Source organism: Tyto alba, unplaced genomic scaffold (genome assembly GCF_018691265.1).
Source record: "Tyto alba isolate M040663 unplaced genomic scaffold, T.alba_DEE_v4.0 Super-Scaffold_18, whole genome shotgun sequence".
NCBI lineage: Eukaryota > Metazoa > Chordata > Aves > Strigiformes > Tytonidae > Tyto > Tyto alba.
The window spans coordinates 22,768,000-22,883,545 of record NW_024881280.1 but is presented as its reverse complement, the minus strand read 5'-3'; the positions used below and the strand labels follow the sequence as shown (position 1 = coordinate 22,883,545).

General features: G+C 38.5%; 5 protein-coding genes across 10 annotated transcripts; 2 read left to right on the top strand and 3 right to left on the bottom strand.

Annotated features, from left to right (window-relative positions):
* Positions 1–1,927: 1,927 nt before the first annotated feature.
* On the bottom strand, positions 1,928–43,752 carry MIA2 (MIA SH3 domain ER export factor 2). 3 transcript variants are annotated; one of them, XM_042791137.1, is made up of 29 exons: positions 43,627–43,752; positions 37,636–37,769; positions 36,261–36,347; positions 34,773–35,919; positions 31,670–31,888; positions 31,449–31,549; positions 28,216–28,347; positions 26,231–26,252; positions 26,027–26,115; positions 25,555–25,626; positions 24,665–24,775; positions 24,272–24,343; positions 23,729–23,833; positions 20,096–20,218; positions 19,365–19,488; positions 18,519–18,565; positions 18,232–18,322; positions 16,843–16,981; positions 14,817–14,918; positions 13,458–13,518; positions 13,168–13,203; positions 12,137–12,204; positions 11,349–11,431; positions 10,855–10,986; positions 8,813–8,965; positions 7,298–7,429; positions 4,627–4,703; positions 4,005–4,233; positions 1,928–2,495 (listed from the first exon to the last, which is right to left on the bottom strand). In XM_042791137.1, exons 2-29 carry the CDS (start codon positions 37,762–37,764, stop codon positions 2,344–2,346), a joined length of 4,035 nt encoding a protein of 1,344 aa, XP_042647071.1. In that variant the 5' UTR covers positions 37,765–37,769; positions 43,627–43,752; the 3' UTR covers positions 1,928–2,343. The 3 variants fall into 3 exon arrangements, with proteins under 3 accessions (XP_042647071.1, XP_042647072.1, XP_042647073.1); XM_042791138.1 differs by lacking the exons at positions 31,449–31,549; positions 31,670–31,888; positions 34,773–35,919; ... (1 more) ...; positions 37,636–37,769; positions 43,627–43,752 and adding an exon at positions 29,899–30,201; XM_042791139.1 differs by lacking the exons at positions 31,449–31,549; positions 31,670–31,888; positions 34,773–35,919; ... (1 more) ...; positions 37,636–37,769; positions 43,627–43,752 and adding an exon at positions 29,240–29,480.
* A 1,892-nt stretch (positions 43,753–45,644) lies between these two features.
* Positions 45,645–56,149, bottom strand: PNN (pinin, desmosome associated protein). Its single transcript, XM_042790683.1, has 9 exons — positions 55,914–56,149; positions 55,459–55,530; positions 54,563–54,631; positions 53,333–53,405; positions 53,155–53,249; positions 51,088–51,163; positions 49,330–49,485; positions 49,109–49,247; positions 45,645–48,020 (listed from the first exon to the last, which is right to left on the bottom strand). The coding sequence occupies exons 1-9, from the start codon at positions 56,024–56,026 to the stop codon at positions 46,738–46,740; spliced, it is 2,076 nt and encodes a 691-aa protein (XP_042646617.1). The 5' UTR covers positions 56,027–56,149; the 3' UTR covers positions 45,645–46,737.
* A 153-nt stretch (positions 56,150–56,302) lies between these two features.
* Positions 56,303–61,987, top strand: TRAPPC6B (trafficking protein particle complex subunit 6B). 2 transcript variants are annotated; one of them, XM_033008636.2, is made up of 6 exons: positions 56,480–57,281; positions 57,361–57,428; positions 58,578–58,695; positions 60,151–60,234; positions 61,243–61,336; positions 61,832–61,987. In XM_033008636.2, exons 1-6 carry the CDS (start codon positions 57,201–57,203, stop codon positions 61,861–61,863), a joined length of 477 nt encoding a protein of 158 aa, XP_032864527.1. In that variant the 5' UTR covers positions 56,480–57,200; the 3' UTR covers positions 61,864–61,987. The 2 variants fall into 2 exon arrangements, with proteins under 2 accessions (XP_042646618.1, XP_032864527.1); XM_042790684.1 differs by lacking the exons at positions 57,361–57,428; positions 60,151–60,234; positions 61,243–61,336; positions 61,832–61,987 and having other exon boundaries at positions 56,303–57,281; positions 58,578–58,680.
* Positions 61,988–64,252: 2,265 nt separating this feature from the next.
* Positions 64,253–71,561, bottom strand: GEMIN2 (gem nuclear organelle associated protein 2). Its single transcript, XM_033008635.2, has 10 exons — positions 71,356–71,561; positions 70,786–70,870; positions 69,531–69,620; positions 68,339–68,398; positions 68,048–68,158; positions 67,437–67,481; positions 66,675–66,743; positions 65,286–65,396; positions 65,018–65,076; positions 64,253–64,714 (listed from the first exon to the last, which is right to left on the bottom strand). The coding sequence occupies exons 1-10, from the start codon at positions 71,475–71,477 to the stop codon at positions 64,675–64,677; spliced, it is 792 nt and encodes a 263-aa protein (XP_032864526.1). The 5' UTR covers positions 71,478–71,561; the 3' UTR covers positions 64,253–64,674.
* Positions 71,562–74,103: 2,542 nt separating this feature from the next.
* SEC23A (SEC23 homolog A, COPII coat complex component) lies at positions 74,104–102,223 on the top strand. Of its 3 annotated transcripts, none has more exons than XM_042791023.1 (20): positions 74,104–74,426; positions 78,585–78,826; positions 79,345–79,402; positions 79,669–79,755; positions 80,762–80,998; positions 81,104–81,183; positions 82,121–82,265; positions 82,596–82,754; positions 83,591–83,706; positions 85,850–85,973; positions 87,089–87,169; positions 88,924–89,013; positions 90,261–90,367; positions 91,138–91,291; positions 92,014–92,091; positions 93,172–93,333; positions 94,811–94,897; positions 96,370–96,525; positions 97,145–97,210; positions 100,756–102,223. In XM_042791023.1, exons 2-20 carry the CDS (start codon positions 78,606–78,608, stop codon positions 100,843–100,845), a joined length of 2,298 nt encoding a protein of 765 aa, XP_042646957.1. In that variant the 5' UTR covers positions 74,104–74,426; positions 78,585–78,605; the 3' UTR covers positions 100,846–102,223. The 3 variants fall into 3 exon arrangements, with proteins under 3 accessions (XP_042646957.1, XP_042646958.1, XP_042646959.1); XM_042791024.1 differs by lacking the exon at positions 74,104–74,426 and adding an exon at positions 74,556–74,679; XM_042791025.1 differs by lacking the exon at positions 74,104–74,426 and adding an exon at positions 74,642–74,686.
* Positions 102,224–115,546: the final 13,323 nt, after the last annotated feature.

The window sequence follows — 115,546 nt, the reverse complement described above, 5'->3', positions numbered from 1 at the left end:
GGCATGAGTGCGTGTGGTGACACCCATACCTTGAGTAGTCTTGAAGAAATATACCTCTGATTGATCTATTGTGTTAGGAATAAATAAAAGCTGGTTTTGTTGTTTGTGTTTTTAGCAATATTCTGAATTAGCTATACCAGGATGAAGGGATTCAAGCTGAAGCAATCTGAAATCAAATGTTAGGAAGCTAAGATGGTCCTGATGTGGAAAGTGCACTTGCATTTGGAGTGGGACCTTATGAACTGTGTGAAATTGCTTTGAGCTTGCATAATCCCAAATGAGATTTTCTTTTTCCTAAAGAGAAAGCAGTCAGGTTAGTCTGCCTGCATTATAGATTTAGCAGCAGGAACTTGGAACACAAGCCCTCAGTTGTTAAAACTGGACTGATTTTTCTTTTGAGGGGAACAAGGACTTTGAGCCTTTAGAAAACAACTAATTGGCTAAAAATGATGCAACAGCTGAATTAAGCTAAACAGTTAAAACAATTTAATGTGGATGATGCTTTCAGATGTCTGTTGTTGGAATTTGTCCTTGAATAGCTCAAGTACAAAGGTTTATCTAAACGCCTTTGAGGACTAAACTAAAAGTAGAAAGGAGAATAAAGAATTTGCAGGAACGAGCGATGGAAGAGTTTTGCAGCTGAAAAAAGCCGATGTGGAAATAATGGTAGGAGCAGGAGTACTGAGCTGTGAAAGAAAAAACTCCCTTGGCTGACTTGACCTAAGCAATTACAAAAAAAAAAAGTAGGCTGGAGATTTTTTTTGGTAACTTCTAATTATGGGGTGTGGTGGCTGCATTTATATTAAAGGCTGAAACTGGTGTGTGTGTGTGTGTGTGCAGAGAAGGGGGGTCAGCAGTTGAGCTGCTGCTGCTGCAAGTGCGGGCTGGGCTGGAGTTTCCTTTTTTAGCTTCCAGGGTCCCTTACCAGGTACCTGCACTGTGAGTAATTACACTGTTTTCAAGTCCATCCTAAGCTGTGGGGACAGCCAAGAGCTGCTAGCAGGAGGCTGGAGGTTGGACAGTGATCAGTAAAAACGGAGTGAGGCTCTGTCCAGATGCCTGGGGGCGGGGGCACTGTGCCTGTTGTGATGGCCCTTACCTCAAGGGAAGAAGCAAAGAGTAACCTCATGGGAAGAGATGAACGACCCAACCCACCAAATGCTCTCAGAGGCAGAAAATTTTTCTTGTATTAATTCTGCTTTTTTGTGAAGCTGAGCAATCACTACGAAATGGGCAGGGCCACAATTCCTGTCTAAAATTGTATGTTTGCTTGGGGTTTTTTAAATGTTTGCCATAGCACCACGTTCTTGACCACTTTTGTTGCCTTTTTTGCTACGTAGCTTCTGTGCTTGTTCTAGACAAAGCAATTCTACCTTGCCTGGCAGTTTTAATTATCTGTACTAGGTGTTAGGAGAGGCATGCTTACAGAAATCCCCTGCCCCAGCATCTGTGGCTGTTTTGTTGATTAACTTCACAGAGCACTTGGTGTTTGAGTTGAAGGAAAGGGGAAATGTGTGGGTGGGCGTTTTTTTTTGTCCCACCCAGTGTTAAAATCTGAAGACTAATTCATGTTGAGACAGTAAAAAACTCCTAATACCAGTTTGCTGCAGCCATGTATCCTCAACAGCAAGGGTCCGGTGGTGCTGAAGCATCCTAGCTGTGGCTCCTTCCTCCCATCTCATGACCACCCTACGCACATCTTCGATAAATACCCCACACTATCAGTTTTCAAGAGTGATGGGAGAGCTGCTCTACCTTTCCCCCTTCCCCATCACTCCCCCTGTATTACTGCTCGGACAACTGCCACTGTGTAAAGCTTTGACAGCTGCAAGATTACCTACAGCGTCATTACCAGGGGAGGTAGGTGGAAGGGAACGATACTACACTTCAACAACTACTTCTGTAATTAACAGGGACATGGCTTTCCTTTTCAGTAGACTTTTATTAACCGTTTCTAGGTTTTTTCACATTCTAGTCATAAAGCAGCAAACATCACTTTTGGCATGCAGAGATTCCCTGTACAGGGAAACAAGGACAAAGCAGCTGAACTTTTAAAATACAGTTCACATGATTTAATTTTATACACCTCTGAAGAGATTACTCAAGTTAGAAATACTTAATTTAAAATAACTATTGTACAATAATGAAAAATCACTTATTCACAATATTCATAGTTATTTCATTCTTTATTTACAAAATACTATCCTGAGAATTTTCTATTAAGCTTCAATTTGAGCAAAGTAGCTTATATATACCTAAGTAACAATGGTTACTTAACATCAGGAAGAATGCCAGTGGGAGAGTACAGAAACGGTTGGGCACATTGCTCAAACGACTCCTCTGTCAAGTCTCCTGCTGTGGTTCTGGTGGTTCTACAGCCGACAGATTCGACTGAGGTGGCTCAACTCTATTTTCCGGAGGTGGTGGTGGAGGCAAAAATCCAGGTCGCTGAGGTGGGTAGTGCGGATAAGATCTCATTGGAAATGGGTTTCTTACTGTGAGAGAATCAGAGTAGTCCAGTTCACATCACTCACAACAGTAAACACGTACCTGCTGCCCCTACCCCACGGCTCTTCCTGCCCAGCAAGGCCTACCGAAGCAGAAGTCGCGCAGTGGGCCTAGGCTAGGGGTCATCTCCAGAGAGACAACGCTGCTAGAAAGGAGGAGGACAAAACGATCCCTTCTCTCAGGAGTTACCTGCACTGTCTGTTTAAGGGGCTGCTGCTGCCACCCACCCCCCTCGGAGCAGCAGCTGGAGCAGCCCTTGGTGCTCACACCTTACAGGAACTTGGGAATATAAACGGCTTAGTTCTCCACAGGTTAATCAGAGAACAGCAGGAGAGAGAAAGCAGCCCTTCAGTCCGGTATTTACATCTTGCTCCACTAATGCGAACTCCAAGGAAAAACAATTAACAGGTATGTCCCAAATGCATGCCTCTGCACGGACACTGGCACACACCTCAAAGCTGAAGATGAGACTTTAAGACACAGGTATGATGCAACCTCGTAGGAGGAAAAGGATTAAGGGAAGCACCTACTTGCCTTCTTACCCCAAACAAGAACCCTATAAATGCTGGGCAGTATGTGTATGTGTTTTCCAGCCAAAGCTAGTCATTCCAAGAACATTACCAATATGAGCAACTGTGAAAAAGGAAGTTACAACACAATTAACTTTAATCAGAAAAGATGCTCCCTGTTAGTGGAACTGAGCAGCATGTGCAAATGAAGATGTCACCCCCTTGGAGCACTAAGGCCTGAACAACAGGCCCTGAACCAAACTTGCCCTCCAGATGAACCTCACAACCAAATCGTATATAATATCAGTAGCCGATCATCAGTGAAATACGTAGCTTGGATAGAGTATCTCATTAGCGAGACAGGTAGCTGAGATAAAACAGTGTGAGAATATACCGACCTTCCCTCGTTTAGAAACATGCTATCAAGGCCAAGTACATGAACTCCCTTGGTTCCTCCCTGAGCCCTGGCCAGGCTTTGAGGAGGAGTCCCGAAGGATGACAAGGCAAGCCAAGCCACCAGCTGTCTCCTGTCCATTTTGTCATATAGATTTATGGATTTGTTTGTTGAACGGTATAAAAGCAGGACCCTCACAGCAAAGATGGAGACGTTGCCTACAAGTGAACACACTGCGTAGGACTTCCCAGTTGCTGGGAAAGGCTCTCCCAGGGGGGTCCCCACCTGAAGCACGGATCTGGATGATGGTACAGTCTGAGGGCAACTGGTGATGTACCCTTCTTAATCACTACAGCTGGCTTTCTGCAGTAATGAGCGGATGCAGTGCCTCGTTTCTTTTGCCTTTTTTTTTTTTTTTTTTTTTTTTTTGTATTACCTAGAGACAGCCAGTAAAATAAGCCCCTCTCTATCTTGGTGTCTGTGTCCTTTGTGTTAACCCCATCAACTGGCAGAACACCACTGTGGAAACTCACTACCTGCACAAAGCACTTAGGTTCATCAACTTGAAGTAAACGCTGGCAAAAGCTACGTACTTGGCAGCGGAGGGCGCGGAAGCCCGAAGTCTCGCACTGGAAAACATTCGCGTGGTCCGTACATGCCAGCGGGAGGAGGGGGAGGAAAAGGAGGCCCTCGTCTCATGAAAGGTGCTCTGGCATCCCCGGGCATCAGCGGAGGTGGTCGCATGGGAGGGAAGGGTGGAGGAACAAACCCTGAACTGACGGCTTCGCTCTCAGATGCCAGTGGCTGATCAGGTAGCGAGTTCTGCAACACCCCAAAACCAGGGACGTTAGCTTAGGGCAAGGGGGAGGGAACACCTCTGACCCCCCTCAGGCCCACCTGGACACGGACTGTCACACTGCCAGCGCTGCCTTCGCTACGGCACAGCCCTGAGCGAGGCTACCTACGGTCAAGCTGATGGTCAGTGCACATAGTTTCATCTTCTGGGTTACAATTAAGTTCCAGCAGGGATTATATCAGTCATACATCAAAAGTAATTCACAAGACAGTAAGTGCCGTGATAAGAGTATCCATGTAATTTTATAATTTGGACTGCCCAGTGCAATACAACATGACCAACGTACTAGAGAAAATTTTCCAAAATACTTTGCAGAAAATGAAAGCCTCTTTGAATCAAGTTTCTGTTTAACTACTTACACTAAGGTTAGAATGATCTTTCATCCCATTTCCACTTGGTTCTGTTCGTGGGCTATTTTCTGAAGATGTTTGTCCATCTGTATGTAAAAGTTAAACAAGTTATTCAGTGCTGACCTCCTCCTACCCACCACTAATTTCAGTATTTTTTCTGAGATCAGGATATACAGTCCAGAAAAAAAAAAGGTATTGCAGCTTTTACCAAGGTTTCTTGAACCCAAATAAGACTTTTTCTCCCATTTTAGTTTTTTTTTAGAAGTTACAAGTGCATTTTCCTAGCAATACATCTTAACATTACTGTAGCAGTTCCATTTTTTCCCCTCCCTCCTGCTAATACTGTATTTCTTCGATAAGTCTCACTCTGGGCATGACTACATTATGGTATGCTCTTGGCATAGAGCCCAACACCAATCCTATTCAAGTCTGACAAAAACTGATTCCTTAGTTGCTACACATCAAGGAGACTTTCAGAACTACATCAGTTCTAGATGAGCATTCAGAAATAAGAACAAGCATCCTCATATTTGCTGTACTCTCCTCTTTATAAACTAAGAGGTAAATAGGAACTTCAGTGGTTTTATCTTTGTACTTCCCCGAGAACAACTATATTCAGTAACAACTGGAGAAAATTATTAAAGGGAATTGTCAGAGGAGATTCTGACTGGATATAAATATATTAAATATATAAATTAAACATACTCCTTTCTTCAAAAAAAAACAAAACAAAAACAAAACCAAAAACCCCAAATTCCCAAACCCCACCAAAAAACCCAATCTGAGATTTGAAAAATACTGCTTTCTTACACTTCCACCTGAATCGAGACAACACTAAAAAGCACAAGACCAAAACAATACTAACCAGTGACAGATGTTTTCATGTACATGTTGTAATTTCTTCCCTTTGAAGCAAACAAAGCTCTTTTCTCAGTCTTTTCCAAAAAATCTGACTTACTTATCAGTTCACACAGGCCCTGCCTTTGTTAAAGACACTGTTACTTAACAATATGAAGCATTTCAACTGCTTATGTCACACAGAGAATATTCATGCCTTGATACTTATGTTGTGTAACACTTTCCATTTTAAATCCTTGTAAAGTTGTTCACGAACTCTGTCAATCTTTAACCCTTCTTTCTGACCAGAAGTTTCCTGCTCCAGGTATCTGCCTCAAATTGAAAGTTTTTGTAGAGTTAGCTTAGGAGAACGCACGTTATTTTTTCACTTTAACATTTTGATCACCTTACTGAGGAATTGTAGCTCATCCACTCTTTAGAGTTGGAGCCTGGATTTCTGTACTGAGACACATTGCTGTTCTGAAGTCAGAGGGTATGTGCTGGATGGAGTGGGTTTTTAATTTGTCGGAGGATTTTTTTTTTGCTATTTTTACAAATACTTGCCCAAGTCTACTGAAATTATATGCCGATAAAAAAAGCCACATTCACATATGCTTAATGACCTGCTAAGTGCTGTCAGCAGGGTTATCCAAAACCCTGTTTCCATTAAGTAGGTTTTGAACTGCCCAAGAACTGAATACAGCTTTTTGAAATTTATTTAATTGTTGCTTGCCAGCAGCTGAAGGGTAAAAATGGATGCAACAAGCAACGACAGTGCACCTCTCCTGTCCTTCAGTCAGCATCCAGGTGTTAGAAGAAAGACCTCAGCGGAACAGAAAGCATTAGAAAGTGAAACACAGAAAGGCTTGGGAAAAAGGATAGGAAGGTGAGTGGCTATACAGGAACAGAATTGTCTTCCAGTAGAGAACAATTCCCTGTAAAGCCTGAACCTTCAACATAAAACAGAATTCGGCATTCCCAGTTCTCACATTATGACATCAAGTAGAAGTTCTCTATCCTACTGCCAGAAACCGGGCGACAAAGAGGGCGACTTACTACTAATCATACAAGTGACTGAATACTGGGTGGCAAAGTTTCTGTTCTGAGTTTAATGGCTTCAGCCTAGATGATGAATCAGATGCATGTGACTTACTAGGCATTAAATAAGGATGAAAACAGCTTAATAAGTATTAAGGCTTTAAGCTCTTAAACTGTTTCAGCGATAAGGTTTAAGTCACCAAAACTTTGCCTCTGAGCTTCTGGCTGTTGCTAAGTACCACAAACTAGAATTTACACAATTGGCCAATTTAAAACAAATGGTACTTGGGTCAGTGAAGTGTGTGATTAACTGGGGGCAACTGCATTGTGAACTACAAAAAGCTGCAAGTATGCCAAACAGGTTGAAGGAGGAGATCTCAGGACCTTCTACTTCAGTATGCAAAGCCAGTGGATATTTGAAAATTTTGCTGTTATTCTTTCAGTCTTATTGTCTCTAGCTCTTTCTAATTTACCAGATGTGGCACGGAAATGCAACTAAGGGTTTGTGATCTTTTAATGCTGTGGTGACCCTCAGAGGACGGGCCCAAGCAGATGCAAGGCCAATCGTGAACAGTTAACATACAGAACAGTGAAGGTGGGCAAAGTACCACCTCATGACTACTGATCACTGAATCCCATCCGCCTGACAAGAGGGTAAGATTGCATCAAGGCTAGCAGGTGTTTTTACACAATGGAACATCAGGTCTTTGGTAGCTATACAGTTGTCCTCTTACCATGGCTTACTGCACAAAGTCAATGTACACTGCCATTCTCCATCTGATAATACCACGGAAGCAATTCCCACCTGTTTTATCAAAAGACTGCACATTGTAAGTTCGTAGTTCTGCTGGTCCAGAAAGTCTTCCAGTATTTGGAGGATTAGGGAAAAATCTTTCCTGTCTTCGAGGAGGAAGAACTGGATCAGCATAAGGTTCACCTAACATTGAAGAAATCACAAAACAGATCACTGAAGATTTATTCTCTCCATTCCATACAATTTGAGACCAGCAAATTTCTCTGGATATCTTATGCTCCTGTAAATATCCAAAGTGACTATTAATCAGAGTGAGCAAACAAATCTTACAAATAAAAACCAAATACAGGAATCCCACCAAGTGTGTACTATAGCTTACATTTCTAAAAGCTACAAGAGAGAAAGTTCATTGGGTTTTGGTTTAACATACGGTAGAATTTTGGAAGTTATGATCACCTAAGTTATAAACAGTGGGGCCTTGAAACCAACGCTCAGCACAGCAATGAAGGTCAACAGCAAAATAAGGTACTACACGTTTTAAGCCTTTCTTAGACACGAGTAGTGTTTTCCATTACGTTTCATAGTGCTGTGTTTCCACCACCTTCCTTGCATCAGATCTAACAATCAATCATGCAGCCAGCAAGACAAACTGTACCAGTGAGCCCCAAGTGCAAAGATGGGGTAGGAACACAGCTCAGGTCAAGGAAACAAGACTACCTCTGCAGTATCCTGTCAATAGATCAGATCTGGCAAATGAGAAACTGCATCCTCAGTGGACTAAGTTTTATAATCAAACTTTCACACAGATGTGTAGCAACTATGATATTGCTTGCCACATGTAATAATTGAGGTGCGTTAATATGTGTACTTTACCTAATTTAATTTTTTTTTTTAACTTGTCGCATTTTTGTTGCTTTAACACAGGTATACAGGAAGGTTGTCCTTCCCCCTGCATTGTTTACTTGAGAAGTATCAGTAGTATCCTCTTCAAGTCATCTCTGTCTTCCCTGAGTGATAAAGTGTAATACAGATGCTTAGCTGAAGTAAGAGTGAAGACTGATTTTGTTGTTATTATCAAAGAGGCAGTATCAACATGAAAACATGTACTGAACAGGATGACTGTATCATGGTACTCCTGTACTATTAATATAAATGTTTTTTTTTTGAAAAACAGCACTTTTCAACATTAGCTAGGTTTTATTTCTTTAAAGCTAGTGTGCCATTAAAACTTTTTACTTTCTCAGATCTCTTATTAATTACCCAGCCCAGACAGGTCTTTTGATGCACTAAACAAACGCCCAGTAAATTAATGAAACAGATCAGTTAATTGTACACTCCCCCTAGTACCAATACATATTTACAAAATAGCATAGAAGTGCAAGCGAACCACACTGTTCAAGAAAGGGGAAAAAAACCCTACTGTTAAAAAAACCTTTCCAGTATAGTTGCACATGCAGTTCCAAGAAAACATTTCATATTTTTAAGCAAAAAAATACTTAAACATATGCACTGCAAGTCAGTAATTCCATTTTTCCATAGATACAGTAGCTAAGCAGATTTTTATACCTGGCGGAGGCAGAATTATCCTGCGTTCTCTGTCCCAAGGAGGAGACAGGGATCCAGTATCTGACGGTGGTCTGTGGGGATCAGTTAATCTATCGGAGCTCAGCTCTCCTCTTTCGTTACCAGCTTCATACATGGCAGTTGGTCCTCTGGATCCTAATGGAAGGATTAGATAGCTATTTACCCAGGTATTTTAAATCCTCTATTACGGCTTTCTTCATTAAGTCTGGAAGTAGTAAAATAAATCATGGAATGCCAACACTGTCAAGATACGAGAGGCGCATGGCTCCACAGGACTCTCCAGCTGTTTGCTGTTACATTTACTGGAAGTGTTTAAAAAGGTTTGCTTGAAATGAAAAAGTCCTAGTTCAACAAAAGTGCGATCTAAGAGTACCTGCAATTAAAAAAAAAATAAAATAAAATAAAAAAAAAATTAAGGGCTTCTGTTCATTTCAGTCACAGAAACTAGTGCCCTCATGATACATCTTCTTCTCAGTGCTAATAAACCTGCTGCTAATCACACTAAAAATTAGTACACTGGAAGTTAATACCCTCATCGTAAGGAAATATCCACATTACGTTCAACACTCTTCTAGTTCTAATTTTCTACTCAAGAAAAAAAAATAAGAGATGACCAGGTCAATACTTAACCCAGTGCAAGAGAAACCGTAACAGTGGTTGACTTCAGGTTGCAAGCTCCCTTAAAACAGATTTGGTCTGAAAAATGACAGAAATACTGAATTCTGGTATCATTCTCTAATTCTCTATCCTAAAATCCAACCTAAAATTTGAAGCCATTTTGTGTCTTGCTCAAAGATGAGCACTATAACTGCTCTACAGCCAGCATTATTTCAACACATTGTTCAATCTGCCCAAGTTACACTAGTGCTCCATTGTGAAATGGGCAGTGGTTCTACTTTAGCATAGTCTCTTTCCTTGCTAATACTGCATCTTGAAATCCAGTTTCCACTCTTCCTCACCAGCAAAAGCTGAGATACAATTTAAAGATACACTGGCCAGCTCAGTTTACTGTCTTTATACAAATAAATTGTCAAGTATGATTTTGCTTGTGTGTGGTATAGCTACAGTTGAATATTCAATCTCAAGCTTTTCTGACTTAGAAAATGTATCAACTTTCATATGCACCTGGACATGCTTTTTACAAAGAATTAAAGTAAATAAATAGTCCATGATGGTTTTTTAAAAATCAGTGTTGATTAGTGAAATCCTTATAGAAGAGACATTTAGACACATTTCCCATGAATTAAGTACAGGTTGCAATCGGTGTAACAGTAGTAGTAAATTAAGTAGTAGCTTATTACCCGTAACAGATGCTGAACTCCACTCTAGCATTTATCTACACTATTTCCACCATCAAAAATATGGAGGAAAAGTGGTATTCTTCCCTTACAACCCATGACACCATGGCTTGCTTTCACCTACTCCTCAATCTCTGAACTGTACTCCTTACACACAACTTTCCTGGTCCCTTTTATCACTAACGAATAAACTGTCTCCATGGATAATGACTGCCTCAAATTTAGAACAAAAGGGAGGAAAGCAATTTACTGAATCAGTAACTTTCCAGTATCATGACCCCCAATAAAACTGCATTTTTGACAATGTAGGTACCCTCTCCTTCTCTCACTGGCTGTAGACCAATGAGATGGAAGTGGCAATATTATTTCTTCAGAAAACTGACTCATTTACTTTAAAATCAGAAGTTTATCTCGTAAGGACCCAGTTTGTCCAATAAATAAAGCAAGACTGATTAAGTTTGGCTTTTCACTTTTCTCAGTCTATGCTTCTAAAGTGAATCCACTGACCAACCTACTATTAACAACTAAATTTTCCATTGTACTGTTACACATTAGACAGCTTTAAAAGCAAGATGAAAACCAGGAAGAGTTTGTCCAATTAACTGTTTATATTGAATTGGTTGTTTTAATACTTTTTGTCACCAGCAAGAGAAAGAGGTGTGACAGGTTTATAGTAGAGGAGAGAGAAATCCAGAATAGATACATTTTCAAGTTTAAGAATTGTACCTCTTCCTCCTCCTCCACCTGGAAGCATAGGTGAAAGCCTTAAAGGACCCTCCAATAAAGTTGGAGGGGAAAGAAAAGCTCTTGTTTCAGATGAAGGCCGGCCCATTGGTGAGGGTCCATATGGGGAATGCTCTGGAACAGTTAAAACAAAATACTCAAGTTCACAATATTTAGTTTAGCAAACTGTATAAAGTAATTAGCTTCTCAGATGAAGTTTAAAACTAAATTGTATAAGTGAAATCACAGTGGTGCTCTAATTACCATGTGTATCATATTCCCAGTCTACTCTCATTGATACTACAAACGCTCTTAGTTTCAACAAAATACTCGACATGACCTAGAGTAACTTATGGCACAATTATTTTTTTAAAATGTCTGTTATTTGTACATACACATGGCCAAGATAGTTTTCAAACAATTACGTATGTGTGGTCTTGGGAAACAAAACCATAAACCAAAACAATTAGGCTCTATTTTACAATTCAATACTGTACCTCTGCCAAATGGTCTAACTGGAACATCAAGAGCATAAGGATCTTTTTCTAGAAGGTCAAGTTTAAATTCTGCTTCAGTTAATCTGCAAATAAACAGCAAAAAAAAGTAGTAAATAACCAAGAAGTGCAAAAGTTTTACTGGACCACACTGTTTACTGCTAGTCTCTACTTAAAGGCTTAATGAAGCAAAGTATTTTATTCCTTAAATAAAAAAAGACAAAGGATGTTACAGAACTCTGAACTTAAGAATTCCTGAAAGTATCTCTCTATGCTGCTGTAATTCAGAAGTTGAAGTGGCATGTGAGATGTCACAATTCCTAGCATGACATGACTCTCAGGAGTGCTCTAAATTGCATTACAAGTACTAAGTTAACCTCACAGCTAAAGGTTCCTCTCAATCACCAACACCTGATCTGTTAGCTCAGTATTAACTTCTGAGATAAGCTGTAAAATCATTAGGTAACCCTGACATCTGGTTGATACATACTTCAAACAAACAAACAAAAAACAAACCACCCAAAACCTTTGAGTTCTAGTACTACGTTCTGCTTCTCCCCGGAAATATTTAAACTACTTCACACAGTTCTTACTTTCTTGCATGTTATCATTATAGCAATGCTCAAATGACTCCATTTCTTTCAGAACTCCAAAGGAGCACTGTGCTCTCTCTGCCCTGTTTGGGCCACAACTGATTAACACAGGTCTAGAAAATACCAAATTGCATGAATCTAATACATACTCACATGCCAAATTGCATTTGTTTAGAATTAGATCAGGATTGCACTTACTTTTGTCTGTTATGTGCATTTTCTTTTTTTATATCATCGAGGTGCCTTTCAGCTGCTCGGGCTGTCAGCTTTAGGGAGGGACAAAAATCAGATGCTTAGATATTGCTATTTATTAATTAAATGGATCATAAAAGTGACAGGTCCTAAATCCAAGACATTTTTTTATCTGAAGTGTGTGGACTGTATTTTCACAAGATATGACTCATGCATAAAGCATATGAAACAGAGCCTCACATACGTCACCAAGTGATATTAGCAGATCTACTACACAAATTTCTGAGGAATGATAAGGCTTTCCTGAGGGTTTTTAAAACTGCATAAATTATCTTCTTTGGCTACAGCTGCTCTGAAGCATCTATAGCATATGTACAAGATTTAAAGTGTCAAAATTTATATTATAGTTTTATTTTAAAATCATATAGTTAAAAAACTGTAAAATGATGATCACAAAGCACCATAGCTTTTAACAGGGTTCTATCTTATACAGACCATTCTGTGAATCTGAACAATGTATTAGTCAGGAGATATTTTAAAGTTTCCTGTTTGGTGAAAAAAGGCAAAAATGGATTTTGTAGCAACATGCTTAGGAAGCTGTCAATGGAACATACTGTTCTCACAGGACATAACATCTTCTATTAGTAGATAAAAGGAGTGAAGTACATCCAGGGAAAATACTAAAATGGCATTGAAACAAGGCCAAATGCTTTTATTATTAGCAAAATGTCACACACTTGTTAAATGGTAAATGTTATTCCAGCAGATTTATTGCTATAGCAGATAATATTGTAATAGCATTCTACTGTGCTCATAGGTATCCATCTTAATTATTCCAACTATTTCATACCATAGAAGTATTTTTAACATGCTTTTGTGTATTTCTGCAAGAAATCTGTATGTTTAAAGGTGACAGGTTAGAGTTCATTTTGATTATTTTTTTTTAATAAGAAACAAAAAAAAATGCTAAAGCAAGCTATTCAAATCACAGAAAAAGAAAACACACAAGTTCAGAGAATTCAGCATTTGGAACTTACCCAATTATCATGAGCTTTTTTCTCATGTGAAGTAATCTGTGAAAGAGAGATTCACTAGATCATTTTTCAGCTAAAAAAGAAAATTTAAGATTAAATATATACTCTTATTCATAAATTTAATGTATGTAGGTAACTTATAGTGAGACGTCTCATCCAAACCAGGAAAAAGGTAAAAAACCACGCAGCAAACCAAGCCAGATACAGTAGGACAACCTAGCTGAAAGTGACATATCAGTTGCAGTAACATCCCTCCTACTTGGCATAGATCATAAATAACACAAAACACACACCTGATTCTGGTAAGAACGAATAGTTCTTTCAAGCTCTTCTTCAAGATCTTTTGCTCGCTGTCTGTAACAAAATTAGGATTTATGACATTGTAATAAAATGTAAAGGAAACTAATTTTAAATACAACAAACACAATGTTAAACACAAGGTATAAATCCAAAAGACAGTATTGTCACTTAGGCCCATAGGATACATAAAAATTATAGTAGTAGTGGAAATTCCACGCCCCAGATTAGGGCAAGCAGAAAGGTAAACGAAAGAACAGAACCAAACCCCCCGACATCTCCCCAGCTTTTCAGTGGTCTGCAATATGTTTCCAGCATAGAAGGTCTCTCTCCACATATGCCCTAACAGCCAGCCTCACCCAGCTCAGTAAATGTACCAATGTGGCTGGAGCATCACGCTGTCACAGGCTACCCCGCTCAGTCCCGAGGGATCGTCACTTGCACTAAAGTTATTTGAAGACCACAGAAAGTACAATGCCACCTTTGCTGCCAGCTGCCCTGTGCACAGCCTCTCTAGGTTCTACACTATCTCAGCAGGTATATACTCCATTTGCAATATTAATATTCTCTTTTAAATTAAGACGTCTACAATGTTCACGTTCTGAGGAAATTAAGAAGGGTGAATTCTGTCTTCCTATATGAATACTGAAGAATGTCTACAAGAACTTTACATTCTAGACAAAGAATTAATCTAACTCTTCAGGAGCCATTGTTGATCAGTATTGTTCAGTTAGAGTCAATACTCCCATAAACACTGAAGGAGGATGGGAAATATATATTACAGACTGAAGAATTATGCCATAGTTTGAGAAACCACAGAAACAAACCAGAGATACAACGTTGGTGTAACACAAAACAGAGCAAAGCAGTTAAAAAAACAACTACAGAAAATATTCCCACATCAGGTTATTTTAGTCAAGAATTCCTAAACAACAGTACTATTTGACAAGCTTAAGAGATACAGAAATGGAATACTAACTATATAGCATAAATATGTTACCATCTATAGGAAACTGAAACCTGCATTTATTTCACAGCATTCTCTTAACTTTATAACTTCATAACTCTGTGCAGTAAAGGGAATTAGATTAGACCCACTTCTACCATTCCATTAAAGCTAACACGTCAATAACAACTAGCCTTCTAGTGACAAAAAAGTTGTTAGTGATCTTCCATACTCAAGTTTTTTAACAAAGCAAGATCTCCCTTAGTATGTATTATTACACACAAACTACCACGTAACACACAAAAAGAAACTGGAAGAAAATACATTCACTTATGCTGGTGTTTTTATTCTCTTTTGCCTTTTGCTAACTTTGGAACAAGTGATTACAGCAACTAAAATCTGTAGTTACCTGTAGCTGTTTAGTTCTTCAGCAGCATGATTAATTTTTTCATCTACTTTAGAAAGCTTTTCTTCCTTCTGTAGGCGTTCTCTCTCTTCTACTGTCAGCTTCCTTTAAGAAAATTCAAAAACTGTGGTTAATTCTGTTTCAAGTCAACAATTTTGTAGTTGGTCTGTCAAGAAAATCTCCAATTATTTAGTCGTGATGAATACCTGATATTTATCCAGATAAAGACTTTTATAGGCAACAGATGAAGTGGCATAAATAGCACTAGTTTGTATTCATATTAAGTTTATTCAGTTTGTTAACTATTCTATATGAAACAATTAGATTACCAAGATTCCTAAAAGGAATCTGGAAGACAATCCATATTCCCAAAGAATAGTTCTATTTGGGGCATGGAAGGGGAGGGGGAAACTCCAACAAATCAAATCAAATAAACTAGAAACCAAACTACACTAACTTTCAGTGATTTGTTCTGATGCTTTTTTACATTTAAAAATAATTTTCCAGAGAAGAAAAAGCTTATTAGCTATTAAAAAAAAAAACTCTTTCCAGGTCCCTATTTTTTTATGCCTCACCAGGCACTACAGAAGACAAAACCTATATGCCAGGTCATAGACTATGCACAAGGTAATTCTGCAGAACACACATGGATACTACTGCTGCATACAGCCCTGAATGGATAAACTGGTCACTGTCCTGTAAATAGCAGTCCTAAGCAATCAAACCATCTAAATCATTGATCTTCTGAACATAATTTAAACTTCTACTCAATCTTCATTTCCCACTTTTCTATTTCCCTTGTTTGAACACACCTCGCTTTTAAAAAGATGCCTTGTTATACTAATAGTTTGTTTTATTCTGCTATCTCATTATGTCAGCTTATCCCCACTCCCTTTTGGCTTTGCTAAAACCTTTAATAAGCAGCATACATTTGCTGAGCTTCAGTGTGGGATTTCTAAATATCATCCACATAGTCTGCAAATATTTTTCCTTTCTGACTGCCCATTATGGCTTCTTTTTAATAGGTTCCTTCCCACTCCCTGCCCCCTCCCCCTTTTTTTAAATCAAATGTTAATGTAGTGGATTTCTAGGTTCTGTTGCATCAACAAAGACATCAGGTATCTACACAAATATATACACACCACAGAGCAGACTACTGAAAGTAATACTTTAAATAGGTCCTGCATACTGCTTAGTACAGGAACAAGACTTGTGCTGCTTCTCCTGATGCCTTGAAGATTGTGTTTGCTCCCTGAGGAAATAATTTCTGGGCAGTAACACTGTAATTTTACCATCATGCCTTAAAATCATGCCTCCTGCTCCCTGCCTGTTCCATAAACACACACACACACACACACACACAGAGGCTTCTCAATGTTACTTACATGCCCCACCCCAATCAACTTTACTTCTAGGTTCTGATTTCAATCAGTAAATCATAATCCCTACTATCATCCTGACTGTAAGATAGATAGTACAGCCCTCGTATTCTATCTTTCTTGGTGAGGAAAGCCTGATTCACAGGGGTTCTGTGTTTCTTACTGATAACAGTTAGCTTGCCTATGTGTTAACTCTAAGCTTAGTTTTATACATAGCATCACTCCTCTGCTGACTTTACTAGCTCTCTTTATAAAATATACCTCACAGTTAAAGAAGATACTGATTATCTATCTTTCAGCAACTTTGATAGCTGTATGCTATAATATTAAAAAAAAATAATAAAAATTGGGCTTTCCAACTTTACCTCCCTTATTTCATAGATGAAGTGTTTGTTACTTTTTATTTTATCTTTGTTTCTGTACTTGTTTGTGGAAGAGTCCTAAAATAATATACCACTGCTTTCATGGAGACAATTTATAAAATTACTGTGATCACGAATGTACGTGAAGGTATAACATAACGGGGTCTTCCCAATTCAGAAAACTCTGGAAAGTAGTATTCAAATTTTCAGTAATTTTCAGCCTCCCAATTCAAAGAGTTACATTCAAATCAAACAGTAAGCATAGAATATAAAAAGAGGAACTAGCACCTGTGTAGTTTCATTTCATTTTCTTGATAAAGCTCAGTCATTACTTTAAGTTTCTGCTGAAGCTTTTGAACTTCACTTTCAAAACGTTCATTTTCAGACTGCAAGGAAGCTTGTTGACTTTGAAGGTTTTCTATGCGTTCTGTCAAATTTAGAGATTAATATATTGGGATAAAACAGAATTTACAAAATTAAAATATTTGCAATATTGTAGTATATTAAATCTTTAAAAACCTTTGATCCTATGCTGATTTAATAATACAAACAATATGTGTTCATATATTTCAATAAATTATACAAATTGAGAAACAGTATTGCTCCTTTTGACGGGAAACCAGCAACTATACTCTCTACCTATCACAAAGTGCAGCTCTGAGCATGTATCTAGACTTTGCTCCAAATTACAGCTTCTTTTAAGACAACACAGTTTTGTAATTCACAACATAAATTTTCATTCAGTACTGATTCTACTCCTCGAGTAGAACAATTACCACCATACACTCCTGCAGATTTACCCACGAGGTCTTGCTGAGTAGCCTGAAGGGGTAACTCAGATTTGTCAAACTGCCTTATCTTTCCAAACCAAAATCAGTTACGTTTCTCCTCCTATTTACTATTCCTGTGCCTCTCCAAGAATCATAGAAACCTTCAAGAAAGTTTGAGCATCTTTATGGGACAGAGTTACAACCAATTTGGAAAACACACTAGCAGAAAGGGTCAGTTTAAAGGACTATCAAAAACTGAAAAATACAATTTTACAGAGCATTTCATCACTCAAGTAACAAAGCACAGTACATTCAAATGTGAGGGCTGCTCTGCTGGCTGTTTTATAGGCTTTAATTTGAATCCAAGTGGCAGTGGTTTAATTTCATAAGGTTTAATTCAGTATGTCCCACACAAGAAAGGCAAAAAACAGAGCAAGATGCTTTTAGGTTAAATTCTCTAAATGCAGTATTTTGGATTTTAAGAAGTATTGAGCCTTGCACCCATTACAAACTAATTATAATTAAGCTACCATTTTTAATAGATGGTTTTAAAATTTAGATTAAAACTCCATTGTTTCATGTCCAGAAATTATGTAAAGAAGGTATTATACATTTAGTAACATCACTTTGCCCATGTATTTTAAGATTCTGTAACTTAAGTTATAGAATATTCCAGCAGAATACAAAAAAAAATGCAAATGGTGCTTTAGCAGTTTCGATTCCTTTACCTCTACAATTAAATATTTAAAACAGCTAAGCAACTTCAACTCAAAAAGGTATTTTAAAAATCAAGTAGAGCTATTAATGTAAATGTAATTCAGTTGTAACTGTAAGTAATACTTACAGTCTGTAACACCATTTTATAAAACCAGCATCTTTGTAATCTTAAAGTTAAAGCAACAATTACCTGTAAGCTCTCCTTTAGCTTTATTTTCATCAGACAGTTTTGAATACATTTGATCTCTTTCTGTTTCCAGGGTCTTTAAACAAGCATTTAACTACAATCAAAATTTTTAAAAATTAGCATTTTAAGGTTACCAGAACTGTTTTCATGCAAAAATATCTAATTAACATTAAAAGATGATGAACTCTGTGATACTGGTATCTACATGCAATTTAACTCACCATAAAAATTGTATATACTCCCTCTAGTTTTCCCCCCCTTCCATCCACAAGTTTCTTAAAATCACATACCTTTGCAGCATAGATCAATTTCTTTACAGTTCGTTTTTGCTGATCATCTGGTTGACAGAATAAAATAATATGTCACATAAAAAGCACAAAAAGGTTTGTAAGAGAGCTTACTACTATTATTTCATTTTTATAAAAAAGCAATCCCCAGCACACGATGATAGACATAGCATATTTGGAGGAAAAAGAAAAAACAAAACAAAAAATGGTGGGGGCCCTATATTCTAGTGTTTTGTTTGCCAATCAGACTCAGAATGCTCATGTCAAAAGTGAGATGCTGAATACACACTGTAGGGATGTGCCTGATGGTATAATCAGCACCAGCATAAAAAGAACCTGCAGCAAGAAAAAAAGAGGGAGCAAGCCTCTTCTGTGCTGCTGTTTTGAGGGGACCCCCACCTACATCCACCTGATTCCAGTGCTACCATACTGTCTGCAACTAGTAACACCTGCATAAAGACAAGCAGAAACTGGGCTCTAAGGACCCACAGTACTTCTACTGGGAGGAGCTTCAAGAAGAAATGAAAGCAATGTTTCCACCTAAAAACGTTTGAGAATCTCTGCTTAATACTAACATTGGCTAAAATCATTCTGTAACTGAGTCTTTACATTGCACTATGATAATATGTATGCCTGAGCTATATCCACACACTGCTAAACAGTAGCATAGGTTGTTATTCCAGAGGTGTCCAAGCATCAGTTAACTGTCAGACATGAGTAACACTGAGTTTTGAAAAAATCCAACTTCTCTAATGCTAATCTTTCAACCTTCCTGGAAGTTTGTTGGTTCTGTACTTCTAAAACATCTATTAAATTAGTATTTAAGAATTGAAGCTACACAAATCATACCTAAGTGCTCTCCATTCTCTGTTTCACCCTTTATATCTGTGTCCCAGTGATTATCTTCAGCTTCATCATCATCTCTTACTGCTGAACTCCAGTCTTTCATCTTCAGTAAGTACTGAGTCAGCGACTAAGAAAAAGCCCACAGAAAAAACAAACATTAAAATAAATACAAGCATTGAAAATGTAGTTACTATTACACTTACTTTTTCAGGATTTCTGTCCTTTATTTATTCCCCTTAGTAGATTAAGTGAGCCCCATACACAGGATTCTACATGTCTGATACTACTTTTTCTATTAGAATGTATACCGGCAGGACAACAGGTATGCCCTTGTGAAAACTTTTCATATAGCCAAGTATGCATGCTCTTAGCAAGGCTTGTGTATATACGATATACACGTCAGAATAAGAACACACTCCCAACTCCCACACATCAAATTAACAAAAAAACAAAACAAAACAAAACAAAACAAAACAAAAAAAAACACAAAAAACCCACAACCAACAAAACAAAAACCAAATACTCTGTCAGAACTAAGAGTTTTTCCTTATCTAACCTACTGGCTTCCAAGGCTATCAGACTGCTCCACTGTGCTTCTAAGCAACCTTTTTTGCTTATCAGGAAACAACAGCTTAACGTGTATTAACACAAGGAGAGGTTGCTAGACATTCTTGGAGCACAATGATTAGCATCAGTCTGAATAATTTGATTCAGCGCTAGCTGTCATAATTTACCTTGACTTGACTCTCTTTATTTTTCAGTACTTCTTCTATATCTGCTTTAGATGACTCAAACATCTTGGTTTGTTCATTTAGTTCACTAAATCGTTCACCCCATCCTTCAGCTTCCTGTAAAAGCTAAAAAGGGAAACACCAGATTAACATGATTGTCTCTTACAAGCAAGAATCAAGGATGAATAGCACTTGAGTCCGTTATGTGTATTATTGATACATTAGTGGAATTTTAACTGCTCACCCATCAGTAAGAATTAACAGAGAGAGACTACAAGACAGTTAAATCTTGAGAGTTGAAAAATAAGATTTCTATGTTATCGTCCAGTTGCTTAGCTGTAACAGCTCTCCACTGCAATCAGTTGTTAGGATATTTTTGAACATCTGTAAGAACAGCTCAGTTAATATTTCACTCAGTTTACACACTCTGATGTGACAACAGCAACAGATATAAAATACTGACAATTTGTGCAACAGCTACAAACACTAGGAACAGATGGAGAGAACAGTCATTCCCTAAAATATACACAGACTTCTGAAATTGTACCTGTGTCTTTTCACCCTGAAGAGGTCAGTGAGGTAAGGGAAACCAGGAATCTTTTTAGACAGCTATTTAAATTCACATGACTTGAAATAATTATATTATTTCTCCTAATCTTCTCCATAAATCTTAAAGTAATTTTTTTTTTAAATCCCTGTTAATGAAAGTGACGGCAACTGTATGTAATCAATATCTACTAGCATGTATCATTGCAATTAAGTGTGGTTAATTAAAAAGACAGCTAGATTCCAAGGTTACATTTTACAGACATCCCCTAGTAAAATCTCATTTCATAAAAATATTTCACAGCATTAAAGGGATTAGAACACTTAAGCATCAGTTCATTATAACCAACCACTGCAACATATTAACTACTTAATGCCTTCACATCTTGAGAACAAAATTGAATTGATGCAAATTTCTGTTAAGACAAAACATGCAGTACAAAGCCATGGGATACAGTACAAAAAAATCTGTCCTACGAATATGTCAAAAGAATATTACTTGAAGTTGCACAACAGGCAACCAACTTAAAAGCAGTCAATGTAAAAAAGGAATAACTAGGTTGAGCAACAAGAACATAACAGCCAGCGATACTAAAAATAAAACCAGAAAATGGTAGTTAAACAGGGGAACTGCCATGCAAATAGACAAGCAAGCCTGAACACTACTTATCAAAGACAAACTAGAAAACATAAAACAAAAGGTTTCTGACTAGAATTGGATGAACCCCACTTGGCACACAACTGCACCTTTCAAGCAGTAAAAGCCATGTATGAATTTGCAGCATCATGCAAGCTACGTAGTACAGATAAAACAAAAATACTCTATGCTAATACTGCTCAGAAGACGTACACAGGCAACTACTTTTATCATTAAAGGTCATCTTCAAAGGGAAGTTAAATTTTAAGAGATTTCTTCTTCATGAAGCCAAAGAGAAAATAAATTGACATGACTTTATATACCTCTAAGAATTACAATGAAGACAAATAGCAAGGATTTGCAGTAAGATAAAGCAATATATATTTCTAATGCTCCTGCAAAAAACAAAGCACAGAAAGTTTGGAATTCATTAACAGTTCCCCTGTTCAAACTAAAAGGCCCAATCCTTTCTCTGACACATCATAAATCTGACGCAGCACATCTGTTATATTGTTTAAGCTATGATGTGCCAGAAGATTATGACCCATTAGTACAAATGGACAGAGGAAGAAAGTACTCTAGCTTCTGTGAACAAGTAACACTTTTGTTACATTTTGAGCATAAGTGAAATTCTATCTTAAAAAAAAAAAGAAAAATAAAAAAGGGATATGGATATTCTAATATCACAGACTAACTCACATGCTTACAATCACCTCACAAAAAAAGAATACAAATAAGCAAAGCAGATACTTTCTCTTCCTTCCTTATCAGGTTCCATCAACTCTTATCAGGTTATTTATCTACTAAAAAGCATAGCAAAATACAATATACACAAATGTTCTCAAATTACTAAAAACTCCAACAGACCTCAGTTAACAGAGTATAGTCATTCATCCTAAATAATGTGGTTAAGGAACTGCTATACCCAGGTTATTTTACCTGGAAGAAACGAAAAAAACTTATTTTTATCTGGGAACCTGGCAAATTAATTACATCCTGGGAATTTTTACTGATTTTTTTTTTCCTGATTTTGCTTGATATAAACTGATTGCCTATAAGATGTAATTATCAGCACTTAGTATTATGTGACTCAAAGTACTATTTTTTTAATAAAAGGAAAGAAGAATAATATTATTTTCTCATACACACAAATAATTGGATTATTTCTGTTTGAACCCAATGAATTACCAGACAAAAAAAAAATATCCCCCCCTCTTAAAACTTTGTCCTGCTTCTCAAAGTTTACTACATAAGTATACTGTCACATCTGAAATAAAGCACTGAAACAAGACCCCTCCTCCTCATAGAAACAAAAAGGATATCTAGATTAGACAAAAAACTCTTGGAAGAAAATTCTCAAGCAACTTCATCTCACAGTGATAACACCTAAATATACTGTTTCTCCAATTACAGCATCTAATAAAATTGTCTTTTTTTTTGTAGTCACAAGCATGTACTCCCTTCTAAAATTTCAGAGAAATAGATAGTTTTACTGATAGAATTGTGCAGAACTGAAACATTCCTCCTGCAGGAAGTCTTCTATTTCCAGTAACTTTTTTTTTTTTTTCCCTGAATCAGTAAGTCTGCACAATGTCTTGATAAAGAGGACTAAAGCACTCCCCAGCTTTTTATAAGACTGCTAAAAACCAGCAGGCCTGTATTTCTACTCCACTCTGGCTGCCCAAGATAACAGGATCATCAGTCAGTCAAGAATATAAGCACACGTTCATTAAAAAAAAAAAAAAAAAAAAAAGACAACAAAACCATCCAAAAACCCCCAAAACACTCCATGAAACATTTAACGTTCTGAGAGAATATGTTTTCGTTAGGGAAAAAAATAAAATAATTTCACTGTGAAACTAGTTATTGCACAGGACAACTATTGCATATGCTGAACATTTTAAAATAATCAACATTATTTTGGATCTGGCTACAACACTGAGGAAAAATAAACAGCTAAAATTTGGGAAGTATTTTCTGTCCCTTCATCTTACTTACCTGACTTTCCATGAATTCATCCACAGTGGTACTACAATAGGTTTTTTACCTGCCCTTTGCATAACTGCAATTTCTTAATTTCTTTAGTTTTCTGGATCAAGTATAAGCATTTTCTCTCTGCCTCCGTAGAGGATCCTAAGCTGTGGACTTGCTCAAATCTTTCTGCTTTCCTCCAGATCTCAGCATAATTCTTACTAGTCTGACACTACCATATGCTCTTTCTCACTGAACTCCCCACAAACTCTAATAATTAAACTTCCTTAAAACAGAACTATTTTAGACAAAGTTATTCCAACATAAAATAATTTTAAAGCCAGGTCCTCTTCCTCATCCATTTAATACAACACGCAAGGGGTATTAACAAACATGCTGAGGATGAGCTCCTTAAAGAAGTTGTATTTACATAGTATCAGAAGAAAATACAGTATTTCTAAGGATAACCAGGAAAAACATACCTGTTTCTCACTTTCCTGCAGATGGCAGTTTTCATCTACTGCATCCTGAACTGATGTCTTGAGTCTCTCTGTATTAATCTGATACACTTTTAGGGTGGACTTGGCCTAAGTGAATAAAACAAGTGTGATGTTTAAACAGTATAGGTGAAGATGTAAGTATGGTCACGATGGTATTAGCGGACTTTCTCTTAGGTTTTTTAGCTGTGCTATATACACACTGTCACATTTTCCGTACTATTTCAGCAATTTCTGCTGACTGCAGTTTTGCAACATTGTATATCATTGTGTATCATTGTGGAGCAAGGCGGCAAAAAAAAGACAAGACTCTATTCCCAATAAATGCCAATCACAATACGAAATTCAAAGTTTCTAAATCAAGTCACAAAAAAGTACTAAGCCTTACAAAGTCTTTTAGTTTACACAGCATATTATTTCCGCATCCTTATTAGAAAAAAAAAAACAAAAAACAAAAAAACAGTAACTACATAGAGAACAGAGAAACTGCAAAGATTTGAAATCAGAAACTATAAAGGTTGTACATACCTCATCAATTTGTGACTGGATAGATTTTGCTTCATTCTCTAAAGACTCCACTCTCATCTGAATTTCAGCCACCTGAAAATTATTAGTTGTCATATAGCTTCTTCCACAGATTTGACTGAAAAGGTCTAGTCAATTATCAAAGTTATTTTCAAACTGAGAAGTTTCTACTGCCAAATCAGCAAAAAAAGATTTTAATCTTTTGAGTGTTTTCCTTTATGGGTGACATTTTTCTAATATGCTACAGGAAGTATGAGGGGAGACAAAATGGGAAATGTAGTTTTTGTTTCAAAAAAAAACACAAAGAAAATAGTTTGTCTTTTCCATTGAGAATTTTTCTGTGGGATTTTTTTTTTAAATTCATAGCAATAAAGACTAGATTATATTTATTCTTACCAAGTTATCATTTTCTGATTGCTTAGAATTTTCTTCTTCCAGTTCTCTTTCTAGATTCTCTATTTCTTTGTTGAGTTCCAAGTTTGACTTGTTCAGTTTTTCATGCATTTCCTAAATCAAGTTGTTTTGACAGTTAACGTAAAACATTTGACATTAATTAAATCTGAAGACAACAAGTATGTTTTAAATATGAGAGCAAAGTACGTTTAACAAAGTTCACCACATCAAGGATAAATCGCAAAGTACTCTAGAGACTCTTGCACGATAACAAAACATGTAACAATTAGCTCTGTAGGATCTGAGGTGCAGAGCAAAATAAATCTATTTGCTTTTTTGTTACATAAATTTTATAGAGCCCATTAAGTATTTGATTAACTTCTTCAGTACTCTTTTATAAGCATATTCTCAGTTTGGGGAGTATAAACAATGTACTGGTAATTTTTGCTTACAACTATGCTCCAGAATCTATGAAATTTATTTGAATTAAATCAGATGTGAGAAAAAATACTTCATGTACTACTCTCCCTCTCCGAGAAACAGGAAAAATGTACTTTTAAAAAAATGAAATATTGTCTAATATGCCATTTTGTCTAGTATCAATCATTTTTAATGCAATTGTTACAAAAACTTCTCTTAATTTAAATCCCTCGCCTCTATGTCATTTTCAGTAACCCAGGACTAAAATAACAATGCTCTCAATTAAAACAATTAAGGTCTTTTGGGTTTTGTTTTGCTTTTCTGTTGTTTGTGGTGTTTTGTTTTTTGTTTTGTTTTTTGTTTTTTGTTTTTTTTTTTTGTTTGTTTGTTTTTTTTTTTTTTTTAATATGGGCAGCATTTCTTGAAATACTGCCTTAAATTGTAGAAATAACAATTTCCATTTATCCTTTTACCTCAAAAAAAGATGTGTCTGTTGATTCTTTCGTAATGTTATCATCCTTCAGAGATAATTCTAAATCTTCAAACTGAAAAGGAAATACTTTATTTCAGAATGCATGTAAAGAATTGATTAAATAATAGCATTAATTTATGATGCTCTAGTCCGAAACACAGCCACCACCTAAATATTCACAAATGCACCTTGCTGGAAATCAGGAAAGCTTTAGCTCTAGTAGATTATCCCAGTGGCATAAACCAAAGACATTTTAAAGTTACTTCCAGGGAAATATACAGTATTCACAATTAAAGACAAAACTTTCTAACACCTTAATTGCATTTAAAGGCACTGACAGGAAAAAGCATTTGAAGAATTACTTTAAAACCTTCTAAACATCTTACTTTTTAGATGAGTTTCATACTTTAAATACTTGATAACCTGAGACCATTTCTGTTATACATCTGAAAGCAATAAATAAGGACCATTACCTCTTTTTTACAAAGGCTGAGTTTTTCAAGAATTTTGCATTTGTCTTCAACTAGTTCAGCAATTTTATTGGCAAGCTGTTTTTCCCTTCCTAAAAAAAAAGACAGATAAGTGTTGCAACATCCAAATACTTAAAAGGAGAAAAAAACCCAGAAAATTAATAAAAGAAGTCATACTCCAAAGAAACAGCAGAAAAACAAGCTTACCTACATAAAGTCGACTTCTAACCTGAAATGAAAAGAATAAATACTGAAAATGACTGATCAATTACTCTTGCAAAGTATCTTAAAGCTAATCTTTTAAGATGTGGTTCCATGATCAGTTTAACCAGGGTACTTTAAAAAGGAATATAAATAAATACAGGCTGTTGTGAAAAATGGGCAATTGTATCCTCTGCCCTTACTCCCCCCCTCCATGGCTGTGTGTTTGCCCTGTCCCTTTTCCACTCTAATTAAACAGAGGGAAGAGGGGAAAGGAGATTAGTTTCCACCTGGGTCGTTTTTATACCATACCTTTGTATAGTCATCACATAACCGTGACTGTCAACACAAAGCAGTAGTGGACATGCACAGCCAAAAGTGTAGGAATGAGGAAGGAGCGGGAAGCTCCACGTGCCAGCTCAGACTTACCTTCCTATGTGGAAAAAAATCCCACACATTATAGTACGTAACTGTTAGAGCTGCAGTAAGGGTACTACTTGATCAGCATCCTGCCCAGATGCAACTCAGTGGGAAGTGCCAAACCAGCAGCTGCCACGTGGGGTCTAGTGCCCTAGAATCAAAGTCTAACAAACTGTGGGACAGAATCTGTCACAAATGGCCTGGACAAATGAGGCAGAACTTGGCTGAACCCACAAAAACTTGACAACTTTCCAGGCTGGGCCTGGATCATGTGCCTAACATACAATGGGTCCCTCAGATTATCCTCATTTCCTCCTCATTTAAAGCCATGGATGGCCAAGGAGTCAAACTAATAGAAAAAAGGAGAAGAAAGTCCTAAGCACACCTTATCCCATCATCCCCCCAAAAAACAAAACCAAACTTCATTACTTTTAAGTAAGTAAACATTAATTCTTCAAAAAGCAGACAGTTCTGAGTATGGATGACTGAAAAAACTATGGATAACTTCTGTTACATCTAATGCAGTAGTGACATGTGCAGGAAGAAAACAATCCTAGAGTTGCTGCTTGACTGATTTTAGCTGAAACACCTCTTTCATACCACCTAAAGGGATACTGCTACAAAACAGAGGGAATGACCCAAATTACAAGTACATTAACTTACACAAATACAGATCCCCTTTGAGACAACCTGAATCGCTGCTGCAGAATGAAGTGGCATTTTTCCAGATCTAAGTTGATGTTAGAACACTAAAAATACAGTTGCTCATATCTGAAAAACTAAACTGCTATGCAACCTATCTTCAAACATGAGCACCATTACACCGAGCACCAAAGTCACATTCCGTCTATTTAAGAGTATGCAAAAACTGGGGAGAAATTTAGGATACTGAGTTATGGTCTCTGACTCCATTTCATTATCAGGGAGAGTATGGCAGGCAGCTGTTATTACACAGATTCTTACTTACTCACAATGGATGAGAAACCTTACCTCAAAAATATAATCTGATTTGTGCATTAAAAGGTTTCAGTACCGCATTTCTCAAAGTCATCAGCTTAGTGCTCACAAACAGCACACAATAAAATCGGTTAAGTGTTTCAATAAACATAATCAAGGTCACTGTCCAAAGAGTTTTAAAATTCCTCCCTTGATGGGAATCCATCTGGATGGCTTCTGCTTACAATTACCTTGAAAGACCTGAGCTGGTCTGGCTATAGCCAGGGTAGTCACAGAGATAGCAATGCACACAGCAACACGTCCTAGGGAAGACCCATTAAAATAATTTAAGGGCTGACTCTGAAAATCTGGTGTAGAAATTAGAAAGGGAAGGAAAAAGGAAGCCTTACTACAGTGAGTTTCATTACATTTCCTCTAACGACAACAGTCACTCAGTACACGTCGAAACACCTACTGTCTTAACAGACTAGTTCTCCATTTCTCTTTTAGAGGGATTCTGAATTCAATCACAACAGATTTAAAACTCTAAAGCGTTATGTATCTTGAACAGACTAACAATTTAAATTCAAACCATTAACGCACTCTACACATCTGCATGCAATTTGAACACTTACTGATTGATAACTTCTATACAGGAACAAGAGAATTGTAAAGGCTCCAACAATACCAGCACAAATCACTATCTCCCATGGGAAACCATACAGATCAAGACCAGGTCTCATATCTTCAGGCAGCGAAGCTACAGCCTAAAAAATAAAGTTAAAAGCTTAATCTAAAGGAAAAATGTTTAATATTTTTAACATAAATAGACACTACACGTGGACTTTGTTTACTTCTAAGGTTTGTACAGGCTCACACATCTATTCTTTTCCAAAACCCTTAGAAAATGGTTAGCAAAAGCCTTGGATTTTTAAATTAAACATTTACCAAGTGAAGGAAAAAAAATAAGAAAAAATTTCCAGTAAGATTACAATGACTAGGTAAAGCTCTGAAAACTTTTCCTTCTAAACCTACCAATTACAGTAAATTCTCCTTCAAGTTGTCCACGAGTTTCACGATTAGAAGAATCAATACTAATAAGTATTAAATGATTTACTAGTAAAAAACCTGTTTGATAGAAAAACCTGCTCAACCAACTTCATGCTAAAATATCATACATAACACAGGCAATGATTTAACACATTTTAAACACCTAAACACACTCACATTTTCTTTGTGAACAGATATCGTTATTTTCTCAAAGATACAACCTGGTTAACGTAGCTCGCATTTACTGCGCGCGACCTGTGTTTAAGTGCGTGTTAGTGTGCGATCGGGTCCTCATCGCGATTTCTTTACTAAAACGGCCAGACTGCACCCATCTCAGTCGAGAGGGGTGGTATGTGCGTGAAATGAAAGAGCGCCGGTTTCGCCGCCGTAGCGTTTTAAGGCCTCCGTTATTCCCGAAGAAAGGCCCAGCTTCAACAGGACCCCCGCGGCCGGGGTCCCCCGGCGGCGCAGCCCTCGGCAGCCCCCCCGGTACGCCGCGGGCTCCGGCGCGGCGCCGCTCCCCTCAGCCCCGACCCCCGTCGCCCCGCTTTCCCCAACGCCGAGGCGCCGCTGCGCAAGACCCCGGGCGGAGGCGGGTGCCGCACTCACCCTGCGCGCCTCTTCCCAGGCCAACCCGCAGTAGCGCTGCGCGCTCTCCCGCAGGCCCAGCCACAAGCTGGCAGCGGCGGCGTCCACGCCATCGCCGCGGCCACCGGCCGCCATCTTACCGGGGGGCGGCGGCACCGGCCCCGGCCCAGCGCCGCGCGGCCCCTTCCGGCTCGCCGCTTGACAACCGGCCTCTACCACTGCCGCGGGGACGGAGGGGGGAGGAAGAAACCACTGCTTGGAGGGGGGAAACAGGGCACAGGTGGGAGCAGCCGGGACGCCCCGAAGGGGGGCGGCGGGCTGTACCACTGCGACAGGAATGGAGGCGCAACACCGCCTCCGGGGGGGGTGGGGGGACGGGACGGAGCGGAGCGGGCGATACCACTGCCGGGGAAGACGGCAGCGCGGCAGGGTTGGCCGCGGCCGCCGCTCCGAGCTGCGGAGCCGGCGGGGCCCAGAGCCGGAGCCGCGCACGGCCGCCCTCGCCTCGCCCTCCCGGCGCCGCTGTCCGGCCCCGGGGGCGCCCGGCCCGGCAGACCTTCCCCTTCGCATTACGCCGCAGGCGGGAAGGACGGGGCCGCTCGCCTCAGCGCGCGCCCGCCCACCCCATCTCCGCCGGTTCTGCCGTGGCCGCGCAGCTGTTCCCCCGCGGGGAAACTCACCTCCCCCGGGGCCTCTGCCCTGTCCATCCGTGCCCCTGCAGCAACAGGTCTTGACAAAAATAAACCTGCCCGGGCAGGGTTGGTGGGGAGAGGCCTGGCTGCAGGCGGGGCGACATGCCGCCCCGCCGCCCCTGTTCCCGCCCGGGCAGCCGCAGCTGGCACCGGCCCCGGCCCCGGCCCCGGCCCCGGCCCCGGGGGGGCAACGGGTGGGTCAACGACCGGCGGCGAAGCGGCGCCCGGGGCCGCCCCCTGCTCGGGAGGCTCGGCCGCGCTGAAGCGCCGTCTCCTCCGCCGGGGCCCTCGGTCAAAAATGGATGGGTCTGGGGCTGCTGACACAAATGTCGCTGCAATGCCGCGTAGCAGTGGGTTCTTTTTCATCTCATTCGCTAGGACTGTTTTTGTCTTATATTTCCCCCCCCTTTATTTCCCCACATACACTTAACTACACATTTTTTAAAAATGTATGTTAACTCAATTTTCACAATGCAAGGTGAGTGAGTTGCTTGTGAAGCTGGTACCACCTAAGAAACTGATACGTAGAACTGGCTTTTTTAGCAATATCAAACAGTACAATAACGAGTTTGGACATAGCAGCGAACTACCAATGAGCATTGAAATCCAACCTTCTTCATGAGGGGGAAAAAAAAAAAAAAAAAAAAAAAAAAAAGCAAAGCCCTTCTGTTTTCTTCTAGGCTGCAATTTAGCCAGAAGCTAAGTACATACCCTGGAAATCAGGAACAAATACATGTGGATCTTAGCTTTCAATTACCCAATCTAAGCAAAGCTAAACCAAAGAACCAAAATTAATGAGGATTACCACCTACGACTTTAACTGATACAACTCTGTTTAGAGGGGACAGTGCAACACCATCTACCTTTTCTCACATTTCTCTGGCAGCATTGTTTCTTGTTCAGTTATGGCTGGTAAGGGCCACCTTCACTCTGTCCCTACATTTTGATATTTCAGACATCCTAGTAGCAATCATAATCCCATTTTGTATTTTTTATATTTGCTTAGAAGAGTATTTCTTACGCAATTATGAACTTTGGGAATCAAGGCTTTGAAATTACTTTTTAAAAACGATGGAGGTGGTTCCAGTTATTTTATTCATCCTAACCCAAACTTTCTAAATCCAAGCAAATTTAATCTGTACTGTCATGGGAACTCAAAGGTGCTATGACCTTCAGTAAAAAAAAACAAAACAAAACAACACCAAACAAATAAACAACCACAAACTAAAATGAAACAACCCAAATGCTGAGATTTTGACTACTGAGGTGTTTCCTGGCTGTTCTGTAAAAAAGAAACGAAACCCACACTAAACTGATCAGATTCTGCAGTGCAAACAACAGAGGCAGATGAACAGCAGCTAACCTGACATTTTCTTGTTCCATCTCTAACTCATTTAGTAACAGATACCCCCAGAAGCAAGGGGACTGCAGAGGGTTTATGTTAAAATATTTGTTTACGAGTTTCATTGCAGAACATAACCAATAACTGGCTTAATTTTGCACTAATGTCAACATTACATCACATAAAGAATTCTTACCTTTTTGATAATACTTGTCACTGCTGAAAATACAGATATTAACGATTCCCTGATTTCAAGAGCGTTCAAGCACAGAAGTATCTGATATATCCAGCCTCCTTCTGGTTTGTTCATAAGGAAAAAAAACAGGTTTTACATTACAATGGTCAATATAATTCCAACTAATTTTTTTTTAAGATTACAAATTTATTTTCCTTAAAATTAATAAACTTGACACTTGCCATTACTTGGAACGTAGTTCTGGATGGCATCTGAGAAAGGCTTTTTGACGTCAATTGGAGAGTCAACTACTGAGCTGTCCATTTTTTCTTGAGAATTTACTGAAGGAATCACTGTGGCTTTTGAATGTTGGTCACTGTCACATTCACTGTCTACAGCTGCATGCATTTCATGTGCCTTCTCTGGTGTTTCTTCTAGTAGCTTTCTTCTACTGCCTACTCCTGCAAATAATTGTGAAGGGAAATCATGCTTATTGTCAGAGGATTCAACTTACACACGTACACTTTTGTAAGATATTAACCTCTACAGAGATTTTGATTTTTTAATTTTTATTTTCTTCAACTTAGAGTGCTACATTAGAGTAAAGATGTGCTACAGATTTATGATTTAAGAATGCTTGTTCAAATAGTGGTCTCGGAACAAAGTTTGGAGGTTAGAGCTTTAAGCAAAACTGGTGTTGTAATAAAGCAATTAAAATCAATGTCCAGAAAAAATATGCTTGGTTTTCATAGTTAGCCTACAGATTCCCTGTTCAGGATTAGTAGGTCTCTTTCTTATATCCAAATACAAGTGGGAAAAGCTTTACGAAAAGAACACTTAAAAATGCCATGTAGGATTAAAGATTAACAACTTCCCACAAGATAAAAGACTTCACTGCAAAATACAAGAAACCATAGGCATGTTTATGCAGAAGTATGACTGAAGGCACCTAGCTGCCTCAGTTTCAGTGACTTGGAGTGAATTTCCTGAAGCCAACAAAATACCACTTTCAAAAAAACTCACACCTTGCTTACCCATGTAGAAAAACAAAAACCAAAACATTTACAAATTGATCAATTTTTTAATTCTCTGCTTCAAGCCAGTGGCTAAAGATATGCATCGCAAATAGTCCAATAGTCAAAAGTCAGGAAGAGTAACTGGCTCTTAAACTGTTACTGTTACATTAACTCAATCTGTATTATTAGATCCTCAAAACACCATAAATCAGTAATAATCTGTTGTATTTTTTTCCTCAAACAAAGCATATTTTGTTCTTGCTAAATCACTGTTAGTGAAGCATTAGTCCAGTACCTTTAGCTGCAGTTTGGGCTGCACACTTAATTGTTATAACAGACAAAAGCTCTGGCAGCTCTAGAAGAACATTCCTTTTTTCCATACATTCTTCCTGCCCAATATCGAAATTGTGCCCCTTTTGTGCAAACACAACCACTCGTTCCCTCTGCATAACATTGTCTTTATACGAGTAAGCTGTGATTTCGTGATGAATCTTTTCAAACTGCGGGTGCAGCTGCACCAATTTGCTTCCCTCACAGAGATGCTCTAAGGGTTGCTTAACATCTTGTTTTAACTTTAAATAAAATTGTTGGAATGTAACCAATGGGTTTGGTAAATCTGAATGTTTATCATACAATATTTGCCTGGTTTTGCTTGCTTTTTGGGATATGAACTCTGTCTGCCCTACTATAATTTTATCAATTTCCTTGGTTTTGCTGGATTCTGCAGCAGTATTTTTCCCCAAATGCCAGGCTATCCTTCCTCGAATTTATCTTGCATTTCTAAATTGATTTCATAGTTTTCAGCATGTTTCACAGATTTAGTAGTATCTTTTTCTTGTTCAGATTTCTCTTAACTCCCATCTCATTCTTCTGTGCAGTGTTTAATTCTACTAGTCCTAGTGTCATCCCTATTTTCATTCTTTTTTTTTTTTGACAAAACATGTATCCTCAGACTTTTTTCTACAGGCTTGATTGTTAGTTTTACTAAATACAGTTGCAAAGAACCCTGATGATCTAGTAAAAATACTACCTGGAACCCCTTCTGTTAGAATATAATTTTTATTATTTACATGTCTGGACTTTGACTCTCTCTGATTTTCAGATTCTTTTTTTCTTTCCCTCTCTTATCTTGTTTTAGTAGCAGCAATTAATTTTGCAGTATTATCCATCCTTTCCATTACAGTAGTATCTTCTTTTTCAACATAAACTTTATCAGCTGGGTTTCTGAGCAGTCCCAGGCTGCCAGGATTTAATTAATCTGTTTTTTTAAATAGCAGTCTGGCTGTCTAGTTTGAAGGTTTTAGGAGATACTAATTGTAATGCTATTTTTTTTTTTTTATTTTCTGTAAAACTCTCTTCTATTTTAGAAGAATCTATTAGGTTAAAAGTTCACATTCAGTCAGACTGATATCACGAGTGCTCTGTTGTTTTTATTCCCAATAGATTTTCTGTATAAATTCTTTTTTGGACTTGGATTTAGCTGAAGATTTTTGTATTACTGTGCCTTTTGAAGTAGTATTTGATGATATCTTCCAAAACTCAGATTGATTTTCTGGTTTTGTATCTTGCACTGTCATAACAGCTTGAATTGATGGGCCTAAATTTGATGATACAGAATAATCTTTCACTATATCACATGTGATTTTTATATTTCTTTCTAAATATAGAGAATCTTCGGAAACAGGGTCAGTATAATAACCTTTTATATTGGTGTTTTCCTGACTTTCACTACTCTTAGAAACACGTTCTTTAGAACTAGAATAACTAAACAAGGGTTCATACTTTCTTTGAGATACTTCAGGTTGTACTAGTGTTTCAACAGATAAAATTTGTGAAGCATCACTATTGCTAACTAATTTTACAAAGTGTTTTGCTTTTTCATGACTGTGTTCGTTATTTTGCAAGGCTAGTGAGAAAAATATATTGCTTTCTTGGATTGCACCCTCATCTTTTTCAGACAGCGCCTCACTAACTCCCTGATTTACTTGTATTTCATTGCTCTGTTATTATTTCCTTGTAATTTTTCATCAGTTTCAATCTGAGGGGTTTCTTCACTAAAAAAGATAATCTTGCAAACTCTGCACTTGCTCTTCTTCATTGTTGAACTCTGAAACTTCAGTATATCTGCAAACTTACTAAGAGAGAAGAAATGGCTCTGTTGTTCAGCTACATCAGACTTCTGTATTTTTTGTGTCTGAGGGATCACAATTCTGAGGTGGGCTAGGGGAAGAAGAAATATGATCTGATCTAATTGATTCATGTCCCTGTTGATTATCATATGAATCCATATTATAATTAGTAAAGCTATTATAGATATTTGTATACCAACCTGAGTGGCCATGTTTGCTTTCTGACTCCTGATTTCTCTTTTTAGCTTCAGTGTTTTTCAGCAGCTGGCTTTCTGATACCAAGTCATGTTCAGAACTGTAATGTTCAATTGCCTTCTCCTTGTCACCTGCTAGTATATCAAAAGATGATTCCATGCTATTTGAGGTGCTCTTGGTGTCATAAGGAACATGCACACTTGCTGGTATCTCCCCAGATTTTGGCATGTTACTGTTTGAATCTGTTATTTGTTGTGCATAATTCCTGTCATATTCTTCATCTGTCACTGCTTTAATGGTGTCCTGTGGTTCTTTGTCTATGTCTGATTCTTTCTGGTCTAGGGCCTGCACTTCATTCTTATTTGCTTCATCCTCTATTTCTCTGCTTTGCTGGTCTTCCATAGCAATTGTATCTTTCTCAGCATGGCCAAAATTAAGAACATGACTTAAACCCAAATTAAACCAATTTGATTTGGATCCTTCGCTTTCACTCTTTTCTTCTTCTGTCAGTAATTCTGTGACTGCTGTTTCCTGTTCATTACCGGAACGTCCAGGCACACCAGAAACATCATGGATTTGTGAATCCTTTTTTTGTGAGGACAAACCAACATCCACATTTTCTTCACCAAAATACAGAAAGTCTGTCAGTCCACTTTGAAACCAAATAGATCCTGGAGATTCTTGTTCCTCTTTATCATTTGGCTCCTGCAAGTCATTTTCATCAGTTACCACTATTTTTCTGCCTCGGTATGTATTTTCTTCTAAAGATTCAGCAATGGCTTTTAAGGGCTCTTCATCATTGTTACTTTCTGTGGTGAACCATCCTGCAATCCAACTAGATCGAGGTGGAATGGGTTTTACTGGGACACTGTTTTGCATTTGTGGCTCTTCAGTATCATCTTTTCCATTCTCATTTTTTCTGACCAACTTTTTGCTTGCAGACTCCTCCTGAGTGTGAGATTCCTTGGAATACTTTTCAGAGGCTGGTTCAACTCTTTCTTCCTTTTGCATGGAGTCTCTTGTATGTTTTTCACACAGCTTTGATTCTGCATCAGATGATGAATATTCACTTTCTTTTTTGTGATCATGTAATGCACTATCTTCATTTTCAAAAGCATACTTATCTCCATGAAGACAAAGGAAGTCAGTTTCCTAAAAGAACAATATTAACTTTTAGAATGCTTTCATGTGTCATTTTCTACAGCACTGTGTAGCACGGCAGTATATGTTTATTCTCCTTCTTTCTGTGTAGGTATACGTGTGTATAACTTTACATAAACGACTAAATAATGATATTATTCCTAATGGTTCTAGATAATTTATCAGATAAAAATTATTTTAGAGGACAATAAAGATGCAAATGGAGCAATAATGAAAACAACATATTCTGAATTACCTGAAATAAAATATGCATCAACACTTGAATTTCTAACTGGATGTTAGATTTTCAATTGCTGTGAACTACCTTGGAAAATCTGATAATGTTGGTTTACCTTAGTGAGCACTTCAACTTCTTCTGCAATATAAACTTCTTCAACCTTCACAGCATCTTTTGGGAAATATCCAAAATCCTTTCCTTTCTGTAGAAAATGTAAAAGGAATGAGAGCGTTTAAACTTCAGTGATAAGCATGTTAGGTGCTTGCATATATGCTAGAAAAGTATGAATAGACAAATAAGTTTACAGCACTGCCCCTAAGCCCTTTATTTTGTTTGGTCAAAATATTTGTTTATTTTTCCTTCGTAAAAGCATTCCATTTGCCACTTCAGAAACCAAGAGTAAGTATATTACTCTTGAATGTTGTTTTGTGCAGAACCAAACCATTGCCTTAACACTGCTTCAGCTGAAGACAGCATTGTGTGCACAGATGGTCTCAGCCAGCTCCTACTAAAATTGGCTGCAAATTTCTCATTGACTTAAGTGGGAGAAAGATTATGCCTGAATAACTAATGACCCATAATAAGTTACAAGAAAAGTAGGGTATGAAATTCAGGTATGAGGCCAGTTGAAGAGAAAATGGCAATGAAGATGGCAACACTACAGAAAATAAGTTGCTGATAATGCCCAAAAGTGTCAAGTAAGGGTCAGTCTGAGCAAGAAAACAACCACTAGCTTTCTATCAAACCATTACACATAGCCTTTAATGGAGAAATACATCTTGGAAAGTAAGGAGTAGTGAGGTACCTGCAAAGATACTCTTGGATGGAAAAAAGGAAGAGAGAATTTCACTGTTAAACAATAACTGTGACAGATCATTTATTAAAGAAAAAAAAAAGAAAAGGAAAAGCTTACCAATATCTTCTGGTTTTGAAGCACTTGCACAGTTTTACTAGCAGTTGGATTTGGATCAATGCATCTATTTCTTCTTAGCTATAATATAACTTCACGGCTGTTCTAACTACATTGTCAATTGTTCCAAATCATTAAATACGCCTGATAACTTCTCTGGGAAATTTCCCTGAGCACTGAACTCTGAAGTCAGGTCCCAGTACTGGGTCACTGATTAAGCAACTATAAAACCTTCTTACCCACACACTTGTAGGTAGGTACCTGACCTGATAGACCTGAAAGTTTGTAAGGGAACCAGATGAAATTATTATAGCCAAATGATTAGATGAAGGAGACAGAAAACTTGGATTCTGATAGTGACTTTGTTTCTCCATAAGTGATCTTTGCCAAGATTTGATTTTCCCTTTCTATATAAATATAATAACAACGACCCGTCTCCGAAATACTATATTGATCCATGACTGGTTAATATTACAAAAGAGATGGAAGAACCATAGGAGCAAGCAGACTGCAGTTGTCATGCTATTATTATACTATCTAAAATATTTATGGGGAAAGTCTTTCAGACTGAAGTACTTACACTTCCTGTCCACAAGTTTTCATTTTTCCTTGAAAGTTTGGAGTATACGATTATTTCTTCCCCTGTTTTGAAGTTAAGATACCGGCAATCAGGCCCTAAGTAGTCTGTAATGGCTTGAACTCTGCTCATTGCCGCTGGAATAGTATGTAGAAAGAAAGAAACAAATAAATATAGCAGCCATTTTGTCTGAAGTCAGATACAGTACTGAAGAAGTCTGATATATAGATATAAATACATTTAAATGGTTATTAATACATCAATATGTGCTTTGTTATGATACTAGTCCATTTAGATCATCAAGTGGAAAGCAACTAATGCAAAAAGCAGCCCTATCTTTCCTATTTACTACAGACATCAAGGAGAAGAGCTCTTGTCCTGTACAGGCATTTTCTGGTCATTATTCAGCTGAAATGCATGTGGAGCATCAGCAAATTCAACTACTAAAGTCAGAGCTAAACAGCTAAAAAATACTTCCCAGGCATATTTATAATTGTATATTTTAGAAATTCTAAGTTAAATCTAGTAACTGTTTCAGGGATTTTGTCCTCTACTTTAAATAGATTTATGTTATGAAGAAAATAGGTAAGTTTAATCAATATAAACCTTAAACCCATTGTCAAAATCGAAAGTTTCCCATTCAATTTGAATGACTTGAAATTCTCTTTGTTGCCACTCCTGTCTTCCCACAGAAGCCACTACTGATGTGCTCTGGTCAGTTTGGAGACCATTCCACATGCTGTTCCTCAGAGACAGCCATCTCTGAGCATCCAGAACCGCTGAAGTCAGTATGGCTCCACAGAAAAATAAAGATACATCAGCAGAGGAAATCTAAGGTCTCTTCCACTCCCGGACAAGCTATCCACATTGAAAGTGCAACAACTAAGGGTACCAAACAGTGGAGACAGCGTAGAAACAGCTTTAACTACATGTGATTATGACAGGTTTCACAGTGGTAATCAATGGATAATAAATGGGGCGTTATTTATCGCTGCCCACTTGTGATTCAGTGGCTCTGTCTCCTGCAGAGCTATTTATTCCCCAGGAACTCTGTAACTAGCTACTGCTCTTACTTCATGTTAGAGGAGAAAAAAAATAAGTAAAGAGGATATATTAACAGAGTCTTTTGCAGGAAGGAGTACAAAAACCCAAACCAGTTTGCTCAGAGTAGAAAAAAATAGGGTGTTGGAGAATGGGCTTTGAATGTACTATAAACACAAGATACATCCTCTTCTTTCTCAGTTTATAGCCTTTCACGTTTGTTTTTTCTTAAATTTCTTTTGTACCTGTAAAGAATGAGTTAAAAATACTTTAAAGCTGCTTTATACTGCCTGTTTTGAGGAAACCTGAGAAAAACTAGCTATTCAAGAGTATTTTTTTACTGAACTTTGATCTTTATATACTTACACAACACAATCCAGCAAGTATTTTTTTCTCTTTTTGTTTGAGAAGTTTAAGCCTATTGCTCATAAACTTAGTATATTGACAACAAACATTTTGTGTGGCTATTATTTTTCAGTTTGTTTCATTGCTAATTTTTACATTATGGTTTTTAATAACTGCACATACACCATAGACTGCTTTTAGAAAAAAAAAAAAAAATTTTACTTACTCTCACATTCCTGATCACCACACTTCTTCCATTCTGAAAGCACCTTTGTACTCTGCAGACTTGTTAAAAATGAAACTGCTAACAGCAAAATTCTCTGATCCAAGATCCTTGACATTTTAGATTGAATCTAGAATGCACTGAAACTCTGGAAGCTGCATTGATGTGCGGTTAGCAAGAATATACTACATTATTTTTTGTAGCCTAACAAAACATTCTAAGTAAATTTATAATCCTATTCTCTGTCTTTCATCTGTTTAAGCAGAAGTACACTATGCTAACCTGCTAACAATCTGCAAAGTCAGGTGTCCCAATTATATGCATATGTTTAATAATTAACTATGTTCTGATAACTAGACTGATGTTTTGAATACAAAGAAACTATTTCTGGTCACATCAAAATTTAGCTTCTATCAGATAGGTTCTTTTGTACTGAGTTTGTGGAACGATGTGTCAGGGGAAATTCAACAAGAGTAATATTAGAATTTTTTCTGGATTATGAATGCATTTTTAATATATATCTTCCATCTGATTTTAAGACGGACTATTAATTTTATGCTTACATTGATTTACATGATTGCCAATATAACTGCTGACAATTTTCTAGCTTTTTTGTTTAATAAACTATTTATATTTATATATATGAATCACCAATCACCATATTGATAAACATTCTTTGGAACCACTCTGATGGCAGAGGTAAGAGCCAGAGTCAGCCTGTTAGTACTTCAGCACTTCTGTTTCCAACCAATTTATAAGAAAAAAAAAAAAAAAAAAGCCACAGTTTAATAAAAGTATAATAAACTAATATGTTTTAGATTATTTATAGGTGGTCATTGGGAACTCAGAACAGAAATTTCTTCCACATATTCTTTTGCAGTTTTCTCATGCGCTAGATGCTAAGTGCAATCCTTTAGCATGGGGAATACTTAGTCAAATCCAATGTCTTTTAAAGGTGCCTGGCAGTTTTCAGGCTCTTAAGACAACTAGAAAATCCATATGCTACCTCTACATCATATAAGCACAGAGCAATATACCAAAGCTAACCAGATTATATGTCCTGCTTTTTAAGGAATACCCTCTGTTTCTTAGCAACCTGTTATCCAGGATGGATTTATAAATAATGTTTTCTCAAATGCAGGTTATGCTTTAAAGAAGTAATTATGCGGGGAGCTGTACATTGGTTATAAAGGTATGAAGTTGTGCTATAAATGACAACTTGCAGAGAGGTTTGTGTTAGAATTAAGCTTTGCTTCAGACGCTCCCTTCATTGTGCTGCACTTCCCTGGTCACCTAAACACAGAATGTCTAATTTACCCACAAAAGGGGCTTCACCTTTCCTTTCCCACTTTGCTGCATGGGGTAGCCTTTCTCCCTTCTTGATAGCACCCCAAGAACCTGCATTCTTTCCCAGCTGATAATCTCTGCAGTCATATGCTTCCTAGTAGGCCTGCCCCTCCTTCAGTCCTGAGCATGACTCAGAATTCGCTCCACTTTCCCCCTCCTTGAACCTCAGCTGTATCCTACTTGCAGCGCAGTTCTCCTCCCTCCTGCCCCACAACCCAAACCTGCCAGACCCCGGTGCTTAGCCCCATTTACCGAGCCAGCAAACAGACCATCTCCTGGATCTGTTGGAGAGGGCACAAAGTGAGCCAGGGTCACGTTAACCAGCAATATCCCGCAAACAAAAAAAAAAAATCCCAGAGGATGACATATCCTCCAGTTGCAATCTAACACTTTGGCCCCTTCCTTTGCCACATGACCACGGTCACACAAGCTGATCCTATGACCTAGCACACCAGCTGCCTCTGCTGTTAGGTAAGCTGCCGGAGAGCCCTTTTGTGCACCAGGGAAATGCACAGTAGGTGAGCCGCCCCTGCTCGCTCCTCACTAGCTTTGATGCAGCCCCATCCCCAACAACAACATTCTCTCCCCATCTCTGGATCTTGTGTTGCTTATTGGGGACCTTCCCTGGGGTCCTCTAGGTTTATCTGTCGGAGGTGAAAGGGCTGAGAAATGGAATACCAAGCAGCCGAAACATGGCAAATACAAAGAAACCTCGTGAGCAAAAAAGTAGGATGGGCATTTTTTTTTTTAAATTCCCAAGCCTCTACAGATGGGTGACAAGGAATATACATTAAATTTATACCGGGGGACTCTATATATACTAAATGTTGTACAAAATCAAAAAAGGGACAGCATTTTTATCCCACCAATATTAACAGCTAGTCAGAAGAGTCTTTCACAATGTTGCACGCCAACTGTAGAACATGGGACAAAACACACTAATGGGCCTAGAAAGGTTAATCATCCCTTTTCGAGTCTGGTAACATGGACCTGATTCACCTAAAATTGGAAAAGCCAGGTATTCTGACACCTAAAATTATGTATGTCAAGTTTCTATGGGAGAACAAACTATCAGATCCACACCTTGAGGTCTGCACATTATCACTGTATTTGTCAAAATAGCTATGCAAATGGCCCTGACTTCAGTTTCATATGGAAACCTAAACTAATTCTCAAGTCTTTATGTGGAGATAAAAGGTTGTAGCTCATCCTAGATACTCAGTTTAATCTACATGTGCAATTTTCAAGTTATTCTGGGCACTGCTCATTATGTAGCTTAGTCTCAACAACCATTCTTCTAGGTTTGAAGCTGTTAAAAGGCTGATGAGCACTGCTTTCATCTCTGTTCTATGTTATTTGTTCCACCAGTAACTTGAATAATAAATCATATTTATATCAAATATTATTTTCTTCTGGGTGTAAATCCTATACTTGATGTTATACAAACATAATTTCTAATCACCTTTGAACTAAAGATAAAAATTCATGGAATTTATCATAGCTTGCTTCCAAAGGACAAAGTTGAAAGCTTTAGAGCAGATAGACCGAGACTTCAGTTAATTTCTGTTCTGCAGAACTGAAGCAACAAATGTGAGTGCTATTACATATGCAAAGACAAACAGTGCTAATGAAAAAGTAAGATCTATTTCCAACAGCTTTCATTAGGATGAAACTATTAAGTTTTTATTTGCAGTGACATCTTAATAACTTTAACTACCAAGCTAGAAATGCAGACATCCTTTCTGATATATTAAAATTCACAGAAGGATCAACTCAGAATTAATGGTGTAATTTAAATAAACTGAGTAGTATGGCACGCTGGATGGTTCTTTTAAGACATGGATCTGTATAAGTAAAAGAGATATTGCATTTCGTAGACTATTCAGTAACTGTATTAACAATAAAGAACCCAAAGCAAATCATAAATTGGCAAAAGTTCTCCTAAGTACATTAAAGTCAACATCAATTTTATAACAAGAACTGTATATACAGCTTTGGTTATATTCTTGTGATAGCACCAAAAGGCTCCATATGGAACGTAGGGTTTCACTGTGTAGAATATTGCACAAATACACGGAAGAATATAGTCTATGGCAAAAGCATTTAAAAAATATAGATCTCTTGATTTAGGATGTTTGGATGAAGATACAGATCAACTTTTACACTGAATCAAATGTCATGCCAAAAATATTTTTTTTAAACAAGTATCTTACAAAAATTTGTAAATCAAAAGGAAGAAAAGGAACACTAATGCTCTCTTCCAGTTAGACAAATCTAAGCAGCTAACAATCATCCATCATCCAGATTTAAACCAACTTTTTCAGCCAGGATAACAAATAGCAAGAAAAAAGCCTATTATAAAAACAGTTACAAGCATGACAACTCACAGTGCATTTCTATAAAATCACGGAACTTGTGACTTAAATTACATTGAATCTTGATAATACATTTCCAAGCTTTGAATGCCTCACATTTTGTTGTATAATAGAACACTGTCACCTAATAACAACTGCCTGAACAGGGTTTGTGGTAAAACATGCATTTGTTATAAAACCCAAGATGGGCAGAAAAAAACCCAAACTCTGAAAGAGCAAAATTATAACCTCCAAAACACAGATCTCTGTATATTAGTCATATACCACTGCCACAGCATTTGTCCCCATCACAAATACATGTAGGCTCAGAGAAATACTTCTTCGAGTAGGGAAACTAAAGATCTGGGACATACATAAAAAATAATAGGTTTGTCCTGCTGCACCACAGTAATTGCTACAAAATTAGCAGCTGAACTCAAAATTATAACTGCAACCTAACCACAAGACCATTGCTTTCCTGATAAACAAAAGATGCTCTAGAAATCTAGTTGCAAATTTACTGGTTTTAGAAATTAATTTTGCTGAATGGGGGTGTCTAGTTCACTAATACCTACTTTCCACAGAAAAATTATGTTCAGGTTTCCTCTGAATACATACAGTGAAGCTGTTCTAAGCACAAAGACATCACCTTAAGTAAATGAACAGGAATTTGAAGAGGTGTACCTTTTATGCAAAGTCATGTTTCAGCTTATGATTAACGAACAATCTGTGTAAAATCTGCTCTGACAAGGACTCCGAGTGGAACATCATGGAAAAAACACATTCTTGGAGCCTTCCAGTTTATCTGTGCATCAGGACTGAAGAAAAAGACAAATAAATGGTATAGAGTCTGTGCAGAGTATAAAAAAAGCTCTCAAAAGATCCCCAAACTGCCTTCTAAAGTTATACTTAAAGCTAGAAGGGACCATCTGATGGAAGCACTCCACAGGGCAGGCATAGAGCATACATGGTATGCTGCCCACTCAAAGTATATCTACATCATTCTTAGTTTTTCCCCTTTTCTATCACTCCTTTTTCCACGTTACTTGAGTGAAAAGAGAACAAATTATTTTTCCTTTGATCTCTACTCACCATTATGGGGGAGGGAAACATGAAAATGTTTTAATCATTTCCTACCCCTATACTACATGCACTTAATTCTCAGAAACCCCAAACTGTTGCATCAAATTCAGTCTTGAAATTGTCAGCTATTTGAAAGAGTAGGCTGGGAACAGAGGGAGGAAATTGCACCCATGGTCTCAGCCCTACCCACAGCTCTGAAGTTGTTTCAGGATAAGAGGATGGGACCTTGAGGGCAAATGTAACAATTCCTAAAAATACTACTGGTTTATAAAGATACAGGTCTTTATGTAATATTATGCTACCATCTTACAGTATTTCTGTAGTGGAATATTGGTTGGAATATCTAGCTTTTAGAAGACTTTATTCTTATGAAGTTATCACATGCTGATGTTTATGTTGCATTGAGCTGCTTATATTTAGCAAGGCTAAATATTAATTAACAGCACAGTTTAACCATGGCAGTAAGTTTCTTCTAACATTAAACTATCAAATACATCACCAGCTTTGTACTCAGCAACAAAACTCTGGTATTCTCACCTTGTCAGAAATACATTGCTGCCAGCAATATAATCAATCCAATCCCTAGTTCAGTTACCAAGACCCACCACACTGTTTTTATAACCCCTGTTAATATGCTCTTCTGGAACACTGGTTTCTGACTAGGAACCTACTTCTCTAGCTTTACATAATGACTACAGTATCAGCCGTTAAAACCTGTACAATAAATACACTAGAGCAGTGAATCACCCAAGCTCAGACTAAGAAAAAAAAAAAAACAAAAACACCTACTGATTTAAAATGGTTTCCAAAGGCAATTTGAAATGTGTAGTTAGTGAAGCATGCAAACCAGTAATTTACCTCACTACTCAGTATAAAAGTTTGTTCCTTGTGGTAAACTGCCATGTTTAACATCTTCAATAGGCATTTGAACTTTTGCTTGTCCTTCAAAAGAGAAGGGACATTAAACCACTACATTGCTCTGAATGGAGGGAAATATGGTTGGAGACTACTGACAAGCTAAAAATGATTCTCAGTTGTAGAGAAGCAGAGGCAGATAGGAGATTGAAGTAGCAAATGGACTGAAGAATCGGAATAAAGCATTGAACTTGATGAGACAAACACTGAGGGGCTCTCCCACTGTGTCTATTCGTGCTGAAAGAACACTCCGCTTCATCCCTTGCTTGAAACATTTAAGCCAGGAAGTTCAGCACTTCAGAACACAGATGTCCGCCACTACTCTCAGTTCAGAAAAATCCAAAAATTGACACCCTCCCAAACTAGAACTTTGCAGAAGCCTAATCTATGTTCCAGAAAAATGGGGTATATACGGCATTTTGTACACTAAGATAAGTTTACATGTAATTTCCATTCTGAAATCTTTCTAGGACTTCCTGGCCTGTGATTTGGCATATGAGATATGAGAATTACCTTCCTGCCACAACACAGATTATACCAGTGTTTCTTATTTAGTTAATAGACACTAATTAAAGCCTGTAAGAACAATTTTGGATACAGAGCTTCTAAAGTACAGTCACCTGCAATTATGATTCATGCTTTGAATGTACAAAGGCTAAAGGAATACACCTGTGTTATAGAAGACATCATAGGCGTCAAGAGAGTAGTCTACAAAGCCACATTTATTTGCACATGTACAGAACAGAGCGACAGATGTTATTGTTTCCCATACAAAATTATATAAAAACAGTATTCACCTTCAGATAACACCATAGCACTTTAAGTTGTATTAAATACATTCAGAAAGCATTCTTGCACGCACACAACATTAGTATTAGGTAGTCCCAGGTAACTCCAACACTGCAATGTAATTATTCCTAGTGGTATGAAGGGATCAAAGATTAGTCTGAAGCTAAAATAAAAAGAATCCTGTTTGAGAAACAAGCTGAAGTCTTTCCTCCACTGGCCATCAAAGTAAGGAACATCATTAAACAGATTGTCTCCAAAACACAGATGTAAATACTACCAAAGCACCTGCAGAAGGCAGGTAAGAGTGGTATTCCAGACTGATTTGAGCTATCTTGGCCAGTGTTAACATTCCCATTTAATCACTGCTTGCCTATTGATAGGAAAAAGCTTTCTAAAACTGGAAGATAGGATTGAATAAGAGCTTGTGATTACAGATTAAAACAGAAAGTAAAGATGCAAATCAGTAAGTTTCCCCTCCTACCCAGCACTGGAGAGACTACTCCCTTTACTGGGTCTTAAGATTCCCATCCTTCCAAGGAATAGAGGGGAAAAGCAAAATTTTAAGTTTCCTGCATCATTGCCACCCTACATACGATCTAAAAGGGGAATTTAATTGTCAACAGGACATCTCAAACAATTTATTTAAAACGCACATTTATTTCTACAAAAAGAAGTGTATGATACAGAAGTAATCACACCTACTTAAAGGTTTACCTATTAAAATATACAGAGGATCTTAATGAGTACAGGATATTTAAAAAAAGATGCAAAGGAGTGTTAATCTTTTATTTTTACATTTTCAGGAACTTCACATAATTTTGGTAAGTAACCTTTTACAAAATTATGTAAAAAGTACAAGAATGCCTCGTAAACAGTCTGCATTTTTCCAAAAGATTTTTTACAGCATGCAATTCTTAAGGCAGCCTTCTCCTCCTCCTTACAAGGAATCCTTTCACTCAAGTAATCTTCTGCTGCAAAGATTAGGCTAAGGAAGCTTGGTCTCTTCTGTTAACGCCTTTTGTCTTTCCTGTCTGATTTACGGTCTCTTTCACTCCGTGAAGTTCTCTTGCCTGACCGACTACTTTCTGATATAGACCTCTTTCTGTCAGATCTTGAACTTTTATCCTTTGAGCTTTTGGTATCTCTACTCCCACCTTTTGAGGACTTGTGACTTCTATCTACTCCGGAAGCATCCCTGCGCTTCCTGTCCGTGCTCCTTCTGCGTTTTCTGTCTCTGTTATGCCCCCTTCCTCGGCTTCGACTTCTACTTTCACTACTACTAGAGCTACTGCTGCTACTGTCCCTGCTAGTACTTCCACTTGTAGTGCTGCTGCTGGTGGAACTACTCCGACTGCTACTGCTGCCAGTGCTGGAACTACTTCCACTACTAGTACTGCTTGAAGTACTACTGCTGCTACTGCTGCTGCTACTACGGCTATGACTCTTACCAGCTTTGTTCCCTGCCCTACCCCTGCTTCTACTCCTAGTCTTACTCTTAATTTCTACACTCACTGTCTGACTCTGCTCTGTCTGTGCCTCAACCACCTTTATAGACACCACAGCATTTTCGTCCTTATCTGCCTGTGGCTCTGTATCCTGAGTGGACTGAGACAACTGAGGTGACTGTGGCAGTGGCACAGACTGGGGCTGAGATAAAGCTTCAGCCACAGGTTCTGGCTGAGCTTCAGGTGCCTTCTCCTGTTTTTCTTCAGCTTCTATTTCTGGTTTGGTACCTTTCTCCTTCTCGGGAGAAGGAACATTACACACTTTTTCTGGCTGAGCATCACACTCTGTTTCTGGTTCCATGTCTTTGCCATTTTCATTTTCTACAGGTTCTACACTATCTGCCTCATTCATTTCAGCCACATCCTGCTCATTATCCATTGGCTGAATGTTTTCACCTTCCTCTTTTACAGCTGTGACCTCTTCAGGCTGACCATCCTGTTGCTTGTCATTCTCCCTCACCTCAGTAGTCTCTTCTACTTTAATCTCCATTTCATGTTTCTGTTCATCCTCTTCCTGTTCTTTCTCTGCATCACTTTGCCCTGAACCTATTTTTCCCTTTTCCTCCCCTACCTCCTCCATTTCTACATCATTATGCTGATTACCTGTCTCCAACTCTTCCACCTGCTGAGCCACCTTACCCTCTTCCTGCTCCTTGTTCTGTTCTTCCTTCTTTTCTTCATTCTGCACCTCCTGATGTTCTTTTTCCTTCACAGATTGTCTTCTGGGCCTGGCCTCCATTTTGTTAATCTGCTCTGCAAATTCATTTCGCCTGCTTTCAAAGAGTGCTAGGGAATAAATGCATAAATAGTTTCAGATAATCTACAGACACTGAAGTCTATTTTCCCCCTAACTATGAGCTAGTAAGTTATCAGATTGTTTTAACTTATAAATACTGCATCCTTATTCATTCTGAAGTAGCAAGCCATTCATGCATAATGAAAAAGACTGCTAGTTACCTTAACAAAGCAAAGGGGATAGTCAGCTCAGCTGAGTATCAGAACAGTAAAGCCCTAAATCTAAGCTAACAAAAAGAGTTTTTTCATTAAAATCAATCCAATCAACAGTATTTCAAATTAACACCTTAATTTCCTGGTATTTATATATTAACATGGTTATGCTTCCTAAGATAAACAAAAGACAGTAAGAATCAGCAAAAAGCTGGTTAGGTATTAAGAAAGGTTAAATAATGTAAGCTATTCAGACAGGTGAGCTAGCTTCTCTTATCCCCCAATCCCACACAATGAAGAAAAGCTCTTTAAGAAAAAAAAACAAAAAAACAAAAAACAAACAATACATTTTCATTTTAATAAGAAAAGAACAGTAGGACTACCATCAACCGCAGTATTTTAAATTGTTTTCCAAAAGAAAAATATAGTCATCCTGTGAAACAGAAATGAACAGACATTAAGGTAACAAAAAAACCCCCAAAAAACAACCAACCAACCAACCAAAACCAAACAAACAAAAAAAAAGAGAAAGTCATAAAAGTTCTAGTGCTGTGCTTAAGAAAACACTTCTCAAATCCTTTGTAAAAATCTGCATTTCCTTGGGTCTTCAATCCACAAAATCTGCCTTTTCAAAAGCTTTGTACTGGCATACATCTGGGTACTAAAACTAACATAAAGGACTATGTTTTAAACACATACCTCTGAGATTATGCATACACCTCTTTTTGACTTCTTGTAAGAGAATCAAAGCACATCCAGCATAAAAATAGGCCACTGAAAGAGTAACGCTCACTTATGATGAACACCCATGCAGGAACATACAGTTTGTCCTAACCATGAAATTCATGTATTTAAGCAGAGAGACTTAAAAGAAATTTGTAAAGGGAGGCAAGAAGAAGGGCCTTTGTATCACAAAGGCCACTTACCATTCATCTTTTTCTGCGACTCTTCCATCAACTTCTGCGTAGCAGGACACATTCTGCCAGGTATGTAGAATAAGTGGGGTTTTGTCTTCGTCCTTATGTATTTAATTATTTTAGCGTTATGTTCATTCCATTCTTCTTGCTAAGAAATGAGAGAAAATAACTCTAAGCTACACAAGAATAGTTTAAACAAGAGAAATAACAATGGCAAAGCTAAAACTTACCAACTGAGCAAGCTCAACCTTTTGCTCCAGTAACCGCAGCTCTGTCTGTTTAGCACGTCTTTCTTCAAACAGTTCTCGCCTTTCATTTTCAACTTGCTTTCTTTCTTCCTCTGCCTGGACTTCAAGTTTCTGTTCAATTTCTTGTCGTCTCTTTTGCTAAGGTAAATAGAGAAGAAGTGTCATTGCTTGCTGGCAGCTAATTTGTGGGTTAACTATAAAACGACAAGCCTCTGTGCATTTCTGTCTGCTTTTCTATCATTCAATTTGGATTTGAATTTTCCATACAAGCTTCAATGTGGTTTTCTTTGTTTGTTTGTTTGGGGTTTTTTTTTGTTTGTTTGTTTGTTTGTTTTGTTTTTTTCCCAATGGCAGAAAAAAAAAGAAATGGATTTCAGGTATTCCCCTTGGAAGGGAAAAAAAGATAACTCCCCCAGAAACAAATGAAATACTGCAGATTGGTGTTTGTGACCAATAAAGCAAATGACATTGCAAATACTTCCAGTATATTCCTCACTGATTAGATATATTACTATAATCCAGGAATGCCCTGTTTGTATGTCCTACACAGTGATATGCTCAGATTGTACAAGAGTTGTCTCATTAAAAAACACAATTTAGTGTCTGGACAACAAAATAGCTGTGTCAAAACTCCTCAGGCCTCTACTTTGATTTATAGCAAGTTTTTCTGTATGAAGAGAACAATGCCTATACAAATTCTCAGAATAATGTTGCAAAGAACAGTGGCTCCTCACAGTCTCTTTATGTAGTTATGCAAACATACACTACTATAAATTAGGCAAGGATTCCATGTTTCTAGACCATCCTAATCAATAGTTTCTTGTTCTAAAGGCAAGCAGGCAACAGAGAACTTTGGTCCCTTCTCACGTGTTACATGACAAGTTAGATAAAACAGCAAGATATCCAAATACTGACTCTGAAAGCAATCAATACCAGTACTGCAAGCTAGTTATGCTAACACTACACAGAAAAGGTTTTAAGTTTAAACACTTCATATCTGCTTCTATGGGCTGTTGAAAGCAGAAATCTCAAACACTGTTTTTAATCTAAAGGTTGTTGATATTAACTGAACAATGCATTTTCATTTAGGGAAACAGTAAACAAATATCATACCCTCCACAACTGAAGTGGGCATACTAGCAATAAAGTTACCACCATCCTATATACAAGTTTTTTGAAGTTACCACTAAGCTATGATAAACCTTCACTTCAGTACAATCACATATGCATTTATTAAAACCAGGAATTCTTGTTATCTATAGTGGGAGGGGGAAGACATTCGTAGTCAAACACAGCATAATACATTTCTGTACACTTGGTTATAATTTAAACATCTGGAACACATCAGACTGAGCACTGCTTCAGGAATACTGAATCACCATTATTTACAGAAGTAGCCTATGACCTATTAAAGAGTTACCCCATTAAAATCCATTTACTTTGAAATGATCCCCAAATACTGTAAACAACAAAAAAAGATAACCTATTTTATATTTTACATGTTCTAAAAATGTATAGCAATTAAAAAAAACAACATTGCCTTTTCACTTCTACAATGGTCAGAAATAATGTTGTAAAGTCATGAAATTGTTAAGAGTCCCTTTCCTGCCTCCTACCCCAATTTCACTAAACCAAAGCAAACAAAAACCTACATGCACTCTTACCAATTTGTTGCACCTACAGCTTAACCATACAATTTTACTTTATTATTTACAATCTGATAGAACTAAAAATAAGTACCCTCTCAGTAGCAACTGTGGACTCCTGTTTAAATTTTTGAAGAGTGCCCATCAACAAGCCAAATATACGTCGATTCCTGAATAAAAACAAAAAGAAGTTTGAGATTCAGTTCAAGTACTATGAGTTATATTTGCATAAACAAAGAAACTTTCCACCTCGGAGATGTTTATTTTTAAAGGCTCAGTATTACTCAAGGCCAGTAGCAATAGGACACACATTGACTGTGCCAACAGTCAAGGATATAATTTACAGTGACATATCGTATTTTGCTTAAGAGTAAGACACAGCTCTTATCCGTAACACAGCACAGTTAGCACTGGGAAAAATGGGAGCCTGTACATTTTACATCTGAAAATGATGACACTAAGGAAGTACCAAAAAAAAAAAAAAAAAAAAAATTTCAAAAGCAGAGAGTATTGAAGAAAAGGTTGAGTAAATACAGTGCAAGCTTTCAATACGACAGTGAACTTGGATGGTCATTTAGCTTTCTGAAAAACACAACCCCCCTGCTCCGCTCAGAGGATTAAGGAGAAACGAAGCCACAGGAGAATGCAAGCTTATCTGTCACAGTTTGCCTAACAGTATCTTCTACAATAAGACACTGCACTGTGGGTTGAAACCAGAATTGCTCTCCTCCAATTAAGTGTTGTTTTGAGAAAACTTAAATAAATAAAACATAAATAAAACTTAAATAAGTAAAATTCTTCAAGGAATTCCCTTCTGAACAAGAACTAATTTATTGAATTTCACCTTATCCTTCTTTCCATTTAATCCCAAGTTAAGCATTTGCAGCAAGAGGCAGACTCTCTTATTCACCTCAGACTTTTACCCAATTAAGAGAGAAGGAAAATGCTACTCTCTTCAGTCAGTACCACTCCACTACAGTGGCATGAACCTGACAGGGAAAGGTAAAGGTACTTGTATATTAAACAGTAGAAACAGCAGCAAATAAAGAATTGAGATCTAGAGATTACTCAAAGTGTATCTGTATATGAATGACATCCCAGAAGACACTGAGTAAAATCAAAAGTTCAATGGATGCTGTCCTCTTAAAGAGCCTCTTTCCAACACAAGTCACACGAAGATCAATACTGGTTTTCTCATCTCCCCAGAAGACTAGTGAAGTGTAAAACAGTAAAACTATGAATCTGAGGAAACAAACTTTTAATGCCTGAAGCTCTAGGAAATCCACTAAGAATTCTGAAAATCTTCCTGTGAGGAAACCAGTTGAAAACTGGTGATGAAAGCAACAGCAGCCTCTTGGTGGTGTTGTAACTGTAAAAGAAGTAAGCAAAGCGCCCTTTCTGTGGTAATTTATTTGTTGTCCTTATCAGAGAAGCTCTCTATAATGCCTTATTCCAGTTCTCGTTCTTCTGTTTGAGGAATGGGTTATTATTGCACCAGGTGAGCTGCAGACTGAAGTGGATGAACTCCAAGAGGTTGGACACAGTTTCAAATTTGCTTTTCCAACACCTCTTCCCAATAGAAGTGCATTTCAGCAAGTATTTTTATGAGCTACCCTAACACAAATAAAATACAGGAAAAAGGAAATATATGCAGGAGGAATCTAAAAAGAAGCAGGCAAAAGCAAAGTCAGACCGTACACACAATAGTAAGCCTGAAAGTAATAAAAGAAACACATGAAGGAGCTACTGTGTTAAAAAACAAAAAAGGTAAAAACCCACACCCAAAACCCTCATTCAACCAACAAAATAAATGGTGTATCAAGACAAATGTAACAGTCCAAAGGTGTTAAGTAACCAATGAAGCTATATATAGTTCTGTCTTAACTCAAAAACGATCAGTTACAATAGCACTAGCAAACCTATTCCTGTAGGTGGCCTGAGAAGTAGAACTCCTGTTGTGCGTGAAGCGAATGATGTGTTGTTACTGCTGTGAAGTATTTTGAGAGAACGTTCTTCAAATTCCATTTTATACCATTACGGTACCTCTTCAACATCATATTTGATACATAACAGCATCTGTATAATACTTTAAAAATCTAAAGCTACTTCCCATGCTAGCACTCAGAAGTACCACATTAGTGCTTAAGAGATTTCTGCATACCTTTGTTTTCCTTTCTCATCCATATTTTGATCTTGTATAAGGTCTCGACGTGTTCGCTCTTTGGAGGTAGCAACAACAGAAGATGGCAACGCTGGCTACAACAACAAAAACAAGCTACTTTGTTCATGTTCCAGACAAGTAAGTTTCTTCCTGAACAGTTCCATTTATCATGTATTACCTTTTTAATATCATCATCCTCTGCGTCGCTTTCTTGGCGTGATTCTCTTCTTGTCCGACGTTCTCCACCCAGCCTGAGGAAAAAAAGCATTAGTGTTCACCAGAGGATGTGTATTTAGGACAGCATCTGTTCTAACATGAGAAAAACACAACTCAGAATATCTAGTCAGAAGAACCAACACTTCCAGTAAAAGTCTCCACCCTGTTCCAATGACCAGCAAGTAGCATTTTACAGGCAGAATCTACTGTTGGTAAAAATTAGTGAGAAAAAACAGTTTAAGTTTTAATACAGCTTGTACAGTGAATAAAACAGAAGAGCCCACATTACTACTATATTTGAGATTTTAGAATACCTTTGGAATTTTCTTCTTGTTTTTAATGTTTGCACTTTTCTTTTTCCGGAATCTCTGAAACGGTTACTGGTGTAAGGGGATCATGAGACAGATATAAATTCATCGAGATATAAAGGTTGGTATGACTTTTCAAATGGGAAATACTATTTAAGCTACCTAACCTACAAAACAGGTGAGGAGAGGCAGAGTGTAGGACCTGGCAACTTAGAGGAATTGAGGCTTTAACAAAGAACAACCAAGCAGTGTGTTAAATAAGTTGTTTTCAGCTTTCACTCTCAGCTTTGTGGCACAGCACTTTACCACTGGTAAAGCCGTTTCACGGTATTGATTCTGCATTAACTCAGAAATTCAAAAGTGAGCCTTGCTTTAGTCAAGAACGACCATTGCACGTAAGTGCCCACGGAATGAAGCTCATTATCATCAGTCACATCTGACAGATCTGCATCCAGATGTGAAAGCTCAAAATCTGAGTCTACTGTTACACTGGATGCATTGAATTTATTGAACAGATCTGTCATAATTCAGTTTGTGTCTACTGTAAAGCAAATCTGGGCTTCCAAGCAGATTATAATATAGCAGACTGTACACCAAGTAAAACAGAAAATTCCAAGAATCTTTGTATTGCTATATCTTTATATTATTGCTATAATCTTTATATTGCTATTAGGTATGTAAAAAACATTAAAAAATAAAAATAATTCCACCTCAGTCAATTGCTATAATCGAAATATATTTCCAACAAGTCTTGAATATGTAATCTCTGAAGAAAACAGTGAAAGGCATCAGTTATTAACAGTTACTGAATCTAAGTATTTTAAATTTGCTGTTATAAACTCCCATTCTTAAAGTGAGCCTTCTGCATCAGTTTTTCCACCTACCTACTGGATGCCCCTTCAAGATCCCTCTGTTTGGCTGGGGGTCCTCCTCCACTGTCCGAGAATCCACGCCTAAAAAGAAAACACTTGTGATCTCAGAACAAGTTAGGCTAACTCCAGGTCTACCTTCAGCCTGCACAATCAAACTGTATTTTGGCTTTGTGGTCATGATGTAACAACAAATCTTACTCTCGCTCTATCATCATTTACTGTTACTACTGCAATAAAGTGTTTAAACATACTGCCTGTGCACCAACTAATCTAAGCTTGAATTTCTGCTCTTGTTCAATTGAGCTGCTACACTCAAGAAGCTCCATTACGTTCAGGTGTTCATATTTACAGTAATTTTCAAGATACATTAAACCAGCAGTTTAACAGTGCAATTCAATAAAAAAATCCACTACCTAATACATTAAGAAAGAACTACTGAACAAAAATTAGCTTCTTCATTCTACCTGAGGCAGGGGGGGGAAAGGAATAAAAAAAGGAAAACCAAAAAAAGGAAAACCTACAACAAAACACTAGTGATTTTACCTACATGTGTTTTAAAGTTTCTGTCGACTTTAACACTTTTTATTCTTTGTGGAAAAGCTACCAGTTTCTTAATTACTGAGAGATTGATTTTGGACGATTTCAAAAAGACAAAGTCCCAGATACCACATAACACCTCTCTTAACTTTGGTGTTTCCATCTTATTCTTCAGGCTAACAGCCAAAGGGATTGGGGAAAACCACCAGCTTATACTTGTAGGCCAGCTTCAGTACCTGCTTACTAGAACAGCAGCACAACGAGCAACGGGGTCAGACGAGAAATGTAAACCACCCCAGTGCAAGGAGAGCAAACCAATGCCAGGGTAAAGTGTGGAAGAAACCCCACTGCCCGTTTCTGCAGCTTCTTACCTTAGCAATAAGCTCCCGCGCCCTCTACCTCCACCAGGGCCTGTGATGGCTAACAGTCTGTTCTGAGGGGGCCTGCAAAAGACACCGGGCGCTGTGAGTGGTCCCGGCCCCCCGGGGCGACGCAGCTCGCCCAGCCAGACCTGCTCGCGACCGCGACCGTTCCCTCATGCACCCCACGGCTGCGTGTCCCCCGCCCCCACCAGGACGGGCAGACGCCGCCAGCAAATCAGCGGGCGCGGGCGCGGGCCCGGGCCCGGGCCCGGTCCCCCCCCACCCCCGGCTCCAGCGGGGCGGGGGCGGCGGCCTGCGGGCAGCTCCTGGCCGCCCGCCCCTCAGGCCCATCACGCAACTCCCCCCCCCACGCCGGAACAACACCGCGACGCAGACCAGCCCCCTCCCCACGCCGGCCTGGCCGCTTCTCACGTCCCGTGTGTGTCCCCTCCGCCCCGCCGCACCTCACGTCATTGGGGTCCCGTCCCGTGAGCTTGCGGATGTTCTCGTCCACGTGCTTGAGGCTCTCCTTGGCTTTCTCCAGCTGCTCCTGCAGCGCGCGCACCGCCACCGCCATCCCGCCCGCAGCGCGCGGCCTAGCCGGGGCCCAGCGCAAGGCACCGCTGGGTAACGGGGAGCGGGGAGGGGGGGGAATAGCCCCGCCCACGCGTGGCGCGGCGCGGCGCGGCCCCACCACTCCGGCAGCCGCGGGCCGGGGCGGCGCAGCGCAGCCAATAGCCCCGCGGCTGTACCTTCCGACCGCCAATGACCGGGCACGAAGGGAAAAGGGTACGTCCCCCAGGAAAGGCTCGCCGCGCGCGCCCACCAATCACAGGGCCCCGGCGCAGACTGGCAGCGCGGACGACCAACTGCTTGGAAGCCTCTTGCCTACCAGCTTTACGAATCACCAAAGGCACCGCCGGAGTGACATGGCTCAGAACTAATGAGAGCTCGTGCTCCAGTTTCCCGCGGCCCAATCAGAAAGCAACTTCGAGGACGCTTATCCCCACCCACCTAGGACGCAGCCTACTTTCCTACTCGCCATGGGGCTGAGGAGCCCGTACGCGGGCGGTTCGGGCGGGCGCCAATCGCTGTTCCGCTTATAGAGGCCACTACGCCAGGCGAGCCAATAGGCGGGAACGTTACTGAGGGCGGCGCGCAGGCCGGGGCCGGCTGGCGGTGGGGGTGGCCTAAGGGGCGGCTCCGCGGGCTGAGCTGCGCCGCGCCGGCGGGCGCTCCCTTTAGTGGCTGTGAAGCTCCGTTACCGGCGTTGTTCGTGACGCCCGAGGGGCGGCGAGGTTTTTCATTGCGCTCTTCCCCGCCGGGGCAGCCGTTGGTGTGGAGAGGCTTGGGGTGAGCTCTCAGGCTGCCAACTCCCGGCGGCAGGAAATGGCGGATGAATGAGAGACGCTCTGAAGGCAATAAAAACCCTGCCCCGCCTCCCAATTTAGGCAGCAAGGGCCTAGCGCCCTCCCCCCGGGAAGAGACGTGTTTGTGCCCCAGCTCTGGCCCGCTTCCCGGCACTCGCTGGCAGAGGGCTCTGGAAAAAATCCGTCAGGTGAAAGGCCCTTTCCCGCCTCGGGAACGCCGAGCCGCGCCCCGACGGGGAGAACTGCTCAGACCGCCGCTCCGGCCCGGGCGCAGGGCTCGGGCGCCCGCCCAGCCGGAAGGGGCGGGGCGGCGGCGGGCGCCGGCGGCGGCTGCCCGGGGCGGCGGTGCCGGGAGCGGGGCAGCCCGGCGGCGGAGCGGAGATGGCGGACGAGGCGCTCTTCTTGCTGCTGCACAACGAGATGGTGGCGGGGCTGTACCGCGCCGCCGAGCAGGGCGAAGGGGTGAGTGGAGCCGGGGCCGCCCGGGGCGCCGCCCGGCAGCAGCCGGGGTAAAGCGGCGCCGGCGCCTTCTGTCTTGCAGGAGAACGGGCGCTGCACCACCAAGCTGGAGAGCATGGGCTTCCGCGTCGGGCAGGGGCTGATCGAGAGGTGAGTCCCCGCCGCTGCCACAGCCCTGGCCCCTTGCAGTGCCCCGCTTCCTGCTCCCGGGGCAGGGGGTTTGCCTCCGCGTCTGCCTGGAGAGGGCTCTCGCCCCCTCCTTCCCGGCCTGCTGGGGCCCGGAGCGTTCGTCTGCTCGCTGGAGAGCTGCTGGCTGCTTTGGGTGGACTGATGGTTATGCCGTGGATGCGTGCCTCTTGTTAGCCGTTCTGGCCTCCTCTGTTTCGGCATCTCGGTCTTGCGGGGGACCTGTGCTTGAATACCACAGGAGAGTTCTGGAGCGTGTGTTTTCCCAGTGCTTTCCGTCATGGAAGCTGAGAGTATATAGTTATGTTTAACACTTAAGACCTTTCCTAATTGTGCTTTTTGTAGACTTACTTTTGCATCTTCCCTATTTCTGGTACGTTTCACGATTGTCTTCTCTTCATAGTTTATTTCTTAAACATAATTTTATGATTGGCTACTGTATTTCAGTTTTTATAAAGCACTCTCAGCCCTTGGAACTTTGTGGGAAGCACATTGCCTCCTTGTTTCCCCAGGCTCTTTGGAGATGTACAATGACTTGCTGCACATCAAACTTCAGTGCCCTCGTTTTGAGGTTGTGTGGAGACTTGAGCTTCTGAAATCATACTTTCATTGAACAGAGTAGTGCTTTAGTGCCAGATAAAGGGAGAGAATTCTGAAATAAGAGAAAGAGGTCCCCTTTGGGGGAACAGGAACAAGTTTTAAATGTTCATTGCTATGTGTTAGTGCTTTTTCGCATATTTGAAGGACTCTTTCCAAGCAGTAGTATAGGTGTGAGCTTCTTGTTTATCTTCCATTTAGACATCTAGTTGAAGATAAAACTGATGGAGTGCTTTGCATCTTTCTGTACTGCAATTGTCTTTAATAAGCATTTAACTAAAACCATTTATTCTGTCATGTTGCAGGTATTAAGATAACACTATGTTGCTCTTAAGTTTAAAATACTTGATGAATGCAGAGTGATGCTAGAATGATACTGTACAATGGTTGGAAAACTAATGTCTCAGCCTCAAAAGTAATGTTGCATAGTACCATTTTTGTGTATTTTCTTTTTCTGTTTAATCAGTCAAGTTGTGTGTACTTTTATTATTGATATACTTCTCACTTTTCTCTTAGGTTTACAAAAGATACTGCCAGGTTCAAGGATGAATTAGATATTATGAAGTTCATTTGCAAAGATTTTTGGACAACTGTATTCAAAAAACAAATAGATAATCTAAGGACTAATCATCAGGTACTAAGGCTGTAAACTTACAAAGTCAGTAACAGTTTTGAGTTACTAGCGCAGTTTTTGTTTTTCTTGGTCTAGAATGAATTACCTGATAAGAAACCCAACATGTTTTTTATTTGTTTTGTTTAAAAAGCAGGTTCTTAAGTTTCATGTTAGCATGTAGCTTCAGAATACAGTCTAATAATTGCTTGTGATGTCTTTATTGCCACCCTGTTTGAAAATACTGAATGCTTGGAATTTCATATCTGCTGTTGTAGAGTTACAAACTGACAGGACAGTGATTGTTACAGTTAACATGTAAACAGGAACTTTTTTAAATGTATCTCCTTGTAAATTGTAGTAGAAGACTAGAGTGAGAAAGTGACATTGCTTTTTTAACATCTATTTAAATAGAATGGCTGTCTTGAAGTATTTTTTTGTTTATTATTTTGAAGAATATTTACAGTTTTTGGCAGTTGAGAGACTTTGTTGCACTCTACTAAATGTACTTGTATAACAAACAGCTGAAAAACATCCCAAATTTGTGTGACAAATTGGTGACATTGCATTGTATTTATGTCCTTTCCTATATCAACAGCCACAGTTCTTAAAGCAAGATCAAAATAATAGAAGGAACCATTTTACTAGAGTAAAAAAATCTTTTTACTTTCGAATGACTTGGTTTTCTTATGGCCATTTTCCTGTTGTATCAAAGTAGATACAAGGATTGTGCCAAATAAAATAGGTTTGATTTTTCAGTGAGCTGTTTACCAAGTAGTAACTTTAACAGATAGTGATTACCTTAAAAATCTACTTTTGAATTCAAAGAAAGCTGTAGTGTTGATCTTAGGTCTCAATCGTATATGCTGCCTAAATTTAATTTCAAGGGTTACGAAGTTCCAAAGTATCACAGTCAATAGCAAATAAATTAAAATGGCAGGTGTAGGTTAAGCTATACTGTGTTCATACTTAATTTATGAAAATGCATATTGTGGTACAGTATTGTAATGTAGAAAACACTAGACTTTTAATTTGATCATCTGCTGGGTGTTGTTGCCCATATCGCTATTAAAGAAGGAAATTCTCACTGAGTTTGAGAATAAGAATCGAGAATTGCATACCAAATGAAGATTAAGGTTTGAATGTAAAAATCAGCATGCATTTAATATATTAACAAAGACTTTCTAATATGGAACTATTGTTTCTGAGCACTGGAAGGACTCTTCCAAAAACAATGTCAGTAAACTTTTTTTAGGGGTAACTGATGATATTATCTAGGGGTTTTGTTGTTAGCTGACAATTAAGTTTCTTGTTTTGAGATTTTTCATAAGTAAATAATACAATTTAAACTTAAATTTTACATTAAGGCATTTGTGATTTAATTTTTCAACCTGAGGACGTTGATACTGTATCTAAGATATTGATTACATGTTACTGCATAGTCAACTAAAAAACTTTTTTTTTTTTTTAAAAAAACAGGGTATTTATGTCCTTCAAGACAACAAATTTCGTCTCCTGACACAAATGTCTGCAGGAAAGCAGTATTTAGAACATGCACCAAAGGTACCCTTCAATTTTATCCTTGGGATCTACCAGTTTGGTTTTAATTATCTTAATCTATAATCAAATTTTGTAATTGAATGGATGCAAACTCTTCAAAGGGGCAGCTGAAGTATAGTCTCCAAAACCTGTGCTTTTTAGAAATGCACCTTGTTTCGGAACAGTGGATTTGATTTATGGTTTGAGAAATGGTCGTAGTTGTTGTGAAACTTGCTGTTATCATGTCTGAGTTACTTGTGGTAGGAGCTGGTCGGCCACTGTCTGCCACTGTCATGTAAATTCTTTCTCTTTAGAAAGCATGTGCTTTCAGAAGCTTCTTTAAAATTTCCAAAACACGTTTGGAAGATGATATTTGTTACCTAGAACAAGCTTCTGAAATTATATGAAGGTTTGGAAAGACCTTCCACCAGTTAAAAATAGTTTTGAGTGTAGATGCTGAGTTAGGGTGGTAGTTTAGGTAAGTAAAATCAGTGCCTCTGCAGAACCTCTTGTAAAGCATTTTGGTTCAGGTGGATGTAAGAAATGGGGCATTCAGGTCCGTTTTTTGGTTTATTCTTGATCATCTTAGTCATCAAAGTTAAAGGCTACCGTTCTTGGGATTTTTTTTGGTGTTTGCTGAGAAGCTTCTTCTGTTTTGCAACATATATTCTAAATATCTGCAGGCCCTCATATCCTAAGATGCAGCCTGTGCAAGAAATGCTGCCTTGGACTGTTTTTCCTTTGTTGATTGTAATACCAGTTGCTAATTTCAGCCAAGTCCTGGGAGTAATTATTTTAAGGATGCTAAGTTCCTACAGGTTTAATGGAAATAGAAACAAGTGACTCAAGATAGCGCCTCTAACAAGAGAAATCTATATTGCGAGCTCCACTGTACCAAATATTGGAGCTTTCATCTATTAAAGACATGATGAAGTCTCTCAAGCATGGTAGCAAACCCTCCATAGTTTTATGTTGTCCAAGTTTTAAGTCTTGTTCTTGAGTACGTAGTTTCAAGTTTAACTTTGTGTTTAGTATTTAGCATTTACCTGTGGACTAATCAGAGGAGGCCTATCGAATTTGGGAATAAAGAGTATTGTAACAGCTGAAGTTTCATCAATGCCTGCATGTAAGTAGTTCTTGAAGTATTCAATTATTAGCTCACTTGGTAACTTTCCTTATTGGCTTCATCACTGTATAAGCATTTATCAATGTGGGATTATTTTGAAGCTGCTGGTCCATAGGAGTCAGTGTGAGAGAGAAAGTCATTAAGAAAGTTAGAAGGTGAATTCCATGGTTAACTACCCAAGCTGCTCAAGATGGATTTAAAAATTTCCAGACTTCACACAAATTTTAAATTTTGCCGATGAAACTGTTGTGATGAGGGACATAGGTCAACTTAAAGAAAAAAAAAAAACAAAAAACAAGAGAAGAAAGAAAAAGCTGTTCAGCTGGAGTTAAATTTAAATGCTAAATTTAAATAATGGCTAGATTGTTCACGATTAAACTGTAACATTGAAGTTTTCCTTACTATTTTTTCTAACAAAGTGATTACAAAAAATAACTATTTGGAAAAATAACTCTAATGGTGATACTTTGATCTGACTTTGCTTTTTCTTTGCAGGTAAATTCCAGGTGATGATACAGAAGATGTAGAACACATTCAAATCTGGGTATCTCCCTTAAAAATCCTTTGTGGATTCAGCTTTGTACATAGCTTGTAAATTATAGCAGCGTGCAGCACAATTCCAAAATACATAATAAATGTTCATCAAAATAACTTAATGCTATCCGTGTATCTTGGTATGAAATTTATTCTGTAGCAAGGTATTAATGTCCACATGGTTAAAACTGTATGCTCAAAAGCTTTCTGCAAAATATTTCAATTACCAAAACAGCACATATGGAAGACCAGAGGCACATTCTGAGAACAGAGTAACAGCCTGACCAAGAATAAATTGGAGTAAGGAACTGATGTGTTTTGTGTCAGATAACATGAATGCCCCACTGCTGCCTTTCCCTACTCACTGAACTGTGAGGCAGCCATTGCTTTTGTGTTGTTCTGAGGAAGCCATTAGCTCGTGAACCAACAGCCTCGTTAAGGGTGCTTAGGGGAGGCTTAGTTCCTGTGTAGGAATTATATGGAGTGGTAGAAAAGATAATTTATTTCTAAGTAGCTAAACAGTTTCTCCTACCTCCCTAAAATTATCAGTTGTTTTTTTGTCAGAATAATTTTACAGCTAAGGTCATCTATGCTGGCCAAAGGAGGAAAACTGTTTTAGCTTGTTGTGCATAAACTCAGTATTAATATAATTGTTTTTAATTGCTAGCTACAGCTCACTTGTGTAATGAGTGTGTGCAGGAGGGTGATTAGGCCCGCAAGAAGTTACAAAGGCATCACCAAGACTCTTGAGGACATGGGGGTTTACTAGATACTACTTGTTACAAGTTTTGCATAACAATATGTATCTTGCTGTAGGTAACCATGAAAACATCTTTTTGAAACTTTGAGTTTTGCCGAAAGACTTTTCTGTTGGCAAGTTCAAGCCTTATGCTTTCAAATGAATGAGGACAGAAACTTACCGTGTTTATTCAGAAGTGCGAGAATGCCTTGTGATAGTGGTTTGGTTTCTACTTTGAGACCAGAAAATAACAGGCTAACTAGAAAAGCTAACATGTTAAAACAGCACCTTTCAATTGTTGTAACCGCTCCCCTGGTTGGGAAAAGGGTATGTTGTCTAGTTGCATGGTGGGCAAGAATAGTGGAAGCTGTTCTCCCCTAAGCTCTAGGGAAGGTCTTAAGTTTGTAATAGATCAAGCCTTTTCTAGATAGCTATTACAAGCTAGCAAGCTATAGATTCTAAATGTGATAACCAGGGGTTTATTACACTTGAGCTTAAGAAGTGACCAAATTCTGATCTTTTCAGGTACTGTGAATGCTAGTTCAGGTTTGTTGTAGCTGAATAACTCGACAGTTCTAGGAAACATCTAGAGCAGAACTTGAAGTACCAGAAAGCTGTCCCACTGTGTGTAGAACTAGCAAAGATGAAAGTAACTACAGGAGTTAGAGCAGTTGGTGGGGATCAGCTGTTTGACTGGGAATGCTGGGTTCTCATACTGGTAGTTTGCAGGAAGGCTGGGGTGGTTGTTCACCTTGAACTCAGATTTGCTTGAAACTAGTGCTAGGGAATTAGCTAATTAAGGATTCTTGTATGTCATGGGTTCTCCAGTTGCCCACTCATCCTGCTTTAAACATGCTGAAAATGTTACTAAACATAACTTGTACTATATGTCTATTCAAAGGACATTCCAGTGTCATCACATTTTAGGAATCTGCTCTGTGGTAGACGTTCAGTATCAACACATACAGAACCACCATTCCTTCCAACTCCAGAATTAAAACTAGTAGTTATTGTAATTCACTTTTTCACTTGACAGTTAAGACTGCCATTCCACATGCAAAAGTGCCAATCAGTCACATATACTAAAGGTTTATCAATAACTGGTTGGGTTTAATGATTATGATTAATAGTGAGGGGAGGGACTTACAGTCTATAATAGACAGAGATGTCAGTTAATACCATGTATCAGTTTGCTGCTGTCAGCAGAATTGTTCTTTTAACAGGCATTTTTAATTATTGAAGATAATTAGAATGAGGGAGTCATGTATGTACCAAACAGACGCTGAGACTCTTGGTGAAGCACTTCATGTTAAATAGACAAATAGGTGAGCTAACATATGTCAAGATACCATACAGAAAATACATTTGTTCATTCTATGTCATCAATGTTTCTATTAAATCAGGTGTGCAATTTTCACTGGTTTCTGCAACTGTTTACTAAGAAACAGTATTACTACTCAGGAAATAGTAATGTTTTTGGTTTAGTAAAAATAATTGTTTCAGTAACTTCTTGGCTGTAGTTTAATTGTTTAGCAGTGCTTCAGCTCAGGAACCAAAGCTTGAAAAAACACATTCAGTCCTTGTGTAAATTTCTATAGTAAGGTTGCTGTTAAATAGTATGAAGAATGAGAAAAGTCACAATGTTTAAGTACACTCTTTAAAATGCTTCAGTTTTATTAAAAAAACGCTCTCAGGAGGTGTGTGTTAAAGAACAATCAGTTGTAATGTAGCCTTAGACTTCACCTAATAGCAGAGTCCACATGATTACTCAGTTGGTAGATGACAGAAATTTCTAACCAAGAACACAGTTTACAGAGACAGTAGTGTGAGATGATGCCAGACACTTCACTGACCATTTCACAGTGATGGTGATATTGGAGACATTGACAGTCTCATGCTAAACTCAGTTTAAGTTATTTATAGCTGTCCCAAATGCATTACCAGGAGGGTGTTCTGAACAGCCTGTATAGTACTTCAGGTCTGAACCATGCAGTGTCATGCTGTTAACTCTGATAATGCCCTTTCTACTATGGCAATGCAAAATGCTTGATATTCTCAAACCAGTCTAGGAAGGCTCATCAGCCAAGTCACGTTGATCGAAGTACCTAGTGGAGAGAATCGGAATACCGTAAGAAACCTCTAATGCAACATACTCCTTACTTTCTAGGTGGTCTTTTAGTGTTTCTATCATTAATTATAACTTTCCAGTTCAAGGGGCTCATCTGAGGAAACCAATAAATTTACTTACTCTTAGGTTTATCTTAAATCCTCTTAGCTAAGTATATTTGCTACATAGGCCCAAGTTACTTTGACTGACTTCCACTTTAAAAGAATCTAGGTTAGGCCAAGAGCAATCACACATTTATTCTGGACATACTTTACTGGTGTAGGTATGCAAGTCAAATTACCTGCTAACTAAGCAGATTATCAAATTCAGAGCTGATATTTGCTCTTCATTCTTGTTCTCCTGGAAGAGAAATAAATCTTAGAACAGTTTTGTTGTTACCTGTGTCAAATAGAAAAGCTGTTATATGCCATGTTACATGCTTGCAGTCTTCCCTTAATTCTTGAGCAAACTTGGGACATGCAGAATTACTTACCAGGACTTCAAGAACTGAAAAATCATCCCCCTAATAATTTGCCAAGTCCTTTGCACAATGCTGTATTAAATCTTACCTCTAGTATTCTGACTTCTGAGCATCGTCTTGCCAGCTGTCGAATAAGGGAGTGAGCTTCAGGTAGCAAAGGTTTTTCAAGGCATGCCAACAGTGCATAAAGCCATCTACCCTGTGTTGAATTCAAATAACAAATTTTTAATTATGAGCATTTCCTTGAAGTTTCATGCCATTCTTGTTATATAGAACAGGCCTAGCGTGGAGGTCTCAAATGAAATTGCATTTAAGAGCTACTGCTAGAATTGAAAAGTTTGAAAGCCAGATTAGACACTATGCAGTAGAATTTTGTGCCTCTGGATAAGGTGCTTGTGAGCAGTACTCCTGGATTTCGTGATAATTTTTGTAATACTGTCTAAGATAGAAATTAATACAGCTTACACTATTTAAGTCTGAGGGAAGGATTATTTTAGTAATATCTAAAGATTATTAATTACCTATTTATTTTTAACTTCACAACCTGTGGAAAAACATTCCGGGAGAGTGAATGTACCAAGTCTGATCTCTGTGGAATTAATGCTCTTAGATCAGCTTTAAGATTTGCACCACTGTGAAAACACGTCCTTTCCATTTTACTTCACTGAATTCTTACAAACGTAACTTCTGCTACCACTCTAACCTTTTAAATTCCAGTGTCTAGTGGCTTTCATTATAAGAATAAACTAACAGTCAATGTGCACATTCTCTGCAGCATATTGGTTAAAAAAGGAAAGTCGTACACAAAATGACAGAACATGAAAAGCCTTTGACTCAAAAGCAGCGAAACTGTGTTTAGTATTATGGAAGTAATTTTTTGTTACTGTCATGCGTCATGGTACTGAATGAGATGAGCTGCATCCACCAAGGTCTTTTGTAGATGCTACTGCGTTGTGGTCAAACTCCATGCTAACATACCCCGTCAATCAGAATTTTTTCCCGAGTTTGATTTGTCTCCACACTACTGCAGCTAAGCTTTCTGGTCTGGGCTGCACGTGAAAAGATTAAACATGTCTTCGGCAGCACACTGTTGTGCATCTCCAAACTAAAAGGGAGGTGTCAGTAAATAGCGTGCAGCACCCTGACAGGTTAAACTGGACAGAACCAAAGCTGCTGCAGTCTGACCCTCTTCTCTCCATAGTGCCAATACTCACCCAACCTTGTAGTTTAAGTTAGTGTGGGGAGAAATAAAACGGGAGGGAGTTTTGGCAGCATCTGACAGATCTGTAACTGTTTTGTAATTTGCCTTCCAAAAAGTTCTGTGAATACTCATTTTAGTATCTAATCAAGACAGTTTTGAAAGTAGACGCATGTATCATATTCAGTTAGAGAACTCTTTAGAAATTAAAATCATTGAGCAATGAATCCCCTGTCTAATGCATTCATGTGCAAGTAGTTAGAATAAATTAAAAATTACCAGTTCTGGAGTAAATCTTTTCTCTCCAAACCAGCTTATCAGGTGTTCTAAGACACTGGTTACTGTTGCCTTCAAAAGAGGAACAGAAAGAGACAATACAATACCTGCAATGTTTTGTTTTGCCGTCCTTCTACCCAAAGGATTATATTACATAAAAAGCAACGTGTTTTTTAAAAAAATACACACATGTATTTCTACTCCACTGTGATACTATATGGTATTTATTCCAGGTTGAAGTTACATATAAGGGTAAAGTAAGTGCTAAAGCACCAGTTCCTGGAAAGAACTTTATATAAAATGAAGTAATTTTCTGTGTTAACAAAAAGTTATGGATAAGTAACTCCAGATTCGTCAAGAGGCATCACGCTCACTGGTTGTTTCTGTATAAAGGTGACTAGTGGGAAACATAGTAGTAAAGGAAAGATAAGTGTGATTCTTCCAGCCTTGCAATGTATGTAAGAGTTCACAATCACATGAAGGACTGCACTTGAAACACTAAAGAAGAAATATTAAAAAACTGTCAAGCATCTAATGGGGCATTAAGCAAAAATTCAAATGTTAACTGTAGAGAAATTAGAAGCACAGAATACTCTTAAAACTAGTCATGATAAATGTTCACTAGTAAAGCTGAAGGTGAGATAATGGTTACGTGTTTTCCTTCTAAGCGTACAATGAGTAGCAGTTGTAATAAACAATTGCCTACTCCAGCAGAGAAAAACAGGTAGGACTTCTGCAACAGATGATTCTAAGAGCTAAGCTTACCTGATTCATTCTGCTGACAATACTTAGCAAAGGGGGAAAGCCCACCTGAAAAAATAAAGTCGGAAAATACAGACATTATCATAAACATTTTTGTTCTAATTTAGAATGTGCTAACATTTTAATGTGATGCTCAGATGTATTGATTTGAAAGTCTGTTCTGAGCTTTGAAATCTGTTAAAAATAATCTTTGATCAAGTTCAATATAAGGTCCAGACATATTCGGTATCAAAGAACCTTGCTTTTTTACTGTTATTTGTTAAAGTTTTGGTTTTTTTTCAAAATGATGCAGTGAAGGGCATGTTTATAGGATAGTATGTATGAGGAGAGGAACCAGATATCACCATTCAACAAAACACTAAAACAGACTGCAGAAAGCTTTCTGTTCAGTTCAGTAAGCTTTAGCTGATAACAGATGAAGGAACTCTTCAACTTTTTGACTGAAGGAATAGACTGGTTCTCTGTTTCTCTAAAAGGAAAGAAAAATGGGATTTTCTGGGCTCACCAGAAAGCCTACTTTCTATTCAGCACAAATTAGTAATAAATAGTAGGATTGTTTCTGGCAGTTATTCTTGAAAATAGCATCTGAAAATTAAATAGAAGTTTATACTCACCTTTATGTAATCAATTCCTAGATTTTCATTATCAGATAGTGCATCTACTTCTGAGTATACTCTTTCACCCAGGCAGAACTTCTTCCAGCCTTCTTCATCCTCTGATTTTGGCTGAAGTAAATAAAAACAGGTGAAAACTGTGAAATATTGCTATTTTCAAGACACTGAAGAAAAGACTTGATAATATTCACAAGTTGTTGCATTAAGCTGTAAAGCAAGATTAACCATGGATTTAATGACTGGAAAAAAAAAAAAAAAAGAAACCACAATACCGTTATGAATTCTACTCACCATAGTAACATTGCTGTCCAAATGTTGTGACCGCCAGTGATTTCTGTGCTTGTTCAGACTCTGAGTAATTAAAACAAAGCCAAATCACAGATTAACTTTGCAGTTATTTTATTACAGCCATAATTGTTCTTCATTGTTCTTAAAATGTGTAAAGTATATTTGATGATGTTCTGTAAATCAGTAGATGCATAACTGGCTAAATATTTCTTACACTGCACCCCCCCCCCCCATCCAATTGTTACTGTAGCAGTAAAAATGACCACTAAATACACAGGTTACAGTAGCTGATGCACAGTGTTTGAACAAGTGACTTCGGATGCTCTTTTTTCTCTTAAGTATTTTTCAGGATATTCTTGTATTTCACAGTGTTAATTCTGGCACAGGTGAGAGGACAATTGATTTGTTTATAAAAGAAGTATCTGTACAGTGAATATGCCTTTAGATGTCAGTTTCCTTAGTTCTATTAAAACCTTGGATTATGCCTAATGTACAGTATGCAATGTGGTACCTTGTAGAAATAGGGGCTAGCTCTGTTAATGTTTGCAATGTATAGATGCAGTAGTACAGATCTCCACCTTCACTGATTTATGTCCCTGAACAAACAGGGTAAATGAGCTCATGCAAAGTTCAGTGCTACAGCAGCTTCAGTGCAGCTGGTTATACTTCAGTTACTTGAGGTATTCCTCCAGTGCAGTATCAGTGCACTGCAAATATGCTTTCCGCAGTACTGGTGTCATAAACAATCTCTACCTACATCTTTATTACGTTTTGCATTTCATCCTGTTTGAACTGTGGACAGAGAGAGCCTGCTCAATTCTCCATATTTGTTCTGTTATTTCAGAGCAGGGTGCAAATGCAGTAGATTTAAGTCTGTGCTAACACTAACATCACAGGGATTTTTGTCATCCCTCAGCTACTCTCTGTCAATTTAATCTAAATACTGACAAGTACTTTTGCTGAAGTTGAAATTTTTTTTTAACACACAACTCTTTCCAACACTTTTATCAGAGGTTTAAAAGCCACACAGTATCTACTCAGTTCTTCTTGAAGAATGCAAATGGTTTGCTGCCAAACATCTGTCCTTACCATAAAGTCATAACATTTCTATACTATATATAAGGTTGTCCCCCATAAAGCACAGATATGTTCTGTCTAAAACAGTGCAAGTCCCCTCATGCACACCATTTTGTACCTGACGAACTGCTGAGAAATTGGCCACTTGCTGCTGCTGCCATCTAAGCGTTGGAGAGTATCCTTCAGGAGCAGGCTGACATCCGGAAATCTAAGAAAACACTGGCAATAATTATAATGTAAAGAAAGCTTTATAAAAAGAATCCTTGAGAACAAGAGAATCAGTAAGTGTTTACTATCAGATAAATTACATCCTTTAAATCTTAATTTAAGAAAGGTAATTTCATGACCACATCTAAGACTGACATAACGGTTTAGACAAAATTTTTCTGTTTGACTCTTCTCTTACACCAATATGAAGGAAAACTAGGTGTCAGAGCATGATTTAAGGTCATCTTTTTAGCAGTTCTGCCATAATTTCCCTGTTTATAAAAAGCGGGGTGCTGTTCCGTTATCCTGGACAGAGGCTATGAATGTTAGGCATTCTACTTGCCAAGATAGTAAGATGAAGACATAAGGCCACAGAAATATCTTTTAGGAAATTAACCCTGACAGTAAGTAAATATAACCTCTTTAAAGAATATCATGAAAGATTTATTAAAATAAAAATCACAAACCAAACAACAAATAGACGAATCCTACAAATGTTTAAGAATGCCACTAGAGATGAGACAAAGAGAACGGTCACAGAAGTTACATGGTCATATATTGGTACTAGAAACTTCCCTTGAGCAATCTAGGAGTAAAATTTCAGACTACACAGATTTCACTAGAAAAAGGCAAACTTGGTCTCTTGAACTATTTGAAAGTAGATTAAAAACCAAGCTGTCAGGGCAATGTGACAACTGAAAAATCTGCTTGGGAGTTTAAGAAAAATTCTGATAAAATATTCCACCAAAAAGGAAAGCAGTACTAGAATTTCATCTAGCTTTAGTAAAGATTAGCTGCACTTACTACTCTTACCATAGATATATACTTAAACCTAAATATAGGTATGGATATATCTTTCTTCTAAAGTGTATGCAGGTTTTATGATTAAGTATTTGTAAAATTCAGTGCAACACTTAATTTCCTCTGACAGTAAAATAGTCTGCTGTTTATCAAATAGTATGGATATTCTCAATTTAAATTGGTTATAAAGACTGCTGTTTGCCAGCAGATGGGGTTTCTTCAAAGCTGGACATATTTAATTCTGTAGATTATGTTAAAATCCAGTAGTTATGCCAACCACTCCCCCCAATTAGTACAAACATTGTATTAACAACTTTCCTCTTAATTTTTTTCCTCTCAAAACATGTAAAAGCTCTCAAACTTACAGAAATGTTTACTGTCTGCTTCTTTCTCAATTTTTTGGGGTCTATTTGTGCCACAACCACATCTGGGCATCGAGCCGCTTCAATCCTATGGAAAACAAACAAACAAACAAAATCTAGTGGCTGTATATTTTCTTTTTTTTTTTTTTTTTTTTGTAACAGGTAGTTAGTTCTATGCCTGATGCCCCTGAAATACCGCACCTGTGGAAACCTGCTGCTATGTAAAACGCTATACTCGCGACTCTTAGGGAAGGTTTGACTGGAGAGTTACAGATCAGGCCTCCTCAGCTTCTCCGCGCCCGGCCCGGCCTCCTGGAAGGCTGCTGACACCCCAACCTGCAGGAAGGGCGGCAGCGCCTGCCGGTGCGGAGGGCCAGGCACCGGGCCTCCGGCTTTCGGTGGAAACCAGAGCAGCCGCGGGCCTGCCGAGGGCAGCGCTGGGGAAGGGGCAGCCCCGGGTTTAGGCCCCGGGAGCACTGGGGGAGCAGCTCCTCTGGCTGCGGCCGGTAGGTTAACGGCACAGCCGCCCTCGCTCGGCCCCGGCACCACCGGCCCTTCCGCCCCGCCACTCACTGGACGCGCTTCAGGTACTCCTGGGGCGTCCTGGGAGGCACCGTGGGGTCGAAGTCCTCAGCCAAGTCGCAGTCATCCACGGGCAGCAGCCGCGGCATCAGGTCCTCCACGCCCGGCTCCATGCCCGCTCCCCCACGGCCGCGGGCCCCCGGCGGCGGAGCCCGCCGCACCGGGCGCCGCTGGGGCCGCCGCGCAGGCGCGCGGCTCTCGCGAGAGCGGCGGGAACCGCCGGCCCCTCACGGCGAGGACGAGGACGGAGGCGGCGGCCTGCGCTGGGGGCTTCGGCTGCCCTGAAAACCCGGGGAGGGGAATAAAAGGAAATTTGGCCAAAGAGCCCTTCAGAATGTGGTTGTGCCCATTTATTGCCTTGCAAACTAGGCTCATATCTGTGGCAAAGTGGTGTAAACCTTTAATAACCCTTTTTATTTAGGTCCTGTGCCATTTTTCTAATACACCATAGTTTTTGCAAGTAGCTCTTTAAAACTCATACGTTAGTATTTTCTATTCTTCCTCTAGATATCCTGTAATAATAATATTTGTCCCTACCTTTAAATACTTTTGAGACCTATGATTGAAACCAGTTACACAAAAGTTAATTGCTATAAATTTAAAAGGAGTTCTCATTCTGGAAGTGTCGATGCCTGAGCTTTTATTTTGTTGCTGTATGGGTTTATCTAAATGCTATTACATGGGAGTATGCACATGTCAAATCAAAATCAAGGTAGTGTTATCACAAAGGGGGCTGCTTTTCAAGAAAAAGTGGAAGGATAATGCTGTAGTCATTTATACTGTGTATTATGAAACTCCTATTATGGAAAATGTAAATCTGCATATTATTTTTTCTATTAGTTCTGCTGCATACAAAGTCAGTTTAGTGTTACCCAGAATCCACCTAGTAGATCAGAGTAGCTCTAAATACTTCTGACAAAGTTCAAAAAAAGCAATGCTTTTTTTTTCTTTTTCTACAAGGCTGTGTTTTAGCAGTTCTGAACAAACATCTACCCTAACTCCTCCTCTCCAATGGCTTTTGTTTGTTTTAAGGTGTTTCCAAAACCACCTACGTGTAACAGAGAGTTTTAATTCTGAAACCCGGATCTAACATCCTAGTTGAGTATGCAACAGTTGCAGTCACCACTGGAAATAAATCCTGCTTAGCTAAAACTACAGTGATATCTCTGGAAACGCTGACCAATGGTCAAGACAAAAACTTTGGTGAGTCCAGCTGTAAAAAGTTCTCTTCTATTACTTTGGCAATTTTCAGAACTTATTTTTTCTATTTGCCTTGAAGTCAATAACTTTGAACAGAAAGATAATCCATAGATACAGGTATACTTTAAATATACTTTCTATCTTTAGATTACTTTTTCTGGAACTTTCCATTGGTATGTTTTAAATGAAGTAACATATTGTTAATTATTACAGGTAGTCTTACACGGATAATAAAATTGTTCCTAACAAGTTTTACCAACAATGTTGATGCAGTGGTTAGCAAATATGACCCAGTGGCGGAAGAGGAAAAAAAACCTGGAAATTAATATTCTTTCTCCTCAACTGCCTAGGCATTATGGAAGAGTACTTTTCCAAAGGAAGGGTAAGTTGCCATCAGTGGATTTGCACTGCTGACTTAAGAAAAAATAATCTAACACATAAACTAAAAATTCTGCATTAAGGAGAATTAATTGCTTTCAATGAACATTCTAATAATGGGCATTAATAAAATACTTTCTTATAATGAGTATAGACCATGTTAGTATCCTATTTTCTGTTCTTTTTCCTTCCTTTTCTCTGTGGTTTGCACCATCGTAACAGCTGCAAAACATTTATTGAAGCTTAGAGTATTGGATTGAGTCATTATGTAATTAAATGTAATTGTGCTAATGACTAATTAAAAATACTGTATCTTTTATTTGTAGTGAACTTTCAGAGTAGTATACTTTATCGTTCTCCTTTCTTTACTTTTAAATGTCTTTAAATGTCAGTTACCTCTATTTCTCTTGTTGTCTATAGAGTTCATGCTGCAGCTCTGACTTTGGGACTTGCCTCTTTTTGGTGTAACTTTCTGAAAATGTTTTGGAGTATTTGAGTACTTATGAAATCATAACACTGAAATGCTTTCTGTACATCTCTTTGAAGTTTGCCCTGGTGTGGGTTTTTGTTTTTTTTTGTTTTTTTGTTGTTTTTTTTTTACGAACTGAGGTTACCTGTCTTTGGCAAGCTCCTCCTTAATACTTCCACAACTGCCATGAGATTTGTGGACGTGGAAATTTAAAATCCCTCCCTTTAAGTTCTACTTTTGTTTACCTGCTCATGTTTTCAGACTGAAGAGGACGGGCAAACAATACTGGAGATTGTAATGGCACAGAAATCTTATCATAATTTGACACATAAGAAAAGAGGATAAAGATGTTTTAGTCATTTATATTTGGTTGGTGGTCATAGCATGTTTTCAGGGTTGCACTGAAGGGGGATGTGGCAGTCAGCAGAATGTTTTTCAGTCCTCCGCCACGTCCGGATTGGTTGCACTGAGATATCTCAGGAAAGACTGAATTTACTGTTCTAGCCTTCTGTGGCAGGCATGATTCGGGAGTGCCCTGAAACCTAAGCATCCCTGTAACTTGGGTTTGGGGAAAAAAAAAAAAAAAAAAAAAAGATAACCACGCTAACAACAAAAAAAAATGAAACGAAACTGTAGTTATGGTTATGTGATTGTGCGGATAGTAAACTAACATGCTCTATTTTAAAATATTTATAAGCATGAGGTAAAGCACTGTCTCAGGCTAAAAGCCAACAGGAATATAATTTCAATGTATTTTTTTCCCCGCCAGCAGCGAGCAGAGCAGCCGCGGAGCCCGGCAGCCCCGGGCCGGGGCGCGGCCGGCGCCGGCAGCCGCCGCACAGGCACAGCCCGAGGGTAGAGCGGGCAACCCCCCCGCCCGTGGCCGCGACGCCTCCTTTCCCGAACGGTTTTAGGGGCGAGGCTGAGGCCAAACGATCTTTAGGAGAAATCTGAGAGACCCAAAGGGAAGAGGACATAGACACGCGCGGAAGGAGGAGCCCTCAGGGCGGTGAAGGTCAGCCGTGGGGGGGGACGGACGCCCGGCCGGGGGGGGGCGGGAGCGGGGGGGCCTCTTCCAGCGCCGGGGGGGAGGGTGGGGGGAGCGGCGGAGCTCAGCCCGGCCCCCGCCCCGGCCCGCCGCTCTCTGCCCCTTGACGTGGCGCGGACTCTCCCATCAGCCATGTTGGCTGCGTCGGCAGCGCTGGGGCGGCTGCGTGCGGGCGGGGGGAGAGCGAGAGAGGCGGCGGCGGCGGCGGCCGGGACGCGGGGTGAGCGGTGAGCGGGCAGGGCGGGGGCTGAGGGGGGGAGCGAGAGCTGGGGGGGTGCCGCGGGGAGGAGAGTCCTGTGGGGGCAGCCCCGCTCCCCGCGCAGCGTGGGTGCGGGGGGACACCCCTGCCCTCGGGCCGTGGGGCCCCCGCCCGGCTGCTGTGCCCGGAGGGAGCGCGGTGGGGGAGCTCCCCACCGCCCCTCGAGAGGCTTGGGGCGATCACGCCGCCCTCCGTGGCGGGGTGTGTGTGTGTGGGGGGGGGGGAGGGGATCCCCGGGGGGCCTTGAAGCGTCTGTCGGGACCCCCGGGCGGCCCGGAGGGGCCGGGGATGCCGCCGGCGGCAGGTCAGCGCTGCCCGCGGCCTCCCGGGCCCCGGACCGCGGGTGGGTGCGCCCACGCTGGCCGCCGCGCTGGAGCCCTGACCGCTCTGGCAGGGGTGCCTTGCCATACAGGTAAAGCTACAAAAAAATCGGGTTTAGGCTGGCCCTGTTGCGTTTGAATATGTGTTTTTTTTGTTTGTTTGTTTTTTTTTTTTTTTTTTTTTTTTTTTTAATTTAGGTGGGTTATTACATACACTGGTAGTTTAAAAAAGAAAAAAAGTCCTCAGCGAACAAAACTGGGAAAGCAGGTTTGGAGGATGGCTGTGTTTGAGTAGTGAAAATTAAATTCTTAGGTTGTCAGTTTGACAACTCGCAGTTGCTTTAGATAAATACTAAGTTATTCTCATATACTTGAGTTCCTCCTTGGAACCGAAATAGATTTGTGTCTGAAATACAGATTTTGGCATTAAAAAATAATTAAAGGCCTGTTATGTTAGTGCATAATAAACTGAAAGAATAGGTTTGTTGTAGGAAAAGTGCACAGTGAACTGTACCAATTTAGTGATATTTAAATACATAGCCATATGAGGGACTCTGATCTCTCTATCCTGGAACTCTGAAAATGCTGTCTAGAGAAACACTTTGATTTTGTTGTATCTGCTTCCAAGGATTAATGGATATTATTTTGGTGATCTTCTATTTTGGGACACATTTACATGTGGTGTGTAAATGTTTACAGGTGCTGAGATGGAGGAGGAGCTTTTAGAATAGTCTGTTTTGAAGAAACTATCATTACTGTTTGCAGTTGCTTATGTAATGTAATTTCAAAGTAATGTATTTCCAAACTGTTTATTCAGTTGTAGGATAGCTTTCTGAATGGTATATCAAGCATGTTTGATATGTGTAATGCTTAGAAAATGTTAACTGTACTGTTGTATGTAGTCACAGTGATTACATAAATACTGTTATTTAGATGAGAACTGAGTCTTCATATTCAGGTGTAGTCAGCCTGTGATTCTAAGTTGTGGTTTCTTGGTGTGACACGGAGTGATACTGTCACGGTACAGGGATGTGAGATACGTACGGCCTCAGCAGCAGGAGGAGGGAGGCAAGCCAGGAAGGGGCTGTGGGTCTGATGTGGATGTCCTCTTCTGCCGCAAAGTTAAAGCAGTGACACCCCAACATGGGAGCTGTGGCTGTTCGGCTGCTCTGAAAATCACTTCTCTGGGGTTTTCTGAGGTGGGCAATACATATTTTATGGCATTCAGGTGTATGAAGTTTGGTATGTAATTTGTAGGTCAGGCGGGTTTGCTGCTCTGGTCTCTTCTCCACACCTAACTCAGAAAATGTGTCTGGGTAGCTATAACAGCTCTCAAAACTGAATGTAACTTGTCAAACAATGAGTTTCATATTTGGTGTATGATGAAATATGTAAGCATTATTGGCTTTTGGAAACAAAGGAAAGGGTATAAGAAAAGGTGGAAGAAAATTTGATTATTAGCAGGTTCTGCCTGCTGAATAGGAAATACATATATTACTAGTAAGTAACAGTATTTAACTCAGTAAATCCAATAAATCTTTTATGTATGTATGCACCAGTGTTTGTACATTGGCCTCTGTGGAGCAGTAACTGAGTGGTAAAAATAACATCTGTAAAACCATTTCAAGTGTAGCTAGAGTAAAATGTGGAGAAAAGACTTTAAAGCCCCGTGCAGAAAGTTGGGAGCTCATGTTGCAGTGTATGGAGATAGAGTTGGTGGACTTGATAGCAGATGCTTATGGAATGGCTGAAATGGCCTTTAAGTTGCCATTTTCTCTGTTGTCTCAGGAGATAATTTTAAAAGGAGAGATTATTCAGTTTGTGGTTATAACTGAGATTGTTGCCTCACACAGATTGTTGTATCAATACCCCATTTTTCAGGGATAATGTTCCTTCATCTTTTATAAAACACTGATGGCTTTCAGTGTATTAGGAGAGAAATTTCCTTAATTCTAGATCCTTTTCAGATACCAGGCTGTTCTTTCCTCTCTTAGCTCAATTATCTTCTGTCTCTGATATCTCTGTACTAACTATGCTTTCCAGATATTCTCTCTCCTTGCATTTGCTTATTTTTGCTCCTTGCCCAATGGTCTTGCTCAGCCTGATCGCCTTGCAGCAACTGGAGTAAAAGCAATGGTGGAAGTGATCTTTTGCTCAAAGTCCTGTATGGCTCCCTGTGTTGCAATTGCTGTGACACATAGATCTGCTTCTAATATCAGTAAGATAACATACCATTAAAATGTGGGCAGATTAATTATCATAGTATTTCTATTACAGTATGGAGATAGGTGATGGTGATTGCACCTGTGGAAAACTTTGTGAGAATTCCGGATTTAAATCTCAATTCAGGGGAATTCCTGCCTGTCTAAAGCTGTTCATTAACTTAGTATAGTCTAAAATGAGACCTAGGAATATTTTTCCAGGCTACTTCTTAGGTAGTTCATTTAGACCTTAACAGTAAATTCTTAATGATTAGGCAGTGGGAGTTTAGCTATCCTAGTTGCTGGAAAAACTTGTCTAACTTATGTATTATAAAATGTACTGGGAAGCATACACCAGCTATTCAGGGACAGTGTAGATATAGCTGAGTGCTGGATTTTTTTTTAGGAGGGGTGGTGGTGCTTCTTGCTGGCTTTCTCAGATGTTCACAGGCTTCTGTTGAGCTTTTCAGATGTGTCTGTGTTCCCCAGTACTCCAGCTTCTGAGTAACTGTAGGTGAAAATTTTGAGGGCCTTATGTCAGTGCTGAAGTGGTAAATAGAGTTCAAATAATTGTTGGAAGGTGCATCTTGATATATAATGTAGTGGAGTATGACGCATGTACTTCTTTAAAAAGTTATTTCCTAGCATCACTGTGAGAACGTACTCTTGTGGAATGTAGTCTTGTTATTTCTTTATATTTTCATGTAGGCTACATGATGAGTTACTGAAAATGGTTAATTTATGGCTGCAAAGTTCTTACAAAATTTGACACAGCAGAAGACATAAAACAATTACACTTAGAAATACTTTTTGCTATTTGATTCTTAAAGAAATCAAAGGATTAAACAGTTTGCAAGAATGAATGATTCTTGAATAATGAACAGAATGAGTAATTGAATCCATTAGTGAAAGGCCTTAAAGCAGGGTGTATTTTTTTGTGTGCAAGCATGTCTTTTTTTACAGTCTGTTAGTGTGATGCATGTTGTCTATTCTGACCTACCTTAGAATTATTGCTTTAGTTGTAACATTTCTTGCTTGAGTTTGTTGCTTGAGTTGAGAACTGATCAGAGGATGGACTGTTTTAACACGATGTATTTAACTTGTACTGTGTCAAGTATTTGTTACTTTGAAGAGGCTCCTGCATCCTGTGAGTCTTAAATTTCTTTCTGTTTCACTTTGTAATTCTGTGCATTGCTTTTAGGATTTTAGAAGCACTACTCAGTGTTTATTGACTGCAGCTCAGTTACAATATTTGAATGTGTGACTGTCATTAAGTACATTCAGTATTTTGTGGTTAAAAATGTTTGCACTTTAACATTCTACTATTTTTTTTTTTTTATTACAGTGATAAACAGAGGAGTTGAACATGACAACCTTCCTGGAATTTATCCAGCAGAATGAGGACAGAGATGGAGTTAGATTCAGCTGGAATGTTTGGCCTTCAAGTCGTCTTGAAGCCACAAGAATGGTTGTCCCAGTGGCTGCCCTCTTCACGCCACTGAAAGAACGGCCAGACTTGCCTCCTATTCAGTATGAGCCAGTTTTGTGCAGTAGGACCACGTGTCGAGCTGTTCTGAATCCATTATGGTAAACTTAATGCATATGCAATATTTTCCCTTATAATCTTTAGAATAGTGCCATTTAAACTATGCAGAATATCTGGTGTGTGAAAGTTCAAGTATTCCTCATGTGAGTATACAGCTCAAATGTATGTTCAGGATAGGATAGTCCCAGACTCTGACAGCCAATAGGCATCGGCTGAGAAAGGAGAAAAACACAAAGGTAGAGGGAGTTAAAATGAATTGCCTAAAACCACGCAGAAAGTCTCTAAGAAAGGTGCTGAGTCTGTATTCTTAAAGTTCTTATTTGCTGGTTTTCCTTGAAGAACATTCTTCTTCTCTAAAGACAATAATTTGCCTGCTATCTCTGTCTAAGCCTATACTTATTTTGAATTTGTAATATGGGTACTTAGGAGACAGTATATTAGGAGGAAGCTTTTAATGTTTCAAAAACACATTGATTTTGAAAAAGAAACTTATTCTAGGGCCAGTTGAGGAAAAAGAATTGTTCATGCTATATAAACTTTTCTTATTGTATTTTTATAGCCAAGTGGATTATCGAGCAAAGCTCTGGGCTTGCAACTTCTGTTATCAGAGAAATCAGGTAAGAAAATGAAACATTCAGGATACAGAAAATCTTTCTTATAAGGTAAAAGTGAAAATCTTCCTTTTTCAAGTTGTAGTTGTGAACTGAAATTGACAGCAAGAGCATGGGTGTGCAACTGTATCTTCAGAGATTGCATTGAGATTTTTTTCATTACAGCAGTAGTGAATATCTGTTGCAGAGGAAAGTAATCCATATGTATGTTTTTGTTTTTGCAGAAGTTTTAATCTTTTGTTTACACTTAACTTCTGTGGTTTTATTTGCAGTTTCCTCCTACCTATGCTGGCATATCTGAAATGAATCAGCCAGCTGAACTTTTGCCTCAGTTTTCCAGCATTGAATATGTAGTGCAGGTAAAATTGTTAAATAAAGTCTTTAACATGTATAACCTTGTAATATACAGAAAGAATTAATTTTATTTTTACTTCTTCACTGCATTTTCATAACTGTGAGTTTATATGTGTTTCTTAGTAGATTGAACTACTCACTGCTTACTGGGTCTGCTTGCTGCTGTTGACTGCTCAGATGATATCAGTTCAAATGTGGCTGACTGTTGATTCATCTTTCATTAATCATTTGAATTAAATTTGTAATTAAATTATTATGAGTTAGTTCTAGGGCTATCTGGTTTAGAGAAATCAATATATATTCAATTCAGGTGTTTGAATTTTAATATCCTTTTTTTTTAGGATAGAAGTTACTTGAATAGAAATAAAAAATGGACCTACAACCCCAAATTGCAAACATTTGCAATTGCAATTTTGTAATCTCTAAATTCCATTTTTGAGGATTAAACTTTGTAAGACTTCAGTGAGGCATTCAGATTATAAAAAGAACAAAGACTGAACAGAATCTCTACTTTTTACAACTCTTATAACATAAAGGGGATATTTGCACATAGTACAGCAAAATTAGTTTAGAAGGAATAAAAAGAACTGATGATCTCTAGAGTAAAATTATCAGGTGAAGTGCCAAAATGTTATCAGGTTAAACTATTTTATAAGTGTGAATAGCTTTGTGACTGTTCTGTTCACTTGGAGCAATTAAATTATGTATGAAAAGATTTATATAATTGGCACATGCTTCAAAACTATCATGACATTCTGAAATATATATTTTTTTTAATTTCTGTAGTAAGCATTTAGTTTTTGTGCAGAGTTCATTATGGTAGGGTTTTCATTCCGTTTTAGTCCCAGATACTGATTACTACTTGAGAGGGAGGTAAGTTAGATGGAACACTGATACTATGGGTATGATTAAAATGAAAACTTTTACAAAATGTAGTTTATTTGTTAATTTTGGATCCTGTAAATATTGCAAGACTTGTTTTTCATGTGATTATATTTGTGTTTCTTAAAGCGTGGTCCTCAGATGCCTTTGATATTTCTTTATGTTGTGGACACATGCATGGAAGATGAAGACTTGCAAGCTCTGAAGGAATCCATGCAAATGTCTCTTAGTCTCCTGCCACCAACTGCATTAGTAGGTCTCATTACCTTTGGCCGAATGGTGCAAGTTCATGAGCTTGGCTGTGAAGGAATTTCCAAAAGTTATGTCTTCAGAGGAACAAAGGACCTATCTGCAAAACAGCTTCAGGTAATGAACAAAGGCAAACAAAAAGAAGTCGTCAAGGTGATGATGATGAACTTCAAATATTCTGCAAACAGATTCTGTAATAAAATCTTATGTATTTGATTGCAGGAAATGCTAGGGCTTACTAAAGTAGCTATTTCACAAGTCGGTCGGGGTCCTCAAGTGCAGCAGCCACCACCTTCTAACAGGTAATGTGCTTAAAACATCTAAAAAACATATATTGACTATACTGATTTACTGGAAAACTTACGTTTTATGACAATGAAAGTAGTCAACTGACAATTGAATCTTTTTATCAGTCACAAATTTACTAGGAGACTAATGGTTATAACCTGTATCTTTCCTACGGTTTGCACTGAGAATAAAAGACTTAACGGATGATGGTAAAATCATCTGGATGATTCTTTGGAAATGTTCTGAGAGAACGTTATATAGCCATATTATAGATACGTAAATAATGATGCTTCTGTTTGTTGGTATGCTGGAAAATGTTAATAGCTTCTTTAGTGCCCCTTTCTTATGTAGATACCCATTTTTGTCTTCCCTTTTTCTCCCTCTTCTGCTTATCTCCCCTCCCCTTCTGTCTCTCATTTGGAAATTGCAGTTTGGTGTTTGATTTTTCCTGTGTATTCCACTGTTACATAGAAGAAATAGATGAAATTATAAAAAGAGAGACAGTTTTGCAGTCTTTGCCTTCCAATAAATAGCTGCATTTGTAGACAGTCTGTAGCAGAGAGCATGAAAAATTGTTTATAAGTTAACATTTCTTCTGATCTGTGATTTTCACTGAAGTAGTGAAACTTTAGTTTCTTTTTGAGATTCATAGGTCACCATATACTGTGTTCTTTTGCCTAATTAGTGTTCTTTCTGGATAGTGGCCATAACTCTTAAGTCAGCAAGTTTTTGTTTTACAATCTGTTTGCTGAACTTCTTAAGCTGAATGTGCTGTGTCTGTAATAATACCAAACTGTGTTATCTTGGTGAGTCAGACACGTTGTGCTGAATTTGAACTAGAATCTAGAATTAGACATTGCTAATATATGTCTAGTATATTGCTAGTGAGGAACTGCTAAAAGTTTTATTTAACAATTTGAATCCAAATTGATTCCATGTATTTGTTTACAGATTTTTGCAACCAGTGCAGAAAATTGATATGAATCTTACTGATCTTTTGGGTGAACTGCAACGGGATCCTTGGCCTGTTCCACAAGGAAAACGGCCCCTACGTTCTTCTGGAGTGGCTCTTTCTATAGCTGTGGGGCTCCTTGAGGTACTTATGGTTGTGCTAATGTGTAAAGAGATCACTGTTGCAGAAACTCTTCCACAATCAATATATAAATCCCTAGTAATTGATATATATTACATTTGTATGATGATTCTGATTGATATCATCCCTTACATGCACAGGATAATTGTAGGTGTTTATGCATTTTAATGAGGCAAACTGAGACTTTGAATTAATGGCAGATTTAAGTTTTGGGAGGGAAAAGGTGCAGTTATTGTTAGAATTGTATCAATGTGATAAATACCTGCATAGCTATTTCTTTTGTTCAATTTGTAGCAAAACCTGATGGTTTTATTTGTCTTTTATCTCCTGCAGTGCACTTTTCCTAATACAGGTGCACGTATAATGATGTTCATTGGAGGACCAGCTACACAAGGACCTGGCATGGTTGTAGGGGATGAATTGAAGTTACCTATAAGATCATGGCATGACATTGAAAAAGACAATGCTAAATATGTTAAAAAGGGTACTAAGGTAAGAGGTGATCATGGGTGATATTTTAGGCATCTTACCAGTAAGTAAACATTTACATTTCCTGGCACTGTAAAATACTGTTAGTAGTAGCAAGTGTGTAAAGAGGTGGGAGTTTTGTGGTTTTGTTTACCTTTGTTTGAATAGTGGCATGTCTTCAGGAGTTTCTTCAGAAGTTTTGGTATATTGAGTTAAGGCTTTGTCTAACTCATGTTAAAGTTCTTTTTGGTGTTTGGTTTAAGTCAGAAAAGATTTATGTGACTAAGTGGTTTATCTAGAGCAAGGCTGTCTGCTTCTAAGACAGCTGCTCAAAACTGTCTCTGTAGTTGAGGGGAGGGTTAGACAGTAGAGTTTAGACATAGTTTTTTTCATCCTAAATGTACATTCGGGCAGGTGAACTGCATCCAAAACCCGTTGAATTCATCTTAACTGATTGTAATGGGAGTTTGAACAATTATCTCAGTTGCAGGCACCTGTCATTTATAGGCACTTGAGATTAGAAAAGTAAATTCAATTCTCTGTGTTGGATCTAGTACTTAAAGTACCACAAAGTTTACAGAGAAAAATAAAGTAATTTTCTACTTTAAATAGCAACCACTGGTCTGTCTAGTGTGAGTCAGGTACTCACCTGGCCAAAAAAAAAATCCCAAGTGTTAAAAATTCCTGTCTTAATTTCACCTTCAGGAAAAAAATATCCTTTTAGCTTGTATTAGAATATGATGTGAATAAAGTCTGATAATGTTGTTCTAGAAAAACTTTTGGAGTTTAGGATTTAATATGAAGATGAGAGGAGTTCACGTCATAAATTGCTATGAACTGTATTTTCATCTTGGATTTAGCATTTTGAAGCCCTGGCTAATCGGGCTGCAACAAATGGTCATGTTATTGACATATATGCATGTGCATTGGATCAGACTGGTCTTCTGGAGATGAAGTGTTGTCCCAACTACACTGGGTATGTGCCTATTCATTTTTAAGTAGTATATGAAGATGCAGTTTTTTGTTCTTTTAAAATTGCTTAACAGGAAGCACTTAGCAAATATGTTCTGCTACTTTAAAAAAATAAAACCTCACAAACCTACTCTGATATAATGTGGTGGTTGCATTTGTACTGGAATTTTGGAATTTCTCAACCTCTGGCAAATTTGTTGCCACAGTTCTGGTTTTAATCAGAAGGGGTTTTTGCTGTTTTAATATGATCTGCTTGAGGCTTAAATAACACAGATATCTTTTAAAGAGGCCATTTATCTTATGCACTGTTGCTAATTTTGTCAGTGTGTGTACATGTAAGCTGCAGGTTTCAGTAAAGATAAGGACCTGTCATCCTTCTTTTTCTTGCTGTTCAGAGCGATACAAAACCCTGTATTATTCTGTCTTGTTTATGCCCTTCTATATAGTGTTGTTCATAGGTTCAACTACTGTCTTAGGTGATTATCAGGTACATCTGTTGCTCCTGATTTTTGCTCCCTCTATACGGTTCTACATTTCAGACGTGGTCTTGTATTCCCTCCAGCTTGTCTTGCCATCAGTTCACTTTAATATGATCAAGTTCTAGTTTTTCTCATGAAACCACTCTCCTGTTTTCTGTCACTGTGGATGACACCTGCACCCTTCCTGTTACGCAGGCAGATCAACAGTCTGGGATAGCTTTTGACTCTTGCTTGCGTGTTAAGTACCTCATTCATTTTGTAAATCCTGCCAGTTCTTCCTCTGTATTTTTTCAAAGACTGTCTTTTCTTTCTCTTTCTGAAAATCTTTTCTATACTCATAGTATTTCATCTTTACTAGTATAGCCACCAGCTTTATATACCATTTGTTTTTTAGGTTAGACTTCTGTATTCAATCTAGATTCTTTTTCCAGGCTCATTTTTCTTGCTTGTTACTGTTAGTTTTGTCAATACCAAGCACAGGTAAAATTAAATGAAGCATCTTTGGTTATCAGTTTAATTGGTATATCTGTGGGTATTGAGCCTTCCTAGTTGCCTGTCAGTATCTTCATATAACAGAGGATCCTAAGCATGTGCTACATATCTAGGCACACCAAGAAAAATGAGAAATGCAGTGGCAGGTTGTGATGAACATACGCCACTGAGTTTCAGGCCAGCTTGGCTGTACTAATCACTGCTGGATTGCTTCTTTTCAGAGCTATGTGTATAGCCTTAGCTTGGGAATTTTTACCACTCAGGATCTTTGTTTATGACTTTACCTGCACATTTGACTCCTATAACTTTTCTGCATCAAACTCAGGCTGTATTTTTCTATATACTACAGTGTAATTTTGCTCTTTCTGTCTGCTCTTGTGACTCACCTTATCCTATTTCTGCTCTTCCAGTGAAACTAGCCTTAATACATAGTTTGCCTGTTTCTCCTACAGCTCTTCCTATTTTCTGTTTGGTTACATCCTGTGTGCAGGGAGGAATTTCTGATTCTGCACATGTCCATTTTCTTCTGTCTTTATATATCCACCTGAAAACTTCTATCACTTCTTTTGGGTATAATGTTTGACCTATTAACATATTTTACTAATATGATTTAATGAATATTTTTTGATGTATAAAAATAATATGTCCTGTTACTATTTCCTAAATGCAGCTTGTGATATTTCATGATAAGCAGCAACTGTTGCAGTTACATCCACAGAATATTGCTAAGCATAAAAATAAATCGTTCTTCTTGAGCATAGATTTAAGCATGAAATGAGTGAACTACACAAAATAAAATGGTGTGGAAATAAGTTTGGAATATTGAATATTAGAAGTAAACTGTCTTCCTGACAAGGTTACAAGACATTTGTAGTGTTGAAGTCCAGTATTGTGTTTTCCCAGTGAAGCATTTTGTTATGTATTATAATCACAATGACCTTAAGATGGTGATTGGGCAGGAAGCTCACTTAAAAATTTAATCCCTAACATTGCAGCAAAATATTGATTTAATGATAGTCCATTTTAAGAAGGCAGAAATGTGCCTCACAATGAACTGTCTTCAGTTTTAGGCTTTAATGGAAATAAGCTATAGAAAGCCAATGTGCTAAATTATTGTATAATAAGTAATCTATTTTAACTTGACGCGTGCGTTTTTTTTTTGTTGTTACTATCTAGAGGCTACATGGTAATGGGAGACTCTTTCAATACATCTTTATTCAAACAAACCTTTCAGAGAGTATTCACAAAAGATATGCAAGGACAATTTAAAATGGGATTTGGTGGCACATTAGAAATAAAGGTAAGAATGCAGAAATGCAGTCTGTTAGTGAAACACTGGAATAGGATCTCTATGAACTGTGGAATCTTTGCCCTTTAAGGAATTTTTAGGAACATGCTAAACAGATGTGTTAGGCTTGGCTTGGACATAGCTGTTACTGCCTAGCTATCTTTTTGCAGTTCCATGATTCTGTAAATGTTAGGTATAATGTTAATTCCTTCTTACCCTGCATTCAGTGACAGCTAAAAGGGAGACTAAACTAAAATAAATGTCTCTGTTAGAAACTCACGATGCTGTTTGTGTAGATTTTGAGTGTTTCTTGGATTTCGGTCCAGTTTTTCTATGTAGTCCAGGACAGCTTTCCTTTAATTTTCCATCCTTATCAGGATCCACTCTGGCACTTCAATAATGTTAATTTTCACCTCCACTCTTATGAGAAGCTTAGAGCTGAATGTGCTGTAGCTTCAGGTACTGTCTTCCATGATGTTTCTTGCACAGTACTACAATCCTGCCTTGTAGAACAACATTGGGCTATTTCTTGTTCAGTAAAATTCTGTTTAAGTTTTTACTGCTAGGATAAATAATTGAACTGTCTTTTTTCATGTACCCGTTTTTGTGAATTTTGTTGGAAGATTGTGGAAAATGCAAAAAGAGACCCCCAATTCTAGTCAGATGGACAAATCACTTCAAATAGGAAAATGACATTGGAAGAATGTAAATAACTGTTAAAGCTAAATATGTTTAGGAGATACAGAGTATAAATGTATTTGTGGGTTATATACAGGCTTATCCTACCAGTCTTCAGTTTTAATCTCATGTTGTAAATATTTTAATTACTTTGCTAGAAAATAGACATTATCTGATATACTTTCTAGGCTCTAAGGTTTATAAATAGCATAAACTTTTCTCCATGTTTTACATAGATGTACTAATTGGTACAGCAAGCATATGTAATTAAATATAGAAAGTGAGCACATGAAAAGTTTCTCTAAATGTATCAAGCATTATTATATGTATAAACTTTCCTAAAAGTATCAGGAGTCTGATATGTATCGATGTTTTCGTTAGCTAATGATAAAATAAGACTGAGTTCTTAGTGTAGCATATTAATGTATGTTTTTCTTCTAAATATGGAGACTTCAAGAGAAGTAAAGATTTCTGGAGCAATTGGACCCTGTGTCTCTCTCAACTCTAAAGGACCTTGTGTCTCAGAAAATGTAAGTAAACTTTGCTGAAAATGGAGGTGATACCCTACTGCGGAAAAAGAGGGTTTAGGATTTCTGCGTTTGAAGAGAGGCTGAAATTTTTCCATAAACAGAACAAATAGTATTCACTTTTTGCCAATTTTAAATTAAATACGTGCAAGGACTGGGCTTTTTGGATAAGCTCCTGTTCACTCTGGTGTAGGTTCAAGTTGTATTAGACCTTGCAGATCCCTTGTAACTTGTTTTGATAAGTCCACTGAGTGGTTGCTTCAAAATTATTACAGAGAAGTTATATGCCGGTATAGCAGAAACCAAGTGGAAGGTGAGTTAGTATGCTTTATTGTTTAAAATCAGAGAGATGTCCTTTTATCCAAAGAGAACTCTAAAAATACTTTGTTTAGAAAGACAGAACAGGAGGACATGAGACCATGGAAACATCCCCTTTATTTTGACTCAGTCTTTCCACTTCTGTAGCTGTTTCACCAAATGCACATTTAATTAATTGATTAGAATATCTAGCTATTACAGGTTCCTGAAGTAACTCCTTTAAATTTATGTCATTCTTAAATCATCACTTGTTTTCATATCAAGTAATACTATTATAGCTTAATTTTGCATTTGATAACTACCAAAAAAAAATATCCTGAAGGTAACCAAAGTATCTTACATCTGAAAAGTCTCACTTTTCTTCCTAACAATCTGCATAATGGAGCACTTTCCACCATGAAAGTGCTTACAGATTGCCTGGTTTAATCAAGTGTTTTTCATGCTTAAATTTTCCTTGTATTTATGATTGCATCTTGAACTAAAAATCTCAATATAATCAGCTTTTTCTTTTTTTCTTAGTGGTGCGGTACAGATTTTCTTATTTGATCACCCGAAGGACTGCATACATTACAATAAAAGTTAAAAACCCCAAAATCAATTAAATGTACATCTCCTTATTTAAGCTACATATCTAAATCATAGGAGATAATAGAAAATTAAATTGTGAATTCATGTCTGCTGCCTTGCTGTTGTATTATGATCGATTTTTATTCCAAATCCCTTTTTGTTGAAATTATCTGAATTAAAATTTTGGAGGTAAAACATGAATAAAATGTAGATGCAGGCATCTCATTTAAAGTGGTAACTGGACAATTATTGTAGCCACAATGCTTTTAACAATGAATACAAACATAGTGACAGTATTGCCAGTAGAATTTTCCTTGAATGTTTTGTTTTGTTTCACTGGGTCCTTTATGGATGACTGATTATTTTAATTGGCTATGCTGGGTATTTATGTTAGTTGCATAACTAAAGGAATTGTCACTTAAAATATATCACTTTCTCTATACAGTTACCTTGTTAATTACTAGAGACTATGTAACTACATACCATATACTATGTAGGCTATCTACTTGAAGTTTTACTGGTGTGCCTTAGAAGAGTCATTCCAGTTACATGTGCTTTTTTATCTTTTGGGACTGTTTCAGCAAAGGCTAGTGCTTTTCCCTACTTGTGACTTGTTTTTTAAATTTTTCTAATGCCATGTCCTCATCTTTCTAATGTTTTAATCTTTTGCAATTGTCTCCTTTTTTTATTATTCGTGCATCCAGTGCTGCAGTTGTTTTGCAAGAGTGTTTGTCTGAGAAGCTGGTGGAGTGATCAGGGAGAAAACTTGTGACAGAATAGTTGCAAACAATTGCTTATAATGGCCAGATGTCATACCTCACAAACAAGACAATACTTCTGGCTTGTAAAAGTATTATAAAATCTCTCTACAGGAGATTGGAACAGGGGGTACTTGCCAGTGGAAGATTTGTGGACTTAATCCTACTACAACACTTGCATTGTACTTTGAGGTGGTCAACCAGGTAATAAAGATTTGTCTACTTGTCCACTACACACAGTAATTTTATTTTATGTGACTGCTGAAGCCTATATTTTTGTGTGGTTCCCTCAAGCACAGTAGCAGGGATACAAACAATGTTGCCATTTTGTGTTGTCAGAGTTTAGAGATTGACACTAACAGCTTAATGATGAGTTAATCTTGAACGTGATAATGAGAACCAAAATACTCTACACGTTTTGCATAGAGTTTGTCTTTTAAGTCCAATTTTTCTTTTCAGTGTGTTACTTATTAAAATGTATTTCAGTTGCAATATATGAACATACTGCAATCTGTATATTTAAAAGTGCTTTTCAGGATTTCTCTGTTGTTTTAGTTCCAAGGCAATTACTCCACAATGTTACATTTTTATCGATGAAATTTTCAATTGCTCAGTATTTTCAGGTAAAGATTGGCTTCATTGAAACGCCTCAGGTTAGCCTGGTTTCCTATCTCCCTGAGGGTGTAGTAGGAAAGAGGATAAAAACATGACAAGCAAATGTGCTGCTTCCTTCTAGTACTTTCCCTTCTTCTATATATATCTGAAGCTCAGGAAATATGTGAGCTGACTGTAGTTTCTGTATATTTAGTATGATATATTGCACACTTCATAACCTGTGCAAATGTTTGAAAACTTGAACTTACCTTAGCCATTTTACTTTTTTGCATTTTTATTTTGGTCTCATTTTATTAGTAGCTATAAAACTGGTCTGCTCATGGTATTTAATAGTTGATTTCAACTGTCCTTCTCTTTTGGAATTACTTACCTTGTTAGCAGGGTATAAACCTGTATTTCTACTGACCAGAGTTCTGAAATTTCAGTTTACACTTGGATTCCCACCTTTACATTTCAGTGGCACTTTCCGGGATTTGTAATCCTAGTGAATCACGTGGTATTCAAATAGAATCTAATGAAATCAGCAGTTGTGACACAGCCTCTTTGAAAGTATTGTCTCTGTAAGGATATGTGGAAGGAGAGAGCATTGGTTGCTTTAAGAGTATCTGGTGGAGGCAGCAATTGCTCCTAACATCCCTTAACAGTTTCCAAGTTTATTTGCCATGTTTAGTAAATGTATTCAACATAATAAAAGCAGCAGATGATGCATTTATATAACTTGAGCTGCCTATTGTGAAGAATTTTATAATTTTCTAGTAATTTGTAAATTACTAGAAAAAATTGCTGTAAAATCTTGAGATTTCCCTCCATTTATTTTTTTTTCCTCCTGTACTTAGCACAATGCTCCCATTCCTCAAGGAGGACGTGGTGCAATCCAGTTTGTGACTCAGTACCAGCATTCCAGTGGACAGAGACGTATCAGAGTGACTACAGTTGCCAGAAAGTATGTTTTACTCTTGATGAATCATTTTCAAAAAAGCCGGATATATATTTGTCTTTTAATCTTTAGATTTGTAACCAGTCTATTGTTGTGGGATATGCAGTGCCCCAGGTGGTGAAGGCATGATCATACCTTTGAGACAGTTGCCTCTCTTGTTCTGTGGGCTGTTTATTCTTCTCAGAGATTGCAGTGGCTGTGTAATGATGTTATGGGAGTGCTCCGAAGTAACCCAAGTGATTTTAGATGAAGAGGAAGCTTTGAGTGAAATTCTATGGCCTAAACTGAGGAGGTGGTCGGATTTAGGGAATAGCAAAGATCACCTCATAACCTAGCTTGAGAGTGCTAGCTGCAGTTCAGGGGGTTGTAAATACCTGTTTTTCCATATATAACCTTTACCTGCAGCTTCCTTGATTCAATTTAACTGCTAGTGTGGGAATGTGTGATTAGCTGCATGGACAGTGCTTCCTGTAACTCACCTTTCATAATTCATATTTTTTAAAATGTGTTTTATATTTTTATTTCACTGGTTATTATATTTTGTATTTTATATTTTATGTTATTGGTTACACAGCATCTACAAATAAGGGACATTTTTAATTAAAGAATGGTTAACTGAGAGGCTGCTCATTTACACCCAGTAGATTTTTGAAGCTCCAGCATCAGCTTGTTAAACTGCTAACAGCACTTTCTTTGCCTTTATTTTGAAGGGATATTTTGAGGTTGGACATCTTTCCTTTCACTGTGATGCAAATACTTTTATTTTTCTTTTGCAGCTGGGCAGATGCACAGACTCAGATTCAAAACATTGCTGCATCTTTTGACCAGGAAGCTGCTGCGATTCTCATGGCTAGACTGGCAGTGTATAGGGCAGAGACAGAAGAGGGGCCTGATGTGCTTAGGTGGCTGGACAGACAACTTATACGACTGGTAAAAAGGACTATATTAAGAGTCAGATTGGTTCTTTGCCTCCAGATATAAATAACTAGTGTTCAGTGATTGTTTCTTTAAAAATAAACAAAAAAATTATTACCGGAATGCTTCATTTCCACAAGTGGATATGCAGAATTAACAGAGATTTTCTATTTTAAATGGAAAAAAGAGCAGATACTTTTTTAGCTAGTTTATTAATGTTTCCTCAGTCCTCAGCAGTTGGTAGTTGCCAGCAATTGAGAGAAATTCTAACATGAGATTAACAGAAATGTAAGCTTTCCCTACTTTCTACTGTCTATAATGATATCATAGATGAAATATTTTTAGCAAAGAAAAAAAAGTCAAAGCATCTAGAAAACCATATGAAATTTATTTATTTTCAAAAGTTCAATTTTCTGGGTTTTTTTTGCTTCTTACTTGTAAGTAAGTAGTTACTAATAATTTAACTTTAAATGTGTTCTCCAGGGCTGTTAACCATCTAACTCTGCTTAGTGAAATTAGAGAAGAAAAACTCAAAAAGCCATTAAAGCCTCATAAGCAAGGAAATCACTGCTTGTTAAGAAAAGAACTTACGTCAGTGTTTTTGCTAGGTTTCTGTTTGCTTACCAAGCTGTAAGCACCTCAAATCATGTGTCTATTAAAAACTAAAGAAACTTACAGTAACGGCATGACTAAGCAAGTATTTTTCTTAATTTGTATTAATTTTTCTTTTACTCCAGTGTCAGAAATTTGGAGAATATCACAAGGATGATCCAAGCTCTTTCAGATTTTCAGAAACATTTTCACTCTACCCACAGGTGAGTAGAAGGAAGGTGTGTCTATCAAGGGTAAAGAGACAATGCTTAATGAAGGAAGGGGCACTGTAGCACAGAGTAAAATAAGGCTTTACACTGGATAGCAGAATGAAAAGACCCTCTGCCCCCAGCTGCTGTCTGGCATGTGACATTAGGCAAATCATTTCTGTTGTCTGTGCTGCTGTGTCCCCTTTTGCCCTCTGTTCTTACAGCTAAACTTCCTCTAACTGTGTTTATTTTTTGATTCTCCTATAATGGAATTCTCGTTACAAACTCTTACCTGAGTTTGTAATTCAAATAATGACACTTTTTTTTAAGGGCCATTTTAATGAAGAAATTGAGAAAACATAAGAGAAGATATGGTTTTGCTTTATTGTTTCTTTCCTGTATTATGTATAATACTGACCTGAAAAAAATCCACTTCTCTGGTGAAGTGAACTTGAGCTTGACTATATTAAACTTTTAATAGTTTCTTTGCTATTAATCCATTCTGATAAATTCTTCCATTCTGATAGCTCCAGATATGTTGCTTTTGGACTCTTCATAGACTTCCATGATATTTCTGTTTGAGTTATATACCAGTCTCTCTCAAGGTGTCAGGTGTTGTGTAGAGACTGATTCAGCATGTGGAGAGATTGATTCAGCAATAAAAGGATTTGCTTTTTCCATTTTATTAATGAAGTTCAATTATGGTGTGATTAATGTTATTTTTCTGTTTACATGCTGTAACTTACCTTGTGTGTTCAAGGATAACAGCCTCCCTCACAGGAACAGTAGAACTTACAGTAAAGGAATGGCTGGGCAATATTCAGTGATATTATTTATCAGTTAATACTGGAGAAGAAGAAATACTAAACTTTTCTTTTAATTTAAAGCTGCTTTGTAGGTTTGTCCATTCTGATGTCTCTGTCTTACTTTCATGAGAGTATATAAAATCTGGCAAAGATGCATATACAAGCTAGAAATGTTAAAGGACTTGGAATTCAGTTTCGTTGTGGCATCGGTCTTGTTTGTGTAAAATATCTCCTGTACAACTCTCCTTTTCAGCTGTGAAAGTTCAAACAAACGTGTTTTGTTTTGCAGTTTATGTTTCACTTGAGAAGATCTCCTTTCTTACAAGTTTTTAACAACAGTCCAGATGAGAGCTCATATTATCGTCATCATTTTATGCGTCAAGATCTAACCCAGTCGCTTATCATGGTTCAGCCAATTCTTTATGCCTACTCTTTCAACGGACCTCCAGAGGTATCAGTATATATAAACACAATAGTAGGTTAAAATGTGCTGTTTTGCGAGAGAGATGATTGTTGTCCTCACTATTACACATTATAAAATGTGTTGTTTTAATTTATTGCATGAGAAAAAATACTAATTTAATATAGAACATATTATGAACAAGGCATATCTCAGAATTCTGATGAGCGTAGTCTTGAGAACAAAAGTCACTTTGTGAAGAAATGATGTTTTAAACTAAGAAGTGGTATTTTTTTTTGTTAGCTTTTGAGAGCTATAGAAGTTTTGCTTTTGTTTTTCTGGTGCCAGAATGTAAACATCAACAAAAATGTTTTTATTTTAAAATGTACTTTTTCTGTAGAGTTTGGAAGAAAATTCGGCGTTTTTCTGAAATGTACAAAATTGCCTCTATCTTAACGACCTCATCCAAAGCTTCTGATTTTGATTTGTTTATCATTACGTATGGATTCGATACAGAACTTTCCAGCTGACCTTATCATGACACATTTTGTATAAACCTAAAATAAAAAGATGATCTTCCAAGAGACCTGTGAAAGAAGTGTAAGATACAAGACAGCAAAAGTAGTCTAACAGATAAGAGAGAGTGAGGAAATGGTGAGATAGTGAAAGTAAACATAGTAGGCAAAGATCTTGGCAGGCTGGAATTGTAACTTTTGTTAGGATTTTTTTTTTTTTGGATGATATCATGGGGATAAAGAAGAAGACGTTTAAAAGTGGAGGTTAAATTAAAGTAATGAGGTGGTTTATGAAGAGCTATTCACAGGTGTAAGAACATTCTCCCATGTGTATCAGTTAGTCACATGGGTGATGCGAAAGACAAATACGATTAAGCAGGAGCTGACACTTTGATGCAGAATGAGTAATAAACTTTTATTCTTGGAATAGTTAATGTTTTTGGCATCCTTGATAAGATTGGTTCAATTAAATCATGTATTGCCACTATAATGTCACTGCCCTTAAAAAGGTGAATTAAAACTTTAAATATTACATTAGATTTAATAAATGATGAGTCTTTAATGTATACAGTATTGGTGGATATATATGCACAGTAATAATAGCTGCAAGGACAAGACTAAAAAAATCCAAACAACTCACAACCCCCAAATCTTATACTTGAATAACTACTGAATCTTTATACATTGAAATATTATTCAAATTAAAGACATTGTATAGGTAAACATGGAGATACTTGAAAGACTAGGAAAGTGCATAATAATGAAAGAGGTTTAAACTCTTCAATGCATTTTTTATTACTTTTATGAAATTATATGTTCAGAGTCAGGCTGGATAACTTTAGAGTGAGATGGTGAGTTGCAGACGTATAACATGAAAATGAGCAAATCTAGAGCTCTAGTAAGTGATCAGAAAAGTTCCTAAGATTCAGTGACTGATTCAGAAAACTGGTAGTGCTGTCTGATTGCTCAATTCTGCATCAGTTGGTAATTTTTTATTTATTTGTATATCTTAGCCTGTTCTTCTGGATAGCAGCAGCATTTTACCAGATCGCATTCTCCTTATGGACACCTTTTTCCAGATCCTTATTTATCATGGAGAGGTAAGATTTGTCATTTCTTACATAAATATTATTTTTCTGTAGGAGTGCTACATTATGAAAGTCAAGCCACAGTTCTGGCACACTCCAGTGCTTGACCTCTCATCTGCACGGCTGATACCAGACTCCTAATTCACATTTGTAGTTTGATAACCTAACATACCTATACACAGATACCTGACGTTACTTGATGTTTCAGTCCTGTTTGTTATTATGGGTTTAAGATGAATTAGCTTCAATATGCAGATTATTTGGTTTAGATCAATATTTTTCCAACTTTTGAGAGTGTTATTCCCCTCCCGCCCTGTCCCGCCCCTCCCTTGCTTTTCACTCATTTATTTTAGACCTCTAAATTTGCTCTTCTGGGATAGGGAAATAGAACACTTAAGTTTTTAGTCGCCCTTCATCTGCATTGTCCTGGAGGAATGAAACTGCGCTTGGCAGTTGGGTAGATAGACATTCCTGAGTAACATAAATATAAATGCTTGTGACTTGCTTCCTCCCTGGAGGAATTGAGCTGCTGATTTTTACTGCTTTGCAACTGTAAATGGTTCTGAGAGTTTGAGAAATACTGTTCTGGATCATGTTCTCATAGCTGCATTTTTTAAAATAGATGCTAAACTTTAACATTTCTTAAGTAGAAAAATGTTCTTTATAATTTTGTAAGATGCTGTTAGGAAGCAGCAGGGGCAGGCTGCTCCCTGAGGGAAGGGGAACAGGGAGCTGAACATGACTTCAAGACCAGCAGAGGCCTCACCAGTGAGGACCTGGGCCCACGGGACCTGAGCAAGGCAAGCAGAGCAGTTTGTGGGCTGTAGCCAGGATCAGCCGCCAGTCCAGATCACCAGAGAAGTCGATGGGGATGAGGCAGATCCCAGTTCAAGCTGGGAAGTCAAGTCCCTGGGTGGGGGTGCAGATGAGTGGGGTATGTGGCCAGGTACAGGCACGGCTGCAGTGGAGCTCAGGCAGGAGCCAGCAATGAGCCTCACTTTAAAAGCAGCTGCCAAGCAAAGGAGGGGGAACCCCTACTAAGGCTCCCTCCAAGTCTTTCCTATCTACTGCCTGTATCAGTGAGCTGACCCTGAGCAGCCAGCTCCACTCCTAGAAGGTGGGGAGGCTGTGCTACAGGCCCTGAAAGATAAATATCAGTATAAATATTTATTTCTTATGTGTCATGGACTTGCATATTAGAGAAGCTCTGTCCTTGATGTCATGAACAAATTATTTGGCATACAAAGGATGACGAAAAAAAGAAGTAGAGATGGACCACAAACTGTTAGAGTTTAAAAAAAGAATAAAATCTAGTGGCATGTTACTCACACATCTTGGCTTTTAAAAATTAACTTGCATACTAGAGGGCAGAGAGGGGTGAGTGGTAGAAAAGAGGCCACCAATGGCACATTATCTGAAAAGCCCTGTGTATCCTCTAAGATTGGTGAATCGGTTCTAAACTTCTTTCTTCCCTGTATCCCCAGACCATAGCTCAGTGGCGTAAATCAGGTTACCAAGATATGCCGGAATATGAAAATTTCCACCACTTGCTACAAGCTCCGATAGATGATGCCCAAGAAATTCTCCATTCCAGATTTCCAATGCCCAGATACATTGATACAGAGCATGGAGGAAGCCAGGTATGGTGAAGTATATATTATATAATCTAGGAGATGATGTGCTTTAATATCATGAGATTTTTTTTTTTTTGGTAGCCAACATGCATTTCTGTGCTAAAATATATGTAAATTGCAAGTGAACATTTTGAACTTTAAAGCTTTTACAGAGCCAGAGATTTTATTGTAGCTTTTTTTCTAATTTGTGAATCCTGTTATTTATTACTGTTTTTACCATACTGACTTGGACTGTCAGATTTCTTGTGTGAGATGTGTAGGATGAAAAAAGATAGTACTAGTTAGGGTGTCTGGACCAATACTAGAATTACTCTTTGTGTTATTTGAAACTTCTGAACATCAGTAAGATATTAGTTAATACTTGCTTTGCTAGTGCCTAGAAAAAGACAAAAGCTTACTTTCTGCTGTTTTGAAAAGTTGTTAGCAGTTCTGCATTATAGCTGTAGAATCCAGGGAGTGGTTTTATTTGTAGAGGTGCTACTTGCTCTTCTGAATAGATACCTGTGCACATTTTTATCTCCAAATAATAGGAATGATATATTTCATACATGTGTGATTTTTTTCTCTTTACAAGGCACTTCTATTTGAGAAGATTAATTTATTGCTTGTGTTTTGTTTTTTAAAGGCTCGTTTCCTGCTTTCAAAAGTGAATCCCTCTCAGACTCATAACAATATGTATGCATGGGGACAGGTAAGTATGAATCTACTGATGAAGCTTGTATGCATGATTTTCTCTGTTTCAGAAATCAAGTGGCAAATTGTGTACATGTAAGTAATAATGCCAAGTTTTGGAACTGAAAAAGAAATGGAGTTTTGGCCTGATACGACCAAAATTACAAAAGTTAAGAAAAATGGATTTCATTTCTTAAGACAAAAATGATCTGGCTTGCTATTTTGAGCTTCTGTTAGGCTGCTTTGATATCTAGCCATCTTTCTCAGACAGATACCTTCAGATTCCTTAGAATGAGAGGACTTACCACACATAAAGACTAAGGGACCTTTTTGCAATATGGGAAATACATTTTGAAGATAGTTATAAGCAAGAACTAAAAAGTACATCAGTAGCAGTGTGCTGATGTTTTCCAGAATTTTTGTGGCCCTGGTGACCAGGAATCAGTTTTTCAAATCTTGTCATTAGGAAAGAAGTTATGTAAGAGTTCAAAAGTTAAACTTTCTGGAGTAGCTTGTATTCTTGAACGTGGCATCCCGGTTCCATGTTCTCCTTCCACATTCAGCTTTTATAGTATGAAGAGAAATTCTGCTGTGGGTGAATGCAGTGCAGTGTCTTTTTCCCATGAAAATGTAATGGCATCAGACAGATGAAACCACATATTAACTATACGTTTAGAGTATTTTGCTAAAAGGCATACAGTGTTCAGGTCATGAGTGAGAGAGCTTTGTAGCAATTTTGTGGTGGTGATTTTTGTCAGGTAAGTTTTATCAGGGTACATTTTCACAGGGAAGTTCTAATGAAGCTTCTGGCAGTGAGGAGCAGTGAGATCCAGAGTGGAAGTACTTGAAAACTTTGTACTGAGTCAAGGACAGCACAATTTGAACTCAGCTCTCTTGTCTCCAAAGTCAATAACCTAACCAGCAATATATTAGCATTTTTATTCATCATGTTTCCTCCTTCAACATACACACAAATCTTGTAATTTAAAGGGTCTTGTTTTTATCTAAACATTATCTGGAAGATTTTGAACTTTTGACATTTCCAACAGTACAGGACAACTACTTCCTGCTCATTTAATTAGTAAGCAAATGAAAGAATATTCCAAATGTAAATGCAAATACAAAACAATTCTTGAACTGATCTCTGAGAAGAACTGTTCGCTCTGGATAAGTGAGACTCTTTGATACATCTTAGAAAAAACAGCTTTCCTTTTTAATGTTTAAGAGAATTCAGTTGTAGGGTAACATAGGAAATGGTGTGTTAATCTCCTCAGTGGCATTGCAGTGTGTGTGCTCAACATAATATCCTCCTGTGTTTGCAAGTTGAATGAAGTACAAATTACGAAATGAGAAATATAACTGTTGGGAGAAAATTCTGAACTGAATTGGTTTTGTTCTTGTTTTTCTTATGAGCTTCCTGGATTGTTTCATGTAATTTTATTTTGAGCATATCTGAAAGTCTACAGAAAATTTTGTTAGTCCACATTGACCTGAAGAGGGCACCCACACACCACTGAAACCATGTTTCAGGAGGTGATGAATTGACTAGTGGGGTTTTAATATTGTAAGTAGATATATATATATAATTTTTTTTTTTTTTAAACTGTAGCAGGTGGGTGCCTTAAACAATGTAGAAAAAATTTTCAGAAGCTAAGTTAAACTTTTCATGCAATTCTCTTATGTTGGTTAGTCTTTGAAGATGCAGTTGAAATTTTCAGATTGTATTAGATGTGACATTTATTTGAGAATGCTTTTATTTTCAACTCTTTTTTTTAATTTTTTTTTTGTCTTGGTAACTATGGGGAATGTGCAATTTGAAATTAGAGAAGAGGTCAGTGGCACAGATCTTAATCAAGTGCCCAGTTAGCTATCACCAAATCACTGTCAAAATCAATAATTTTGAATGAACAGAAAACAAAATTTAAGGTGGTCTGTGAAAAAACAAAGCTAATTCTCATGTACCTTTCATACTAGTACTTTATGACCTTGCCAGTTTTCACTTTATTCCCCAGCAAATAAAATAATTTGCTACCTTACCTACTGGAATGAAGGGTTCCCAGTTTTCAGAGGAAAGCTACTGCAGTTGGTGGTAGCAGTGGTGACAGCTGCTGCCCGTGTGCATGTGTTAGATGAGGTGTTCAGCTTCAGAAGTAGAGTCTGTGCCTTGGTTTTAATTACCCTGGGTTACCACTAGCAGTCATTGTGAGGGATCTATTTTTTTAGGGGTCTATCAACTCCTTTGGTGGTTTATTTACTAGATGATGATGCACTGTTCTTCCACGTGTAAGACACAAGGTGGCAAATCATATCCCGGCCCAGAATTAAACTACTTGTAATTCCCTTGAGGCTTCTTAAATAAGAGAGTTCAGGCTTAGTGTTTGGCAGGCTTGGAAGTAGAACGTCCTTTATTCTAATCTTGCCATCATCAGCTGATAGATGATTTTGTGGGCCTTCCCTGAGACTGGCTGTGTATTGTGTCAAGTGTATTGTAGTGATCTAAGAACTCTTACTGCTCCTGGATTTGTCCCTTGATCATTAACCGAGAACTGGTTTTGGCCAGTTCTCAAAAAGGGGCACCAGTTCTAAGCCTCCTCGTTAAGACTTCCATGTGTGTGTTTGGGAAGATTTTGTAAGAGTTCAGAGCGCTCTGATTTCACTTGGAGATTACGAGTGTTTAGTACCTTTGAAAAGGTTGAATTACTGAAATTTGTAGGCATTCTTCCTATATCTGTAAATGGAAGTAATGGCAGATAGGTTTCAAAGGACCTAAGAGAGTCGCTATGTAACATTTGCAGAGTTGCCAATTGCTGTTTTATATAGACTGTAAATTTGTTTAAAAATAATAATTAAAAGATAACCATTTTGAACTTCTTGGATTTCTGAAAATTATTTCTGAGGTCAAAAAGTAAATTGCAAAAATCCACCCAAAGGGTTTTTTTAGTCTTTTGTGATCCAATTTTGCAGTGGCATGACCTTCAGCAGGTGTGTTTGACATTTCTCTGAAGTGGCACAGAGCTGTAGGAGGGAATGTCCCAGCTTTCCTTGACAAAGCCAGCTGACATTCACTCGCTGTCGATTCGGACCCGTAGTGGATTTGTTTCCTCTCACCATTTTGATATGCCCGAGCCTTACTGACAGATACCGATTTGTTAGTTGTGTCTGTACCTCTCACCTTTCTCTGCTCCACTGAAGTAGGAATGATACAAGGACTCTGGCATGGAAGTTTGATTTACTTTTAAAAAATTCTGTTAGTATTTGGCAGCTGTCGAAACTCTTGAGTTTTGTATGGTTGATGTAAATATCTTTCTATACTGCAGCTCACTGCTGTGTGCATTAATGTGGGAGAGAGTGTAGTTGTGGTTTATGCCTGAATTTATGTAAAGTTATGAAAATTCATGTGAATGTACAGTCTGCTGATTTTTGTCAGAGGATTTCAGCAATGACACACTTCTAAGGTCTTTCTAAATTCATAACGTGTTTATTTAATGGAATGTGCTGTGCCTTAAATTGCTTTTTCTTCACAATGAGTATAATCAGTTCTCCTTGTTTCCTTTTATTTTATAGGAGTCTGGAGCACCCATTCTTACTGATGATGTCAGCTTGCAAGTATTTATGGATCATCTGAAGAAACTTGCTGTTTCTAGTGCTGCCTGAGGTTCTGCAGTGCATTAAAGGCACAGATAAACTGTAGACGTATTTCAGCTTTTCCTCCTTTACCCTTTTCCATGTCTTTCTTGACAGAATGCTCTGATATGCACAAGCTGCCTAACTAGATGTGAAGCAGTGTTGTTTTCAAAGAAAAGCTTTTCTTATCAGCAAATGTTTTAATGTGAACTGCATTTTGTAAAAATGACAGGTAGTAGGTTAAATTGAGTTAGAATTAGAGGAAAAAGAACAGTAATCTTGATTACTGTGATACTATAATTTGAGATTATTTATAACAACTTTGAGATGTGATTTCAGTTTCCTTTTTAGATGGTTGAGGTTGATTCTGCTCTGCACTACAAAGGCACATTGAACAATAAAGGAAACCTTTGGTGATGTGTCGGGCTTTCCAGACTGCCACATGACTACTTGACTACTTTTGCGTACTCAGTTTGAGCACAAAGTGAGCAAAGAAGCAACAAAACCCATAAAAATAGTATTAACTCAGTCTTTTGACTTAGGCTGGAGAACTTTTCTTTCATGCAGAGATACTATTGTTCACATGTTGTTCACTTTAGGAGTATTTAATTTCAATTATTTCTTCCCACTTACCCTGATTCTTTCGGAACAGAGTTTTTGTTTATTTTCACATAAAGAATCTGATCTGAAAAAGTAAAAAATCTGTTGCGCAAAATTTAAATCCACATGTTTTATTTTTGACGAAAGTATCTATTATCAAACACCATAACAGATGAATATGCTCAAAAGTTAACACTTTTAGCTTGAGCCTTGAGCTAAAAAGAAATCATACACTACCAAAATGAACTGACTAAGAATGCAGCCTTGATTTTTGTCTTGGCAAGCATACTTCTAAAAAAGCCCACATATTTAAGTTTTCTATTATTGCCTTATAATGTTATTACACTAATGCATGACACTGCACATCTGCTTTTTGTTTCTGCGTCCTTTTTGTTATGAATTCAACAGGCTATAGTTCTTGTTTAAACAGTATTATATAGAATATGATGTAATTAATTTGATATTTAGTTCATACTTGATTTTTTTGGGGTGGATAAATTAGTAGGCTTTCCCATGTACTTATTGAAGTTTACACGTAAAACAGATGTTTACATAGGTAATATGACATTTTGACAAGTAAAGATATGAGATGTGTTTTGTGGGCAATAAAAAATTGTGCCAAGGCTAAAGGAAGAGAGAGTTTTGACATAGGAAATTCAATCATATGCTGATGTGATAAGCATAAGGTATTTTTTGTTTTCTGTAAATTCTGAAAAGCTTGATTAAATCAACTGCTATCCATTTCTTTGATCTAAATGAGATGAGATCCTTTTGCCTCAATACAAATAAAATACATGTTTTTCTCTCACTTTTTGTATTGTGCTGGTTTCTGTTGGTGCTTGAAATTAAATGTGGAAATAAATCGAGTAATGGTAAAATTTAGAATAACTTTTATTCATGTAATAATTGGTATCCAACTTGTTTAACTTGCAGAGGTACTGGACTGTTCACAGTAGCGGCAGTTTAGGAGATGAAAATTCAGTAGCCCTCTTGACTTCTGTTTTATTTTACTTAATAAAAAGTTAATTTTTCTCGTAACACTAAATATTTCCAGTGTGTTTGGTAGTTAAATACCATTTGATTAATCAAGCAATTTGTCACCAATTCATGATGATTCATGGGGCTTTTTGTGCTTTGCTTCCTACCCTTTAACCAGGTTACAACTTGTAATATGTTCTTTTATCCAATTTCTTGGCAGCATTAACTTCTTTCGTAACTTCGAGTATTTAACATTGTCAAAGACTTTAAAAATCCAGATATATCTGGCGTATTACCTTTATCCTCCTGCTTATTCACCTCTCCCAAAGACTCTGTGTGGTTAGCAAGACAGGGTTTTCCTACATAGGAAGCATGCTGACTCTTTCCCAGAAGCCTGTGTCTATCCATAGACTCGTAAGTCTTGCTCTTTGTTACAGCCTCTACCTCTTACCAGGGACAGGGATCAGACTCATCAGTCTGTAACTTGCAGGATTTTCTCAACAGCCCTTTTTGTGAATGAGAGACAGACGGGCAGCAGGCTGCCAGTCATCTGGCACAGTGCCTGTCTGTAATGGTACCTACACACGTTCACTGGCACCTCTGCCCTTCCATGTCTCACTTCCTTCAGAACACCTGGGCGAAGGCCATCCGGTCCTGGTAACTTGTTAACGTCTCATTCATACTTGATCTAATGCCTCCTGCACATTTACAGAGGTCAGATGAGCTACATGAGGGAAAGTAAACTTTGTTATGACTGAGAATTGATCAACGTTTAAAATAAAAATAACACATTGTAGGGTTGTGTTATGGGAGAAAGTGGTTTAAAAACAAGGAATTACTGCTACTTGCTGTCCTTGCTGGCTTTTGTATTATTAGGTTTCTTGGTGAAGAGGTGATACCAATCTGTGCAATATCCATGACGTGCAGACATCTTGCTGCAAAGGGTGACCTATTTAACTATAATAGCAGGCCTTGAAATGATTTCTTTAAATATTTGGTTTTGGTTGGACACAGATTGGAAATCGGAGGAACAGCTTGTCAGATCTCCTTGTGAAAAACACAAAGCTGTGGACTTGGATGAATTAGCCTTCTGCAGGACAAGGGATAAAAAAGTTGCTGACCTGTTAAGGCCTGGGAAGTTGAAGTTGAAAATTACCCATGGGCAGTCAAAGGTAGGGGAGAAAACAGTCGAGTGCTGCTTTCTCTGCTTTGTTAGGCAGACTGTGCATTTTTGAACAGTACAAAATTTATTCTTGATACAAACTTCCTCACTGTACACCTTTGTGCCTGAAGCATTGCCATCTGGGAAGTACATTTGTCTTGGAGAGCAATATAGGTGAATCTAAAGGTCACGTTTTGCCAGGATTATGAAATGAGATGGAGGTTCATTGCAATGTAACGGCTATTCATGTTCTTAGATATTCTTGTTGCCGGTGTTTGGACATTTTATAGAAAACCATATTGTGATTGGCAGTCCTTGCATAGTGCCTGGTCTATAAGGTGCTTATTTCTATCCTGCTGCTTTTTTCTCTTGGCAGCTTTTCAGGCTCTATGTGCTAGGCAAGCATCTGAATATTTTCTCTTTTCATTGCCTTAAATTTTGTCCTTACAGTCCATTTATTATGTCCGCATGCCATTGTGTGTCAGCATCAGCCCACAAGACAAAGCTCTTACTGCTAGCATATTAAAGATCAGGTAAAAGTTTGCTGGACCTTGTAAGTGTGAGAGCTGCCCTTCATTCAGGAGAACAGTTTAAGTTCTGTTTTAGAACGAGCCACTTGGAGCAATAGAAGCCATTATCTGAAACATGGATAATGGTTCCATATTTATACATATAAAAACTTAAAAGCTCTTAAGTGTTTCTGACTGAACATCAAAATCAGAGTCCTTGTCATCCACACAGAGATGTAAATATACTGGAAAAAAGGTTGGAACTTCCCCTGACAGTGCTCTGCTTTTTCACTGGTGAGACAGCAAGCCTCTGCTGGTTTCTTGCTGACTGAGCTGCTGTGGTAAATGCCTGGGCTTGGACTCTCTCCCCACTTCATGGGTCTGGGACTGGCACAGCCGGTGTGTTGAGAACCTTTGGAAATACTTTACAGTAACTGAGTCCATGTTAACATCACAGCTTTGGGATCTCCTTTTTTGGAGAGTGGATTTTTTTTTTTTTTTTTAGCTACTCTGTTTATTTCATCTTTTCTGTTTTTTTAATACCAACTGTCAATAATTTGCTTTCCTCTTGCTTCGGAAAAGGTAGTGGATGGTTAACTTTAGACTGTCATCTCCTGCTTGGATGGGATAACTCACAAGGCTAGACACGGATTTAGCAAGTTCAACGAAAAGTCAAATTGCTTAAAGGCGTGTGGATTTGCCTAGAAATACGAATACTGTCAAATTCCTAGAAACTCATAGCTTAGTCTGTGATTCTATGTCATCAGTGAGTGGTGCCGTGGTTGCCTCCAACACACAATGGTGTGTCTGGAAAAATGCATTTCCCAATATTCCCTCAGTTAAGAATAATAGTTGATGAACAGTGACAAGGACCCTGTTCCGTTCTACCAAATCTGAGGCAAACAACTGTGTTATCCCCGTTAGATTGTGAAGCACAGTAGAATTGAGCTCAGTTTAGCTTTTGGCACTTTGGGTTCATACAAAAGTTAAATGTTACATGAAAGCCAACAAGCCTGAACAGAACAGATGGAAAAATTAATGAAGCTGTAGCTCTGCTCTGAATTTAATGTAAAATCTTGTTTAAAATACCAGATTGTGCCTAATAGTGTAAGCTTTTGTCTGAAGAAAGGACTGTTACTGATTTAATTGTTTATCTTTTAGAGTATCCATAAATTGATTTTTGGCAAAAATGAAGCAAAATAGTCACTGCATGCTTTAACAGTGGAGACTGTCCCCAACAACACATGCAGATTGTCCATTGCGTGTGTCTTTCCATCTTCTCCCCTGACTGCCTGGAGTTATCCCGCTGTGCGGTACACTTGCCATGAAGCAGGGTAAGAGTTTGTTTGGAAGCTAATGTGTGTGGAACAAGCCACAGGCTGTTCTTTGTCTTTCTCAGGGAAAAATACATGTGTTGTGTCATGCTCTGCAGTCAGCTTAGTGCATTGGAACAGTGAACATTCAGGGGGTGTTTCTCTGGCTACAGAATGGCCAAAGACCAATATACCTTATTATGTTAAGAGGCTGTGTCTCACAAAGCCCAGGCATGGCAGCCCTGTAACTTTCTCTTATTTTCCCTAAGTGTAGGACCAGACAGCCACTCAAGGGATTAGCCACTCTCAAAGCATGCATATAAACTACACTATCACGGTAACTTGGAACCATAATGGTTGTTGAAGTGGGGTCAAAATAATGTGGGGATGGCCTCTGAGGTCCCTGACCATGCACTTCCTTCTAGATTAGAACTCACCTCTGTGTGGTTGCCAACCTTGCAGACTCGGGAGAGATGCCAGTGACTCATGAGCCACAGTTTGTAGTCTACAGATAGCATGCGGAACTGTATTGCTTTTATAGGGTTACTAATAAAAGTTTAGCAAGGAAGCACAGCCATGTGTGAAAAACTGAAACTAGGTGGAGACCTGGAACAGTTTAGGTGACACTAGATTGGTATGAAGTAGCACATGTAATTAACAAAGTACCAAAGAGGAGATACATTTTTAGGATTCAAGGGTAAACTCCTTTTCAGCTGTATACTGGGGGCTGGTATGTATTTCACTGTTTTCTGTAGCGGCACAGACCTGTTTGAGCCCTGGCTCTGAACTGATGTGAACCTTTTAAGACCCTACCTATCCTGTGTGACCTGAAGAGAGTGCTACCATGGAAGAGTGTGGGATGGCTTGAATTACTATTTGAAACGTTGACAGTTTAAACTGAGCTATCCTAGTCTGCAGACATGTCACACCTGGCTAATGAAGTAGAGTTGTAGGTGGTTTGTAGCACTGATCTTTATTCATTCTGGAGCAAGTGTATTGTTGTTAGGACTGCTTTTTAGAAGGACTCATATTGAATTTTTCCTGAAAACTCACAGGAACATTACAGGTAGACAAAATACTACTTCCTGCATTTTTCTGGTGTGCTGTGAAGCAGCTAAAAGAGCAGTGAATGACCCCTCCGATCTCTTCTTGTTCCCGCAGTAGCTGTCTGCATGGCAGCCCAGCTGCTGAGCCCCGCTCCAGTTTGTCCAAGAGCCGATGTGACAGACAGGCTGCAAGGAGAGGCACGGACAGCCAGCCGGGCCGGCAGCCCGAGGGCCACGCTGGGACTCCGAGCTGCTGGGGCGCTCGTGGTTTGAAGCAATGCTGCCAATCTAGGTAGCCCTCCCATACAAGTTTCTGTAATACATCCCCCCGCTGCACTGAGGGGAAAAAAAGCCCAGATGGATGTAGCACTGTGGCGTGAGCAGTGCTACAGCATGGGAGGATGTATCTTCTCATTTCAGACTTGCTCCCACTCCCCTGCAGGAGGAGGAGGTAAGTGGAGATGACACCCTTTAAATGATGGCAGTGAACCAAACAATGGAACTGTATTCCACTTCTGTCCCTGTAAAAAGCATAAAATGAGAGCACTAACTTGTTACAGAACTTAACAGAATGTATGTTTGATCTTTTAGAAAATGAGGATTTTATCACAGACTCCTTGAGGCTAAAACTGTTTGCAGAAGTACAGGGTTTTTTCACTGGAGTAAAGACAGGTCTAGAAAGAGGGATTGCCATCAGAGCTAATCTCCTACACCTGTACTTGAGTAACAGACACTTTACTCAGGTGGGTCTACTTTGCGCCATTTTCTCTGTGAATGAGCTGTCAGCCACAAAAGATATTTTAACATCCATTGCAGAACTAATACTTTTTTCCACAAAAATGCAAGATGAAATCTGTGCTCTGTCATGAGAGAAAAAGCATATGACAGTGTCTAGGGTTCTCTGCAATAGCAAAGAGTTTTAAGTGGAATGCCCAGGAGACAGGAGGTAGCTGGCCTTGAAATGCAGCACCTAATTGGAGCAGAAAAATCCTTGCCAGCTTCCAAAGAGAAAGCTAACTTAACCCCAAATACTAGCAAGATGCCCTGGAGCTTTCATTTGATTACAGGCACCAGTTTGGCATCCTAGAGCAAGCAGTGGTTAGTGGCTGTTTCCAAGGAAGGCAAAAATGCCCCAGAAGCAAAGCTGTGCAATGGATGGGTGGTGGAGCAGACTGCTGCAGCTTTTGCAGAATAGGTTACCCAGTATGTTCATGGCGAATAGATACTTACTCAATTCTATTTTCTGCTTTTGCCCATTAAAGCTAAATCAAGCTAAGTACACTGTGATTGCTATTTTTATAATTTGGCTGACTAAAATGAAAACGATGGTTGTGCTGAAATTTTCGTGCATAAATGTTCTGCCATTATTTTTTCCCTTTGGGAATTTACTTTGTACTTATCAGATGTGTTAGTCACACATTGACAGGATGTGTCTGAGCATAGATGCACAAACTGATGGCTGTGCCTTCCCGACTGAAGTGATTAAGTGACTTAATAACCTAATAGCCTCTTTCTGGCTAAGGGATATGAATGAATTTTCCTTGAGAAAGCAAGAATACAACCCTGATAGATAACCGTAGAAAATTAGATGGATTTGGTAATTGCATGTGATCCACCAAGACTGCAGGACAGAGGGTCCCATTTCTGCATATGTTACTTTTCACAGAATCACAGAAAGGCTGAGCCTGTCAGGGACTCCTGGAGGTCATCTTGTCCAACCCCTCCTGTTCAAGCAGGGCCACCTAAAGCTGGTTGCCCAGGACCTTGTCTAGATTTTTTTGACTTAAATTTTAAGTGACATTTTTTTTTGACTTAAAAAGGAGTTGAAAGTTCACAAATTTAAAGACAGATCCTTGCACAGGCTACTTATTATCCAGCATAATAGTAGCCCAGATGGAAATATTCCCATAAACTGCAGGAGATGGACCGACAGCTCTCTGCTCCCTCTGCTAGTTTCTGTCTTTGTGGCACAGTGCAAAACCACATGTATAAACACACAGAGAATATTTTCTGAGAGATGATTTTGACTGAAAAGATAACAGGTGAGCAGAACACTTTCAAAGGCTAAATCCATGTTAATCAGTAGACTGAATGCATATTAAACAAAAAATTAAATTGTTCCCTGTTCATAAGTATCTGAAATCCATGAAGTGGCAAATCCTCATAGTAGGCCAGTTGCATCTGAATGAAAAATATCCTTTGTTCTAGTTAAGTAATCTGTATAAATAAGTCTGGATTTGTTTTTTGAGATGATATATTTTGTAATGTATGACATAATGGTACTCAAAGCAGAATTTTAAATAACTTGGAATTAATCTGAACAGAATAAATAAGAATCTGTTTTATTCATATTTCTGCAACTTGTTAATCTTAGACACAACTGTCTTATTTGCTAATACATACATATTAAAAATACGTATTATTTGAAATACTGCATTGCACATTACAATTGACAGTTCCCATGTCCTTACAAGAAGCAGAGAATACTTTTACAGCTTCTGCCTCCAATCTCACAAAGACATGGAATAATTTGCTTTTGCAAATTTGATCCCAGTGGAGCAAGTGGATACTTTGCTGTGTGTGGATCAGATGTGTGTGCTAATCCCCTGCAGGATGAGATCTTTGGTTAAAGGAAGATGTTATATTCAGAGTATCGGTACTTTATGATAATAGGTAAGCTCTGCCACACTTTGACTGCAGTTCCGTGGTTTTGTAGGATTGCAGGAGCAGGCCAACTACATAGAAAATTGTTCGCAGTTTCCTAGCAAGTGGCAGTATTTTAATTGCTGGCATTACCTCTAGCAAACCTCGAGAGGGCAGTAGATGCATGAGGCTTCTGGCCTTATTCTGGTTCCAATTATGCTAGTTACTGGTGTAATCGAGTACCTTTGATTAGTCCTCTTTTAGATCCATATAATTGTGGGCCCAATCAGTATAGAATCTGAGTTAAATTCACCTTCACTTAGAAAAATACAGCAATATTTTATTTTTTTCATTTTGCAGTTTAAACTTTTATGATAAAAATAATGACAGGCCCCTAAAGTAAACAACCTGTCATAAGCATTTTTGATGTTTTGAGAAATAATCTAGAAAGAAGAGCTACAAAGAACTGATTTAAAATATTTTAATGGAATAAGATGAAACTCCTCAAAATGTAACAAAGCATTTTCTTTCTAAAAGGTGATCTTGTAACATAAAATGTGCACAAATAAACACAAGAGAGGGAATTCATCAGAATGATCATCTTGTGATCCCCATCTTCTAAAAAGAATACAAAATAAGCAGAAAGTAAATATACAGGCACTAATTTGCATGCTTTTTCTTTTTTGTTCTTGTTTTTTTTTTTGTTTTCATCTGTAAAAACAGAAAAGCTGGGTGTGACTCACTAAAGGAAATGTGTTGTATCTATGTGGCTGGATGAAGACTTGCCTAAAATGTTCACTCAGCTGGAACAAATGTAAGAAGATAATTATCTTAGAGGTGTAAAATATCCAGAAGAAAACTTGTTAAGTGGGGATTTTTAGTGTTGAATGAACACTTCTGGAATTCCAGATTCATTTGCTAATTAGGAAAAAACCTCCATGGAATATACAATTAGTTCAGAGAGCAAGAGGATGGTGGGACCTAACAACTATCCTAGGCGTTGTATAAATGAGTTAAGCAGCTCTGCAGAATACTTAGCTGGGAGCTGTCCCATCACATGAAATAGCTCAAACAGGCAAACCTGAGCAAGGAGATCCAAAGTCTCAGGAGAGAGAAACAAGTGATCTTGGAAGGCTGGAGCAGCCACAGGTGTCTTTGCAGCTGAGGAAAGGTACTTGTGACTTGTAGGCACTGCAGGAGAAGATTTTACAATGATAAAACCGGTGGCTTTGGTGTGTGGAGACACTGAGAGCTGTATATGATATTCACTGCTCCCCCCTTGTCCACATAGCAAGTAATTTCATTAGAGGAAGCAATTAGATGGGTCAAGGCTGATCTGCCCTTTGTAAATCCACACTTTTCCTCACTGCCTTCTTGTCCTTCATTTGTTTGGAAATGGATCCTAATGTGATGTGCTGCATGGACTTCCCAGAAGCTGACTTGAAGCTGTCCAGCATTTAGTTCCTCAGATCTTCCTCTGCACCCTTTTAAAAGATGACTGTAATATTTAGCTCCTTTCCATGGACCTCTGTGGATCATCACATGTTCTGAGGATGATGTGGCTTCACAACCGCATCACCCAGCTTTTTCACCATCCTTCTGTGGGTCCAATCTATCCCTGTAGACATGAATATACCCAGTTTCTCTGGATTTGGTTTTAAAAATAGTCCTTATCCCTCCTACTTTTGTGTTTCCTCCTTTCTCAAACTATGCAGGTGTGTATGGAGGTTTGGGAACTTTCTAAAGACCGAGGCAAAAAAATCATTGAATATTTCAGCCTTCACTATATAATCTGCCACCAGGTTGTCTCTCCCATTCAACAGCAGCTTGACATTTCATTTGAGACTTAGTTTGCTACTAGCATGCTTACAGAATTCTTTTCCTTTTACCCTTTATGCCCCTCAGCAGCTTGAGCTCCGACTGGGATCTGTCTTTCCTGATACTATCTCTAACCGCTCAAGCAATGCTTTTGTACTCCTCCTTTGTTGCCTGGCCCTGTTTCTGCTTCTTGCATGTTTTATTTTTGTATTTTAACTCATTAACAGCTCCTTGCTTTGCCAATTGGGCCTTCTGCCAAAATTTCTGGTTGTATACAAAATCAGCCCAGACTTTAATTAGAACTAGAGGGTATTTTGTTAGTACACCTACCTTTTTATTATTTTTAGACTATGTTCTGTCACTGGCTAACTTGTAGATCTCGTGACCCAGTTTTTATGACAATTCTTCCCTTCAGGAGCCATTCTAAAAAACTGAGCAATTCCCCTCTGTTTCTTTTTTCAGCAATTTGGAGTTTTGCCTTAACGCAATGCAGATGTAGTTAAGATGACATTCACTTGTAACCTTTGCAAGAAGCAAATGTAGCTCAGATCCAGCTGACCTATCTTTATTCAGATCACTAATGCATACTTGTAATATTCCTAAATCTGTAATATGATATGCCATGAAATGTGTTTATTGTACATGCATATTGCATAAAGACATGACTTTTGGTGGGCTCAGCTTTTGATAAAAAGCTTTTCTCTTTGAACAAGATACTTGAGGTACGCTAATGGGGAAAAGGAAGTCTTTGTTCCACAAATCTCAGAGTGCTTATTTTCAGCTTGGATGGGTCAGGTCACAAGAACTTCATTTTGATGGGAAGTTTTATATATATGAGAACTCTAGAGATGTTGTAAAGTTCTTCTTGTGTCAAACAGAGTTGGAGATTTTTTGGGGGAGAAAAGGAGGCACTGAAAGTCAGGATGCTGAGTAGTGGGAAGGCAAGACTTGTTCCATACTATAACAGTAATGGGGAGAGTGGGCTCAACAGTGAAAAAAATACACGGTTTTGATTGAAGGAAAAATTGATATGAAGATGTTGACAATGGTAACTTGTGATCACTTAATAAATTTTCAGATTCATTACCAGTAGTAAGTATATGTTGACTCTGTTCTGGGGTGACGGGAAATAGGTTGGAAAGTTGCTTGCTTGCTTGTTTGTTTGTTTGGTTTTTTTAAGAGATCATTCAAAACAGAGAAAATGATGTAATAAAAAAACCACAAACCAAATCCAGGCAATGTAAAAGTACCTTCTACTACAGCATCATCCAATAATGACTTTGGTGAGGACAGGTTTCAATTTCACTTCCCAAGCAGCTGTTGCACACAAAGGTTAGATTGCAGAAGTTGCTGCAGCCATGAAGCAGCAGTTCTCACCGTGGGATTGAATTAGCTGATTTCATGAACTGTGGCTGCAGATGTAGAGGCTCGGGCTTGACTTTTACAGCATGAAACTTCTGTCAGAGGGAGTGAGCTGTGAACAATCAACAGAGCCATGGGAACAGGCAGTGAGACAGTTGCTTTGTACAATACCTCATTTCTGTTTATTGTATTGCATCAAGAGCTCAGTTTGAAATCAAGCTGTTTATATGTTGTTCCCTAGTAAAGCTTCATTTGCCAGAGAAGGCAAGCCTTCTGCAAGCTTACAGTGAATGGAAATTTCAAGAAAATAGCAAGAATTTTTCCACATCAAGTAAGGGCAACTTCAGTGACTGACAACTGGAGATTTAATGTGTTTTTAATAAATTAATTTAAAAAAAGACTGAATTTTAGAAACCCTGATGCTTCCTATTGACCTGTGTGCTAGCTCGAGCAGGCAGTGGAGCCATCTGAGGATTATCAGGCCCTGGTCACTGCAATCAGCTCGCGGCAGTCGCGGTTGCCGTGTTTGGTCTCCCAGCTCAGACTTTAGGACACCACCATCCCTGCGTGCAGCCCCTTCTGAGACACCGGGCCCTGCAGCTGCTGCCCCCCGGCCTTTGCCCCCCTCGCTCGTGCCTCAGCCCCACTGCCCAGGCCGGCCGGCGCTGCCTGCCCTGCCCTGCGGCGGGTCTGCCCGCCGCCTGCCCTCCTCCCTCCTGTGAGGGAGGCACAGGCCTGGACGCTCTAGCTTCTGTTTCAGGTGGAAGAAGCATTTCTGGGGGCATCCTGGCAGAGGCAGAGATATTTGGCTTCTTCAGCCTCTCACAAAATGTGGGAAATCCCAGTTCTGCAGCACAGCCTGCAGTGAATACGTCAGATGCACGCCTGCTCCTGCCCCTGCTCTAAGGCTGAGTTCTGGGCTCCACTGTGGATGCTGCAAACACAAAAACAACCTCCCTGTTGGGAAGCTGTTGCGGTGCCGCATCAGGGGCTAAATGCCAGGTCCCCTGTTTGCTTGAGGGGGACGTCTCCAGATAGAGGGCTCCTCACTGGTGAGGTGCTGGCGTGGCCGTTTTCTCCCTAGCGTGCTGTCACCAAAGAGTCTGCTCGGGCTTCAAGTGCTACACAAGTGGTGACACAATGAACACCAAACGTGTGAGGAAACACGGGATGGCTGTATGTTTCTGGTGAATCCAGACACCCCTAAATGTACCAGCAGGACCTGAGAGAAGGTTTTATTTGAAGCTGCCCTGTGACTTTACAGTGAGGGGAGTTTAGAAAGTGCATCTGGAAAGTCTGCGTATGGTGCTGCTCTTACTCTGATGCCACCATCACCCAAGCACCAGGCAGAACCCAGATCTGCTCTTCACAGTGATTTTTTTTTTTTATTACAGAGCTCAGAAAAAAGCATTAGACTTGTTTACTGGAAATAAGGTCAGTGTTGGACATTATTTTATAACCCAAGAAGGAAGTAGTTTGGAGAGAATTTCATGCTTTCTAAAGTACTGATAGTTTAAATTCTTTGTAGTTTTTGTACTGCTGTAAAATACCTCACAACTGTGGCCTGAAGCATTACCACAGATTTCTGTGCAGCATCACTCTTCCTTCAGTGTGACTGCATCCTCAAATGGGATTAGGTAACAGCATGTTTGAAGTGCAATGCTGATTAAAATCAAAACCATCTATTTCCTTGTATGTTGAGTATACGACTTTGGGAACATAGCTTGACCTGACTTTTCTTTAAATTAAATAAAAAGTGGAATAATCCAATGGAGGTCTGAATTGCCATTATCTAGGGTTTTCACCAGTCATAAATGGCAGGAATTAAGATGATTTTGAAATAAATGGGACAAAACTTATTAAAAACAAATAAAACCATCTAGGATTACAGACCTCTTGCCTCTCTAGAGCTACTGCTCTAAGCAGGCTATGAGCTGGACATAGAAATGATCAAAAAAAAAAAAATAGAGGTAAATGTTGTTATATTGCCTCCATGCTCTTTCACGGTAGAAGATAGAAGTAACTGAAACCCCACAAGGTCTCAGGTACAGAGGGGTCAAGGCAACTGGGAGGTTGCTCCTTGATTACTTTTCTTCATTCAATCAGTTTAAGTAATTGGGGCCACATGGTCCATGCAGTGATGCATTATTCTCTTTGCTTTTTCAGGTGTGTGAGCACCAGAGGCAGCTGTAGCTGGAAGGACCTTGGACACCTTGTTGGCTTTGTTGGGCAGCTCTCTGCAGGTAAATTTTCACTAGAATTCTGCAAATCTGTGTTGGGAAAAGCAGGCTGCAGGCTTATTTTTGTGATCTAACAAGATGTGATACTGTTTTTTTCCAGGAAGAGCTGGAGAAAGTTTATGGGAGTTTGAGTTCTTATTTCCTAACAGGCCAAAGCCTGTTATCTTGAGAATTCTGGCTTGTTGATGCTGAATATTTTAGTAGATTGGAATTGTAGTCTCTGTTCCTAATCTGGATGTTCATTTGTTGTGGTAGTATGGTGCTTTACTGAAATGGTTAAAGGACTATATCCCTGCAGTATAGGATTGATTTGTTGGTTGTGTAGTCACAAGTTGGTGAGAAGTGTTTTGGGAGAAAGTGCTAGGGAATATTCTTTGTTGGAGGAGAAACTTCGAATAGAATTTCTGATTTAGAGAGCCCTGCCAATCCTTTAATTAAGACTAGCTGAATAACCAAGGGTACTATATTGTCACAGGGGATCTGCTAATGCTCTAATGACAGTTTTTGCTTTAGTAAGGAGTAAATGCTAACTTCAAAAGTGGTGTCCTTGTACTGATTTTCTTTTTTTAATGAAATGGGCTTTTCTCTCCACATTCAAGTTGTAGAATGTTGTAAAGCACTTTCACACTGCAATAACTGCTCAAGGGATGGAATTTTTTTTTTTGTTTTCTTTAGTTTTACCTCTATGAGTTGAAACAATTTAAGTCTTTAAAGTGTGTTTGACATATTTATTATATCAATTCTTATACCTGCTTGTAGGTAGAAGAATTTTATGTGCTTAAGCAAGAGAACATTAGGGCTTAAAATGTTGCCTTCTGTGTTGCATCAGTCTATTCCCCCTTCTCCAGTAAATACATGTGCTAAAACCTATCACGAAGCTTTGTTAAATGTATCACTGTTATTGTATTGTTACTTTATGTAATCAAAACTGTCACAGAAGGAAATAAATAAAACATCTAAATTTGATTAGAACAAAAGCTAATTTTATAAAGGCTTAATTTACATTTCATTTTTCCCAATAGGTTGTGCAAAATGGCGGTAGCTTAGTAATTTTTGTAAT

What these genes read in the sequence shown, in the direction of transcription:
- GEMIN2 (XM_033008635.2), bottom strand. Translation starts at nt 71,477, where the DNA reads ATGGAGCCGGGCGTGGAGGACCTGATGCCGCGGCTGCTGCCCGTGGAT. An exon ending in ATTTCTCAGCAGTTCGTCAG is followed by an intron (nt 68,399 to 69,530) that starts GTACAAAATGGT and finishes TTAATTACTCAG; the next exon opens with AGTCTGAACAAGCACAGAAA. An exon ending in CAGAAGTCAGAATACTAGAG is followed by an intron (nt 65,077 to 65,285) that starts GTAAGATTTAAT and finishes TTTCTCTTCCAG; the next exon opens with GAGAACAAGAATGAAGAGCA.
- TRAPPC6B (XM_033008636.2), top strand. Translation starts at nt 57,201, where the DNA reads ATGGCGGACGAGGCGCTCTTCTTGCTGCTGCACAACGAGATGGTGGCG. An exon ending in ATCTAAGGACTAATCATCAG is followed by an intron (nt 58,696 to 60,150) that starts GTACTAAGGCTG and finishes TTAAAAAAACAG; the next exon opens with GGTATTTATGTCCTTCAAGA. An exon ending in ATTTAGAACATGCACCAAAG is followed by an intron (nt 60,235 to 61,242) that starts GTACCCTTCAAT and finishes CTTTGTGTTTAG; the next exon opens with TATTTAGCATTTACCTGTGG.
- SEC23A (XM_042791023.1), top strand. Translation starts at nt 78,606, where the DNA reads ATGACAACCTTCCTGGAATTTATCCAGCAGAATGAGGACAGAGATGGA. An exon ending in GCTGTTCTGAATCCATTATG is followed by an intron (nt 78,827 to 79,344) that starts GTAAACTTAATG and finishes GTATTTTTATAG; the next exon opens with CCAAGTGGATTATCGAGCAA. An exon ending in TCCTTATTTATCATGGAGAG is followed by an intron (nt 94,898 to 96,369) that starts GTAAGATTTGTC and finishes CTGTATCCCCAG; the next exon opens with ACCATAGCTCAGTGGCGTAA.
- PNN (XM_042790683.1), bottom strand. Translation starts at nt 56,026, where the DNA reads ATGGCGGTGGCGGTGCGCGCGCTGCAGGAGCAGCTGGAGAAAGCCAAG. An exon ending in GATGAGAAAGGAAAACAAAG is followed by an intron (nt 51,164 to 53,154) that starts GTATGCAGAAAT and finishes GTTTTTATTCAG; the next exon opens with GAATCGACGTATATTTGGCT. An exon ending in AGGTTGAGCTTGCTCAGTTG is followed by an intron (nt 49,248 to 49,329) that starts GTAAGTTTTAGC and finishes CTCATTTCTTAG; the next exon opens with CAAGAAGAATGGAATGAACA.
- MIA2 (XM_042791137.1), bottom strand. Translation starts at nt 37,764, where the DNA reads ATGAGCAGAGTTCAAGCCATTACAGACTACTTAGGGCCTGATTGCCGG. An exon ending in AGAGAATGGAGAGCACTTAG is followed by an intron (nt 18,566 to 19,364) that starts GTATGATTTGTG and finishes TCTGTCAACCAG; the next exon opens with ATGATCAGCAAAAACGAACT. An exon ending in AGCTAAAGGAGAGCTTACAG is followed by an intron (nt 16,982 to 18,231) that starts GTAATTGTTGCT and finishes TAAATTTGACAG; the next exon opens with AACGCATAGAAAACCTTCAA.